Source organism: Scyliorhinus torazame, chromosome 21 (assembly GCF_047496885.1).
Source record: "Scyliorhinus torazame isolate Kashiwa2021f chromosome 21, sScyTor2.1, whole genome shotgun sequence".
NCBI lineage: Eukaryota > Metazoa > Chordata > Chondrichthyes > Carcharhiniformes > Scyliorhinidae > Scyliorhinus > Scyliorhinus torazame.
Window position 1 is genome coordinate 127,750,731 of NC_092727.1, and position 144,179 is coordinate 127,894,909.

Genomic DNA, 144,179 nt, shown 5'->3' on the forward strand with positions numbered 1-144,179 from the left:
CGCCGGAATGTGGCGACTAGGGGCTTTTCACAGTAACTTCATTACAGTGTTAATGTGAGCCGACTTGTGACAATAAAGTTATTATTAAGATTATTGTTATAATCTGCCTGAATACTATTGGCTGGGGACTATTGGGTATCCCGTAGCTCCTAGGGAGTATGAGCTCCCCCAATGAGGAGGGCGGGGAGATCATTAGCAATTTCACCTGCATAAATAGAGCTGGGCAGTGTGGTACCAGCTAGAGGACTGAAGCAGTGGTGAAGTACTATTACTGCTGCTGTATATATTTAATTGTAAATAAAGTGATTTATTTTGACTCTGCAACCTCATGCTGGATTCTTCGTGGCCCTCACAAAAGTAGCCCTTTGATTTTTGCCAACTTCATCACGAAGAGGCACTCGCATTTTCTTACCTGTCCGGTCAGTCCCTCTTCCCACACTTGAGAAATCCTGGCCCAATTCCACTTGATTTATTGAAGCCAATCACGGCCAAGAAGGCTTTAACCTTCACCCGTCACTATTATCACTGGGAACTGGGTAGACTGTTGTCCATAGCTTACAGATATCATTGTGGTGCCTTTTATTTTTATTGTTTCTCCTGTCTAAGTCAGCAGAAGTGCTCTTCATGTTCAATGGCTGGACTCCCTCTCTTGGTACTGAAGTGTATGCTCACCCATGACAGTGGCTGATGCCCCTGTATCCATTTTTAGAGGTGTTAAGAACCTGGAGCATTACAGTAATAGGTTTTTGGATTAAACAGAGAGTGAATACCAGAATCACTGGTGCTGAGCTCTTCCACATTGTTTACTTGTAATACCTTGGTTGATTTATCAGCAATCTTGTCTTAGCTCTGCCCTGTTTGATCAAAGGTCCTCTTTCGTGACAATAAAAACATTCAGCCTCCTTAAGCTGACGTGATCCAGGAGTGTGGTTACCTCCACACCGGTAATGCTCCACTTTCAGCATTATTGACTGATTGCTTATTCTGTACCTTTTTGTTTTGTTGGTGGCTGAAATTATTTCCCACTTCACGGCTGCTTCGCCGGTTTTGCTGCTGCAGGTTCCTGCCCTAACTGGTGAACTTTGTGTGTTCTGCTGCTCTTGTGCATCTTTTTCAGCGCTTTTCACAGCCAATGTCATCTCCATTGTTCGTTTAAAATTTATGTTGGCCTCTACAAGCAATCTGAATTAAGTAGTGTTGGTGTTCATGCCAAAGCCAATCCCATAACATGTTGTTTTGGTGGCTCCAAAATCACAAAACTCTGATAATTGCTTCTGTTTAGCAATATAAGTCATGATCAATTCACCTGGGGCTCTCACCCTCAAATTAAATTTGAATCTATGGAGTATGACTGATAGTTGAGGTGGCAATTGAACCTTTGCTAAATTCACAAGCTCACTAAATGATTTGGAGTCGGGCACACTTGGGTGGTAAGACTGTGAATAAGATCTGAGTTCCACAAACACACAGGAGAATTGCTTTGTTTTTCATATCCACTATTTTGTTTGCTTGGAAATAATACCCAAGGTGCTTGACAAATTGCGTCTAGTCCTCTGTGGAGGAGTCAAATGGGTCTATTCGCCCAAAGAGAGGCATTCTGGTGAATACATTTTTTTAGACTTTGATTAAAACAGGATATTCACAGGTGTTGGGCCAGAGGCAGTGTCAAGATAATTTATCCTTGTTGCCAAATGGAAAGATGCACTTTCAGAGACTTCTTTAACGAATACAAAAGCTATTTATTAATAAGGGTTGTGCAGTAGCGCGTGGCTCAAGTTATCTCCCAAAATGTCTCTTTGCCTAAGAGAACCCACCCACAGGGATGATTCCCGACTCTGAATCCCCATTGGTCACTCAGGCTATGTGACCCTTATTCTGCTGGGTTGCCCTTAAAGGAACAATCACTACAGCTGGTTCTAATTTTGTAACTTATACCTTCAAGTCCTAGACTTTTCAACTAGCTGAAACAATTTCTCCCAATCTGCCCTATCAGTTCCCCTTAATATCAATACTCACTGTCTGGGCTCAGACAGGACAAAGACAATAAGGCATTAGAAGATGATCAGAGGTCTTCCCCAAACTAAATTAGTATCTTCATGTAGAGAGCACTGGATGTTGGGGGAGGGGGCGCTGCAATTTGTTTCAAGAAAGAATACACTTTAGAAGGGCTGCTTCAGAACTTCTGCTTGATTAACATTTAGAACATGATATTCTTGTTCCCAAATAGTTATGCACGTATCTGGGAACCACTGAATTTACCTGCATTGCATGTACACACATGTCTACCACATTGACTGATTTTCTATGCTAGTGTTCCTCATATCAAATAGTCCAAGTTACACAGTGAACTTGTGGACCTTTGAAAATCTTGAATTTCATGCTTGCAGAATCAATTTCTTTTAATTTATTGACAACGCCACATGAAAAGCCAGTGTCACAAAAAAAGCATCACTGCCAAAAATGATGGAGAGAAGACTGTGTAGGCTAAGATGCAATAATACTAAACTTGTTTTTTTGTAAAGTCTGCAATTGTAGGGCAACGTAAGGTAAGACTGAGGAAGACTATTATTTCCACGTGTGATCGCACAGCTGAGGAATAGCTCTTGAGGGTTGGTCCGTTGCTGTCTATATCCACTGCTGTGTTGTCCCTGGTTTGTTTGATATCAACTTACTGTGACATCATAAAGTTCTGCTCCAGTGACATCACGAATGGAGGTATGAGCTACATTCACTTGATATATAACAGGCCTTCTCCTTTCATTGTAATATTGGACAACCTAGAGAGTTCTTCATGACTTTTTATGTGTACAAGTAGGAGTGACAGTGCTCGAATCAGGAGGCAGGTAGCTTATTCAGTGTGCTAGACTGTTCTTGGATTTTGAGGGTTTGGTGGGAAGATTACAGTTTAGTAATATTTACTGTAATGTACTTATTTACATCTCCTGCTAGGTATCACTCAGATTATGTCTGTGACAAACGGGGAAAAGTAGGGTTACCCATTGAATAGTGGTTAGAAAACTGAGTACTGGTCAAGGAGCAACACAAGAAAATCACAAAATTGTAAGTTAATGATATCTTTAACTGTCTTTCAAAGACAATTTCCCCTCACCTGTTTGAAATTCTTGCTTGGTTCATCTGTATCTGAAGAGATTAGGTTTTGCTGTGGTACTAACCTGACTCAACCAATTGGGCAGCACAGTAGCACAGTGGTTAGCATTGTTGCTTCACAGCGACAGGGTTCCGGGTTCGATTCCCGGCTTGGGTCACTGTCTGTACGGAGTCTGCACTTTCGCCCCGTGTCTGCATGGGTTTCTTCCGGGTGCTCCGGTTTCTTCCCACAAGTCGCGAAAGACATGCTGTTTGGATATTCTGGATTCTCCTTCAGTGTGCCTGAACAGGCGTCGGAATGTGGCGACTAGGGGATTTTCACAGTAACTTCATTGCAGTGTTAATGTAAGCCGACTTGTGACAATAAAGATTATTATTATAAGTAAGTATGACCTGTGCATAATTGTCCATTTACACTGCATTCAAAGGAGATACCTGACCTTCACTCATTGCCTCCTTGAATTGAAAATGAATGAAAATCGCTTATTGTCACAAGTGGGCTTCAAATGAAGTTATTGTGAAAAGCCCCTAGTTGCCACATTCCGGCGCCTGTTCGGGGAGGCTGGAGGATTGGAGCTGAGACTGAGCTCTACTATGTAGGGCTCAACCAGTGTATTATCACACAGTCCTGAGTGGATTATTAAAATAACACTGCAATGAAGTTACTGCATAAAGCCCCTAGTCGCCTGCTTGGGTACACAGAGGGAGAAATCAGAATGCCCAATTCACCTAACAGCATGTATTACTGGACTTGTGGGAGGAAAACAGGAGCACCCGGAGGAAAGCCAAGCAGACACGGGGGGAACGTGCAGACTCCGCGCAGAGTTCCCGCCAGCAGCGACCAGCAGTGACCCAAGCCTGAAATCGAACCTGGGACTCTGGCGCTGTGAAGCCATAGCGCTAATCACTATGCTACCATGCCACCACCTAAACAAGCCAACCATCAACATTCTAAACTAACAGTCAGCATGCCCAGTGAATCAGTTTACTAGCATTGAACAAGAAAAATCTTTTCATCTCACTGGAATTGGAGTTTGTGTCTGATTTAACCAAGCGGAGGATTGTGAAGGCAGACTAGACGTTACCAGAACCATTCAAGCTTGTTAAAGGGAAGGTAATCTTAAAATTAACTCTCAAAATGTGAGTGTTGTGGAAGACCAGCATGTATTGCTCATTCCTAGTTATCTCCAATCTATGCAATGGAGTCATTTGCTAAGCAATTTCACAGGGCAGTTAAGAGTCAACGCAATTGGCATGGGACTGAAACGTAGGAACAGGAGGAGGCCATTCAAACACCCAGCCAGTTCCACCATTTAAATAGATCATCTTAATTCTATCTACCCACCTTGGTTCTGTAACACTAATCTGGATACTTTTACCTTACTAAAATCTATTAATTTCTATTTTGAAAATTTCAGTTGATCCCACAGCATCAACATCCTTTTGAGAGAGAGAGATCCAGGGCGCGATTCTCCGAAATGGAGACTAAGTGTTCGCGCCGTCGTGAACGCAGTCGCGTTTCACGGCGGCGCGAAACGGGCACGGGGACAACACCGCTCCAGCCTTACATCCTGGCACGGACTGGGGGCGGCGGCAACCCACGCATGCGCAGTGGCGAAGCGCCAACCGATGCATGCGTGGTAGACTCGCGGAACGCTCTGGCCCTGACGCGACATGGCGCGGGGGTTCTGGGGCTGGGAGCGGAACAAAGTAGGCCCGGGAGGGGGGAGAGGCCGGCCCGCCGATCGGTAAGCCCCGATCGTGGGCCAGACCCCATCGGAGGCCTCCGCCCCCCCCGGTGAAGGAGTGCTTTTCCCCGCCCCACAGCCTGCCCCCCCGGCCCTTCGCGCAGAGTTCCCGCCGGCAGCGACCAGGGGTGAACGGCGCCGGCGGGACTCTGCCGTTTCCGCGCGGCCGCTCGGCCCATCCGGGCCGGAGAATCGGCGGCCCAGCTGCGGACAGTGGCCAGCGCCACGCCAAACGAGCCCGTGCAAGTGGCCCCGATTCTCCGCACCTCAGAGAATCGCCCGCCGGCGTCGGGGTGGTGTGGCGCGGTTTCGCCGATTCTCCGGCCCGGTGCGGGGCTGGGAGTATCGCGCCTCCTGATTTCCATAACCCTTTGTGTGAGAAGTGCTGTCTGTTATCTCGCTCTAACTTTAAGGTGTTGTCTCTGTATTCTAGAGTCCTCCACTGGAGTAAATAGTTTCTCTCTATTTACCCGATAAAATCCTTTAATCATTTTGAACACCTCAATTAGTTCACCCTTAATCTTCTATCCAACATGTATGCATACTCATAATTTATTTCTCTTAGCCCAGGTGGAGTCAGAGATAGACCGGAGGGGGTTTCCTTCCTTAAAGAACATTTGTGAACTTGTTGAAATTTTATGACAACCCAAAAGCTTCATGGACACCTTGACTAAACAGCAAAGGTGGGATTTGAAGCTACCAACCCTTCAACTGGCTCCATGTGCACTTAAGAAAGGAAAGTGCTAAAATGAGTTGATGACTTTAGAGAGTTCAGTAATGGGTGTGTTTATTTAGTGGCTTAATTTGAGCATTGGACTTATAGACTTGGTGGTGTTTTGGAAACTCAATGGGAGTGGGTTCTGAATCGTATTGGGAAGTGCTTCATCTAAAATATATCACCCAGTTTGCCTTTTTTAGGATTTGGGTACACTGCAGTCCTGTGATTTGTAATGAGGATCATGGAGTGATTGGTATGCGGGTGAAGTGCCAAAATATGCTCGATAACTTCCAAAGCAGTTTACAGTTTGTTATCGATGCTAATTCTGATGGTTCTTTTGTTACTGTGGAGTAACTGGGAAAGAGCCAACACCACCGCATAGATGCTTTCCTGTGACATTTCCTTGTTAGCTATTTTAATGGAGGCTATAACCATTTGCATGCAAAGTGTCAGCTGCTACTCAGCAATTTCACCTCCAGAGAAGGTCATTGATCCGCTCTGCAGAGACTCGAACAGAAAAATCTAGATATTGTCGGAGGTGCCGTCTATGGAGTGAGATGTAAAACTGCTGGGATTAGCTACAAGTTTTATTTATTCCCCGTCTGATTTTACTTTCCGTTGAAGTCAGTAGAGACTAAAATCAGATGTGTGTAAAATTGTTCCCGACTAGTGTGGTTAAAATTACCCCCTGGGACACAAGGATCATGTTTAGGTTTGGTACTTCGTTAGAATTCAGATCGAAGATTATATTTGGATAACGATGGTTCTCTCTTACCCTCTTAATCGTTCTAAGAATTTTGCATTATGTTCTTTAACCAAACTTGAATTAAGCGAGACCTCAAACTGAATAAAAACCGCCTGTGTGAATCTGGATTATGTTGGCATCTGGGTCAAACATTGATTCCGATTGTGGACCATGTTTTTCAAGTGTCGGTCGGCACAGCAGGTTGGGAATGTTGTAGCTGCGGTTTGCAAAAGGTTTCAGTTCACAAGCTAACATGATATACGAGTTGGTTTCCTAATAAAATGAACTGGATCCTGTAAAGCTGCCCTGAAATCCCTGCATCAATTTTTATTTTCATATTAAAAATATCTGCAACCCTTCAGTGAAGTTATTTTTGGATCTCAAGGTAGGGTTACAGCAGGCCCCTAAAGGCAGTAAAGAAAGTGTCAAAAGGCAATATTTCTCGGGCGGGGTTGGCGGGCGAGGGGTGCTGAGAGTGTGCTGGGACCTCAGTGGGAATACATCTTAAACATTCAGAATTAATATTCTCTCTTTACTCACCTCCAAATCCCCCACTGCTGCAAACTACGCTCTTGTGGTCCACTGCTTCGTCAGGCCAAAGCGATTCTTCTTGACAACTTTTTACTTAATGTTTCTCCAGCGAAAGTCCCAGCAGGCTCCTTTAGGGAAGGAGGGCGTGGGGGTGAGGGTGGGGAGAGGGCACTGAAGGAGAAATGGAACCAAACCAGATTCTATTCGTGGGCTAACTAGCTGGCTTGTCAAGCAGACCAGGGATTACCCCCTGTGGAGCAGCATGTACTTCAGTGGGCAGACTTTTCCTTTGGCTTCCAATATTTAAACAGGCAATCTGGGTTGACAGTGCCAGGGCAGCAGTGAGGGCATGATGGATACACTGTTGGAGGTGCTTTTTGGGATGAGGTGTTAATTAAGGTCGTCTCTGCCCTCCCAGGTGAGTGTGAACATCATTTAAAAAGATGACGATCTGGCCATGATTTCGTTGGTGTCTGTGGGATCTTGCTGTGTGAAAAATTGGTTGCCATCTTTCCTACATCATGTGGAGATGCCGGCGTTGGACTGGGGTGAGCACAGTAAGAAGTCTTACAACACCAGGTTAAAGTCCAACAGGTTTGTTTCAAATCACTAGCTTTTGGAGCACAGCTCCTTCACCTGAGGAAGGAGCAGTGCTCCTTTAACCTGGTGTTGTAAGACTTCTTACTGTTCCTACATTAAAGCACTGACAATGCTTCAAAGGTTACTTCACTGTGAATAACTGCAAGAGGTGCTGTAGAAATAGAAATCTTTCTTTCATGGAACGGCTCTTTGTAGTAAAGACATTGTGTAAATGCACGGTGCAGTTTTCCCTGATGGTGAAAGTGGTCAGCAGTTAGGGAATTCTTCCTGTTTCCCTTTCTATGGCAAGTGAAGAGCTCGATCTGTCACGGACTCTAATTGACTGTAACCCAGCGATCAAAGCTGAATGTGCTGGTGTTTGCTGGTGTATAGAGTCCACCATGCACTGATGTGGGATCTTGACCTTTTTAAGAGGCGGCAGTGGAGTTTCTGTTTAGGGCCCGGTGCTGACGCAATCAATAGCCAATCCCAGGCATCACCTTCACTCAGGATTCTGCTGGTTGCATTGTGCCATTTGCAGCATGTTCCAATTCTTTAGGATGGAATACTGAGCCCAAGATCGCTCGGTCGCTGTAAGAGCTGGAAACAGGTTGTTTTCTTTTACAAATCTAACATTCCACTTCATTCAACTGTCAATTTGCTCATGTGCCGATTGCGTTGAAATCTTGTGGAGCTTTCACACCCACTAACTGCTGAATTTAAAGGAGTTCCAGTGTCTCTTGGTTTGCATTTTTTTCTTTATATATTTTTTTAAACCCACCTATCTTTTATTTTATTTCTATCTTCCCCATCTTTCCCTTTTCACTTTCTGTCTCTTCTCTCGTTCTGTTGCAGACACTGGAGCGAGCTTGCAGGGGTGCAGAGCCAGCCCCTCTGTGACACTGTACATGTGAGCTCAGGGCGAGTGTGTGTTTGCAGCCTGGGGCTCCCGAAGAATGGTCCTTGACTACAGTATTCATTGGGATTGTGGCTCTTGACTGCAATCTGGTGAATGACTCAAGTGTAAACTCAAGCCTCTTCTCACTCACCTGAACCCACCAGGACAATTCTGAAGCAATGAGCGTCACCGGACTCTTTCTTTATATTTTAGCAGAATGAAAGACCCTCTGAGGGGATTGCCCCAGGGATCTGCAAAAGAGGGCCTGCAAAAAGGGGGCCCCGGAACAGTGACTGGCAACGAGTCGGAGAATGGCAGGGAGAAGGATTTTGAGACACCGCAAGAGGCCCCTACAACTGCCAATCGGCGGAACACAAGTACTGATGATCCCCATAAAGCACGAGCAAAGGTTATGAAGAAAAAGAGGTAAGAATCAAACCTGATCCGGCTTGTTTTTTGTTTCAGACGGCAATTGAACCAACATGACATATTCCAGTTAGTGAACGGGCGCGACAGTGGGAGGTCCCAGTTCACTGCTCTTGGTGAAGGCCATTGTGGGGGTGGGGGTCAGGTTGGGGGCTGGCGTGGGAGGACGGGGTTTAATTCCGATTGCTGCTCCTGTTGCTGATCATTGCATCTTTCCAGGGGCAACCTCTTCTGAAAATTAACAGAGGAACTGTGAAGCTATCTATGTTGAATAGTCTGTCGACGATTATTTATATGAAGGGTCAGAAACTGGGCTGTCATTTGCTTCCTTCAACAGATGGGGGGGGGGGGGGGGTCATTTCAGTCTTATTGATTAAAACAATATGCAATACAGACTAAAACATTCTATGAGAATAAACTTCTCATTTTCCAAATGAGAATTTCTCCTCCAGCGAGTTTTGAGTACCTCTGTTAAGTTTCCCCTTTACCTTCTGTGATCTAAAGAGGACTAGCACAACTTCTCCAACTTTGCTACATAGTGGAACTCTCTCGTCCCTGATATCATCCTGGTAAACTGTGGATCCTCTCCAGGGCATCAATATCCTTCCTAAAATGAATGAAATGAAATGAAATCGCTTATTGTCACAAGTAGGCTTCAAATTAAGTTATTGTGAAAAGTCCCTAGTCGCCACATTCCGGCGCCTGTTCGGGGAGGCTGGTACGGGAATTGAACCGTGCTGCTGGCCTGCCTTGGTCTGGTTTAAAAGCCAGTGATTTAGCCCAGTGTGGTGGGGTGTGCTGCCCAGAGTTGGTCTAGGAGGGCAGTGCATGGTGAGGATGGATATGTCACGGACCAATAGTGGGGTTGGGGGTGGGGTACCACAAGTCATGTGACATATTCTCAGAATTTGTCCAATCAGAATTACCAACCTTGGCTTCTATGAGTTTCCAGTCTGTATGCCACCCGCAGGAAGCACTTCCCATCAGCAGTAAATCTTCTAGAATTAGGCGTCCCCCATGGAACATTAGGAAAAGGTGTTCTGAGCTGAACCATATCGTCTGGATACAGAACTGGCTAGGCCATAGAAGGCAGAGAGTAGCAATGGAAGGATGCTTTTCTCATTGGAGGGCTGTGACCAGTGGTGTTCCACAGGGATCAGTGCTGGGACCTTTGCTCTTTGTAGTATATATAAATGATTTGGTGGAAAATGTAACTGATCTGATTAGTAAGTTTGCAGACGACACAAAGGTTGGTGGAATTGCGGATAGCGATGAGGACTGTCGGAGGATACAGCAGGATTTAGATTGTTTGGAGACTTGGGCAGAGAGTTGGCAGATGGAGTTTAATCTGGACAAATGTGAAGTAATGCATTTTGGAAGGTCTAATGCAGGCAGGGAATATACAGTGAATGGTAGAACCCTCAAGAGTATTGAAAGTCAAAGAGATCTAGGAGTACAGGTACACAGGTCATTGAAAGGGGCAACACAGGTGGAGAAGGTAGTCAAGAAGGCATACGGCATGCTTGCCTTCATTGGCCGGGGCATTGAGTATAAGAATTGGCAAGTCATGTTGCAGCTGTATAGAACCTTAGTTAGGCCACACTTGGAGTATAGTGTTCAATTCTGGTCGCCACACTACCAGAAGGATGTGGAGGCTTTAGAGAGGGTGCAGAAGAGATTTACCAGAATGTTGCCTGGTATGGAGGGCATTAGCTATGAGGAGCGGTTGAATAAACTCGGGTTGTTCTCACTGGAACGAAGGAGGTTGAGGGGAGACCTGATAGAGGTATACAAAATTATGAGGGGCATAGACAGAGTGGATAGTCAGAGGCTTTTCCCCAGGGTAGAGGGGTCAATTACTAGGGGCATAGGTTTAAGGTGAGAGGGGCAAGGTTTAGAGTAGATGTACGAGGCAAGTTTTTTACGCAGAGGGTAGTGGGTGCCTGGAACTCGCTACCGGAGGAGGTGGTGGAAGCAGGGACGATAGTGACATTTAAGGGGCATCTTGACAAATACATGAATAGGATGGGAATAGAGGGATACGGACCCAGGAAGTGTAGAAGATTGTAGTTTAGTCGGGCAGCATGGTCGGCACGGGCTTGGAGGGCCGAAGGGCCTGTTCCTGTGCTGTACATTTCTTTGTTCTTTGTTCTTTGTCCTTTACCAGGAGATATGTGAACACGGCTGATATGAGCATTTTAGAACTGGTGATCATGGTGCTTTGAGTCCTGGTTATCATTTGGTGTTTAGTAAATAAAAAGAGGAGCTTGTTTTGTGAGGGAGTAACTATTATTTATTAATATACAGTTAACTTTGTGCCAGTTGATGGTTTAGCGACAATGTTGATTATTCAGCAAACTAAGACATGTGGAAATAAAAAGAAAAATTAGCATCTTCCACACCCCTCATCCCACCTCCGGACACTCCAAATCTCCCAAAAATTATCTTACAGGGTCAATGAAAAATAAAATAGCTTCGAGTAAATTTCAGGAATGCTGCTCTCAACCTGAGACAGCAGGCAGGATTAAAATTGACCGACACAATCCGACATCTGGATTTAATCAGGGAGGATAAAAATTATCCAGCTAGATGCAGATGAGGACTGATGGAGGAGTGTCTGTGCCCTTGAGTGAGTCAGTGCTTTTAAGAGAGGAGTGGAGAGTGTTGGAACAAAAGTAGTAGACACTTTGGAGCGATTTAATCTTGAGAATTCAGTTAATAGTTAAAAACCAACCTCAAGACCAAAGAAAAAGAAGGAACTGTCCATTAAAGGACATTTGTGTTGTTTGTAGAGAAAGATGTTAGTTAATATCGATATATTGGATGTCATATTTCCTTTTTAAAAAAATATTTTTATGAGTGTATTTGCAAGTTTTTATAATAATAACAATAACAGCGACATAAACATGGTACAATAAATATTTTCACCCCATCACAATCTTCACACATCCCAACCATACAACAACAGCCCTCTCCCCCACCCCCTCTTTGGAATTCTGATTCTGCTGACATTTTAATTTTCCCCGAGAAAGTCGACGAACGGCTGCCACCTCCGGGTGAACCCGACCATTGACCCTCTTAAGGCGAAATTTATTCTCTCGAGACTGAGAAACCCAGCCATGTCACTAACCCAGGTCTCTACACTCGGGGGCTTCGAGTCCCTCCACGTTAATTAGATCCGTTTCCGCGCTACCAGGGAGGCAACGGCCAAGACATCGGCCTCTTTCACCCCCTGCACTCTCGGCTCTTCCGACACTCCAAGAATCGCCACCTCCGGACTTGGCACCACCCGTGTTTTGAGTACCGTGGACATTGCCTTAGCGAAACCCTGCCAAAACCCTCGAAGCTTCGGGCATGCCCAAAACATGTGGACATGATTTGCTGGGCTTCCCTCGCATCTCGCACACCTATGGATGTCACATTTCCTGACATAACCACAATCAATGTACTTCAAATATGCATCATTTGTTGTGAGGTGTCATGGGACTTGAAGTCATGAAAGCTGTTATTTATTTGAAAGTTCTTTATTTTAATACATTTTTTTGTTCTCTCTCTCAGTTTACATTATCATTTGAAATTCAGAATTTGATTACTGCTTTGTAATTGCTCCCATGCATCTTTTAAATGAACCTAATGATCCAACGCCAATACTGCAGGACACCGCCTCAATTAAAAAATAAATTATATTCGTCAAGTGGGGGTGATTGGGAGATGCTCATCTCAGGGTTTAAAAGTCTGTTGACTGCGGGAGGATAGAGAGGGTAGAAAGAGATAAGGAACTGAACATACATTAGTTGGAGTAAGAGATTGAACAATATGGTCTTGGCTTTAACTGGAAAAACGTACTGGGAGTAGATGGACATGCGAGCTTCAATTAAGGAAATAAAATGGGGAAGAACTGGTAAACTTGAGACAGGAAAAGGATGAGGGAAAAGAGAGCGAAAATAACACAATGAGAGGGGCAGCACGGTGGCGCAGTGGGTTAGCCCTGCTGCTTCACGGCGCCGAGGTCCCAGGTTCAATCCCGGCTCTGAGTCACTGGCCGTGTGGAGTTTGCCCATTCTCCCCATGTTTGCATGGGTATCGCCCCCCCACAACCCAAAGATGTGCAAGGTAGGTGTATTGGCCACAGTAAAATTGCCCCTTAATTGGAAAAAAATAATTGGGTACTCTAAATTTATTTAAAACAAAAAAAAAGAAAAGAAAACAAAGGGAAGGAAAGAGAAGAAAAGAGGTTTGAAGGGGTGAGAAAAAAAGTTACAAGACCAAGGGGATGAATGAGTAGAGATATACACCAGAATTCAACCTTATCTCTGTAGCAATTCATGTGGCATTTCAGTGATGCATCAGTGCTCAGTGTCATGGATTATTAGGTTACAATTTTGGGGTATTTGTAAATACATAATGTTTAAATGAAGATGAAATCATAAACTCCCCTGCTGTTTTAACAGTAGAACTGTAGTATGTCAAGACAGAATCCAATCTCCAAACTTCTAATATCTCTTGGAGGAAAGAAGATTTAAATTACTCCCTCCACCCCCATCCTCCCAAAATCATCCTGGCTGAAGTTGGTTAACTCCTCATTGGCTGAGTATTTAAACTGTTGTCATACTTTTGTTACAATTTCAGTTGTTGTTACAACTAGACGGGAAGATCCCAGAATGGAACCCTGGCTCAATAGACCATAACGTTTACGTATTTTTATAAAACATGGAGGAACAGAGTCACAGGACCGCTAGTTAGTTTTAACAACAAGAAAAAACATTTATTAAACATGAAAAGTTGGATTATTGTACAATACTCCTTTACTCCCCCTTTAGCTTAACAAATACACACCGATTTAAAGATTAACACGGATTACATGGCCTCATTGATACATAAAGTCCCTTTTAAACAATTGACTGTGGTCAAATACACTCCACTCTGAACCCAAGTTAGTGTCTGTGGATTTCTCCTCAGGATCCCCCAGATGATTGCCACATGTGGGTTTCCAAACTCCACTCCCAAAGCATGATTTAAAATCTTCTCTCATAATTATGTTTTCCCTTAGCGGTTTCCTTCCAAAATCCAGATCAGGCTTTCCAAATGACACTTTAAACAAAGCCTCTGCTCCACTTTTGACAGTGACTCCAGTCCAGGGTTTTACACCTCCGCTTTTAGGATTTCTTTGTCTTGGCTGCTGTGCAAACTGTTCACAATTGCTTTAACTCTCGAATCACAGACTGTATTAAAATGGCATTAAACATTCCATTTACCTCTGAAGCCTGCTTTCCCACTTCAAATCTGGTTAGTGAAATTCTCTCCTTAACCCTCCCACCCTGCTTATTCTCTCTTCCAACCTCTTTCATCGGGCAGGAGATACAAAAGTGTGAGAACACGTACTAACAGATTCAAAACAGCTTCTTCCCCGCTGTTACCAGACTCCTGAATGACCCTCTTATGGACTGAACTGATCTCTCCACGCACCTTCTCTACTGAGTGGCATTACACTCTGTCTGCCTCATCCGATGTCTATGTGTTACTTTGTGTATTTCTCTTATAGACCATAAAATTTACAATGCAGAAGGAGGCCAGTCGGCCCATCGAGTCTGCACTGGCCCTTTGAAAGCGCACCCTACTTAAGTCCACATCTCTACCCTATCCCGTAACCCAGTAACCTCACCAACCTTTTTTTTGGACATCGAGGGCAATTTATCATGGCCAGTCCACCTAACCTGCACATCTTTGGAGGAAACCAGAGCGCTCGGAAGAAACCCACGCAGACACGGGGAGAACGTGCAGACTCCGCACAGACTGCGACCCAAGCCGGGAATTGAACCCGGGTCCCTGGCACTGTAAAGCAACAGTGCTATTCCACCCGTAAGTCCTGTTTTTCATGTATGGATCAATCGGTATGGCTGGACGCAGAAGAATACTTTTCACTGTCCCACGGTACATGTGACAATAAATCTAAATCCAAATCCAAACTCAGAGGCCTTTGTTTACTTTTCCTCGAATTCTTCTGAATGATACCTTGGTCTCTGTTTTCTTAACTCCAGTCATCTTAAACATTCCTTCTGACAAAATGTCCTTGTTATCTGGACTGTAGCTTGCTCCTTAGGAAGCTTACATCTTTGCAACTCTCTTGACCTGTCCAGCTTCTCCTGGCAGTGTGAGAGAGGTTTACTCCCCAGTGTCCTGTCTCCAACTGATATCGTATTAGGTGAACTAAAACTTAAAAGCTTCTTTACCTTACAAGGCCCCAATTGCTGAGCAAGCCCACATACCTCTGCTGGTCTATTTATTCTTCACGCCATTGTCCTCTCTGAGCACAATAGAATCACAGTTGGAATTTAACCAACTCTCACAGATACAAACATCTTTTTCAAGCATGTATCTAACTATAGGTTTTATTCTTCCAGGCACAGAAACATTAAATTAAACCCACTTAAAATGATATCATATTTCTAATGGTTACCAATTTAAATATAAATCCCTTAAACTACCTTTATTTTCCCAATGCTGTTAATCTGATGATTCTGTTTCAGTGCCCCGGGATGATATCACAGTATTAGACTTAAGGGCGGGTGAGATATGATAGTTCTTTTAAAAAAAAGATAAGATTGAAAAGGACACTTGAGATAGTCTTTATTGAATCAAAGCTCCTTGTGCACGTGTCTGTCTCTTTGTATCTTTCCTGTTTCAGATGAATATGGATCAATCTTTCAAATTGCAAGCAGTCTAGTGGTGAGTACCCGGAACTTGAGTTGGTCTCTGCTGTGACTCCTCTACTTTCTTCCTTATTGGAAACATTCTGGCCTCACAACTTCCAATTTTGACCCAGCTTAATAACTGGTACTCTGCATTAAAAACACATACACAACTCAATAAATCTCCTGATGGTTCACTGGGTAAATAGCTTTTCCAAGACTGATGAGTGTTGACCTGGAAACGCCTTCATTTGAGATCCACCTTTTGCTGAACGGACTGATCCATCAGTTGAAGTGATAGAAGTTGGGCTGGCAGTGTAGAGACTGGCAGTGTAGAGACTGGCAGTGTAGAGACACTCGAGGTGGGAAGTTAGAGATAGGGAGCAGAAATTTACAGTAATTACTCCATGGGTGTTATGGTCCTGTTCAAATAAAAAATAAATGCCAGATTGTCTCTCACCTTTTACAATAACACTCTCCCCTCCTCCCTGGAAACAGCTGGTTCATTCTGGGCTGCAATTCCATACTTTAAGAAGCATGTCAACACCTTCAAGAGGTTGCAGAGCAGATTTACCAGAATGATGCCAGGGATTTGGGACTTTAGTGACATGGAAGTTTGGATTGTTCACCTTGGAACAAGGAAGATTAAGAGGCGATTTGTTGGGGGTGTTTAAATACCCTAAAGAATCTTGATAGAGTAAATAGGGCAGTGGCAGAAGCATTGGTAACCTGAGGAAACAGATTTAAGGTAATTGGTAAAAGAAACGGAGTGTGATGAGGGGAATTTGTTTTGACGCCGCCATTTGCTTCCGACTGGAATGTACTTGCTGGAATGTGGTGGAAGCAGATTCCCCAAAACCTTTCAAAATGGAATTCTATAAATGCTTAATTGGGAAAAATAAATGCAGGGCTATGGGGAAAGAAGAGGAAGAATGAGATTAATTGGATGGCTCTTTCAAAGAGACAGCACAGGTCCAATGGGTTTGAATGACCTCCTTCCGGACTGGATTATTCGAGGATTCTGGGAATACCAGCCATTCGCTATCAGCCGAGTGCCAGTGGAAGATTTTGACATGAGGACGGCCTTAGCAGAGCTGAGTTCGATGCCCACGTCAGCTGATCTCTAAGACATTTTCCAGCATGAGTCACTGACTCGTAATCAGAAATGAGAACTGTGTTTGATTCACCTCCCTGTTTCCTCTAACCCCCACACTGCCCGCTCCCTTATCTCCCAATTCAAGGGCAGTAAAGCTTATTGCTTTCCCTCACTAGCCTCCCAGGATGCGATTAGTCAACTGAAGGCAGGCCATGAATTGAACAATGGGCCTTGTATGTCCAACCTTGTTATAATCATGCTGAATGGGCTGGATTTTCATCCTAGAGCTGGGTATCAGGAGTTGGGATATTTCCTGGCTCAGCACACCCACCTTGGGAGAAAATGCCTGCAAAGACCATTTTCATTCTGGGGGGGGGAGGGGAGGGATGTATCTGGAGTCAGGCGTGCCCTCCCACACAAACAGTCTGGGGGCACCCACAGGGGATGCTGAATACTAAGGTGAACTGTTTAAATGACCTGCATTAGCACTTTGATTTAAAATTACATATTCTGGCCCGCACTCCCTAAAATCCCATACACCCCCACGCACTCGCCATGCCCCATCTGTGCCAACTTATGCCTTTCCATCCATCTCCAATGGCTCTGCATATCCCCTATACCAACCATTGGGGAGGCAGTGATGTAGTGGTATTGTCACGAGACTAGTAATCCAGAGACACAGAGTACTGCTCTGGGGTCCCAGGTTCAAATCTCGCCCCTGCAGATGGTGAAATACGAATTCAATATAAATCTGGAATTAAAAATGTAATGATGACAATGAAACCATTGTCAATTGTCATAAAACCCAGCTGGTTCACTAATGTCCTTTAGGAAAGGAAATCTGCCGTCCTTACCTGGTCTGGCCTGTATATGATTCCAGACCCACAGCAATGTGGTTGACTCTTAACTGCCTCCTCAAGGGCAATTAGAGATGGGCAATAAACGCTGGCACCATCTGCGACGCCCACATCCCATGAACAAATTTTTAAAAACCTACGTCACTTCCATGCCCATTCGCCCAGTATACACCCTGTATAGAATCAATTAACCCTATAGTAACAATGGTATGTGGGGAAAAACTTTTTTAAAAATCACTTATTCATTTGTAAATTTAAAAAAAAAAATGCTTTTATAATAATAATAATCTTTATTGTCACAAGTAGGCTTACATTAACACTGCAATGAAGTTCCTGTGAAAAGCCGCACGGCGCTATAAAAGTTTCAATCACTCAGAGTGTTAAAGTATCAATAGCAGAAACTGCATGCACTTGACACGTCTTTATCTGGTGTAAATAATTGCAATAGACAAAATAGATCTCAGTGCAAGAGCTGTCTTAGGCACAACTGTTTCAACAAACAAATGGATGTCTGGGATTCTCTGAGATCTATTTTGTCAATTACACAATGTTTACCTACACAAGATGAAGAGGTGTCACGCTCTTGTAGTTTCTGTTATTGGTACGTTAAATATCTGGTTGATTGTCACTTCTATAGGACTGTAGTAAAAGCAATCATTTTTTAAAATGTTACAAATGAATGACATAAATTTTTTTTCCATATATGCCTCAGAAAGACAAATAAAAAGGTTTAAAAAGCGTCCAGCAAACAAAATTGATGGATTGAACTATTTATACTTCAATGAAAGAGTATTACAAATAAGGCAGTTGAGCTAAGGGCACTGATAGACACATGGCAGCAGGATGTCATTGCTATAATGGAAGCCTGGCTAAAGGAATGGCAAAATTGGCAGCTCAATATCCCTGGATATAGAGTTTTCAGGCAGGATAGAGTCAGTGACAACAATGGAGGGGCGGGCGGGGTAGCATTATTGGTTAAAGAATCAATTATGATTGTGAGAAGGGATGATATACAAACAGATTTACAAATGAGGTTTTATGGGTAAATCTTAGGAATAAAAAAGGGGCAATCACATTACTAGGAGTATACTACAGATCCCCAAATAGTGAGGGAGATAGAAGAACATATATGTAGTCAAATTTCAAGAATAAGAGGACAATAATAGCAGGAGACTTAAACTACCTCAATATCAACTGGACTTTAAACAATGTAAGGGGTGAAAAATTCATGTACTGTGTCCAGAAATTGTTCTTAAACAATACGTGACAAGCCCAATGAGTGCAAATACAATTCTGGATTTAGCCTTGAGAAATGAAGTTAGGCGAGTAGGTGAAGTGACGTCGGCGACCATATCAGGTATAGTGACCACAATTATTTTAGATTTAGTATTATTATGGAAAAGGACGGAGATAAATCAGGAGTAAATGTTTTAAACAGGAGAAGATTAAATGGAAAAAGAAAGCGTATGATAGTCACAAAAAACTCAACACTGCAGATATCCTAGAGGAGTATAGAAAGTATAGGGATCAAGTAAAAAAGGAAATAAGGAAATCAAAGTGAGGACATGAAAAAATATTAGCAAGCAAGATTAAGGAAAACCCAAAGATGTTTTACCAGTATATAAAGAGCAAAAAGATAGTTAAGAAAAAAGTGAGACCTATCAGAGATGAAGAAGAGAACTTGTGTGAAGATGCAGAAGATGGGAAGAGTTTTAAACAAATTATTTGTCTCTATATTCACAAAGGAAAGGAATGATGTGGATATAGTAATCCAAGAAGAGCAGTGTGAAATATTGGATGAAATAATCATAACAAGAGAGTAAGTATTAGAGGAATTGGAACCATGAAAGTGGATAAGTCGCCAGGGCGGGATGGATTATTTCCTAGGATTCGGAAGGAGGTCAGGGAGGAAATCGCAGATACTCTGAGGATTATTTTCCAATCTTCACTAGGCACAGGGAAGATGTCTGAGGACTGGAGGAATGCAAATGTGGTTCCGTTGTTTAAAATGTGTACGAAGGAATGGCCAAACAATTATAGTACGAAGTCTTACAACACCAGGTTAAAGTCCAACAGGTTTGTTTCGATGTCACTAGCTTTCGGAGCGCTGCTCCTTCCTCAGGTGAATGAAGAGGTCTGTTCCAGAAACACATATATAGACAAATTCAAAGATGCCAAACAATGCTAGGAATGCGAGCATTAGCAGGTGATTAAATCTTTACAGAGCCAGAGATGGGGTAACCCCAGGTTAAAGAGGTGTGAATTGTCTCAAGCCAGGACAGTTGGTAGGATTTCGCAGGCCAGATGGTGGGGGATGAATGCAATGTGACATGAATCCCAGGTCCCGGTTGAGGCCGCACTCATGTGTGCGGAACTTGGCTATAAGTTTCTGCTCGGCGATTCTGCGTTGTCGCGGGTCCTGAAGGCCGCCTTGGAGAACGCTTACCCGGAGATCAGAGGCTGAATGCCCTTGGCTGCTGAAGTGTTCCCCGACTGGAAGGGAACATTCCTGCCTGGTGATTGTTGCGCGACAGGACCCGCGACAACGCAGAATCGCCGAGCAGAAACTTATAGCCAAGTTCCGCACACATGAGTGCGGCCTCAACCGGGACCTGGGATTCATGTCACATTGCATTCATCCCCCACCATCTGGCCTGCGAAATCCTACCAACTGTCCTGGCTTGAGACAATTCACACCTCTTTAACCTGGGGTTACCCCATCTCTGGATCTGTAAAGATTTAATCACCTGCTAATGCTCGCATTCCTAGCATTGTTTGGCATCTTTGAATTTGTCTATATATGTGTTTCTGGAACAGACCTCTTCATTCACCTGAGGAAGGAGCAGCGCTCCGAAAGCTAGTGACATCGAAACAAACCTGTTGGACTTTAACCTGGTGTTGTAAGACTTCGTACTGTGCTCACCCCAGTCCAACGCCGGCATCTCCACATCATGTTAAACAATTATAGGCTGGTTAGTCTTACTTTGATGGTGGGCAAATTGTTAGATTCAATTCAGAGAGACCAGACAAACTGTCACTTAGAAAGGCATGGACTAGTCAGGGATAGTCAGCATGGCTTTGTTAAGGGAAGGTCATGCCGTACAAATTTGATTGTATTCTTTGTGGAAGTGACAAGGAAGATCGATGAGTGTAGCACAGCAGATTTGTCGACATAGATTTTAGTAAGGCGTTGGAAAAGGTCCCATATGGCAGACTGGTGAAACAAGTAAAAGCCATGGGATACAGGATAATGTGGCAAATTGGATCCAAAGTTGGTTCAGGAAACAAGGGGTAATGGTAGATGGCTGCCTTTGCGAATGGAAAGTTGTTTAAAGTGTTGTTCCACAGGGCTTGGTGTTGGGACCCCTGCTATTTCTTTTATATATTAACAATTTGGACTTGAACGTGATTGTGAAATTTGCAGGTGACACAAAAATTGGCTGTGTAATGGACAGTGTGGAGGATAGCTGTAAGCTCCAAATGACACAGAAGGATTGATGGAGTGGGCAGGAAAGTGACAGATGAAGTTTAACTCGGATAAGTGTGAGGTAATGCAGAGGTCAAAGGGAATACATAATAAATGGGAATATACAGAGAGGGGTAGATGAAGTGAGAGATCTTGGCCTGCAAGTGCACAGATCCTGACAGGTAGCAGTACAGTAGATAAGATTGTAAAAAAGGCACATGGAACACTCTCCTTCATTGGCAGAGGTATAAAATACAAAAGTAGGGTAATAATGATGGAACTGTATAAGACACTGGTGAGGCCACAACTAGGGTATTGTGCACGGTTCTGGTCACCGCATTATAGGAAGGATGTAATTGTTCTGGATAGAGTGCAGAGAAGATTTACTAGAATGTTGTCAGGGCTGGAGAATTGTAGCTATGGGGAGCGATGGGAGAGGTTAACATAGAACATACAGTGCAGAAGGAGGCCATTCGGCCCATCGAGTCTGCAAAGACCCACTTAAGACCTCATTTCCATCCTATCCCCATATCCCAATAACCCCTCCTAACCTTTTTGGACACTAAGAGCAATTTAGCATGGCCAAACCGCCTAACCTGCATGTCTTTGGACTGTGGGAGGAAACCGGAGCACCCGGAGGAAACCCACGCAGACACGGGGAGAATGTGCAGATTCCGCACAGACAGTGACCCAGCGGGGAATCGAACCTGGGACCCAGTCACTGTGAAGCCACAATGCTATTCACGGTGATACCGTGATTGAAGCAGTGAAGGCTGAGGGGTGACTTGGTTGAGGGGTGAGGGGTAGAGATAGAGTCGACAGGAGGAACCCTTTTCCCTTGGCAAAGAGTTCAAAAAATAGGGGTCATAGATTCAAGCGAAGTGGCAGAAGGATTAGAGGGGTAACCTTTTGCACAGAAAATGGTGGGTGTCAGGAATTCACTGCCTGAGTGGCTGATGGAAGCAGAGGCCCTAAACTCTTTTGAAAAGGTACCTGGATCTGCACCTTAAGGCTGCAGGGCTGTGGGCTGAGTGCTGGATGATGGGATTAGAAAAGGCATCTGGGTCGGCATGGATAAGAGGGGTCAAATAGCCCCTATCTTTGTTATGGCTCTATGCCATTTTAACTACATTGGTCCTGTTTAGATTGTATATTGACTGAATGGGCACGGAGGTTCCATATATTGGCATGGAGGGCATGAGGGGTCATTGGGGGTGGATGGATGGGCACCATCTGGCATAAGGAGCGTGGGTAGTCCCATCTAAACTTGCCTTTCAAAATGTTCCCTCATCTAGACTGGGAAATGTTCAGAATGGAGTACAGTCACAAGTGGAGTACCACAAGGATCTGTTCTGGGGCCGTTGCTGTTTGTCATTTTTATCAATGACCTAGAGGAAGGCGCAGAAGGGTGGGTGAGTAAATTTGCAGACGATACTAAAGTCGGTGGTGTTGTCGATAGTGTGGAAGGATGTAGCAGGTTACAGACGGATATAGTTAAGCTGCAGAGCTGGGCTGAGAGGTGGCAAATGGAGTTTAATGTAGAGAAGTGTGAGGTGATTCACTTTGGAAGGAATAACAGGAATGCGGAATATTTGGCTAATGGTAAAGTTCTTGAAAGTGTGGATGAGCAGAGGGATCTAGGTGTCCATGTACATAGATCCCTGAAAGTTGCCACCCAGGTTGATAGGGTTGTGAAGAAGGCCTATGGAGTGTTGGCCTTTATTGGTAGAGGGATTGAGTTCCGGAGTCGGGAGGTCATGTTGCAGCTGTACAGAACTCTGGTACGGCCGCATTTGGAGTATTGCGTACAGTTCTGGTCACCGCATTATAGGAAGGACGTGGAGGCTTTGGAGCGGGTGCAGAGGAGATTTACCAGGATGTTGCCTGGCATGGAGGGAAAATCTTATGAGGAAAGGCTGATGGACTTGAGGTTGTTTTCGTTGGAGAGAAGAAGGTTAAGAGGAGACTTAATAGAGGCATACAAAATGATCAGGGGGTTGGATAGGGTGGACAGTGAGAGCCTTCTCCCACGGATGGATATGGCTGGCACGAGGGGACATAACTTTAAACTGAGGGGTCATAGATATAGGACAGAGGTCAGAGGTAGGTTCTTTACGCAAAGAGTAGTGAGGCCGTGGAATGCCCTACCTGCTACAGTAGTGAACTCGCCAACATTGAGGGCATTTAAAAGTTTATTGGATAAACATATGGATGATAATGGCATAGTGTAGGTTAGATGGCTTTTGTTTCGGTGCAACATCGTGGGCCGAAGGGCCTGTACTGCGCTGTATTGTTCTATGTTCTATGTTCTATGTAGACTATGGTTCATGACATCATTGAGGGCCGTCAACCAGGACTCCTTGAAAAGCCGGCTGTGCTCCATGAAAATTGCAGGAAACTATGAGATGCCAATCTCCGCAATGGAATGGCCAGGTTGGGAGTATGGGAAGCAAACTCTTGACCTGCAGAAGCTAGCACTCTTATCCCATGCTGATGTAAATTGGGGGCACTGGGTGCGAGACTGGGAATCCCAGAATAGGGCCCGGCCCACCATTTCTAAAGGTCCACACAGTTTCCCTGTCTACACAAATCCAGCCCAGTATCTCTGCGTCAGTTTCCCATTTAGTATAATATTTATCCGTTGTGAGTACCTGTTCATTTAATGATTCGGGCTGGGTTTTCTTTATGTCTGCTTGCTGGACGAATATCAAGGGTCAAAGTCCTGGAACCTTCTTCCTAACATCAGTGTGGGTCGACCTGCACCATCTGGACTGCAGTGGTTCAGGAAAGTCGCTCACCACACCCTCTCCAGGGCAATTAGGGGTGGACAATAAATTCTAGCCGAGCCAGTGATGTCCATATCCAGTGAAATCATTAAAATTGTATTTGATACAGCAGCACAGTGATTACATTAGTGAGCTAGTGGGCAGGATTTAATAATAATCTTTGTTAGTGTCAGAAGTAGGCTTACATTAACAATGCAATTAAATTACAGTGAAAAGTCCCTAGTTGCCACACTCCGGCGCCTGTCCGGGTACACTGAGGGATAATTCAGAATGTCCAATTCACCTAACAGCATGCCTTTCGGGACTCGTGCGAGGAAACCGGAGCACCCGGAGGAAAACCACGCAGACACAGAGAGACCGTGCAGACTCCACACAGACAGTGACCCAAGTGGGAATCGAACCCAGGACTCTGGTGCTGTGAAGGAACAGTGATAACCACTATGCTGCCGTGCCATATTTTCAGACTTCTCATCGCTCCCTGGCAAAAAGGCGTAGCTTATCCACCCTCCCTGGCAAAGTTATGATGGCCTACCCATCCCCACTCATTGTCTTAGATCCATTTAATCAATTGCACAATAGTTTTCTGTATAAGATAAAGAGGTGTCAAGTGCTTGTAGTTGCAGCTATTGATACTTTAAAACTCTGAATGATTGACACTTTTATGGCACGGTCGTAAAACCTGCCAAACAGCCATTTAACACTCAGAGGGTGTTTAAATGTCTCTGGGCAAGCCTTCCATTCCTCCCCCAATTCGGCAGTCCCCCCCAGACAGCAGTTAAATGATCAGTCTTCTGGTCCGAGGGAAAACAATTGCTGAAGCCAGATCTCAGGTTTGAAATTATTAATTGAACTAGCATCTACTGCTGTTATCTTTTCTAGTTCGTCGTGCAGCCATTCAGTTTGGGTTGAAAGAGGTGGGTGATGATGAAGAATGGACTCTGTTCTGGACTGACTACTCAGTCTCATTGGATAAAGCCATGGAACTGAAACGCTACCAGGTAATTAGTCAGACGTTGACCTGATAAGGAGAAGTTACTATTTCCCACCAGGGAAATCTCACCCAACATGGGGATAAGGGTTTTTTTTCAGCTTGGTGACCTTTAACCAATGGAGTTCAATTTTAAAAAAAATAATTTTTAAAAAATTCTCCTTTTTCACATTTTCTCCCACATTTACATCCATCAACAATAAACAATAATCAGCAAGATATGTCAGTGCCCATAATAACAATGATCCCATCTACCCACCAACCCCCAAACCTTAACCCGCATGTTTACATAAACAAATGGCAAAAAGGAATCAGGGATTACCTGTAGTCACCCTTAATCTTACACAGCTCCCCCCCCCCCCCCCCAGGTCTCCAGCTCCTCCTGTCCACTGCCTCTTGTAAAACTCCTCCTCCCAACCTCGGTTCCTTCCCCCCAACTTTCCACCCCGGCTAGACCACTCGGACCCTGTTCTGCCAGGCTCCGATGGCCGCAGCCCCCCCCCCCCCACCTCACTCCCGTTCACTGGCCGGCTTAAACCGGCCAGCGTGGAGGCCCCCACCCGGGTCCTTTTCCCACTTGCCCGGCCCTAGGAAAGCCCAAAGATCCCCTTTTAGCACACAAACCCCGCATATCCACCTACACCCCAAAGAGCCCTCATTTCGCGTGAAAGTCCCGTCCCTTCCCTTGTCCAAATATATACGACATTGGCTCCTTTAATCTCTACACCCGCGCGCAGTGATACAAAAAAGAAGAAAATACAGTCATGAGGTTACATCGGCACATGGCCATTCCTCAATTTGTCAGTTCTGCCACAGTCCTTCTGCTTTCGCAAACTCCTCCGCTGCTTCCGCCATTCCAAAATAAAAGTCCCTGAGCTTGTAAGTCACCCTCAGCTTCGCTGGATATACAATGCCGCACCGCACCTTGCTAATGTACAGTGCCCTCTTCACCCGGTTGAAGGCAGCCCGCCTCCTTGCCAGCTCCACCGTAAAGTCCTGGTATACACGTAAACCAGCTCCAGCCCACTGCACCACCCGCTTCTGCTTGGCCCAGCTCAGGACCTTCTCCTTCACCCTGTACCTACGGAAGCACATAGTCACTGCCCTAGGCGACTCACTCGCCTTTGGTACAGGCCTCCACGACCGATGAGCCCGATCCAGTTCATATCGAGAGGGATCCTCCCCCTCCCCCAATAATTTTGCCAGCATTGCGGCAAAGTACTCAGTCGGCTTTGGTCCTTCAACTCCTTTGGGCAGCCCCACAATCCTCAAATTCTGTCGCCTGGATCTGTTTTCCAAGTCTTCCATTTTTCCTCGCAGATCCTTGTTAGTATCCATCACCTTCCGCATCTCTTTCCCCATCGAGGCAAGTTGATCACCGTGCTGCAATAACGTCCCCTCCACTTCCTTCAGCGCCTCCCCTTGCTCTCGCACCTCCGCCACTGCGCTCGCCACCTCCGTCGTCACCGGGGCAATCGCCTCCTCCACCAGCACACTCAAAACCTCCCTCATCTCCTTCCTCACCGTCTCCATGCATTTCGCAATCTGCGCCAACTGCTTTTCGAATTCCGCAGCCATCACCTTAGTTATTTCTTCAGCTGTAAGCAGTGCGGCCTTCCCTGGTGCTCCAGCCTCCATTTTTCCTGGTGACCCTGCGGTGACCTTTCCACTCCCCGACGGACCTCCTGCTGTTTTTATTCCGGCCGTTTTCTTGCTCACCCTCGACATTTTTCTTTGTTCCTTTTTTCCTCCTGTGTCTTCACTGTGCCTCCTCCGTGCCTTCTCCCTTCTTCTGCCGCCTCCGCGGACCCTGGGACCGGGCTTAAAGCCCCGAAAATGCCGTTGCCGACCGGGAGCCCTCCATTGTGCGGCCGCCTCCCGCCCGCCGTCACCGGAAGTCACCAATGGAGTTCCATAAGGATCAGTGCTGGGACTGCAACTGTTTATAATATATATGAATGACTTGGAGGAAGGATGCAAATGTACTGTAGCCAGCTTTGCAGCCGACACAAAAATAATTGGAAAGGCATGTTAGGAGATTAACACAAACAGTTTCCAAGGAGATATTGATAGGTTAAGTAAAAAGTTGGCAAATGGAGTATAATGTCAGAAAATGTGAAGTGGTTCGTTTTGGAAGAGAGAACAAAGAACAGAAATGTAGAAAAACTGCAGAAAGTTCCAGCACAAAGGGACTTGGGGGTACTTGTGCACGAAATACAGAAAGCGAGCACACAGGTAAAGCAGGTAATTGGGAAGGCTAAAGGAATATTGACCCTTATTTCAAAGTGGTTGGTGTATAAGAGTCGGGAAGTCTTGCTCCAACTGTACAAGGACTGGTGAGATCACATCTGGAGTACTGTGAGCAGCTTGGGTTCCCTTATTTAAATACAGATAGATATGGGGGTGGATTCTCCATTGCCCGACATCGCGATCGGGAGTCCCGATTGGGCGGAGAATGGAGCGTCCCCTGAAAAACATGCTCCAATCCCCCGCTGCCCCCCCCCCCCCCCCCCCCCGCCCACACCGGCGGGAGGATACAAATCATCAATATAATATGAAGGGCTAGAAGCCCGATTCACCATCCTCTGTTGTACCTGACCCCCACAGTGGAAAATCCACTGGGCATGTTTTGGTGCAAGTTTGCCCAGGTATAGTCCTGACGTGCTGGACCCCAAGGTGGGTCAATGGGGTCAGTGCATAACTGAGCTGCCTCCCAAAATCAACTGAAAGTTTCCCCTCCCCCAAAATGCAAATCCTGCCCCCCCCCCCCCCCCCACCGCTGAGAAGTAAGGGCACCTCACCAAGGGAATAATGGTTCACGCTCCCCCCCACAGCTTGCACGCATGAGGGTGACCCAACCTCCTCCCCATGGACCTCAATGACCCACCCAGTAGCTAAGTGCTTTCTGCTGTGAATAATAGTAAGTAAAACCACTTAGCTCCTTTTGATGTGGTAAGGAGCTGTCAATTATAGCAAGAGTGTTCATAAACATTGTGCTTAGCATCAAAGCAGGGTACTTGAGATGCATTCAAGCATGAATGGAAAGAAATATAAACAATCCACCAAGCATTTGATTCTGGATTGATAAAACTGTCAATCACTGGCTAGTGCAATGTATTGCTGTGTGAAATTGTATGGGAATTTTGCATTTGAAAGGCTGCCGGGGGATTTGAAATCTTTTGTGGGGACGGGGCCTTGTGTATACTTAAGGCTGAGATAGATAGGTTCATGATCAGTAAGGGAATCAAGGCTAACGGGGAAAGTGGACGGGAGGAATGTCGGATCAGCCATGATCCGATTCAGCAGTGCAGCAGGCTCAAGAAGGAGCTGAACAGCCTATTCCTGTTCCTGATTCTTCCAGTCCATTTAAATTTCAGTAAATGAATGGTTCAGTTAATAAATGCAACAACGGCATGGCGTTGAATATTAGCGGTGGTTTTATTGGTAGCACTTTTTACCTCTTAAGACAAAATTTTGTGGGTTCAAATCCCGCTCCAGAGGCACGAGCACAGAACCAGCTGCACATTCCCACTGCCAGGACTGAGGAAGTGCTGTATTGTTGGACAGCTGTCAGGGCGGCATGGTGGTGCAGAGGTTAGCACTGCTGCCTCACAGCGCCGAGGTCCCAGGTTCGATCCTGGCTCTGGGTCACTGTCTGTGTGGAGTTTGCACATTCTCCCCGTGTTTGCGTGGGTTTCGCCCCCACATTCCAAAGATGTGCAGGGTAGGTGGATTGGCCACGCTAAATTGCATCTTAGTTGGAAAAAATGAATTGGGTACTCTAAATTTAAAAAAAAAGAAAAGTAAAATTGTTGGAGTGCTGTCTTTGGGTTGAGAAGTTAAATCAAGTCCTTATTCAGGCAGATGTTAAAGATCCTGCGCACTTTTTAGAGAAGAGCAGGGCTGTTCTTCCTGCTGAAAAGATAATCCTCAATCTAATAATCAAAACAAACAGATTATCGAGTCAGTTTGTGGGAGTTTGCTGTGCACAAATTGACTGCTGCACTTCCTCCGATGCAAAGTACTTAACTGGACTCAGTTCCTGATGAGTCGGCTCTTGGTGAAGTACTGGAAGGCAGTCAGCAGCTATAGGACCATTCACCAGAATTAGTCAATGCCTTCAAGAAAGTAGAGCAAAAACTAGAAACCAATAAATGACGAGTATTACACACAACCTGTGCACAGCCAATGAGGACTGCTGATCTTTTTTCTTGTGCAGAAAATTAATCATTTTCCCGGGATGAATGAGATCTGCAGGAAGGATTTGCTGGCTCGCAACCTAAACAGGATGTTAAAACTATACCCAAAGGATTACAACATTTTCCCCAAAACGTGGTGTCTACCATCTGAGTAAGTTCAACATGAGCCAAGGAGTGAAACTACTTCATGACACAGTAATAATAACCTAAATCTATAGACAGAACGTGGAAACAAACATTGAGCAATGCAAAGGTTTAGCAGCTGGATTACCTCTGGCTCAAGTTCAAATGGAATTATGATGTTGTCCTTAAAGATTCCAAGTATTAGGGGCAGCATGGTGGCACAGTGGTTGGCACTGCTGCCTCACAGCGCTGAGGTCCCAGGTTCGATCCCGGCTGTGGGTCACTGTCTGGGTGGAGTACATTCTCCCCGTGTTTGCGTGGGTTTTGCCGCCACAACCGAAAATGATGTGCAGGGTAGGTAAATTGGCCACGCTAAATTGACCCTTTATTGGAAAAAATTAATTGGGTACTCGAAATTTATAAAAACAAAGATTCCAAGTATTTGGAATGTCTGAGGCTAGTTCCATTTCGATAAGAGTCTCTAATCAAAACAAAATCACAATCTTACTCCGAGGGTCATCAGCTGGGTATTGTGGGAGCTGGAAAACAAATGATCATACTGATGCCGTAAGGATGCTCTCTATGGTCGTGGCTAGCGAGCATCGTTCAGATAGATGAGGAAAGTATCACTTACCTGACATCTAATCTGGCTAGTTGCCACGACTAGCATTCCTGGCCTTGAAACGCGCCCCCTTCATTTCTCGCAAAGGCCTGATGCCTTCCCGCTCTAAAAGCCCGAGCCTTACCTTTGTCCAGGATCCATTACTGTCCTTCCCAGACCTGTTTGCAGTGCTGGCAGGGCCTAATCAAGAGGCCTTGTGCTGATGCATTTGCTGGATTGGCTGTCAGCTCTTAAGGATGTGATTCTTCCCACTGAAAGACAGAAGTATCGGCCGCCCTCATCGTGTTATTGCTGCGGGGCAGCCTTTTTCCGAACTGATTTTTGTAATGAATTAGAGCGGCAAGCAATACTCCCCACCCCCACCCAATAAAATTCAGCCCTTTGCATTAATTGGACATTAACTGGAAATTCATTTGTGACCCCAAAATAGACAGACACTGATACTGTGGTTGTTGTGCGAGGAGGTGTACACTTGTAATGTGTAACTGAAACTAAATGTCTATAAAACTGTGTAAAGATTGGCTCCTGTTTACCATCTGTCTTTCAGCCTCAAGTGCATTGTTCCACCAAACTCGTCTTGACCTTCCACTCTCATTACATTCAAATTTAAACAGCCTGTCTCACTGATTCATCCTTCACCAATTCCTCAAACCTGTTAGACTCCTCACTTTCCCATTTCTTCTCCTGCAATCTGTAGGGATTTTAATTCCCTCCCTGAGCACAGTTGCTTCACAGCTGCAGGGTCCCAGGTTCGATTCCAGGCGAGGGTCATTGTCTGTGTGGGGGCAGCACGGTAGCATAGTGATTAGCACAGTTGCTTCACAGCTCCAGGGTTCCAGGTTCGATTCCCGGCTTGGGTCACTCTGTATGGAGTCTGCACGTTCTCCCCGTGTCTGCGTGGGTTTCCTCCGGGTGCTCCGGTTTCCTCCCACAGTCCAAAGATGTGCAGGTTAGGTGGATTGGCCATTCTAAATTGCCCTTAGTGTCCACAATGGTTAGGTTGCGTTACGGGGATAAAGGGAATAGGGTGCAGGCATGGGACCCTGTAGGGTGCTCTTTCCAAGGCCTGGTGCAGACTCGATGGGCCGAATGGCCTCCTTCTGCACTGTAAATTCTATGATTCAATGATTCTTCCTTTAAGGTGCTTCTTACACCTACCTCTATGACCAAGCTTTTGTCTACCTGCCCTAATGTTGCCTGATGGAGCTCGCTGTCCAATTTTGTTTGATAACGCTCTCCTACATGGATATTGTTGCTATTGTTTTAAAACCAAAGCGTAGAACAATTTGCCCATTCCATTTTGATTTGCCTGAGCTTCTCTCTTCCCATCAGTCTGGGTTGGACCATGTCCCACAGTTCAACAGGGCTATTTTGATTTTCAGCGGAGATGCAAAATGGAGGGGCTGGATAGTAAATCAGCCCATTGTACACACCACCTGAACACCATGGAAAATCTATTTGGAGGTTTGTACAATGCATGATAATCTGAAATCAAAAATTTCAAATCATCACCCAAAAGAAAAATTACTGCGATGACCTTTATCACTATTTCACCTCTGAGCTACCAAAATTTGAAGTGTAAGAGTAAATATTCAGAGCTTTGACTGAGATCCCTGTGCTGGTTAATAACTTAGGGGTGTGATAGGACTTGGAGTAAACAGTCTATTTCACAGCAGGGTCTATTTACTCAGCGAAGAACAAAACAAAAAAGTCTATTTACAGAATCTATTTTAAAGTGTCTCTAAAACTGCAGCATTCAGAACCAGTGAACTTTTCCCAATAAGAAAAGGGTGATTTCTCAAATGTAGCGAATGGACAATGTAGAGCTACAACCCTAGAGCTGTTGGGTGGAATTGCACGGATCACATCTTTTACATAGAAAATTTAGTTGTCTGGAGTATCCTGTGCTTTGTGCAGCTGAACCTTCCGGATGCAAGTCAGCCTTGGCAGTTATCTATGTACCCACTAAAACTCTATCAAAGACCCCAGATGATGAACATTATCATCTTTGCCTCTGAAAACGAACAACAACAGCAAATTTATAGCACAGGAGACCATTCAGCCCATTGTGTCGGGCACAAAGAAAGAACTACCCAGCCTAATCCTCTTTTTTGCGCATTGGCTGGTGCCTTGTCAGTTACTTCAAGTGCACATCCAAGTCATTTTAAAATGCGATCAGAGTTTTTGCCTCTACCACCGTTTTCAGGAAGTGAGTTCCAGACCCCACCACCCTCTGGGTAGGACCATTTCTCCTCAACTCCTCTCTAATCCTTCTTTCCATTACTTTAAATCTATGCTCTTGGTTATTAACATCTTACAAGGCGATGTCTTTAGGATCTGCTCCACAAAAGCCAGGCTGACACCCCCAGGTCAATGTACAAATACCCCTGCACTGTCAGAGGTTCCGGGCAGGATTCTACGCTGTGAGTCCGCCTCACTAACGTTGTCAGGGAGGATGGAGAATTTGGAACTCAGCCAAATCTCCATTCAGTGCAGCAGCGGTAATGCAGAATCCCGCCTGCGTGAAGAAACAGAGAATCCAAGTCTCTGGGCGGGTTTCTCTGTTTAACAATGCCGGAATCGTGAATCGCGATCGGGCGGAGAATCAGGCGTCAGCAGAAAATCAAGGTGGGTGCCCAACAGAGCGCCATGCGCTCGATGTCTGTTGCCTCAATGGCGGCGTGGATGCATTCCACACCCCGCACTGGCATGGGTATACAAAAGGTACAGTAGCATTCGTTAACTTATCATTAACAGGTCCGGCCCGGTAGTCTCTGGCCTCCCACGGATGTTCCGCCTCCGCCAGGCAGAAAAGAGGCTGGCGCGGTTCACTTGTGGTGTTTTAAAACGGGGACTGGGTGCTGTGGCTTCTGAGGGAGAGAGGAGATAAGTGTCCAAAACTGCAACAGTGGGCTGACAGTTATGCTGTTGGCAGTAGATTGCTTTTGCATCTTGTGGTTGTGAAAAGTGGTGTAGAAATGCAAGTTTTTCATCTTATATGTTATTCTCTATTTTGACTGAAAAATACTTCTTTCGACAGTTACCATGAGTTTATGGTCTATAGCAGAGCAAGGAAATCCAAGACCTTTATTTGCAAACCTGATTCTGAATGTCAGGGACGTGGCATCTTTTTGACCAAGAACACCAGTGAAGTTAAACCAGGGGAAGACATGGTTTGCCAGGTGTACATTCCAAAGGTATTTTATCCTGTGCCACTGTTGCCTGTTAGATCAACGTTACTATATGAACATTCATAAAGGAAAATTCTAACTTTATGATATTAGTTTGAATATCATATTCAAACTAGGGCTGGTTTAGCACAGGGCTAAATCGCTGGCTTAGAAAGCAGACCAAGGCAGGTCAGCAGCACGGTTCAATTCCTGTACCAGGCTCCCCGAACAGGCGCCGGAATGTGGCGACTAGGGGCTTTTCACAGTAACTTAATTTGAAGCCTACTTGTGACAATAAGCGATTTTCATTTAATTCATTTCAACAAAGAACTCCACTATAAACATGTGACAAGAGGGCTGAAAAATGTCATTGCTGGGACTATGCCATTAACATGGTACCATATCAGCTCCTGTGAGAGGCAAAGGCAACACAGACAAACCTGCAGCCAGCTCAGGGAACACTTTGGGAAATTGCTCCCCGATTCTCTACGAGAATCTGGAAAAACCCAGAGTCTGGGGTTGACATGATTCATCAAAACACAACCTGCAAGCAATTTACCCCAATATCTGGAAGCATGTTCTTTTTAATGGACTGCAGTGACTCACTCCATGCACACCACATATCTCAGAGTAATAGCTCTTCATGAATATAAATTCTTTCCTGGCATTTTTACTTATGGATTTTGCACACATGTCCTTGAATCTTACAAACACTTTCAAGTAATCTATCTTCACACACGAACAGACTCAAAAACAGCTTCTTCCTCGCTGTTACCAGACTCCTAAACAACCCTCTTATGGACTAACCTCATTAACGCTATACCCCCGATGCCGGTGCTGTGTAGTTACATTGTGCACCTTGTGTTGCCCTTTTATGTATTTTCTTTTATTTCCTTTTCTTCTCATGTACTTAATGATCTGTTGAGCAGCTCACAGAAAAATACTTTTCACTGTACCTCGGTGCACGTGGCAATAAACAAATCCAAATTTATGTGACAAATCCCATCTTGATTTCAAGTTAGATCCTGACTTAGTCTGGAGGTGTAAAATTAGCCCATTTACATCTCTCCCCATTTTTATGCTACTTGACCTTTCGGCCCAAGGAAATTCACACCATATATTCCTCCCTGTTAACATGAAAATTAAAGGGCATACTGTGGCTCAGTGGTTAGCACTGCTGCCTCACAGCGCCAAGGCCCCCGGGTCACTGTCCATGTGGAGTTACACATTCACCCCGTGTCTGCGTGGGTCTCACCCCCACAACTCAAAGATGTACAGGTTAGGTGGATTGGCTAGGCTAAATTGCCCCTTAATTGGATAAAAGAATTGGGTACTCTAAATTTAAAAAAAAAAAACATGAAAATTAAAGTTTCAAGGTGTCTAAGCATTATTTATGTACCTTAAAGAATCATTAATCAATTAAAATAGTAACAGAAGTAGGCCATTCAGCCCCTCAAGCCTGTCCCGCCATTTAATGAGATCATGGCTGATCTGTGGTCTAGCTCCATAAACCTGCCTTTGACCCATATCCCTTAATATATTTAACAAAAATCTATCTATATCAGATTTAAAATTAACAACTGATCTAGCTTCAACTTTGTGGGAGAGAGTTCCAAACCTCTACCACCCATTGAGTGGAGACGTTCTTCCGAACATCTCTCCTGAACGGCCTGGCCCTAATTTTTAGACTATGCCCCCGAGTTTTAGAATTTCCAATCAGTGATAATACTTTGGGCTGGATTCTTCCGCTCTGCCTGCCGCAAGATCACCAGAGGCGGGACGTGGACCATGTTAAAGTCCATTGACCTCCGTCGGGAATTTCGGGTCGCCGGGTGGGCGGGTGCGGCTGGAGAATCCCGCCCATTATTTTTATCTATCCTTACCCTGTTAATATCTTAAATACTTTGATCAGATCACCCTTAACCTAAATTCTAGCGAAATCAAGCCTAATTTGTGTAATCACTCCACAAAACCTACTCCAGTATGATTTTTGTAAACTCATGTTGCACTCCCTCACAAAATATCCTTCCTAAACACCTTAGGTGCCCAAAACGGCTCACAGTGACTCCAAGTGGGGTCTGACCAGGGTTTTGTGCTGCTGCAGCATAACCTCTGTGTCTTTATACTCCAACCCTCGAGATATAAAGGCGAGCATTCTATTAAATGTTTTGATTATTTTCTGTACTTGTTCCTGGGATTTTAAGGATCTCTACACCTGAACCCCCAAGTCTCTTTGAGCATCCACTCTACCTAACTTCTTTCCATTTTGAAAGTACTCTGCTCTATCCTATTGTTCCAAAATGGATAACTTCACACTTGCTTACATTGAATTCCATCTGCCACAATTTTGCCCATTCACCTAGTCTGACAGTATATCCTTGCAATGTTATGCTATCATCTAGGCTGTTTACAATGCCACCTAACTTTGTATCATCAACAATTAAGTTTTTAATACAACGATTACCAAAGTCTCTTTTTAAAATTTAGAGTACCCAATATTTTTTCCAATTAAAGGGCAATTTAGTGTGGCCAATCCACCTATTCTGCACATCTTTGGGTTATGGGGGTGAGACCCACGCAGACACGGGGTCTGTGTGCAAACTCCACACAGGCAGTGACCCGGGGCCAGGTTCGAACCCGGGTCCTCAGCGCCATAGGCTGCAGTGCTAACCACTGCACTGCTGTGCCTCCCCACTTACCGAAGTCTTGCAAGTGTATTCAAATAAACAGAGATAAAAAATACTACCTTTTAAAAGAAGAAAATCACTGGAAGACAACAGAGAAATTCTGGTTGCAATTTTGCTGTCATTTTGTACCAGGGCTAGGATAAGAAACTCGCATGTTTCGGGAGTCGAGTCATTATGGTGAGCCCAGTGGTGTTCAGTCACAGCAATCAAAAGACAAGTATAAACGGTTGAGGAAATTTGGGGATAGCATAATTATCATGATTATATATTTGAGCCTGAGTTTTCTTTTCTTGATTTTCATGTCAGATATTTGCCTTGTTCCTTGATTGCTTGTGTCTCAATTTCCATCCCTTTTGGCAGTTTCTAATTGAACTAAACATTAACAAAATGGGGAATTGGGGTCACCAAGTTGAAGCCAGAATTTGGCTTGGCTGTGATGCCCTGTGTGGCTGCATATCTATCCTGTTTACTGCCCAGGCCTCATGCATGAAAGGGTAGCATCACTTGGTTGACATAACCCAGTGGGACTTTCTACATACATGGTTTGCCAGGTGTACTTTCCAGAGGTATTGTAGTCTGTGCCACACTGTTTCATGTTATATATTAATGTTAATATATGGACATTTGTAAAGGAAAATTCTTGACATTATTTGAAGCTCCACTATAAACATTTGACAAGATGGGTGAAAAAGCCATTGCTAGGACTTTGCCACTATCATGGCACCACATCATCTTCTGTGAGAGGCAAAAATGATACAGACAAAACATGTAGGCAGCAACGACTGCCACAACCCCCACTGCCACCAGATACTGTGACCAATGTTCCTTCTAAGATGCAAAAGTGCGCATCTATGCAGCAATCTAAATGTCCAACAAATGGGGCAGACAGAGCAAACAAAAATTCACGGGACTATTGACCATAGGCCCACTACTTTTAAAGATACAGCAGCAATGGTTAACTTTTACAGTGCATACAATCACCTTCTACTTCCTGTGCAGCCATTCATCTTGGATGGGTTCAAGTTTGACCTCAGACTCTACGTTTTGATTACGTCCTGTGACCCCTTACGAATATATTTCTACGATGAGGGACTGATCCGTTTTGCCACCACAAAGTATTCTGAACCCACTGACAAGAATCTCGTAAGTAGCCCTGTCGGTTCATTAGAAAGACATTAAAGTGTTTTAAACTTGCTTTAAAGAAATATAATTGGTTATTTTTCCGAGGGATTATTTTAACCCAATTTGTCGGGTGTCAATCCCAAACGTTAGGTGAAATGTTGGTTTTGCACCTTCAAAAAGGCTGCCAATCCTTGAGGACTCTCCTGAAGTCTCCAGGAATTGAAGTTAGATAACCCGGACTCTGCTGTGAAAGAGTGTTAAAACGGAATTTTGTGCTTTAATCCTATTTTGAACATTTTTGTTTATTAGTCGTGGTAATATCAGAGATTGTAGAAAAATGCTGTTTGACCGGGCAGTGTATTGAGAAGCAGGAAGCCAGGTGATGAAAGCTCTGGGATTATTTCAAGCCAGAGATGCAATCAGGCAGCCCACCCAATGCTAGTGTTCCTTGAATTCAAGGAACAAGATTGGTAACTAATCAACTCCACCTTTCATTTATTATTGAATTTACAGTGCAGAAGGAGGCCATTCGGCCCATCGAGTCTGCACCGGCTCTTGGAAAGAGCACCCTACCCAAGGTCAACACCTCCACCCTATCCCCATAACCCAGTAACCCCACCCAACACTAAGGGCAATTTTGGACACTATGGGCAATTTATCACGGCCAATCCACCTAACCTGCACATCTTTGGACTGTGGGAGGAAACCGGAGCACCCGGAGGAAACCCACGCACACACGGGGAGGATGTGCAGACTCCGCACAGACAGTGACCCAAGCCGGGAATCGAACCTGGGACCCTGGAACTGTGAAGCAATTGTGCTATCCACAATGCTACTGTGCTGCCCATTTGCACTTTTTAAAGATGGGAATACATTAAATAACTGTTTTCGTGCTTGGGAGGATTTAAACAAAGTAGCAACCAGGGTTCCCAGCCAAGTGGTTTCAATGCAATGTTCCTGTGTGGGAATAGAATTAAGCTTGGCTCTGATGCATCTTATGGTAAACCAACCTGTCAGTACTCACAGAAGAGTGGATAGAATAAGGAACATCAAAGAATGACAAAAAGATTACTAAGGAGGGAAAAAGTAGAGCATGGTGAAAGTTAGCTAGAAATATAGAAATAGACTGTGAGAGTTTCTATACTGATTGAAACAAGGTGCGAAATTCTCCGGTATCGGCGCGATGTCCGCCGACCGGCGCCCAAAACAGCGCAAATCAGTCGGGCATCGCGCCACCCCAAAGGTGCGGAATCCTCCGCATCTTGGGGGGCCGAGCCCCAACGTTAAGGGGCTAGGCCCACGCCGGACTAATTTCCGCCCCGCCAGCTGCCGGAAAAGGCCTTTGGTGCCCCGCCAGCTGGCGCGGAAATGACATCTCTGGGCGGCGCATGCGCGGGAGCGTTAGCGGGCGCTCACGGCATCCCCACGCATGCGCTGTGGAGGGAGTCTCTTCCGCCTCCGCCATGGTGGAGATCGTGGCGAAGGCGGAAGGAAAAGAGTGCCCCCACGCCACAGGCCCGCCCGCGGTTCGGTGGGCCCCGATCGCGGGCCAGGCCACTGTGGGGGCACCCCCTGGGGCCAGATCGTCCCGCGCCCCCCCCAGGATCCCAGAGCCCGCCTGCGCCGCCTTGTCCCGCCGGTAAGGTACGTGGTTTAATCTACGCCGGCGGGACAGGCATTCTAGCAGCGGGACTTCGGCCCATCCGGGCCAGAGAATCGCGGGGGGGCCTGCCAACCGGCGCGGCGCGATTCCCGCCCCCGCCGAATCTCTGGTGCCGGAGAATTCGGCAAACGGCGGGGGGCGGGATTCACGCCAGCCCCCGGCGATTCTCCGACCCGGCGGGGGGTCGGAGAATCTTGCCCAAGGAAAGAGTTAACAAAGTGGGTGTTGGTCCTATAGAAAGTGAGTCTGGGGAGATAATAGTGGGAAATAAAGGATGGCACATGAATTTTGCACCGGTCTTAACTATAGAGGGTATCAGTAACATCCTAGAAATAGCTGTAAATCAGGAAATGGACGGGAGGGAGGAACTCAGGAAAATCACATCACCAGAGAATGATACTGAGTAAATTGTTGGAGTTGCGGCTGTCAGATCGTAGGTTCTGATGGATTTCATCTTAGGGTCTTAAAAGAAGCAGCTAGTGAGATAGTTGATGCATTGGCTTTAATTATCCAAAATTCCCTTGATTCGGGGAAGGTGCCATTGGATTGGAAAATAGAAAATCGAACTTCTTGTTCAAAAAGGGAAGGCGAGGGAAAGCAAGAAACTACAGGTTGTATCGGCTGGTGTTTAAAAGAGTCAGAGTAACATTGGAATATATGAGATCTTGAGGTGTCTCGACAGGATGGATGTGGAAAGAATGTTTCCTTTTCTGGGAGAACCTAGAACTAGGGGTCACTGTTTAAAAATAAGAGGTGACACAAGTAAGGCAGTGTTGAAAATAATGTTTTTTTCTCAGATGGTAGAGATTTGTTGGAACTCCCTTCCTCAAAAGGCAGTGGAAGCAGATGGCACGATCTACCAGCCTCATTGCACCCGACCCGGGCCTCTTGTGAGATTTACAATGCTCGTTGGTACCCTGGCCTGGGAACTGCCAGGGTGCTAGGCTGGCAGTGTCACGGTGCCTGTGTGCCAGGTTTCCCTCACTGGGGATCGGGGTCGACAGCATCCTGCCCTTATGAGGTGGGATGTTTAGGCAGGTGGTGGGGGGGAGGGGTTGGGGGGCTCGAGCAGCCCTAATTGGTAGGTTGGGGCATGAGGGTGGCATCTGCAGACCACGGGGGTTGCGGGGGCGGGGGGGGGGGGGGGGGAGGTTGAGAGATCGGGGCACATCTCTTCCTGCACTGGTGAACTAAGCTCGTTAATGCGGGAAATGAGTCTAAGTGTGTCCTCGGTGGGCCGTTCCTCACCGAGGCCTAAAGAGAAGTAGAATCCTGTTTAATTGCAGGGCCGTTCTTGGCGCTGCAAGTGTCGGGAAACACCCCACTAAACGCATCCAAAACAGTACTCTTTTTTTCCTATTAAATTGAGCCCAGAGTTTTTGATAAGCAAGAAGGTGAAAGATTACAGTCAAATCAGCCATGATCTTATTGAATGGTGGAGCATTCTTGATGGGCCGAGTGGCCTTCTCCTTATCCTAACTCGTGTGCTTGTGCGTTTGTACAGATGGGAAAGTGTCCACTTGATTGAGAAATTCAAGGGTGGCTGGGGACATTGGAAGTGTCATTCCTTTCCAGCACATTGGGTGTCATCTGTGACTCAGAGAGTAGCACTCTTGCTGGTGTTCAAGGCCCATTCCAGAACTGAGGTAAAGCAGGCTAATTATCGAATCGTGCAGTACAGAAGGAGGCCATTCAGCCCATCTAACATTCCCAGTGCAATACCGAGGGAATGCTGCAGTGTTGGCAGTTCTACATTTTGGTTGAAACATAAAACTAAGGCCCTGCCTACTCCTCAGGTGGATATAAAAGATCCCATGGCATCATTCAAAGTAAAGCAGGGGGAGTTTATCTAGTGTCCTGGTCAATACTTACCTTCAAGCAACATCACTAAAACAGATTGTCTGATCATTACCTCATTGCTGTTTATGGGAGCTTGCTGTGAACAAATTGGCTGCGCATTTTCCTGCCTTAAGACATTGGCAACACTCAAAAGTACTTAATTGTTTGTAAAGTGCTTTGGGAGGTCATAAAAGGAGGTACAAAACCCCAACTTTTCTACCTACTGTTTATTCCCAAGCTACTCGTGCCTGGGTACCTGTCAGTCTACTTATCCTCTTTGCTCATAGCATAACTGTTGTGAATGTTTTGGTAACCATTGCATGGCTACACTCCACGTCGCTGCTTGCTGTGGTGGTTGCAATTCAATATAATTATTGAAGGTGACATCGCTGAAAGAGAGACCAAACCTTTTGCCTTCTGTTGCTCACAGGAGGATATCTGTATGCACCTCACCAACTACTCGATCAACAAGCACAGCAAGAACTTCGTTCGAGATGAAACCAAAGGTAGTAAAAGGTGAGACGCACAGCAGCAGAGTACCTGTAGGTGGCTTCCTCGTGGTGCAAAATGGGCATGTCCTTTGTAAAAGGGAAGTAGATGTGGAAGGTGGTCAGTGCAGCAAGGAGAGATAGTACAGCCCTTATTCCATTATCACAATAGCGCATTACCTCCTCCTGTTCCCCCTCTTTTTTTAAGACGTTTATTTTTTTCCCCTTTTTAGGTCTCTCTTTGCCACTAGCCCATCTCCCAAGCAAAGATGGCTATCAGGCAACTCGCTTCCAGGCCTCTGTTCAGCTGTCTGTGAGGAGGTCTAGATCAACCTGAGGTGAGTTGCCCATTCAATTTCTAATTTTTAACGCCCCCTCCCCCAACCCCCCCCCTCCCCCCTTCTGCCCCCACGGTGGGAGATGCTTGGTCTTAACTGACCCCCTTATTGAGTTTTTGAAGTGGGAATAATTTTGGGTGTTTAAACCCTACGAATTATCCCCTCACTACCTCCGATCCGTGAACCTTCTGAGACCTCCACAGACTGAAAGGTTTCTCAAGATCTACAGGTTCTCCATGTTTGTTGCCTGTTTAGATCTCCAATGCCCCCAATTTTCCAACCCAGACTAGGGCCATGTTGCAAACCCTCCATGGAATTAAAGCTACTCCAGCAATAGCTCACATGAAAAAAAGGCTTCAGTTGGAGAAGGGGGTTAATCCTTCAAAGCATCTGTGCTGTGATCCATCCTGCGGTGTTGAAGGAAGTAAAAGGGATCAAGCATTCCAGAAAATGAAGCCAGAATAGCAGTCAATTCTAGTCCCATAGTAATGGCATCCAGTGCTAAAATGTATTGGATTGTCACTTTCAGATCTTCCAGGAAGATTCAATGAAGGGTCAACTCAGCCATACTCTGATTTAATACGACAAAGAAGAGTCACATTTAACTAGAACTCTGTTCCTCTCTCCACAGATGCTGCCAGACCGGCTGAGTTTTTCCAGCATTTTCAGTTTTTAGGTTAAAAATGTATTTTTTTTCATTTTCTTTGACCATTTCCATGTATTAGTTATGAAAATGTTGGTGAGGTTAAAGAAGGCCATTGTTTGACTGGCAATCAGGTGTCACCCCTTGGGTGATGGAGAGTCTGTTCACTTCCTGATTAAATGTAAGGTAAAGGTAAAGTCACCATAGTCCCAGATGACTATAGGCTGCTTTCCACTTAGAGGGGGAGAGCTGACTGGCGCTGATTTAACCTGAGGATCACCACACCTCAGGCGAGGGGCAAGGTTGAGAAAGCGGGGCCTTAATGAATAACCTCAGCCGGTATGGGAATTGAACCCGCGCTGCTGGCCTTGTTCTGCATCACAAACCAGCTGTCTAGCCCACTGAGCTAAAACGGCTAAACTGAGCTAATCCTGATGATTAGATGTGGGAAGGCGGTGCCTCATGAGGGTGACATATTGGGTGGCTTATTGATTAATAAGGGGATCAGGGCTTATAGGGAGAAGGCAAGATTATGGGGATGAAAAAATATCAGCCATGATTGAATGGTGGGGCAGACTCGATGGGCCGAGTGGCCTAATTCTGCTCCTATGTCTTATGGCTTATGGTCTTATGTGTGTGTGTGTGTGGGGGGGGGGGGTCAGTTGAAGGCAGTAGGTCATGGGATGAAACCTCTAGAGAGATGAGCAGCCAAAGTTGTTACCCTATGGTCTTGAGGTAAGTCTTCAAGAGGTTTGGACAGGTATTCCAGCTGCGAGAAGCAGGAGCGAAACCCAGCACAAGGGAAGCCCAGGATTTTCACATGGGGCCCAGACAGCACTCATGACCCACAAGGAAAGTTCATAAAGAAAATTAAAATTAAAATTTACCTTTCTGGATCCTTCTGCCTCTGGAACCACTTCCCAACAGCTTTGACTTGGTAGGAACATCACCAATGTTCACCACTCAGGCATTCCAGGCAAGGCATGGTGATGGGAAATCTGCAAGCTTAAAGAAGGATCCCATTGACTTCAGTTTAAAACCGCCCTCCCTCTGGGCTTGTACACAAAGTATGGTCAGAGCCCAGGGGGTTGCTGGTGTCCATGGAACCAACAAAGATTTGGAAGAGAGAAGGAAAATTGTAACTATCAATCACTGCAGTAATAAAGGAGAAATGTGATAGCCTCTTTAATAAATTCATTCCCCTAAATGTGAACCCATTATTGACAGTGCTCTCTCACGTGGGTATAAACTAATGATGCTGCAAGTTAGATAAGACCATCTGACAAATAAGTTATGTTTTCCAAAAGTTTATTGCTGATTAGTCTGTAAAATATATTTCTTCCAGAAAGCTATCTTTCTTTAACAAATACATGGAGAACAACGCCTATGATTTGGAGAGGTTGTGGAACAGCATTGAAGATGTGATCATCAAAACTATCTTGGCAGCATATCCAGTTCTGAAACACAATTATCTCACCTGTTTTCCCAACCATATTTCTGGCAGTGCTTGCTTTGAGATCCTTGGCTTTGATATTCTACTGGACCAAACTTTGAAACCCTGGCTGCTGGAGGTACAGAGATCTAAGCAAATGTTCGACCCATTGCATAGAACATAGAATCATAGAATCACACAGCAGAGAAGGAGGTCATGCGGCCCATTGTGCTGCACCAGCTCTTTGAAAGAGCAGTGCAATTATAGTAATATTAATCTTTATTAGTGTTAGAAGTAGGCTTACATTAACTCTGAATGAAGTTACTGTGAAAATCCCCTCGTCGCCACACTCCGGCGCCTGTTCGGGTACACTGAGAGAGAATTCAGAATGTCCAATTCACCTACAATGCAAGTCTTTCGTGACTTGTGGGAGGAAACCCACGCAGACACAGGGAGAATGTGCAGACTCCATGCAGACAGCGATCCAAGCGGGAATTGAATCTCGGACCCTGGCCCTGTGAAGCAACGGTACTAACCGCTGTAACCCTGCCTGTTCCACATTGCCCAGATGATTTTCTTTTGTTTTAGAAACTATTTTACTCAGGCATTTATAATTTTAACATTTTAAACAAAGAGATCCAACAAACAAAAACCCCACAATTCACCTACGTTGCACATCTTTTTGGGTTGTGGGGGTGAGATCCATGCAGACACAGGTTGAATGTGCTTCCACCGCCTTTCCTGGCTGGGCACGCTAGATCACAATAACTTGTTGCATTAAAACAAATTTCTCCTCATCTCCTTACTGGCTCTTTGCCGAATACTTTAAACCTGTGTTCCCTGTGCAGATATCTGCCTGTTCTCGGTGTAAGTAATAACTTATTTGAGCAGAGTGTTCCTTTAATATTGAATAATTTTTTACCAGAGTGTGTTCCTTACTTAAACTAGTGCTAAGACTCTGCTGATTCCAGTCGCTACACTTCTCCCCCATTTATTCTTGAACATATTTTACTGTGACTATTTTAGGTTAATCATTCTCCGAGTTTTACCACTGACTCCAAACTTGATCAAGAAGTGAAAGATAACCTCCTGAACGATACTTTTTGCATGATAAACCTTGGTGCTTGTGACCGGCGGAAAGTTCTAGAAGAGGAGAGGCGTAGAACAAATGAGCGACTTCTACACATCTATAAATCCCGTGAGGACAGGTACCTGCATTATGGAGAGACAGTGTGAAATATTTCAATAAATTAGTGGAAGAAAGAATATAGGAACTGGAGAACGCCATTTAGCTTCTTGAGCCTGTCATTCAGAGATTATGGCTGATCTGCAATCGAAAATCATACCTGCCTTGGTCCTATAAATAACTTTGGGAACAAAATTATTTTCAAAATTGACAATCTAATATCAATTGTCATTGAGGTAGAGAGTTCCAAACCACTCCTACATTTTGCATGTAGAAATATTTTCAAATTTCACTGCTGAAAAAGTGTGGCTCTATCAAAGAACAATAAAGCACAGGAACAAGCCCTTCGGCCCTCCAAGCCTGTACCGGTCATAATACCAACCTTGGACTCTTCAACCAGGAGCAATAATTTCCCTTTAACTACCCTGTCTGTTCCTCTATATCAAAATCTGCAAGACATGAAGACTAATCACCCTATAACTTTTTTAATTCCAGTGATTACAACCCTAGTTGGTGTAATCTTGTTTACACTTTAATCCCTGGGGTCCAGGTATCATACTTGTAAATCTACACTGCATTCCCTTCAAGGCCAATATATCCTCTCAAAGGATGGTGTCCAGAACTGGACACAATGCTTTGACCAGGGCTTTGAATGATGAGTGACCAATGATGGGAGTGTGAGGGTGGGGTGGTTTGAAATATGAGGTCACATTGGATTGGATTGGATTTGTTTATTGTCACGTGTACCGAGGTACAGTGAAAAGTATTTTTCTGCGAGCAGCTTACCAGATCGTTAAGTACATGAGAAGAAAAGGGAATAAAAGAAAATACATAATAGAGCAACCCAAGGTATACAATGTAACCACATAAGCACTGGCATCGGATGAAGCATACAGGGTGTAGTGTTAATGAAGTCAGTCCATAAGAGGGTCATTTAGGAGTCTGGTAACAGTGGGGAAGAAGCTGTTTTTGAGTCTGTTCGTGCGAGTTCTCAGACTTTGTATCTCCTGCCCGATGGAAGAAGTTGGAAGAGTGAGTAAGCCGGGCGGGAGGGGTCTTTGATTATGCTGCCCGCTTTCCCCAGGCAGCGGGAAGTGTAGATGGAGTCAATGGATGGGAGGCAGGTTTGTGTGATGGACTGGGCGGTGTTCACGACTCTCTGAAGTTTCTTGCGGTCCTGGGCCGAGCAGTTGCCATACCAGGCGGTGATGCAGCCCGATAGGATGCTTTCTATGGTGCATCTGTAAAAGTTGGTAAGAGTTAATGTGGACATGCCGAATTTCCTTAGTTTCCTGAGGAAGTATAGGCGCTGTTGTGCTTTCTTGGTGGTAGCGTCGACATGGGTGGATCAGGACAGATTTTTGGAGATGTGCACCCATAGGAATTTGAAACTGCTAACCATCTCCGCATGATGACACTTCCTGGAATAGGTCCAATCAGATTTTCTGACACTAACCCCGGTCTAGTACCATGTGTCCATTATTTTGGAAGAATTGAAAAGTTTGTACTTTTGGCTCTCTGTGAACACTGCTTCATGCCAGGAGCGAGAATGAAGAAACAAGGGCATAATTCTAAAATCAGAGTTAGGCTGAAGCAAATTCATGACCCATTTTTATCACACAACTCATGGGGGAAATTTGGAATGATCTCCCTCAAAAAGCTGCTGGAGCCTTCAGCACTGACATTTGTGTTGGGTAAGTGTATCAAGGGATATGTAGCAAAGATGGATGAATGGTGGTGAGATGTGGATCAGCCAGAATCAAATTGAATGATGAGAATCTCAAAGGACTCTATGTATTATAAGGTCCGCAAAAGAGTCCACACCAAGCTGAATATGTTGAGTCAAAGGAAACAGGTCTAATGCAACAGAACAAGAGTACAGAGCAGTTATTCTACTAAAGGAGCCAACTCACAGTTCACGGCCCTCCGGCTTTATGCGGGATGTAGAAGGGGCCGTCCCACCCCTCAGTGGGGGAGTGTGTATTCCTTGGGAATATCAATCTCCCAGTCTCAGAAGTGTTCCATGACTTGCTTAACCCTGGGGTATGACACTATATTCCTAATGTTGTAATATGTGTCTGATTGCAGAATGCTTTGATACATAGGTTACCAGTACAGAAGCAGGCCACTTGACTGAACAGGTTTATGCTGTGTTCATGCTCCACACGAGCTTCCTCCCACCTACTACATCTACCCCATTGACATATCACTCTATCTTTTCTCCCACGTGTGTTTATCCAGCTTCCCCCTAAATTAATCTCTATTATTGGCCTCAACAACTTCCTGTGGTAGCAAGTTTTAAATTCTCCCCACTCTTTAGAAAAATAGATTTCCCTGAAATCCTTATCGCAACAGAGGAAGGAGGAAAGGGCAGAGACTGGACAATAATAAGTAGCTGGTTTAAGAATAAAAAGTCAAAGACTGCCCCAAGACTAAAGTACAAAAATAATAATTGGTGCCTTTCTTTTCAAATCAGAGCTGATGAAATAAAAACCAACCAGGCTGCCTGGGTAGAACAGATGGAAAAGTACGAAGATGAAAATATAGGAAACTTCAGAAGAATTTATCCTTTTACTGGTTCAGAAAAATATGACAAATTCTTGAAATGCAAACATTCGCTTTTCCAGGAAACTATTGCTTCCAAGGCCCGGGAAGAATGTGCCAGGTAGATTTATTAAGGTTTATGACAGTCTACTTTATGGGCGCAATTTTCCGGCATCGTTGTGCTTTCGCTCGAGCAAAACAAGGCTGGTAACTAGCGGGAGAAGCTGGAAATGAGAACCGCGCCGGGCGGCAAACAGCTTGCGGTGCAACCGGCCCGCTCCCGTAGGCAGAATCAGGATCTCGCCGTAGCGTGGCGAGAAACCAATTATCATCACTTAAGCCTTATTTCCATACAATTAACGGGAGCTACCTCATAACCAACAGTCGCCCGTCATTCCTCGGCCTCCCCAACAAGTGGTCACGTTGGTGCCGATTAGTAGTCCCGTTGAAAGACGTTAACCGGTGGAAGGGCCTCTGTGGGGAGCAGAGGACGTAAGGAGCCATCTTTGCTCACAGGCAATGAGCCCGGGGGCGCTGGCCTAACTGCCCCAGGAGAGGGGGGGGGGGCAGCGACCCTCGACTGGGTGGGGGGTACACACAGAGGGGTGGGCTGCCATGGGAAGGGGGGAGGTGGGGGCAGACCGCTCGTGGCACCAGCATGCCAAACCCTGGATTGTGTGTACCTGTCCGGGGGCAACCCTGCCCAACGACCACCCAAAACCCCCACTGACTGCCGAGATCCCTCAGCGTGCGGCAAAAGGTGATTGCTGATAGAGAATTGGCAATCATGGATAAGTGAGCATTTCACACAACCTGAGTGGATTCCTGTGGGTGGGTCATGTAGCATATGGGAGACGTTGCCTAGCATCCCAATCACACCTTGATTCCTGGACACTGTGCTTGAACACTGGGAGGCAACACCTCACATGCAGCAGCCAACATCCGAACACTCAGGAGATGGGACACAGCTCCGGTGGCATGTCCACGGTGAGTGGGTGGGTGAATCCTCTGGGGAGAGGTAGATGCCGGGAGAGATATGCCAAGTGTTTGTGGTTGTGTTTGAAGTGCTGCTCGACCTAGTTAGCCGGGGGCTGGCGAGCGTGGTGCCGGCGAAACGGCTGGCCAGCTTTCATTTGTGGCGAAAAGCCTGTGGGGCCTCGTTAAGCGGACCAATTAACGTTGAATAGCATTGCCAGCCTCGCAGTTCCCGCTCGCTACCGCACTTAGCAATCTTTCCGGAGAATCGTGCCCTGTGTCTGGAACAAAATGGATATTTCACTATCTCTCCAGTGCCACTCCCCTCTCCCTTCAGGGCCCTTCCAGTGTCCCTCCGGGGACATTCCACTGCCTTTACAGTGCCACTCCCCCGTCCCTTCAGGGTCCTTCCAGTGTCCCTCCGGGGACATTCCACTGCCTTTACAGTGCCACTGCACTCTCCCTTCACTGTCCCTCCACTGTCTCTCCAGTGCCCCTCCCCTTGTACATTAGGCTGCAGGAGTCAAAGCATTTTGTTTGAAGAAGAATACTGGGTCCCTTGAATGGCTTTGTCGCTAAATGTGCCGCCTACTCTGGCACTGAACCATGTTGACGAGGTAGGTCCGCAAGTGAATTTGTCTTTGGCAGTGAGTTAGCTGAACTCGGCTGGGGCAGAGCTGGTGACACTCCCATTGACCAAAATCTTCTTGTATTTGGGGTAAAGGGAAAAGCTTAGCAAGGGTCCTTTCTTCCAATCCATGCTGCCTGTGAAAACTGGGAGTGTGGTACCGGCTGAGTACAACATTGGGATCTTTTCCGATGCTCTGTTTCTCTCACCAGCCATGAGCACGTCGGCTCTCGTTCAGCGAAGGGCTTGCACTTCATTATAAGGTGAATTAACAGTCTGGTTGCCTGTGTCCAATGCGCACGTGTGTGTGTCTGCGGGGGCGGGGGACTCCGTTCAGGATGAAAGGGTAGAAAATTGGACGGTTGAGTTGAGAAAATATTCTTACTGAGTAATTCTCACCCTGGATTCTAGGCAGATGCGGCAGGAGATCCGCCAGAAGCAGGAGCAGAAGGAATTACTGCTAAAGGGGCGGAAATACCCAGAGAGGAACCTGAGGGGAGAGTCCCAGAACCAGAAAAATCATTTGTCAGCTGTCTTGATGAAGCAGAAACCGTCAACACCTCTGCCCTTAGCTCCTGTAAGTACTTCACTTCGCTTGAAATGCTATTTCGTTTTAAGATCAAGACCAAATAACTAATAAACCACACTGTTTCCGCATGGTTCAGTGGATTAGTGCAGCACAGTGGCGCAGTGGGTTAGCACTGCGGCCTCACGGCGCCGAGGTTCCAGGTTCGATCCCGGCTCTGGGTCACTGTCCGTGTGGAGTTTGCACATTCTTTGCGTGTTTGCGTGAGTTTCACCACCACAACCCAAAGATGTGCAGGGCAGGTGAATTGGCCATGCTAAATTGCCCATTAATTGGAAAAAATAAATTGGGTACTCTAAATTTTTTTTAAAAATGGTTCAGTGGATTCGACCGTTATCTCTGTGCCAGGAGTTAGGGGATCAAGTCCCCCTCCAGAGACATGGGGCGGGATTCTCCGACCCCCCGCTGGGTCGGAGAATCGCCGGGGGCTGGCCTGGGGCGAAATTCTCCTACCCGCCCCGCCACATTTCTGCCCCGACCGGCCGGCGGGAGTCTCCGTAACACCGGCCGGTCAATGGGGTTTCCCATTGTGGGGCAGCCCCACGCCATCAGGAAACCCCCGGGCGCCGGCAAAACGGAGACTCCCGCCGGCGGAGAATGACGCCCGTGAATCCCGCCCCCGCCGGTTGCCGAATTCTCCGGCACTGGATATTCGGCGGGGGTGGGAATCGCGCCGCGCCGGTTGGCGGGCCCCCCCCCCCCCCCGGCGATTCTCCGGCCCGCGATGGGCCGGAGTCCCGCTGCTGGAATGCCTGTCCCGCCGGCGAGAATCAAACCACCTCTCTTACCGGCGGGACAAGGTGGCGCGGGCGGGCTCTGGGGTCCTGGGGGGGGGGGGCGCGGGGCGATCTGGCCCTGAGGGGTGCCCCCACGGTGGCCTGGCCCGCGATCGGGGCCCACCAATCCGCGGGCGGACCTGTGCCGTGGGGGCACTCTTTTCCTTCCGCCCTCGCCATGGTCTCCACTATGGCGGAGGGGGAAGAGACCCCCTCCACTGCGCATGTGTGTGGATGCCGTGAGAGGCCGCTGACGCTCCTGCGCATGCGCCGCCCGGCAAAATCAGTTTCGCGCCAGCTGGCGGGGCACCAAATGCCTTTCCCGCCAGCTAGCGGGGTGGAAATCAGTCCGGCGCGGGCCTAGCCATCAAGGTGAGGGCTCGGCCCCTCAAGATGCGGAGAATTCTGCACCTTTGGGGCGGCGCGATGCCGGACTGATTCGCATCGTTTTTGGCACCGGTCGGCGGACATCGCGCCGATTGCGGAAAATCCCGCCCATGGTGCGCATAAAAATCTCGACTGATACTTCCAGTGGCAGCACTGAGCGAGTGCTGCACTGTGAGAGAGGTGCTGTCTATTGGTTGAGATGTTAAACTGAGTCTGTCATTTCAGGTGGGAATTAATGGCCCCATGGCATAGTTAAAAAAGAGTAGAGGAGTTGTACTTATGTCCTGCCCATTCCTCAACCAGAATTCCTAGAAAAATATATCAATGATTCTTATTGCATTGCTGTTAGTAGGAGCTTGCTATATGCAAGTTGCCTGCTCTAGTTCCTAAATTACAACCATGGCAATGCTTCAGAATTACATCATTGGCTGGATAGTGCTTTGGTGTGTGTGGTTATATCAAAGCACTGTACAGCAAATGACACACTGAAAGTGGCTGTTGTGAAAACCCCTTGTGAAAGAGTTGAGTTCATAGTGTTTTAGGGATACTTTCTTAGTTCTGGAGCCAGCCAGGCTATACTAGATAAAAGCAAATTACTGCGGATGCTGGAATCTCAAATGAAAGAGAAAATGCTGGAAAATCTCAGCAGGTCTGGCAGCATCTGTAGGGAGAGAAAAGAGCTAATGTTTCGAGTCCAATGACTCTTTGTCAAAGCAGACATGTTTCGGAATCATCAGAAAATATACTTTTCAACGAGAAAAAAAAATTCCAAAGGGCAGGTCCACCATTCGTGGTAAACTAAAAATATTAAAAGATGGTAGCAGGTTTAAAGAAAAAGCATACAATCGTGCAAATGTGGCAAGTCAGAAGACTGGACAGAATATAAAGAACAGCAAAGAAAGACTATGGGTTGAATTTTATAGGCCTGTCACGGAAGGGGTGGGGCTGGAAATTGCGGTGAGCCAATCAAAAGTCCATTGACTTCGGTGGGAGTGGAAATTCCCACCAGCGCTAAATTCCATCCTAAAAGATTAATAAGGAAGGAATAATTGGAATACGAGAGAAAGCCAGCTCGATGGAGTAAGTTAAAAGGGACCTGCAGAGGTGGCACACACTTCCACTCTCGCTGGCAGGGAGAGTGCAGACGGTTAAAATGAACGTACTGCCCAATTTCCTCTTCCAGTTCCAATCGCTCTCGATCGACAACCCCAAGGCCGCCTTCAGCACGGTAGATAAATTAATCATGCCATTTATATGGGACAAGAAGAATCTGAGGATCCAAACAAAGATGCTACAAGGGAAAAGAAGTATGGGAGGCCTGGCCCTCCCAAACCTATAGTTCTACCACTGAACGGCCACAGCAAAGAGTGAGAGGATGGGTGAAGGAACCAGGAGTGGGATGGGTGAGGATGGAGGAAAGTTCCTGCATAGGGAGGTCCATCCAAGCCCTAGTTACAATCGCACTCCCATCCCCTCCTACCAAACACTCAAAGCCCATTGGTGGTAGCCATGCTCGGAACGTGATATCAAGTGAGACAACACTTTGGCCTACCCGCAATGTCCACTATGGCTCTCATCTGTAACAACCACAGGTTTAGGCCCGCAACAAGGATGCCACCTTCAAAAGGTGGAGACAGGATGAGGGGACACTGACGGTTAGCGATATGTTCACAGACTAGTGACCCTGGAGGAACTCGGGCAGCACGGTAGCATAATGGTTAGCATAGTTGCTTCATAGCGCCAGGGTCCCAGGTTCGATTCCGGCTTGGGTCACTGTCTGTGTGGAGTCTGCACGTTCTCCCCGTGTGTGCGTGGGTTTCCTCCGGGTGCTCTGGTTTCCTCCCACGGTCCAAACACATGCAGGTTAGGTGGATTGTCCTTAGTGTCCAAAAAGGTTAATCGGAGTTGCTGGGTTTAGGGGATATGGTGGAGGAGGCGTGGGCTTGATTGGGGTGCTCTTTCCAGGGGCCGGTGCAGACCCGATGGGCCGAATGGCCTCCTCCTGCACTGTAAATTCTATGAAATATAAAAATAGATAGTAAGAGTTTCAATAGGTGTTTTAAAAAGAAAGAGTTAACAATGTGACGGTTTATCCTGTAGAAAGTGAGCCTGGGGAATTATTCCAATGTTCTGAAAATAAGGAGATGGCGGAATGATTGAGCAGGTATTTTGCATCGGTCTCCACTATAGAGGATTCAAGTAACATATCAGAAATAGCTGGAAATCAAGTATTGGGAGGGAGGAACTCAGGAAAATTATAGTCACCAGAGAAGTGGTCCTGAGCAAATTGTAGGAGCTGTGGGCTGACGACTCCCCAGTTGTGATGGACTTCACCCTAGAAGTGGCTATGAGATGATGCTTTGGCTTTAATTTTCCAAAATTCGCCAGATTTAGGGAAGCTGCCATTAGATTGAAAAATAGAAACTGTAACTCCTTTATTCAAAAAGGGACGAGAAAGAAAGCAGGAAACTATAGGCAAATTAGCCTAACACCTAACACAGGGAAAGTCTAGACGGTCCGATTAAAGGTGTAACAGGACACTTGGAAAAATTCACGGCTAGCAGGCAGAGTCAACATGGTTTTGTGAAAGGGAAATAATGTTTAGCCACTTTATTAGAGTTCTTTGAAGGAGTCACCTGTGCTGTAGATAAAGGGGAACTGGTGAATTACTGTTCTTAGGTTTCAGGATAAGTGCCACATCAAAGGTTATTGCGGGAAATAAAAGTTCACTGTGTAGGGGTAACCTATTGGCATGGATAGGAGATTGGCGAGCTAACAGGAAACAGAGGGTAGACATAAATAGATCTCTTTCTGGTTGGCAGGATGTATTGAGCGGTGTGCCACATGGATCTAATATGTGGACAGCTTTCTGAGTGCAAAAACAAAGCACAGTAATCGTTGGGGAGTTCAACTGCCCTAACATCAATTGGGGTATTAATGGTGTGTCGGGTACAAAGGGTGCAAAATTCTTGAATTGCATTCAGGAGAACTTTTTAGCCAACAAGCCCAACGAGAAGGGGTGCTATTTTAGATTTAGTCAGGAAATGAAGTTGGGCAGGGTGGCACGGTGGCGTAGTGGTTAGAACCGCTGAGGACCCAGGTTCGATCCCGGCCCCGGGTCACTGTCCATGTGGAGTTTGGACATTCTCCCCCTGTCTGCATGTGTCTCACCCCCACAAACTCCCCAAAAAGATGTGAGGGTAGGTGAATTGGCCACGCTAAATTGCCCCTTAATTGCATAAAAAATGAATTTGGTACTCTTTATAAAAAGAAAGGAAATTAAGCTGGGCAAGTGGATGAAAAAGCAGTGGGAGACCATTTTGGAAATAGTGACCATAATATAGTTAGACATAACGTGGGATTCTTTGACCATGTCTGGCCGGAGACCGGAAATTCTCACCCAAGGTCAATGGACTTTAACATAGTCCACGTTCGGCCCCTAGCGATCTTGCGGTGGGCATGGCCAAAGAATTCAGCACATCGAATCATAGAATTGCAGAATCACACAGCCGAGAAGGAGGTCATTCGGCCCATTGTGCTGTACCAGCCCTTCGAAAGAGCAATGCAATTAGTTCCACTCTCCTGCCTTTCCATATTGCCCAGCTGATTTTCTCTCAAGCATTTATCCAAAGTGCTGGCTGTGCATGTTAGATCATATAACTTGTTGTATTAAAATAAATTTCTCCTCACTGGCTCTTTTGCCAAATCCCTTAAACCTGTGTTCTCTGTGCAGGTATCTGCTTGTTCTAGAATTGTTATGGAAAATATCAAATATATAAGTCAGCTGGCAAGAGTGGTCTGGATACAGCTATGGGAAAGAAAAACGGTGTTGACTCAGTGAGAGGCATTCAAAGGCGAGATTCTACAGCCAGAGCGTAGACGTGGCTCCACAAAGTAAAAAGGTGGAACTGCCAAACCTCGAGCCCCTGGTTATTCAGAAGCATAAAGGCCGATATAAATCAGAAAAGGAAAACGTATGACAGTTACAAAAGACTTAATACAGGAGAAAGCCTGGAGGAGTATAGAAAGTACAAGGGTGAAATAAAACGGGAACTAGGAAAGCAAAGAGAGAATACAAAAAATATTTTATCAACACATTCAGAGCAGGAGACTAACTAAGGAAAAGATAGGGCCTATCAGAGATGTACATGGTTAGTTATGCGTTGATTTAGAAGATGGGGAGAGGATATTTCCATTTATGGGAGCATGTACAACTGGGGGGTCGCGGTTTAAAAATTAGGGCTTGCTCATTTAAGACTGAAATGAGGAGAACATTTTTCTGTCAGTGGATAGTCAGTCTTTGGAATTCCTTTCCTCAAAAGAAGGTGGAAGCTGAGTATTTCAAGATAAAGATAGATAGCTTTTTGAAGAATAAAGGGATTAAGGGTTATGGTGTTCGGGCGGGAAAGTGGAGCTGAGTCCACAAAAGATCAGCCATGACCTCATTGAATGGCCGAGCAGGCTCGAGGGGCCAGATGGCCTACTCCTGCTCCTAGTTCTTGTGTTCTTATTTGAATATTTTTAAGGTACAGATAGATAGATTATGGAGATAGATTATGGATAATCAAGTAGGTGAAAGGTATTGGGCAGTAGGTGGGAAGGAGCAGAACAGGCTCGAGGGAACTACTCCTGCGCCTAATTCTTAAGTTCGTATATAAATGCAAGTTCTACCTTTCATCATCTAAGTGCTCCACGATTGACTTCCGGTTACGGCTATGCCTAGGTAGGTCGCACGTTCGGCAGCTCCCGCTGGGCACGGACTTTTGGGCTCTTCAGAGGAGCCCCAACGGCAATTGTTCGACTGCTCCCAGTGTGGGAAGGTGACAGCAAGGTTCCCCCAACACTATATGGATTGGACCAGGAGTGGAGCGGTTAAAAAAGTGATCCTGGTGCAGCGGAAAGTGCGAGGGAGGAAAAGCAAGATGGCGGCGGGTGGAGACCAAGCAGCGTGGGCGCAGTGGTCGCAGGAGCAGCAGGAGTTTCTTAAACGCTGCTTTGCGGAGCTGAGGACAGAAATGCTGGCGCCAATGAAGGCGGCGATTGATAAGCTTGTGGAGACCCAGAAGGCCCAAGGGGCGGCGATCCGGGAGGTGCGGCAAAAAGCCTTGGAGAACAAGGACGAGATCTTGGGCCTGGCGGTGAAGGCGGAGGCGCACGAGGCGCTGCACAAGAGGTGGCAGGAAAAATTTGAGGACCTGGAGACTAGGTCGAGGAGGAAGAATCTTCGGATTCTGGGTCTCCCTGAAGGAGTGGAGGGGCCCGATGCCGGGGCATATATGAACACAGTGCTCAATTCGCTAATGGGCGCGGGAGCTTTCCCGAGGCTCCTGGAGCTGGATGGGGCTCATCGGGTCCTGGCGAGGAGACCCAAAGCCAACGAGCCGCCAAGGGCTGTAGTGGTGAGGTTCCACCGCTTTACGGACAGAGAGTGTGTCCTGAGATGGGCCAGAAAAGAGCGGAGCAGCAGGTGGGAGAACACGGAGATCCAAATTTATCAGGACTGGAGTGCGGAGGTGGCTAAGAAGAGGGCTGGTTTTAACTGGGCTAAGGCGGTGCTCCAATGGAAGGGGGTGAAGTTCGGGATGCTGCAGCCAGCGCGATTGTGGGTCACGTTCCAAGATCGGCACCACTATTTTGAAACTCCTGATGAGGCATGGAACTTTATCCAGACTGAAAAGTTGGACTCAAACTGAGGGTCTGTCGTGGGGGGATGTTTACTGTGTTTACTGCGGTTGGGGAATGTTCTTTTTGTTTTGGTGCTGGGTGGGGATGGGTGAATGGATTTGATGTGGGGGCTGTGGGAGAGTGTGGGCGTCGGTGTTGGAGGGGCAGGGCCCCGCGGTGGTAGACGGAGCTTGGAGGCCCGGGGATGGGGAGTTGGGGTAAGGCCGCAAAAAGGAGCTGCGCCAGAAGGGGCGGGGCCGGCTCAGGAAAGCGCGGGCTTTTTCTCGCGGTAGGGAAGGATGGGGGCGGGGCCGGGGGGAAGGGCGGCGCTGGAGAGGAGCGCACACTGACTGCCATGGGGTGGGGGGATTTTCACACTGGGAGGTCGATGGAATGGCGGGAGAGGCCGGGGTCACCAGGGATCAGCTGACTTACGGGAGTGTCATGGGGGGAGCAAAATGGCTAGATGAGGATCTAGCCGGGGGGGGGGGGGGTGCACTGGGTTGCTGCTGCATTGGCCAAAGGGGAGCTGGAAGTAGGAGAGGTAGTCAGGGCAGGGGTCCGCCGCCTGGGGGACTGGAGGATGTGGGAGGCAAGGGTACGTGGCTGGCCTAGAAAAGGAGATGGCTAGTCAGTGGGGGAGGTGCGAGTAGCCCCCCGATCCGGCTGCTAACTTGGAATGTGAGGGGCCTGAACGGGCCGGTCAAGAGGGCCCGGATGTTCGCGCACTTAAAGGGACTAAAGGCAGGCGTGGTTATGCTCCAGGAGACACATCTGAAGGTGGCAGATCAGGTTAGGCTGAGAAAGGGATGGGTAGGGCAGGTCTTTCATTCAGGGCTGGATGCGAAGAACAGAGGGGTTGCAATACTGGTGGGGAAGCGGGTGTCATTCAAGGCACTGAATATTGTAGCGGACAATGGAGGTCGATATGTGATGGTGAGTGGTAGGTTGCAGGGGGTGTGGGTGGTACTGGTGAACGTATATGCCCCGAATTGGGATGATGCCGGATTTATGAAACGCATGCTGGGTCGGATTCCGGATCTGGAGGTAGGAAGCTTGATAATGGGTGGGGGGCTTCAACACGGTGCTGGACCCAGCACTGGACCCTTCTAGGTCCAGGAATTGTAAGAGGCCGGCTGCAGCCAAGGTGCTCAGGGGGTTTATGGACCAGATGGGGGGAGTGGATCCATAGAGGTTTGCCAGGCCGCTGGCCAGGAATTTTCCTTCTTTTCCCATGTCTATAGAGCCTACTCCCGGATTTTCATTTTGAGTAGGGCGCTAATCCCGAAAGTGGAGGGAACGGAATATTCGGCCATAGCCATCTCAGACCACGGCCCTTATTGGGTGGAGCTGGAGTTGGGGGAGGAGAGGGACCAGCGCCCGCTGTGGCGCCTCGATGTGGGACTGTTGGCGGATGAGCGGGTGTGCGGGCGGGTGCGGGGGTGTAATGAAAGATACTTGGAGGCCAACGACAACGGGGAGGTGCAGGTGGGGGTAGTCTGGGAGGTGTTGAAGGCGGTGGTCAGGGGAGAGCTAATCTCCATTAGGGCCCACAGGGAGAAGAGAGAGAGGAGGGAGAGGGAGAGGTTGGTGGGGGAGATTTTAAGGGTGGACAGGAGTTATGCAGAGGCCCCCGAGGAGGGGCTACTTAGGGAGCGACGGAACCTCCAGACGGAATTCGACCTGATGACCACGGGGAAAGCAGAGGCACAGTGGAGGAAAGTGCAGGGGGCGACGTATGAGTATGGGGAGAAGGCGAGTTGGATGCTGGCACACCAGCTTCGTAAGAGGGAGGCAGCGAGGGAGATTGGTGGAGTTAAGGATAGAGGGGGGAATACGGTGCGGAGTGCGGTGAGAATAAACAAGGTATTTAGGGACTTCTATGGGGATCTGTACAGGTCTGAGCCCCCCAGCGGGGGAGGAGGGGATGCGACGATTCCTAGATCAGCTGAGGTTCCCGAGGGTGGAGGAGGAGCAGGTGGCTGGTTTGGGGGCGCCAATTGGGCTGGAGGAGCTGGTTAAAGGATTGGGGAGCATGCAGGCGGGGAAGGCCCCGGGGCCGGATGGGTTCCCGGTTGAATTCTACAGGAAGTACGTGGACCTGCTGGGCCCGTTGCTAGTGAGGACTTTTAATAAGGCGAGGGAGGGGGGACCTTGCCCCCGACAATGTCCAGGGCGCAGATTTCTTTGATCTTGAAGCGGGACAAGGATCCATTGCAATGTGGGTCATATAGACCGATCTCGCTGGCGAAGGTGCTGGCTACGAGAATTGAGGACTGTGTCCCGGGGGTGATTCATGAGGACCAGACGGGATTTGTGAAGGGTAGGCAGCTAAATACAAATGTGCGGAGGCTCCTCAAGGTGATTATGATGCCCTCGGTGGAGGGGGAAGCGGAGGTAGTGGCAGCTATGGACGCGGAGAAGGCCTTTGATCGGGTGGAGTGGGAGAATCTTTGGGAAGTGTTGCGAAGGTTTGAGTTCGGGGAGGGGTTTATCAGGTGGGTCAGGCTGCGATATAGAGCCCCGGTAGCGAGTGTGGCTACGAACCGGCGGAGGTGGGGGTACTTTCGGCTGTACCGTGGGACGGGGCAGGGGTGCCCCTTATCCCCCTTGTTGTTTGCACTGGCAATTGAGCCGCTGGCCATGGCACTGAGGGAGTCCAGGAAATGGAGGGGATTGGTCCGGGGGGGAGAGGAACACCGGGTGTCGTTGTATGCCGATGACCTGTTGTTGTATGTTGCGGATCCAGTGGAGGGAATAGCGGACGTCATGCGGATCCTTAGGGAGTTTGGGGACTTTTCGGGGTATAACCTCAATGTAGGGAAGAGTGAGCTCTTTGTGGTGCATTCAGGGGACCAGGGAAGGGGGATAGACGAGCTACCGCTGAAGAGGGCGGAAAGGAGCTTTCGGTAGCCAGGGATCCAAGTAGCAAGGAGTTGGGGGGCCCTGCGCAAGCTCAATTTGACGCGGTTGGTGGAGCAGATGGAGCAGGATTTTAAAAGATGGGATATGCTGCCACTCTCACTCGCGGGTAGGGTGCAGTCGGTCAAAATGACGGTCCTCCCGAGGTTTCTTTTTGTGTTCCAGTGCCTTCCCATTTTGATCCCCAAGGCCTTTTTCAAACGGGTAAGCAGGAGCATCATGGGATTTGTGTGGGCGAATAAGACCCCGAGGGTGAAGAGAGTGTTTCTGGAGCGTAGCAGGGACAGGGGGGGGCTGGCGCTGCCAAATGTGTGTGGCTATTACTGGGCAGCCAATGTGGCAATGAAATACAAGTGGGTAATGGAGGGAGAGGGGGCGGCGTGGAAGAGGCTAGAGATGGCGTCCTGTGTGGGCACGAGCCTGAGGGCGCTGGTGACGTCGCCGCTGCCGCTCTCGCCGACAAGGTACACCACGCGTCCGTGGCGGCGACGCTGAAGATCTGGGGGCTGTGGAGGCGACACAGGGGCGAGGTGGGAGCCTCGGTTTGGTACCCGATTCGGGAGAATCATCGGTTCGTCCCGGGAAGGATGGATGGGGGGTTTCGGAGCTGGCATCGGGCAGGGATTAGAAGAATGGGGGACCTGTTCATCGATGGGACGTTTGAGAGCCTAGGGGCACTGGAGGAGAAGTTTGGGCTACCCCCAGGAAATGCTTTCAGGTACATGTGAGTGAGGGCATTTGTGAGGCAGCAGGCGAGGGAATTCCCGTTGCTTCCGGCACGTGGGATTCGGGACAGGGTGATTTCGGGTGTATGGGTTGGAGAAGGCAAAATTTCGGCGATTTACCAGGACCTGAAGGAAGAGGAGGAGGCCTCGGTGGAGGAGTTAAAGATCAAGTGGGAGGAGGAGCTCGGGGAGGAGATAGGTGAGGGTCTGTAGGCTGATGCCCTGAGTAGGGTTAATTCTTCCTCCTCTTGCGCCAGGCTCAGCCTAATACAGTTCAAAGTTACTCACAGAGCGCATATGACAGGGGCGAGGTTGAGTAGGTTCTTTGGGGTGGAGGACAGATGTGGGAGGTGCTCGGGGAGCCCGGCAAATCACGTCCATATGTTCTGGTCGTGTCCCGCGCTGGATGGGTTTTGGAGGGGTTTTGCGAGGACTATGTCCAAGGTGGTGAACGCCCAGGTCAAGCCGAGCTGGGGATTAGCATTATTTGGGGTATCGGACGAGCCGGGAGTGCAGGAGGCGAAAGAGGCCGGTATTTTGGCCTTTGCGTCCCTGGTAGCCCGGCGGAGGATTTTGCTACTATGGAAAGATGCGAAGCCCCCTAGTGTGGAAGCTTGGATCAATGACATGGCAGGGTTCATCAAGCTGGAGAGGATAAAGTTTGCCTTGCGAGGGTCTGTGCAAGGGTTCCTCAGGCAGTGGCAACCGTCCCTAGAGTATCTCGCGGAGCGTTAGGAGGAGGTCAGCAGCAGCCCGGTTGGGCGGGGGGGGGGGTCTTTTGGGGTGGCGTTTGGGTGAAGGTGTTTTTTTCCCCTATTTGTGTTTTTAAATGTTATATGGGGGGTTATTGTATATGGGGGAAATCCAGTGTATAATTTCTGCTTGTTGTGTTCTTGTTTTTTTCTTCTTGTTGGGGGGGGGGGGTTTGTTGAAAATTTGTTGAAAAATTTGAATAATATATTTTTTTAAAAAGGTGCTCCAAGGTTATTAAACTGAGCTGAATGTATTAAATAAAATGCTCGATTGTGCTGTACATTAGAAATTAACCTTCAGAATCTGGCTCCAAATCACACCCAGAATGAATTGTGGCTGTCCTATTGCATGCAGTGGCCCTCAGAGTTTTGTAGGTGTGCTGAACAGAATGTGTCCCACTGTTGCTGCAGAGGTGTGGGTGGGGTGCTCCTCGTACATTTGAGCAGATGATATGACAAAGGATGCGTAGTGGGAGCTGTCCTCTGCATCTAACCTGCAAACAATTTATACTGTTCCTGAGTGCCAAAGTTCTGATTTTAACTTGTTCCTGCCTTTAGTTCGAATGAGGAACTTACCTAGATCTTTCCCATCCTGAACTGGACATCTAGAATACTAAATCGGAGGTAGCAAAGGCACCTGCTTAAAGCCAGCAGGGTTTAAATAAAACATGATAATGTCAGTGGGGCCTATCTACTAATTCAGCCTTAAGTCTAATGGCTACCTCGGCAGGATCAAATCCGGCAGGATCTGAAGAAGGATAATTTTTTATTGATTATTATTGCCCATCTCTAATTGCCAGTGAGAAGGTGGTGGTGAGCTGTTGCTGTCCATCTGGGTGAAGTACACCCACAGTGCTGTTAGGCAGGGGATTTTGACCCAGTGACAGTGAAGGAATGGCGATGTACTTCCACATCAGGATGGTGTTTGACTTGGAGGTGGACTTACAGGTGGTGGTGTTCCTATGCATCTACTGGCCTTTGTCCTTCTAGGTGGTAAAAGTCACGGGCTGGATTCTCCGTCAGCGGGAACCTCCGCTTCGCCGGCAGCGCATTCACGCCCGCGGATTTACCAATGGCGTGGGGGTGCTCACAATGGGAAACCCCATTGGCCGGGTGGGGGATGAAGGATCCCGCTGCCAGTGGGGGCACACCGCACCAGAAAACGGGTGCGATGGGACTGAGAATCCCGCCCCACAGATTTGGAGGTTAATGTGGAAGGAACCTCGGTGAAAAGCTGCAGTGCATCTTGTGGATGGTATAATGGGTGAAATTTTCCAAACAGTGTTCAGAGTGCTGCATCAGGTGAGAAAAACAGTGCGAAACTGTTATCCCGCCAGATCAAATAACACTCTGTGCAATTTCAAAGTGTTGGCAAGGATCATACAGCTAAACCTGTCGGCAAAGCCAGCATCAGAGATCGAGACATTATCTTTAAAGGGAGCCCCGATCTCAAATTGAAGTTAAAGATTCCCCTCCCCCATCACCGCTGGCATTGGGGCATTCGAGGCCCCTCCCCCGACAAATCTAGTCACACCACCCCCAGCCATGCCAATGCAGACATCCTCCTCCACCATCGCATCCCCTCCGCCACATAATGGGAAGCCTCCATTGGAGTTCCCTGAGGTCTGCTGGAGACTGTGCTGGGGTACTGCCCGGCCATGTCCCTCCCCCTCCCCCCCGGGGGCTATACTCACCTCTGAACCCCCACATTGTCATCATGACTGTTTCCCATTTTTGGAAACCAGCAGTGATTCCCCCCTGGTGTGTCACCACACTTGCAGTAGTGTGCGGGAACATTAGGCAAATCCGGAAGCGATGGCATAAAGCCGTTTTTGAATATTAAAATCCAAGCAAATGCACGGTCATCAGGTTCACCCCTCATTGGGCGTGAACCTAATTACATCACAAAGTGAGATCTTCCTGGCGCAAATCCCACAATGGTTCTTTCGCGGGTGTTGGCGGCCATAATGGGTTTTGCGACCGCAGAGAACGAGGCTTTGGTTGCCATGTGGGCCCCAAAGGAAGGAGTGGATTCTTTGGGCCTTCCTGATTCCCAGCTTTTTCCCATCTCATCCTTCCTCCCAACACCTCACTTTTTCTTTTCTGGAATCTTCTGCCAAGCAACATCCCCCTGGATCCCTGCCAACTGTCATCTGATTTTAGGCATCTTCCTCCTGGAGGAGGAGAATATTTATTGCAGCAAAAAACACAGCAGCTAATTTTGTCCATATGTTTTGGGCTTGTCCGAAGTTTGGGGAATTCTGGCAGGGATTTGCCGACGGCATGTCGGAGGTTTTGAGGTGAAGGTGGTCCCGAGTCCAGGAGTGGCGATCTTTGGTGTGTCAGAAGACCCGGGAGTCCAGGGGAGAGAGAGGCCGATGTCTTGGCCTTTGCCTCCCTGGTAGCCCGGAGATGGATCTTATTAGAATGGAGGGACTAAGGGGCCCCCGAAACCTGGAAAGGATAAAGTTCGCCTTGAGAGGGTCTGTGGAGGGGTTGAGGGTGGGGGGAGAGCGGTAGGTGGCGATAGCCACTTTATGACTGAGATAAGGAGGAATCTCTTCTCTCAGATGGTTGTGAGTCTAGCCACAGAGAGCTGTGGGGGTAGAGTCCTATATTTAAGGCTGAGATAGTTAGATTCTTGATCAGTAAGGGAATCAAGGGTTACAGGGAAAGGGCAGCAAAGTGGACCCGAGGAATTTTGGATCCGCCATGGTCCTATTGAATGGTGCAACAAGCTCGAGGAACCAAACGGCCTACTCCAGTTCCTATTTCCTATGGCCTTATGGTCTTATGAGGCCTGTGACTGTTGAGCAGGCCTGATGTACATTTACCAGGCCCATTTGTGAAGAAAGGCCAATTAAGTGAAGCATCCGAGGGGCCAGTGATGCCCTTTTCTCCTAGGGCAGAAGCATGGAAACAATTGTGTTTGAATGGGCTGAGTTGAGTGGGCTGAATTGAGGAAAAGGAAGTGGAAGAATGATACAAAATAATTCCTGGTGATCACAGAATCATAGACTGATAAGCACTGAAGGAGATTACTTGTCCCATCATGCCTGTGCCAGTTTCCTGGAAGAATTATTCAATTAGAGCTGGAACAGTATTATCATTGCAATAATAGCCTTAAGCTATTGAGATAAATGTAGCTGTTTTCTCATTTCCTCCCCTGACATTCTGATAAATCCCCTCTGTACCCTCACCAAGACTTTGACATTCTTCCTTGATGCAAGAACCAATGATAATGAACATTTCTCACACTATAAAGTTTTACAGAGTTCATCAGGCAGTGGCTGCAGAATTTGTATTTATTAATTTTTGAAAAACGAAATCCACCTTTAAAGCTACGTTTTTTTCTTCTCAGACCAGCCTAGCTCCAGAAACAGCGACCAGTCCGACCCAGGGAACAAGCGAGACTGAGAAAGAGTATGTGGAGAAGAGTGACGAACTACCTGACGGCAGCACTGAGGTTGATGCAGGACTCAATGCCATGGAGCATGTTCATGGACTCTGTGTGTCAACCACAGCCTCAGAAAATCAAAACCCAACCCAAACACAGGCAAAGGAATTAGATCAGAACCAGGATTGGTTTGAAGACGCGGAGAAGTCTGAAACAGAGGCAATTGGTGAATCTCAGCCAGGCATTCCACCAGAGAGTCAGCAAGAGGTTGAACTAGAGTCCCAATCTCAGCCTGAATCTCAACCTGCGACCTATGCCCAGACAATGGTTCCGGAGGAGAGTCAGGGAAAGGTTCAGTCAGAGTGCAAGGACCAGATTCAGGCAGCTGTTCAGGAGCAGGTACAGCAGGAGGCCCAGGACCAAGCTCAGACAGAGGATCTAGGTCAGGCTCCAATCGGATCTTTGGCTCATCATGAGGCCGAGGACCAGAATCAAGCAGAGGCCTGTAATCAGGTTCAAACAGGGCCCCAGGACCAGGTTCAGTCACAGGCCCAGGACCAGGCACATCAGGAGGCCCAGCTCGGGGAGCAGGATCAGCTCCAGACCCGAGAACAGGAGATCCGGGAACATGTTCCGCCAGAGACTTGGGACCAGGTTCAGGCAGAGACCCGGGACCAGGCTCAGCAGGAGGCTCAGCACCACGCTCAGGACCAGGTTCAGTCAAAGGACTGGGACCAGGACCAGGCTGAGCAGAATGCTCGGGACCATGCGCGGCCAAAGAGCCGGGACCAAGGTCAGTCAGAATATTGGGATCAGGCACAGCAGGAGACACAGGCCCAGGCCCAAGCAAAGGCTTGGGACCAGTCCAAAACACATGCCCAGGGCCAGGCACATCCAAAGGCACAGAAAGAGACCAAGCCAGAGGCACAGCCATTAGATATACAGTCAGAGATCAAGTCAGATGCTGAAACCCAATCAGAAGCCCACATCCAATCAGTGACCCAGGCAGAAAACCAGTTCCAGGCAATGGACAAAATCTGTGGAGAGATCATAGATGAGGCCCAGGAATGGACGCAATTTGTACCCAATTCAACTCTGGAGAATGGAAACTGTGTAAGTATAGAGGATATTTCACCAAGATCTATTTTCCTTACTGGTGTGATACACCTGAGTGCCTTGCTAGGCCATTTCAGAGGGCAGTTAACCACAGCTCTATAGATCTGGAGTCACAGCTAGGCCAGACTGGTAAAGACTGCAGATTTCTTTCCCTAAAGAGCATTAGTGAACCAGATGGAGTTTTAATGCAAATCCAGAGGTTCATGATCCGAATATTGTTGAGTTCTGATAATCACAGTTCGGAAAGATGTTAATGGTCTTGAGAGGTTGCAGAGGTAGATTTATCAGGATGGTTTCAAAGATAAGGGATTTTAGTTACAAGGTTAGGTTTGAGAAACTGGGGTTGTTCTCCTTGTCTGAAGGAGTTGAGGGGAGACTTGATAGAGGTGGACAAAATTGTGACAGATTGGGATATGGTAAACAAGGAAAAACTGTTCCAATTAGCTGGTTGTGCAAGGACTAGGGGACAAGGATTTAAGGTTTGGGGCAAGAGGAGGATTTTCTTTTGACACAGTAAGTGTCAATGACCTGGAACACTCTGCCTATGAGGGTCGTGGAAACGAACACAATGAATAATTTGAGAAGGAAATTGGATAGGCACTTAAGGGAAATAAACTTGCAGGGCTAACAGGAGAGGGACAGGGGAATGGGGAGTAACTGGATTGCTCTACAAAGGGCTGACATGGACTCGTTGGGCTGAATGACCTCCTGTGTCATAAATTACAATGATTATTAATGAGACTAGCATTTTATTCCAGTTCTCTGTGCTGTATTTTCATTTTCTAGAGGATTTGACTTTTCAGCATTGAGACAAGCTTATAAGTCAAGTGACAAATGATAAAATAATGATTGGAAACACAAATGCTGGGAGCTCTCAGTTATTTCACAGTTGCAGCATCCACAGCATTTGCCTTTACAAACAGCGAATAGCATTTCTAAGCATTGGGCAAATTATAATCCACCAAATAATCAGTTTTCAGGTGCAGTGGGACTGGCTTTCACTTCCTGGCAAAGCCAAATTAATTTAATCTGATCATTTGACCTGAATCTGTCTCCTTTTTGGCGTTAGCAAATGATCCTTCAGAAATGCCTGTTGGTGTTATTAGGGGTGGATGGTGCGTAGGGCGGGCAAGGAATGAGTTAAGACTTGATACTTGTCAAGAAACACTGATCAGACTGTGGCTCTTCGCTGTTAAAAATAAAGGACTGAAGGGTGACCTGATAGATTCTGAAAGGGTTTTTAATCGGATTGATGTAGAGGAAATGTTTCCACTGATTGGCGAGACCAATGCCAGAGGACACAAATATAAGATGGACACGAATAAATCCAATCAGGAATTCAGGAGAAACTTCTCTGCTCAGAGAGTGCTGAGAAGGTGGAGCTCACTACCACAAGGAGCAGTTGAGGGGAATAGCATAGATATATTTAAGGGGAATTTGGGGAAACACATTAGGGAGAAAAGGTATGAGGTCGGATTTGCCACCTCCCGCTGCCGGTAGCGGAATTCCCGATGCGGCGGAGAATCCAGCATCAGCCAGAAAGCAGGTTCGGTGCCCTGCCCCGATTCTGGTCCGACGTTCCAGTTCCTGTAGGGGGCGGCATTGAGTTTCACACTCTGCACCAGCGGGCAGATGCAAATAGGTCAAATTGACCCGCTTGCGTCCTATTAATGGGATGAGCACCAGATTCTCCAAGCCTGCGTGATTCTCCCGTTCTCTGGACCAGGATTCACGTGGGTGAGAATTGGTGCAGGTATTTGCCAGCATGGCCCTGATGAGCTGGACTTCGCGGTGGGCCAAGCGGGAACTCTTTTAGGGAGTTGCCCCAAAAGTCCATCAGAGGACCCCCCTCTTCCTCTGCAATGCAAATCCTGCCCACACCATCCCCACCAGAGGACCCCTAACAGAGACTCCCCCATGACAGAGACCTCCACCATAGACCCCCATAACAGAGACCCTGACCAGAAACCCTTCCATAAGAGAGACCCCACAAGAAGCCCCCCATTACAGACACCCCCACCAGAGACCCCCCAAAAGAGAGACCCCTACCAGAAATACCCCTATTACCGAGACCCCATAACAGAGACCCACCCGAAACCCCCCCATTACAGAGACCCCCACCAGAGACTGCCCCATAAGAGAGACCCCTGCCTAGAAGACCCCCGTCAGAGTCTCTCTGTTGCAGATAACCCCACCAGAAACCTCCCCCCCCCCCAATACAGAGACCCCCAGAAACCCCCCCATAAGAGAGACCTCTGCCTGGAAGCCCCCCATTACTGAGACCCCTGCCTGGAAGCTAGAGAACAGACAGAGACAGTGGAAAAAAAATCACTGCTTGAAAACTCACCTGTGCAACACACCTGCTGGTTTGGGCAGAGAAAGCATCACCTGTAAATTTCTAGAAAGGGAAACTCATATCAGCTGGGTTTAAACACCCTCAGATCTTTGATTTGCAAGACTTTCATTCATATAAATGTCAAATTTATTTTATTAGGCGATGATAGCCAGCTGTGAAATTAACCGCAATGTTTATAAATATCAAGCTATGATTGACAATTCTTAGAACACATCAAAGACAGTTAAGTGCTCCACTTCCTCTTTTTCTCTGCATAAAGCACTTAATTGCCTTAGATATGGTCCAAGAGCTGTCAATGATAACTAGATGTTCTTTTCTGGTGGCGGCTATGTGGTGAGCAGTCGCAATCATGGTGGTTCCTGCCAGGATACTTTAATTTCGGCCCTTTTTGCCCGGTTCATTGGTGAGTTTTGGGGGGGTGATGGGATAGGGTCCCCTCATAAAAGTAATTCCCAGAATGTACAATACAAGGCAGAAGTTGGGCAAGGGATCGTCGCCAGACTCAGAAGTTCTTGAGCCTTGTGGGGGAGGGAGACATGGCGGAGGCTTTGGCTGCATCGTTGGTCTCTCCTTGATAGACTGAGACTTTGGCAAACCTCTAGACGGACAAATTTAAGAAGCAGCGGCAGGCAGCTGCGGAGGACCTAGAAAGGCAATGGACGGGGCTTTGGGTGGAGAATGCCTTGGAGAAGATGGATCGGTGGATAGAGGAGCAAGGTGTAATGATACAGAAGGTTGAGATTGGATTCTCAGACCATAGTGACCGGATTGTTTCCCTGGAGGCAAAGATGGTGTTGCTGGCTGAAGAGTATAAAACGTTGAAGGCCAAGGTGGATAATCTGGAGAACCGGCAGACGGCAACATTGAAGAATCGTTGGGCTACTAGAGGGTCTGGAGGGCTCAAACTAAGCGGACTAATTGTCTAAGATGTTTGGAAAGTCCTCTCCTGAATTGGACCGGATCCATCGGTTGTTGAGGTGGAAGCCCAGATCTAGGGAGCCACCACAGACGATCATCGTCAGGTTTCAGATGCACCAAGACAAGAAACGGGTCCTGAGGAGGGCGAAAGACCATCAGGACTGTAGATGGGAGATGGGAGAGTCGTGTCATCAGAATATACCAGGACATTCGGCAGAGCTGGGAGTTTTGTACCGTGGGGAGGACATGAGATTGTTATGGGGCTTGGGTTTTGAGTGTTTATTTCTGGGCAAAGTTGCAGTTTGTATATTGTACTGTTGGGAGTTTATGGGAGTTGGGTGTTTATTTTCCTTTACTCTTCTGTATTAAAGTTTTGGGGGAGGGAGGGGCAGACCCGTGGAGATTTGTGTGTCTGAGGGATAAGGAGTTTTCTTTTTTTCCTCACGTCCATTGGGACTACTCTTGGATTGAACCAGCATCAACCTTTGAATGGGACCTTTTATGAACATGGGGAGAAGGCCAGTCTGTTAGTGCACCAACTAAGACAGCAGGCTGCCTCCTGGGAGAAGGCGCAGATCAGGGCAGCAAGTTAGTTTCCGCCCCACAGAAGGTTACAGAGGCGTTTGAGGCCTTCTACGAAAGCTGTACAAAACAGAGCCCCCAGAGGAGAGATCATCATGGTGCAGGTTTTGGGTGGGTTGACCTTCCCGGAGGTGGAGCAGGAGAGAAGGCATGAGTTGGAGGCATCGATAGGGCCAGAGGTCGTGAACTATATTAGCTTAATGCACATGGGCAAAATACTGTCCCGGGTGGATTCCCTTTCGAATTCTACAGCTTGTGGGTCAGTTGGTCCCTGTTCTGCTGGATATCTTTAACGATTCCACATCCCAGGGATGTTGCCAACCATGTTGGTATGGGCACTGATTTTCTTGATGCTGAAGAAGGACAAGGATCCCAGGGAATGTGGGTCGGATCGACCTATTTTGTTGTTTTTGGCTAAGGTGTTGGCAACGTGTTTAGAGTCCTGCCTTCCTGGGGTGATTTCAGAGGAGCAGACTGTTTTTGTGAAGGGCTGGCAGTTATCAACCAACATTCGGGGATTGTTAGACGTCGTGTTGTCACCCTCCTTAGGGCAGGAGCCAGAGGTGATTATTTCAATCGATGCTGAGCAAGCGTTTGATATGGTTGAATGCGGATACCTCTTCCAAATCCTTGGAAGGTTTGGCTTTGGGCCAAAATTTATATCATGGATTAGGTTTTTGTGCAGGGCCCCACTGCAAGTGTGCTTACTAATGCCCGGAGTATGGGTTATTTTCAACGGAACAGGGGTATAAGGCAGGGGTGTCCATTGTCCCCATTTTTGTTTGCCTTAGCAATCAAGCCGCTGGCCATTGGGTTGAGGTCGTCCACAAAATGGAAGGGGATATTGCCTGCAGGGAAGGAGCATAGAGTTTCCTTATCTGTGGATGATTTGCTACTGCATTTCATCGACACACTGTACGTGGGCGAGATAATGGAGTTGCTCAGGAGTTTTGGCTCCTTCTCAGGGTCCAAACTGAATTTGGGCAAAAGTAAGTATTTTCTGTTGAACCCCCCTGGGGAGGGCACTGATCTGGGAAGGCTGCAGTTTCATCCGACCAGGACTAGCTTCCAGTACCTGGGAATCCGAGTGGCCAATGACTCGGTCTCCTCCATAAATTTAACTTTTCTGGTTTGGTGGATGGGGTGAAGGCAGATTTGAAAATGTGGGATGCCCTTTCTCTGACCTTAGCGGGGAGGGTACAGACGGTGAAGTTGAATATTCTCTCGAGGTTTTTGTTTTTGTTCCAGTGTCTCCCAGTCTGTCTTCCCAAGGCTTTTTTTTTTACAGGGTTAATAAATTGATATCTACTTTTGTTTGGGCTGGTAAAATTCCTTGGATTCATAGGATGTTTCTGCAAAGGGATAGGCAGTCGGGGGGGTTGGCGCTATCTAATCTGTTATGTAACTACTAGGTGGCAAATATTGATGAGGTGCAGGGGTGGTTTAACAATCCGGACTCTATATGGGGCAGATGGATGAGGGTTCATGCATAGGGTTGAGTCTGAGGGCCCTGATTACTGCACCACTCTCATTTTCCTCTGTTAGATTCTCTTTGAGCCCGGTGGTGATAGCCACTTTGAGGATTTGGAATCGGTTTAGGCAGCATTTTAAATTGGGCTCCATGTCACTGCTGGCTCTGATTTGTAGGAACCGTAGGTTTGTACCGTCTGGCTTAGATTCGTCGTTCAGGGCATAGGAGAGGGAGGGGTTGGGGAGGTTTAGGGAAATGTTTCTGGAGGATAGGTTTGCCGGTTTGGATGAGTTTTGCGAGAGGTTCCAGCTTCCGGTAGGGAATCTATTCAGGTACTTGCAGGTGCGCGACTTTCTACGTAAGGAGAACCCTTCATTACCTTCGTACCGTCACCCTTGCTCTTGGATTGGGTTCTGTCTTGGCCGAATTAGGAGAGGATAAGATTTTGGATATTTATGGGCAGTGGTGTCGACAGAGCAGGCTATGTTGGAAGAAGTAAAAGGGAAATGGGAGGATGAGCTGGGTTTGGTTTTTGACGGGTGTGTGTGTGGAATGAGGCTCTTCACAGGGGCAACTTCACCTCCTCATGTGCGAGGTTCAGACTGATCCAGATCAATGTGGTGCACAGCGCACCCGGATAGGGTGCATATAAATGGGTTCTTCTTGGGGTTGGAGGATAGGTGCGAGCAGTGCTCTAGAGAATCACATGTACATGTTTTAGTCTTGTGCCAAGCTTGCCAGCTTCTGGGGCTCCTTTCATGGATTTTGGGCATTCAGCTGGAGTGCCCGCTGGTGGCCATTTCTGGAGTGTTAGGCTCGCTGGTGCTGCAGATGGGGACGAGGGTATATGTCCTAACCTTTGCCTCGCTAACAGCCTGGGGGCGAGGTCTGCTTGGGTGGAGGTCTCAGGTGCCACCTCAGGCCTCGGCCTGGCTGGGGGACCTGATGGTTTTTTTGTATTTTGAGAAGATCAAGTATACCATGAGGGAGCCGGTGTAAAGGTTTGACGAGCTGGCCGCCATTTATCACCTTTTTCAGAGAACTGGTTACCGTCAGCTGTTAACAGGGGGGTTTTGTCTTTTTGTTAAGGTTTTGCCTTCTTTATGGACGGTGGACGGTTGAGGGGGGAGGGGGGTGGGGTTCAGGTGGGTGTAGTTTGTATTGGGGTTATTTTGTTACAATGAAAATCTTTTCTGAACAAAAATATTTTTAAAAATTGTTTGCTAGATTATTCTAAACATTGCGGTTGGGCAGCACGGTGGCACAGTGGGTTAGCACTGTTGCCTCACGGCACCGAGGTCCCGGGTTCAATCCCGGCCCTGGGTCACTGTCCGTGTGGAGTTTGCACATTCTCCCCGTGTCTGCGTGGGTCTCACCCCCACAAGCAAAGATGTGCGGGGTAGGTGGATTGGCCACGCTAAATTGCCCCTTAATTGGAAAAAAAAGAATTGGGTACTCAGAATTTTTTTTTTTTAAATGGCGGTTACTTTCACAGCTGGCTACTGGTGGAGGTCTCTCTTATGGCAGTCGCTGGTGAGTGTCGTTGTAATGGGGGTCTCTGCTGAGGGATCGTGGGGGCTTGTCGATCACCTTCATACAGTGTGGGGGGGAGGGTTGACGTAAAATCCCATGGTGGGTAGAATTGTGATGCGGGCAGGAGCTCAGTCGTGGACCTCAAAATGGCAGCCCAATAGCGGGATTCACGATGGAATCCCACCCAAGCCCCACCATGCATAAATTTGCATGGCAAGGAATCGTGAACCGCCTTTGGTTTGTGTTCCCACCATGAACGTAAATCAATTATCCATTTTGGTAGGAATAACAGCAAAAGGGATTATTATTTAAATGATAAAATATTAAAACATGCTGCTGTGCAGAGAGACCTGGGTGTGCTAGTGCACGAGTCGCAAAAAGTTGGTTTACAGGTGCAACAGGTGATTAAGAAGGCAAATGAAATTTTGTCCTTCATTGCTAGAGGGATGGAGTTTAAGACTAGGGAGGTTCTGCTGCAATTGTATAAGGTGTTAGGCCACACCTGGAGTATTGTGTTCAGTTTGGTCTCCTTACTTGAGAAAGGACGTACTGGCACTGGAGGGTGTGCAGAGGAGATTCACTAGGTTAATCCCAGAGCTGAAGGGGTTGGATTACGAGGAGAGGTTGAGTAGACTGGGACTGTACTCGTTGGAAGAAGGATGAGGGGGGATCTTATAGAAACATATAAGATTATGAAGGGAATAGATAGGATAGATGCGGGCAGGTTGTTTCCACTGGCGGGTGAAAGCAGAACTAGGGGGCATAGCCTCAAAATAAGGGGAAGTAGATTTAGGACTGAGTTTAGGAGGAACTTCTTCACCCAAAGGATTGTGAATCTATGGAATTCCTTGCCCAGTGAAGCAATAGAGGCTCCTTCATTAAATGTTTTTAAGCTAAAGATAGATAGTTTTTTGAAGAATAAAGGGATTAAGGGTTATGGTGTTCGGGCTGGAAAGTGGAGCTGAGTCCACAATAGATCAGCCATGATCTCATTGAATGGTGGAGCAGGCTCGAGGGGCCAGATGGCCTACTCCTGCTCCTAGTTCTTATGTTCTTATGTAACGGCGATTCATCTTTGGCAGGAGAACATTGGGTGCGATTCACCCACAAATGTGTCATTTTGAGCGAGTTTGGTGGGGCGTTTCGAGCCGGCTTTTTGGGTGAGATCTAGACCGATGTTCACCCTCATTTAGCCGTTTTGTTGGGCCTTGGGGATTTTCTGCCAGGTCAAGCTCACACTTAGAACATTTCCATCAATGGGGAGCTGAACTCGCTGGCGAGAATGGCTCCTCAGAGATTGGGCCGCCATTTTGAAAGGGTGGCCTGATCTCTAAGTGAGCTTGAGGGTCCCCCACAGAGCCCACCCACCAGCAATGCCACCTCCTGCAGACATGGGTATTAACCTTCCCCCCCCACCCCCCCCAAGTGAGGACTCCCCGCTATCTGGATGTTCAGGACCCCCCCATTATCGGGCCCTCCACCCCTTCATGCAAGTCCCCCCGACCCCCATTCACCTCTCCAACCTTTATGTGACCACGTCATACCCTCTGATTCACTCCCCTCCCCCACCTTCATACACCCCTTTCGAGGACATGACTCCCCACAGGCCCTGACCCTTGACAGTACCAAACTGGCACCCAAGCAACCTGGCTCCCTGGAAGTGCCAACTGTACACTCTGGCAGTGCCAGGTTGGCATTGTCATGGTTACAGGGTGTCGGGGGAGTGCCAGGTTGCCACCCTGTCCTGCCCCCAATCACCCGGGGGACTCCGAGATCCCCCTGTGCTGCCATCATGCCTGGTCCACGCTTGTGTAGTGTAAATCAGTACTAATTGGCATCCAGGTGTGGCCTTGCCAGTGCAGCTGTTGACTCCCTGGTGCTAGGGTCAAGGATTTCTCAGAGCGGTGACAGAACATTCTGGAGGGAGAGAGTGAACAGCCAGTGGGCGTGGTGCACATCGGTACCAACGACATAGGTAATAAAAGGGAAATAAGGACAAAAACAAAAGACAGAAAGGGGAATAAGAAAAGTGATATGCAGATAAACCAGATTCAAAAGGGCCAGGGTGAAAAATATTGGGAGCAGGACTAGTAATGTTAAAAAGACCAGCTTCAAAGCTTTGTGCCTTAACGGGTGGAGCATTCGCAATAACGTGGATGAACTAATCGCACAAATAGATGTGAACAGGTATGATATCTTCGGGATTACGAAGACATGGCTACAGGCTGACCAGGAATGTCCAGGGGTACTCAGTATTTAGGAAAGACAAACAAAAAGGAAAAGGCGGTGGGGTTGCATTGCTGGTTAAGGAGGAAATTAACACAATAGTCAGGGAGGATATTAGCTCCAACAATGCGGAATCCGTGTGGGTATAGCTGAGAAACAGCAAGGGGCAAAAAAACATTAATGGGTGTCATATATAGACCCCCAAACTGCAGTGATGTTGTTAGGAATGGCATTAAACAGGAAGTTAGAGACGCATGTGATAAAGGAACAACTGTAATTATGAGTGATTTTAATCTGCTTATAGATTGGGAAAATCAAATTAGCCACAACAGCATAGAGGAGGAATTCCTGGATTGTATACGGGATGGTTTTCTGGACCAATACGTTGAGGAGCCAACTAGAGAACAGGCCATCCTAGACTGGGTACTGTGTAATGAGGATGGAATCATTGGAAATCTAGTTGTGTGAGACCCCTTGGGGATGAGCGACCATAATATGATAGAATTTTTCATCAAAATGGAGAGTGAAGCAGTTGATTCTGAGACTAGGGTCCTGAATCTTAACAAAGGAAACTACGATAAAATGAGGCGTGAGTTGGCTTTGATCAATTGAGGAAAGTTACTTAAAGGGATGACAGTGGATAGGCAATGGCAAACATTCAAAGAGCGCATGGAGGAACTGCAGTTGTTTATTCCTGTCTGGCACAAAAGTAAAACGGGAAAGGTGGCGAATCCATGGCTTACAAGGAAAATTAGGGATAGTATTCAATCCAAGGAAGTAGCATATATATTGATCAAGAAAAAGAAAAGGTCTGAGGATTGGGAGCTGTTTAGAATTCAGCAAAGAAGGACTAAGGGATTGATTAAGACGGGGAAAATAGAGTATGAAAGTAAGCTTGCAGGGAACATAAAAACTGACTGTAAAAGTTTCTATATGTACGTGAAGAGAAACAAATTGGTGAAGACAAATGTAGGTCCATTACAGTCAGAAACAGGGGAATGTATAATAGGGGACAAAGAAATGGTTGAGCAACTAAATACATAGTTTGGTTCTGTCTTCACAAATGAGGACACAAATAAGATACTAGCGATGTTGGGGAATGCAGGGTTTAATGAGAAGGAGGAATTGAGGGTGATCAATATCAGTAGAGAAATGGTGTTGGGGACATTGATGGGATTTTGAAAGCTGATAAATCTCCAGGGCCTGATAATCTACATCCCAGGGTATTGAAGGAGGTGCCTCTAGAAATAATGGATGCATTGGTCGTCATCTTTCAGGATTGTATAGACTGCGGAACAGTTCCTGCAGATTTGAGGGTAGCTAATGTAACTCCACTATTTAAAAAGGGAGGTCGACAGAAAGCAAGGAATTATAGACCTGACGTCAATAGCGCGGAAAGTTCTAGAATCCAATATTAAAGATTTTATAGCAGAGCACATAGAAAACAGTGGCAGGATCGGACAGAGTCAGCATGGATTATGAAGGAGAAATCATGCTTGACAAATCTACTGGAATTCTTCGAGGATATAACTAGTAGAGTTGATGAGGGAGAGCCAGTGGATGTGGTATATTTGGACTTTCAGAAGGCTTTTGACAAATTCTCGCATAAAAGGTTAGTGTGTGCAATTAAAGCGCTTGGGATTTGGGATAGTGTATTGAGATGGATAGAAAATTGGTTGGCAGACAGGAAAAAAAGAGTAGGAATTAATGGGTCTTTTTCAAATTGGCAGGCAGTGACTAATGGGGTACCGCAGGGATCGGTGCTGGGACCCCAGCTATTCACAACATATTTTCGTGATTTAGATGAGGGAACAAAATGTCACATCTCCAAATTTGCAGATGACACCAAGTTGGGTGGGAGGGTGAGCTGTGAGGCGGATGCAGAGATCCTTCAGTGTGACTTGGACAAGTTGAGTGAGTGGGCAAATGAATGGCAGATGCAGTTTAATGTGGAGAAATGCGAGGTTATCCACTTTGGTAGCATAAAGCAGGAAGGCAGACTATTATCTGGATGGCCATAAATTAGGAGAGGGGAATGTGCAATTAAGCCTGGGTGTCCTCGTACACCAGTCACTGAAGGTAAGCATGCAGGTGCAGCAGGCGGTAAAGAAGGCAAATGGTATGCTGGCCTTCATTGCGAGAGGATTCGAGTACAGGAGCAGGGATGCCTTGCTGCAATTAATCAGGAGCCTTGGCGAGGCCACACCTGGAATATTGTGTGCAGTGTCTTCTTATTTGAGGAAGGATGTTCTAGCTATAGAGGGAATGCAGTAAAGGTTTACCAGAGTGATTCCTGGGATGGCAGGACTGACGTACGAGGACAGATTAAACCAGTTAGGACTGTACCTTGGTGGGACTGGTCTAAGTTAAAGGTGATATAGTTGGATGCCGGGCATACAACGCATCCGTCACCTCCCGGATGCACCTGTGGGCTGAAGATTGTAAAATTCCACACAGGTCCCACTCAAGCCCTGGAATGACCCGGTGGCATAGAAATCTAGTGCTGCAGTGACCTTCACAGCCACCGGGAGTAGGTGTTCTCCTCCTTCACAAGGTGCCATCTCCTCGAGGGGGTGGCACAGGTGCTGCACTGTCTCTCTGTTGAGACGGAGTCTTCTGCAGCATATGCTGTCCATCAGCTCATAAAAGGACAAATGACTTCTGCACACATTGCCACGTTGCTGGCCTCCCCTTCTGGCCCCTTCCTCAGCCTGTTGGGCTGCAGGGCCTCACGGTGTGCAGCGGCCCCTCACACATGTGGTACCGCCTCCAGCCTGCATTGGCCCTTCTGCCTTCTCCCTACCTCAGCTACGACAAGCACACTGAGGGAACCTCCGCGCGATCAACTCCAGCAAACCATTTTGTATCTGAAAGGAATTGGAGAAGGAGCGAGACCAACAATCAGTTAGGCCTTCCATCCCGGGACCTTCATATCTCCCAAGCCTCCCCATCCTTACCATGAGGGCAGCACGGTAGCATAGTGGTTAGCACAGTTGCTTCACAGCTGCAGGGTCCTAGATTCGATTCCCGGCTTGGGTCACTGTCTGTGCGGAGTCTGCACGTTCTACCCGTGTGTGCGTGGGTTTCCTCCGGGTGCTCCGGTTTCCTCCCACAGTCCAAAGATGTGCGGGTTAGATGGATTGGCCATGATAAATTGCCCTTAGTGTACAAAAAATGTTAAGTGGGGGTTACTGGGTTACGGAGATAGGGTAAATACGTGGGCTTCAGTAGGGTGCACTTTGTAAGGACCGGTGCAGACTCGATGGGCTGAATGGCCTCCTTTTGCACTGTAAATTCTATGATTGTCCCACCTTCTCTCAGGGTGTCATCCAGTTGTGCTGGCAAACCTCGCTCTGCACACTCCCGGCCAGATCAGGAACCCTTAGACCCCAGACCTCTGCCAGCAACATTAGGAGGTCATGCTTAGCTGTCCTCTGCTCATTCAGACCTACCCTTTGTTTGCGAGATAGTTTTCAGTGTTGAAACCTGTTCTTTAGTGTTTGATTGTTGGCAGCTGCCTCTGTGGTGTCGACGCTCCTACAATACAGGCACATTGTTCGGGCATTCAAAGGTTGCAGTTCATCCGGTCCACTAATCATCTCACAGACAGGCAGCCTGTTTCTTCGAGGAGGCACTTGAGAGTCCAGGAGCGTGAAGTGCTTTCACAAATAACAAGGCTAAACCCTCCTTTGAAATAGCCTTCAGCTGTGAAGCTAGAGGCTGCTCACAGTCAAAGGGGGTGAAACTGAGTTTTTGGATTGGGATGGATTTGTTTATTGTCACGTGTACCGAGGTACAGTGAAAAGTATTTTTCTGCGAGCAGCTCAAACAGATCATTAAGTACATGAAAAGAAAAGGAAATAAAAGAAAATACATAATAGGGCAACACGAGGTATACAATGTAACTACATAACACCGGCATCGGATGAAGCATACAGGGTGTAGTGTTAATGAGGTCAGTCCATAAGAGGGTCATTTAGGAGTCTGGTAACAGCGGGAAGAAGCTGTTTTTGAGTCTGTTCATGCATGTTCTCAGACTTTTGTATCTCTGCCCGATGGGAGAAGTAGGAAGCGTGAGCAGGCCGGGTGGGAGTTTCATAAGAGGAGCTGCAGCAGGGCTCTGTCCTGGGAGAGCTTGGCAGGACAGACAGGCTGCAGCTCTGTTTGCCCCAGTTATAGGTCTCCCCAATTTTTAAGGATGGCTTGACGCAAAGCCCCTCACCCCCCGGCCCAGCGACAACCCTGACCTGGACTCCTCCTGCCTCCTGCACAACCCCAACCCCATCGATAGCCCAACCCCCCCCCACCCCACCCCTTGTTCACACCCCACCCGAGCACTGGGGTAATAGTCCCGGTGCCTTTGAGCTGCATCCTGATAAATGGAAATGGCTACTCACCTCTTCGCTCCTCCTTGATAGTCATTACGCCAGGTACCCGTTTTTGTAGATGAGTGCTAAACGACGCCTGCATGACTTCTCACTGGAGAGTTGGGCAACTCGTGGGGGGGCCACTGCACTTGACATCAATCTCACTAAAGAGATTTAAATGAATGCAAATTAGATTTGATTACCTTGTCGCGATTTTGGGGTAAGATCCGGACCTCGCCATCGAGTGAATTGCGAAATGGTTCACCCCATCTCGATTTGAGTCCCTCCTACAATTTACCTAGTGGACCTGGATCGGTGCCAGGTGCAGCGCAGTGGGGAAATCGCACCTTTGGATTCTAAAGGTTCTATTTACGCTATATTAACCACCAGGAGAGGTTTCAGTCCGACCAGATTGTTTCCTAGCAAAGTACAATTTATTTTAAAATAATTTAGTGCAATGTACTATATACATTAGAACTTTAGGCTGAAATGGTTCGACAAAGTGAGGTGAATGGACGTTCATGTGGAATATAAACCCTGGTATAGATTAGTTGGGCTAAGTGACCTGCTTCTGTGCGGTAAACTCGATGTAACAATGTCGTATTTACCATGAAGAAGTCAGTATTTAATGCAGTCATTCCCTATCATTGTAACTGAATTTTGTGGGGTTGGGCAGGGATTCTTAACCCTGCGTCTTCCCCTCGGTTTCCCATTTCACACCATGAAGAAAAATTCATGCCATAAACTAAATTAATAAAAAATGTTGTTAATTTACAAAAGTAGAATGGGTGAAGTTGTAATAAACTGGTGAAGTTGGGGTTGTTCCCCTTCAAGTAGAGAACAGTAAGAAGAGATTTGATGGATGTGTTTTAAATCATGAAGGATTTAGATAGAGTAAATTAAATAAAGAGAAAGTGTTTCCAGTGCCTGAAGAGTGAATAACCAGAGGTCACAGATTGAAGCAGATTGGCAAAAGAATCAATGGTGACATGAGGGAAAACCTGTTTATGCATTAGGATTTGGGGATGCACTGCCTGATAGGCTGGTGGATACAGATTCAATGGTAGCTTTAAAAAGGGAATTAGATAAATAGAGGAAAAGAAAAAATTGCTTGGCTATCTGGAAGAGTCAGGTTGTGGGACTAACTGGATTTGTTTTGGAAAGGGCTGCACAGACGTGATGGGCTGTATGGTTTGCTTCTGTGCTGTGTATTATTCTATGATTCAATGATAAGAGAGGTTGTCCAGTGGTCACTGATTACGTGTCACTCTCCTAAATAGGCCAAGCAGTGTCAAAAGTATTCCCATACTTGATCAGTACTTGCACTGCCGTAACTGATCTCAGTAAGGTTTATTACAAGTGACTGTGGGTAGACAGGGGTTAAACCTGACCAGGATCCTGATCTCGATGTGGCTTCAACTCTTCGATGTGCATTATTGTATTTATATGATGCATATGAACATGCTTCAGCGGTGTGGACTAATATTAAAACTAATTGTATCTGTTTGTTTTAATTGTGTGGGGTACGGTGTTGCATTGTATCTCTACGTACTGTTGTGTAATGTATTTGTCATGTTACTAGTAATCCAAGATGTCACTGGGCACCAGGAAATTATTTTGTTATAAAACTACTCACATTGTTACATCCATCAGTGTGATTGCAGCAAGGAGGTTTCCATTGTTAAGTTGGCAGTAATGGATGATGTGTTTGATGCCATTGTTAAACTGCTCCCAACTCCATCATCTTTTTACCTTAGTCCTGACAATAACTTAAAATGTTTACTTTTCCATCAGAGTGCTGCTTTGGAGATCCCTGAAGAGCTGGACACCAAGAGCATGTCATCACTCGTCAATGAGGAGGAGCCCAAGGACGCATGCAGCATCACATCAGTAAAAAGCACGGAGAAAACTGGGAGTTCAAGCCAATTGCAACCAGAGCCACAGATCCACCAGAAGACCTGGTGCCCACCTAACTTCCAGTTCCAATTCCAAACCCAACCTGAGACCCAGACCCTTCTAAAAGGTGGTTACAAAGGCAGGAGAAGCACTTTTGGCAATCACTACTTTACGTCACAAATGATCAAAAGGATGTCCATGGCTCTGAAACACAATCGTAATCAGGTGTGCCCCCCAAGTGATGTAAATTACTGTGTGCAGACTGATACAACAGAGACATCAAACAAAATCCCCAATATGATGGAGGAGATTTCCAGCACAGTTGCAGACCAACACAATTCCAATTGCATCTGTTGGAAACGGAACGCAAGTAAGTGTAACAAATATTTGTATGTTTTTTTGAGCTGGAACCACTCATCAGAAAACGGTCAATAAAATATAGGTCAGTGGGTCTGTTGCACCTGAACTGACTTGTTAGGACTGAGTGTTACAAGAATTTCCCAGACTTTGATTCCTAGGAAGATTAGTAGATTCCAGTACAAGGACACAGATGAGATTTTAATTCCGGGATGGAAAAATAAGTGAGCGGGGCCCATTATGGATGTTAAGACGTTTCCTATGAGAGACCTCATGATTTTAAGAGTCAGGTCTCATTAATATTTTGTCAGCCAGCTGCCTACCTAAGGAAACAGAAGAATTAGTGAGTAATTAAGTACCTAAGAAATAACTGTCAGAGTAGGCCAGATGGTCCCTTGAGCCTGCTGGTCCATTCAATAAAATTGTTTCTGAATTTCTACATTAACTCAAATTTCCCACTCTAGCCCCATATCTCTGGATTTCCAGAAATCCATTGATCTCAGTGTTGCCGATCTATCTATTCTGCTCCCACAACTCTTGGGTGTAGAGCATTCCAAAGATTTACAACATTCTGAGTAAATACATTTCTCCTCATCTTAGTCCTAAACAACCAATCCTGAGACCAAAACCCCAACTTCTGGACTCCCCAGCCAGTGGGAAACAATCTCTCAGTATCTACCCTGATAAGCCCTCTAAGAGCTCCCCTCTCATTCTTCTACACACTTAAATATGTACATTCCGGTGGCGCAGTGGTTAGCATTGCTGCCTCAAGGCGCTGAGGACCCAGGTTCGATCCCGGGCCCGGGTCGCTGTCCGTGTGGAGTTTGCACAGTCTCCCCGTGTTTGCGTGGGTTTCGCCCCCACGGGGGTTAGGTGGATTGGTCACGCTAAATGACGCCTTAATAGGAAATAATGAATTGGATACTCTAAATTTAAAAAAAAGTTATTATTGTCATGAAAGAACTTTTGCTTCTTCTTCTTTGATCAGCCATGATTGAGGGTGTTATGCTCGGGAGGCTAAATTGCCTGCTCCTGGTCCTAGGTCATGTGTTCTAGGGAGGAGGTGCTCTGGCTGATTTTGCAATTCAGCTCTTGGTCTGTAGCATTGTAGGTAGCAGATGAGGAACATATCAGCCATGTTAGAATGGCGGAGCAGACTCGATGGGCCGAATGGCCTAATTCTGCTCCTATATCTTATGAACTTCTCTGTGCATTATCCATAGTCATGTAGAACTGCTCACGCTCCTTTGCTGCTCCAAAATTGAGCCCCCAAAACATTTCACCCAGTGTTTCACAGGTGTAGGAATGAGAGATGAAGCAGTAAATTAGTGCCGAAAGGGTTGCCAACTCTGGTCATATTCCTGGAGATGTCAGCACATGACGTCTTGCCTCCTATCACCACTTTGCCCCACATTGCCACCGTTGGCCACCCGATCTGCCCACCTGTCACACATTTGTGCACCAGTCAGAATGTGTGTAGACTCTTCATTACTAATTGGATGACTCTTCACTGTCAGCCAAATAATGTTTATCCCCACATCTGATATATTCTTTACCCAGAAAATGATGAGACTGTGGAACTGGATAGCACACAGGGAGGTTGAGGCAAATAGCCTATTTATTTAAGAGAAACTACATGAGCACATGAAGGAGAAAGGAACAAAGGGACATGATTACGGGGTGATCCAGAGGGATGGAAGCCGGCTATGTGAAGTACAAGCATCGGGAGGTTCCAGTGGTCCAATTGGCCTGTGTCTCTTTCTACACCCAATATCTTGCAATAACTTCAGTGGAAGTTCTTATAAAGTGAGGTGAGAGATTGTAGAACCTGCCTAGGAATTTCCTGGTGCAGGTGCCAGTGATGGATTTATAGTTTGAATTTCACAAATTCATGAGAATTATTTAATTTGGCTGTTTAATTGTATGAATCAACCGCATTCCACCACAAAAATAAAAGCAAACTACTGCAAACGCTGGAGATCTGAAATAAGAACAAAATGCTGGAAACTCTCCAGTAGGTCTGAGAGAATGTGTGGAGTGAACTTTTCGAGTCCAATATGACTCTTTTCCAGTTCTGAAAATGTTAATGCTTTCCTGAAGTATGGGTTTAGGCACGGTGTTGGAATTGGAGCAGAGAGAGCTTTGCTTTACTAAATTTTAATGTGAATATGTGGCAGCCTTCTGTCTCGTTAGACGATGACTTGTACCCTGATGGTGAACTCTGTCTTAAACCTTGCCCGGTGGGAGTCAGGAACCCTACTCTGGCCTGGCAGTCCTCTGCCACATTGTCTGAAGATGAGGAAGATTTTAACAAAGCATTGTAAACCAAGGACAATTTGATTCTCAACTCCTTTAAGCAACTGAAATTTTCTTGTGCCACAGATAGAATCTTCTCTGTGGGCCGATTACTTAACGGTGATTCGAAATCCTGCTTCACGAATCATCGCAAGCTGCAGAGGAAGCAGGTTACCGAAATGTTTCATAACACATTTGTCAACTCAGAAAATGTCACTGAGGATAAGAGCAGGCGGAATCTCTGTGTTGTGTCCCTGAAGGCCCCCACAATCCAGCGCCTTGGCTGTGCCCATTTCACTAAACCTTCATTGAGACAAAAGGATCTAAACAACCTTGGCAGGTAAATGCGCTGCTGATCTTGTGTGTGTTGTTTTTTGGTTTCCATAATCTCTTAATGACAGCACCTTACCTGCCCCATTATGGAGAGTCTCTGCTGGACAATGCACTATGTGGACGCTGGGCGAGGATAAGAATAGATAGAAGATTTGGTTATAGTCCAATAGGATTGATACCATCTAACCTTAGACATGAACACTAAACATTAGGTGATTTAGAATGATGCTGACAGAATTGTATCCTAGCCTGAGTTAGTACTAGAAAATCCGCATGTATGTGAGAATGTGTGTGCTTCTGAGTTTGTGTGTGTATGAATGTGTGTGCGTGTGAGTTTGTGTGTGTTTGTGAATATGTGGGTGTGAATGTGTGGGTGGGTGTCTGAATATGTGTGGCGGTGTGAATGTGTGTGTCTGCATAGTGTTTGTGTGAATGTGTGTGCGTGAACGTGTGTGTGTGCCTGAATATGTGTGTGTGAAATCATGTGAGTGTGTGAATGTGTGTGTCTGAATATGTGTCTGAGAATGTGTGTGTGAATGTATTTGTGTGTGTGAATGTGTGTGAATATGTCTGTGTGTGAATGTGTCTGAATATGTGTGTATGAATGTGTGTGAGAATATGTGTGAGTGTATGAATGTATGTGTGAACGAATGTGTGTATAAATATGTGTGTGTGTGAATATGTGTGCCTGAATGTGTGTGGATATGTGAGTGTGCCAATGTGTGTGAATATATGTGAATGTGTGTGCATGTGAATATGTGTGAATGTGTGTGTCTGAATGTGCGTGTGAATGTGTGTGCGTGTGAATGTGGGTGTGTGTGAATATGTGTGTGAATGTGTGTATCAATGCATGTATGTGTGAATGGGTGTGTATGTAAATGAATGTGTGTGTGAATGTATGTGCATGTGTGAATGCTTGTGTGAATGCATCTGTGTGAATATGTGTGTGTGTATATATCTGTGTGTGTATATGTGTGTGTAAATATGTATGTGTGTCAGTATGTGAGAGTGAATGTGTATGTATGTGAATATGTGTGAGTATGTGTGAGTGTGAGAATATGTGAGTGTGAATGTGTGGGAATGCATCTGTGTGAATATGTGTGTATATGTGTGTGAATATGTGTGTATATGTGTGTGAATATGTGAGAGTGAATGTGTGAATATGTCTATGTCAATATGTGTGTGTGTTTGTGTGCGAGTGAGAATGTGTGTGTGTGCATGTGTGTGAATGTGTGCATGTGAATTTGTGCATGTGAATGTGTGTGTCAATGTGCGTGAGTGTGAATGTGAGTGTGAATAGGTGTATGTGTGAGTGTGATCATGAATGTGTATGGGTGCGAATGCTTGAATGTGTGTGTGTGTGAATATTTGAGCGTGTGTGTGTGAATGCGTGTGTGTGTGTGTGAATTGGAATGTGTATGCGTGTGTGATTATGTATGTGTGTGTATCGTGGTGTTACCAGGAGCTGTGGGCTGGAAGGATGATACTTTTCCCATAAGATTCTCCAGCTTCCTGACAAAGTGTTCCGCTACCAAGATGGCCACAGGAAGCCAACCCATAAATCCCATGGCAGGCTGATGGAAAACCCCTATCATGAATTACTGCAACAAAGATCAGACTATATAAGCAGAGTACTAAATCCTGCAATGAGGGACAACTGTGTGCGCTCAGGACAACTCCACCCTGTGTATCACGATCCCTAGCCCCTTGTGACATCACTGTGTGTGTGAGCGTGCATGTGTGCAAAAGTGAGCGAGCGTGTTCGAGAGGGCAAAATGAGGAATTGTTTTCCTAGTGCTGCTTGAACTACTTGGCTAAAGGCAGGCGATTTTGGGTCAGGTTTAAAAACGGGCTCTGCAATAAGAGTTAAATGCCAGCAGCACCCCCCACCCCCACCCACCCACCCACTGGCCCCTTTGTTTTCAACATAACTGAGTAGATCCCTCTGTTCTCTGTAAAAATTGAAGCATTTTTTTCTTCAGGAGATAATCAGACCATTTTGACATCGAGCTGCAGGAGATGAACTTCAGCAGACTATCCATCATTTCCGCAATACTCGGATGTTTCTGTCCTGTTATGCCCAATCTCCAGACTGAGCCTCGACAGCCTTAGCCCCACTGTAACCTTGCTTTAATTTGAGGAGAATGAACTGTATAACATATTGTTTAGTAAGTGGAATTTATTAGTCATCTTCCAGCGCTTTTGGAAATGTATCTGTTTACAAAACTTATTAAATATATTTAAAGAATAGAAAAGACCACATTGTTACATCAATTTGTTTGTTTGCAAAATATTTAGCATGACTCTTTTTTGTTCATATTTTCAGCTGGGAGAATGGGAACAGACTCAAACCACTTTGTCTCCCAAATGTTCCAATTCACCTTCCCCCACACAAGATTTCTCCTCTCCTCACCTGAAGTCACTTTCTCATTATGAACATTGCAGATAACCCTTCAATGTCTCTCTTTATTTTGTGTGAGAATAGACTGTGAGTGCCTGTACATTATTCTACTTAAAAATTAAATTGACTGTGGAGCACTTTCAAACATCTCTGCGATGTGATTAAGGTGCTAGAGAAGCACCATTTATTTTGAAATGGCTCTAACACTGGGAGTGGAGGCGGTGTGTTCCAGTTGCTGTGGCAACATGGCCTTTTACAAGCACGTTGTCACCTGGAGCTTGGATTGTGATGCTCGCGGTTCCAACTTGTTTGCACACGTGAACACATCTTCCTTGGGACTCGAACCCACAGTTTCTGGCTCAGAGACGGGAATGCTACCCACGACAACACGGCTCCTCCCAGTACTAGGAGGTCAGCCTGGATTATGTGCTCAAGTCTCTGGAATAGGAATGGAGTCCATGATCTGTTGAGTTGGAGGCAAGAGTACTATAATTGACCCACTGTTGACCACTGGTGCTCATGTTATGTAATAGCAGCATTCAAGGGTTGACCTGCGACCACTAAGTGTTAATTTCCCCATTATAAGTCGGGTTCAGTCCTGTTCTCACATCACTGGCTACTGGGCAGCACGGTAGCACAGTGGTTAGCACAATTGCTTCACAGCTCCAGGGTCCCAGGTTCGATTCCCGACTTGGGTCACTGTCTGTGCGGAGTCTGCACATCCTCCCCGTGTGTGCGTGGGTTTCCTCCGGGTGCTCCGGTTTCCTCCCACAGTCCAAAGATGTGCAGGTTAGGTGGATTGGCCATGATAAATTGCCCTTAGTGTCCAAAATTGCCCTTAGTGTTGGTTGGGGTTATGGGGATAGGGTGGAGGTGTGGACCTTGGGTAGGATGCTCTTTCCAAGGGCTGGTGCAGACTCGATGGGCCGAATGGCCTCCTTCTGCACTGTAAATTCTATGTAATCTATGGTGTCCAGATCCCAAACAGGAACAGATGACTCACCCCTTGTCCCGCATCTGGTGTACTGGAATTTTAACATCTGACCCAATGCCGGCCCAGCTGTTGTTGGTTGTTGAAAACTGTCTCCTTGTTACCCAATTGGCCAAAGTTTTTTTAAAGGAAATGAAACAACATTTTATTTGAATGCCGCGGCGTCAGGAAGATTAATCTTTAATTGTTGGAGATTCCAGACAAAACCTGTACCCTATTTTAATGTCTTAGTCTAAGTGAGGTACAAGTGGGGGGCATGACCAAATTTGTCAGTGAGGCTCGAGGACCATTTTGCCTCGATCCCAAAGCTGGACCCAACCTAATTTCTAGGCCACCATGTAGCTTCAGCAAGTATCATCATTCTAGTAGAAACCTTCAACCTCTGATTGTCAGCCCATCTAAAAATTGGACGCGGAGTTCACCAACTCTAACTGTTAAAGTACATCCCTGAAAAAGCCCCCTTGAAGTAGTGAAAGCCATTAACTCAGCCTGACAGCATAAGACACCCATACTCCAGCTGTGTGCACTGCATGCTGGGAATTTACCTTCCTTTCCTCTTCTTATGCTCCCACAGGTGTGGGTTATCCCCCCACCCTCACTTACTAACACCATGTCCACAATTATCACAGAGGATCCATGGATAGGAGAGTCACCACTGTAGCTTGAAACAATGTGGATTATCTAGCAATGTTGTCCACCTTAGCCACTAGACACATGTAGCTTTCAACCTCTAGATGTGGCAAATTGGATTTCTGATTAGTAAATAAGAAATAACTAATACACTCAATCACTGGGCTGTGATCTCAATAATCACATCCACACTGCATGTGAACTGTAACACTTTTTGTGCATTTGTTCGTAAAGTAGTGAGTGAATTTACCTCCTTGATAACTGAATGGTGGCAGATGTTTGTTCAATAAATAAGTGTCAAGCATATTTACCTGCATTGTCTCAGAGTATGTAAGGTGTTTTCTGCTATAATTAGGACGTGTGATTAAAATGATGATGTGTAGCCACGCCTATGTTATTGAGCAATTCTATTGGGAAACTTTATTCTAGCACACTACAAGGCTACGTCAAGGGCACATGGGGACTTTTATGGGCATTTTTGCACTCACCTGATTGTTGTAACCCACTGGGCTAGTGCACCGTCAATTGACCCGGAGTTGAAACACAATTGAAATTAATAAATAATTCTGAGAAAACACCCAAAGTCTTCTGCTTTTAGCTGCCCAATAACTACAGTCACCAGGTTGGCAAATTTAAACTTGTGTTTATTAATAGCAATATTTATAATTAAATAGGCAGCAAACACAACAGTGTGTATCCAATTCCTAACCCCCCCCCACTTAACCTTGTTTCACCTTCTACACACACAAGACAGGCAAACTCATAGGGGAGAAGAGGGGGGGGGGGAGTAAAATCATAAGTAAAAGTAAAAGATAGGAGTCTTTGTTTCAGATAGTTGTTTCTAGCACACTTGCCTTCACTTTAGACTTTCAGTTCGAGATTTCTGCTTTCTAGTCGGTAATGGATTTCATTGTAGATTCATTCAAGACTCTACAGTTTCAGAAATACAGCAGCTATCAGGCTTTCCTGGAGAAAACACAAGGGAGAGAGAGAAGGTCCTTATTGTTGCTAACTTTTGGTTGGTTCTTAATTTGGCTCTATTTAATCACGTTTGCTCAAGAGTCGCCAGGTATCTTTAGACACCGCCACAAGGTTTAGAACCGAATACTGATCAATGACTCGATACACCAGTTAGTAAGTTCAAAATCAATGCTCATTTATTTACACACAGTCAAATCTACTCATGCATAAACTCTACAAACTAAACTACCACTATTACTAAGGCCTATACTTAGCTTCGGGTGCCCACTCAGTCAGAGGAACAATGGCCGTTGCTCGGTTCTGAGGCTGCTGGGTTGAGCTGTTTACAGGGTAGCAACTAGGAACGTCTATCTCGTAGCGTGCGTTGACTTGGGACTTACTTGGTCTGATGCAGCTGCTAGGCTGGTCTCTCTCTTCACTGAGAGCCAAAGCCAAAAAAAATTCTCCCTTGGGTGATACCTCTTATACTGCAAAGGGCTTCGCGCTCTTTTGGGCGGGCCTTGAACTTGGCCTCAACTAATTGGGTCTTTCCCAATCCTCGGTATCGATTTTCCTCCAATAGAGGGGTGGTTCCCTGATCGCTGGGCGTGTCCTGGTGACTGTCAGTCTGCTTTGTCTTAGCTTCTTCTGGCGCCGGGGAGTCTGTCCTAACATTGTGTATCTAAATGTGTCCCTTTTGTCCCCGGAGATGGCTCATTAGTATGTAAATCGTTTGGTAGTTTCTGTCCTGTCTGAGCGTTTAAGGTTCTAATCAACAGACAGAGCTTGCACCTGCTTGTTTCTTAGCATTGTCCAATTTTCCCTGCAGTCTTTGCAAGTGTCCATTTTGTAATCAGGACGTGGCCATCCCAGATGGCTACATTACCTCTCAACATCCAGGTTTCCACTCTGCTTTTCTTAGGTCTCTGGAAATCATCCCACTTGGGTAGGACCCAATTACCACCTGATACTGAGCAGAATATGGCCTTTTGGCCAATTCATTGGCCACCAGCCAACCAATCAAACTTAGTTGCACCCTTAAAGTCTGAGATTTGCTTTACAAAGCTAGCACAGTGTACTATGTTGTAACTTTCACATTTCTCATTCCCCTACTTGACTAAAGATATATGTCCATTGAGCATCCATGGGTCAAAATGATACAGCAAAAATAAAGAAAGGGGGAAAAAGGAAATCAACAGGAAGGACCCTTACATGATATAACTCATAATGATTTAGAGCAGCAAAGCACAGTTTAGTTACAGAATGCTTGGGCAAATGGTGGGGTATCAGATTAGGAAGACACCAAGTTTGATGTATTGTCTGTACTGTGCGAAGGTTTCAGACAGTAGAGTGGTACAATTAACCATCAGAAGGGGAAACGCTGTTAGGATTCCAGATTCCAATTGTTATCCAACAAACTCTACTGGAAATGAATGTATGTGTGTGTGTAAGCACGTATGTGCTTGCATGGATAAATTTGTGCACATGTGCATTTATTTGTATGTTTGAGTGTGAGCACATGTACATGAATAGCCATGTATGCATTTGTGTGTGTGTGCATGTGTGTGTTTATTGAGTAAGAAGACTGCCCCTTATCTAGGTTCAGTACTGGGAAGTGAGCAATGTTCATGGCATAGTACCAGAATGTAACATTTTGGGGAAAATATTCTTCCCATAACCGCAAGAATTGTGTTTTCTTTTGGAATATCCTCACAGGATGCAAATTTAATATTGATTTGCATTTTATAAATGTCACAAATGTGATTGTTATCAGTGTTGTTTAAACGCTGTTGCAATAATCTTGTCACCACTGAGGCAGTGAAGGATGATTCTGGGCAACATCAGTTAATAAAATTATCGACAGCCAAAGATTCAACAGAAACAAGTCAAGCAAGGTCAGTGGATAAAATGAGGGAGATGTCTGTATGAATGGCCTGACATACATGGTAACAGGCTCAGAGCATTGATTCCTATTGGTTTCTTTAGTTTAGGCGATGGTGACCTGGAAATACTGACACCCAGGTGATCAGGGTCTGCAGGCAATAATTATCTATATTAACTTGGATTAACAAACTGTTTATGAATCACTTCATCAATTAGAAACTCGACCAGCTGTTAAGTTGTTGGCAAATGGAAAAGCGGAATTGTGCGTAAATATCTTTCTTTGCGAGTTGTAATTGTTTTATTGCTGGGGAGATTTATTAAACAATCTTGTTTGTGCTCTGCTTTTACTTATGGTGATAGGATTTTTCTGAGCTTTCAACTACTTGTTTAGAGAGGTTTGTAAGCTGTTTTGTGTTTATTGGAGGTTCTGTTTAAGTGACCAACTGTTAATCTATGTACTAATCCACCTACTTGCTTGCTACATTATGCTGCATTGATGTACAAATTCTAGTTTGAATTTTGGTAAGTGTTGCAAAGCTATCTCAGAATGTAGCACAGTGGTTAGCACTGTTGCTTCACAGCGCCAGAGTCCCAGGTTCGATTCCCGGCTTGGGTCACTGTCTGCGGAGTCTGCACGTTCTCCCCGTGTCTGTGTGGGTTTCCTCCGGGTGCTCTGGTTTCCTCCCACAAGTCCCAAAAGACGTGCTGTTAGGTAATTTGGACATTCTGAATTCTCCCACCATAAACCCGAACAGGCGCTAGGATTTGGCGACTAGGGGCTTTCCACAACAACTTCATTGCAGTGTTAATGCAAGCCTACTTGTGACAATAGAGGTTATTAAAATCTTCAACCACTGTCGATCAAACCATCTTTCTCCAGCCAGTTTTTCTCCCCTGCCTTTCAGAATCCTTAAAACTGTGCCCCAGAAAGGAGTCAAAGTGAAACCTTGCTGAAGCAACATATGAGGTGTGGGCCTTTACAGCAAGTATTGACGGGCTATTTGATGGTTGAGAACATCAGCCAAGCTCAACCCAACTCTTAAAAGACTCCCAGCAGGGTTCAAATGTCAGATGAATCAAACATAGATGGCCTTTTGTTTAAACCAGATTTTCCTGAACAATTGTTGCCACCTAGCTTTGCCCAGCGGATGTCAACAAACTCATTGCAAAGTGTGTCATAACCAACATAGCACGTCCTAAAGTGTGGACACTGGTGCATTGCAGGTGGTATGACTGCCAATTTACACACTGCAAGATGCCATAAACAGCTCTGTGATAATATACAGGTAATCAGTTTTAGAAATTATGGTTGAGAAATAAATATTGACCAGACTTCTTCAAAATAGTTTGCCTCAGGTGGTGGACAGTGGCTCAGTTTAGCGTCACATCCTTAAGACGACACCTCAGGCTGTGGAGCATTCCCTCAATGCTGCACATCGTCCATGTGATGATCTTGGCTTGTTTTGATTGAGGACGGGGTTTGGAGAGGAATTTTCCAAACGTATTGGTGCAAAATGGCTGTTTCCCCCGTCTGGACTGGGGTTCTGGAACCAGGGGACATGATCTCACAATAGGGAACAAGCTATTTAGGACTCAAAAAGGGTGGTGAATCTTTGGCATTCTCTAGCCCAGAGAGCTGTGGATGCTCAATCTTTCAGCATGGGTCGAGACATGGATCGATAGTTTCCTAGAGACTAGTGACATCAAGGGATATGAGGATAACGTAGGGAAATGATGTTGAGGCAGACACGCGGCCATGATCGAGTTGAATGGTGGAGCAAGCTGGAGAGGCTGAATGGTTGACAAGCTCCTTTTCCCTATGTACTGGGAGTCAACCTAGATTTTGTACTCAAGCTGCTGGAGTCGGACTCTAACCCTTTGATCTTCTGAAACAGAGAAACGAGTTGAACTAATTAAACCGCAGTTGATTTAGGGAAAAACTTTAATTTATCCCTTAATAACCAATGTTATTTGACATAGTAGTAAGTGGAAAAAACAGGAAGTGATTTTAGAAAATGATTTTCAATTAACAAATTTCCATAACTTCCATATAAAACTAGACTGCTGTAAATGTGGCCAGTGGCAATCCAGCCTGACATCGTTACAAGTTAGAAGGTTTACTTAGGAAGAAATGGAGACATTTTATAGTCACGGTTGTAACAGAGAGGCAGTACAAACTTCCTCCCACGTTAAACTAACTGCAAGCTTAATTTCAGTCTGAGAAAATCAAACAATGATTGAAGTATAGTTCCAGACAGTAGGGTAGTTTGAAAGGAGACCGACCACTGAAGTAAATCTCTGCTTTACCTATGAAGTATTATCTTTATTGTACATCTTTATGTAGCCCCTAATGCAAACAGTTGGAGAGAACTTCTGAAAGGATCATATAACAGGACCCAGAAGCCTGCAAAAGTCAACAGATTCTTTGTAGTTAACCTAGAAAGCAAAGTACTGTACGCACCCCTTTCAGCATCAACAGGGCTGAGGTGGAGATGGTTAGCAGTTTCAAATTCCGAGGGGTACACATCTCCAAAAATCTGTCCTGGTCCACCCACGTTGACGCTACCACCAAGAAAGCACATCAGCGCCTATACTTCCTCAAGAAACTAAGGAAATTCGGCATGTCCACATTAATCCTTACCAACTTTTACGGATGCACCACAGAAAGCATCCTATCCGGCTGCATCACAGCCTGGTATGGCAACTGCTCGGCCCAAGGCCGCAAAAAACTTCAGAGAGTCGTGAACACAGCCCAGTCCATCACGCGAACCTGCCTCCCATCCATTGACTCCATCTACACCTCCCGCTGCCTGGGGAAAGCGGGCAGCATAATCAAAGACCCCTCCCGCCCGGCTTACTCACTCTTCCAACTACTTCCATTGGGAAGGAGATACAAAGTCTGAGAACTCGCACGAACAGACTCAAAAACAGCTTCTTCCCCGCTGTTACCAGACTCCTAAACGGCCCTCTTATGGACTGACCTCATTAACACTACACCCCTGTATGCTTCACCCGATGCCGGTGTTATGTAGTCACATTGTATACCTTGTGTTGCCCTATTATGTATTTTCTTTTATTTCCTTTCCTTTTCATGCACTTAATGATCTGTTGAGCTGCTCGTAGCAAAATACTTTTCACTGTACCTCGGTACACGTGACAATAAACAAATCCATATCCAAGGATCTGATTTAGTGAGCATTCAGAGCACTTGATAGTATATTGGGTAGTGACCAATTTCTACAGTCACCTCTTTGGTTATTGGTTTGCCTAGTTATCTATTTTTGCTCACTCTCTTGCTCCAGCTTTGTTTTCTCCAACCCCCCCCCTCCCCCCCCACACACCTCCCGCCCCCACCCCTCCCCACCTGCAGCTCTTCTCTAAAATGGGTGCACCTTGACGTTCTGGCCACTCTCTGGCATCTTGCCCAGCTAGTCACTTCCAACATGTGAACAATGACAGTAAGGGCCAGCCATGGGTCTGCAGGTCATAGTCATCGAGGTTTACAGCATGGAAACAGGCCCTTCAGCCCAGCTTGTCCATGCTGCCCAGTTTCCATCACTAAGCTAGTCCCAATTGCTCACATTTGGCCCATATCCCTCTATACCCATCCTGCCCATGTGACTAACTGCTTTTCAAAGACAAAATCATACCCGCCTCTACCACTGCCTCTGGCAGCCTGTTCCAGATGCTCACCACCCGCTGTATGAAGAAATTTCCCCTCTGGTCTCTTTTGTATCTCTCCCCTCTCACCTTAAACCTCTGCCCTCTAGTTCTAGACTCCCCTACCTTTGGGAAAATATGTCGACTATGTACCTATCTATGCCCCTCATTATTTTATAGTTCTCTAAAAGATCATCCCTAAGCCTCCTACGCTTCAGGGAAAAATGTCCCAGCCTATCCAGCCTCTCCTTATAACTCAGACCATCAACTCCCGATAGCATCCTCGTTAATCTCTTCTGCACTCTTTCTAGTTTAACAATATCCTTCCTATAATAGGGTGACCAGAACTGAACACAGTATTCCATCTGTGGTCTTACCAATGTCTTGTACAACTTCAACAAGACGTCCCAACTCCTGTATTCAATATTCTGACTAATAAAACCTAGCATGCTGAATGCCTTCTTCACCACCCTGTCCACCTGCGACTCCACCTTCAAGGAGCTATGAAAATGCACCCCTAGATCTCTTTGTTCTGTAACTCTCCCCAACTCCCTACCATTAACTGAGTAGATCCTGCCCTGATTTGATCTACCAAAATGCATCACCTCACATTTATCCAAATTAAACTCCATCTGCCATTCATCGGCCCACTGGCCCAATTGGTCAAGATCCTGTTGCAATCTTATATAACCTTCTTCACTATCCACTATGCCACCAATCTTGGTGTTACCTGCAAACTTACTAACCATGCCTCCTACATTCTCATCCAAATCAATTACATATATAACAAATAACAGTGGACCCAGCAGTGATCTCTGAGGCACACTGCTGGTCACAGGCCTCCAGTTTAAGAATTGTCACTGGCCTAATTATCCAGAGACTCAGGGTAATGCTCTAGGGACCAGAGTTCGAATCCCAACATGGCGAGCTGACTCTCAGGTGCAGTGTGACAATTGGATCGCGCCCTAAAGCTGCGATTCTCCCAAAAAATGACTAAGTGTAAATTTGGGCGGGATTCGTGGGGTATTTCGTGCCCGCTGTAATGGTGAGATCGTAACCTGTATTCACCGCATTTAATGCAAAAATGCGCCCTCACATGAACCTCGGGATACCTGGCTTCCTCGGGGTCTGATTCGCCCGACTCGCACCTCAGCTGATCATCGTTAACAAGGGGGAGCTTGTTAACTTACTCCCAATCGAGAACCGAGGATGGCAGTGTGGAAAGCTGCTCCTTGCTTTGGGGATGCCGGCCTGGTCGTCTTGGTGCAGTGGATGAGAGGCTGGCCACCCTGTTCCCCCAAGGGGCCACCAGCTTCCCCATCTTATCCCGCACCTGAACTAGCTCCCTCGCCGCCGCCTCCTTCTGGAGCTGGCCGGCCAACATACAGCCTGCCTTCTCCCCATGTTCATAGACCCCCTATTATGGGCCAGGAGTTAGAAAACTCCAAAATATATCATCGAGTTCACCTGATCACAACTATTTATAGATTTTGGTTACGATGAACACAAGGGCCTGCCTTTCAGGTGTTATTCAACAGAGGCCTTAAGCACTCTTAATCAAAAACAAGTTTATTCTACGAATTCAGTTAACATTGTTATAAACACACACAGTAAGCATTTTTATCAACTACAAACATAAGTACCCCACACAGCTACAGTACTCTATATGTAACCCTTAATGAATTCCCCTATGCTGTTTCAATTTAATAACAACATCCTATAAACCAGTAAACCCTTTTACCAAAACAGTAGGTTTGAATTCCTTCCAGGAAACAGTTATCACTTATAAATTATCAAGTGATCTGGAGACACCTTTTAACATGCAGAGAGGGACAAGACTTCTCTGTCTGAATCCAGCTTCCAAATGTGTAAACAAAAGTAAAACCCAGCGCCACAGCCAGCTCCCAGCTCAAAAACTAAACTAAAAACCCAGAGCCACAGCCCAGCTCCACCCACACAATGACATTACAAGCCATTTGATAAGACAATACATTTCTTAAAGGGACACTCCCATGACACCCCCCTTCACCCTTCTCATCTGTCGCTTTCCCTGTGGACAACTGGTTGCACCTCGCTTGAGGCTCCTTCTTCTAGGCCAGAAGGGCCGGAGCCAGGTCCCCCGCGTACCTCCCATCCACCTCCAGAATCTCTTCTATCAATTTTTGACACTCTTCTCTCTCCTCCTTGCCCACCTTAACCTTGAGCGAAATAACCTCCCTCCTCACTACTGCCTTCGGAGCTTCCCATACCACTGACTGTGAAACTTTCTCAGTGCAATTAAACCCTACATATTCCTCGATCACCTTCCTGATATCGCAAAAACTCCGGACACCTAACAACCCCACGTCCATTCTCCAGCCCGATCACTGAGCCATCCCCTTCTTCAAAACCACATCCGCCCAATGTGGAGCATGGCCCGAAATCACTATCGCTGAATACTCCGACCTCCTGTTCCCAGCCAATAGCGCCTTCCCCACCATGACGAAGTCTGTCCTCGAGTACACTTTATGTACCAGGGAGAAGAACGAATACTCCTGCTCCCTCGGTTGCAAGAACGCAGTTCACCACCGCTTTCTCCATCTGAAACCTCACCCTCTTGCCCACCAATACCGTTACCCTCTCCGAATGGAAAACCTGACTCACCCAACCTTCCTGAGCATCACCTGATCTTTCACCCTCAGATGGGACTCCTGCAGCACCACCACATGGGCATTTAAGCTCTTTAAATGTGTACAAACTCTCGATCTCTTCACCGGTTCCCCTAACTCCCTCACGTTCCACGTTACTATTCTGACCGAGGGTCTCTCACCACCCCCCCCCACCCTCCTATCCGCCATCATCATTATCCCAAGTTCTGTCCATTGGGCCAGACGCGCCCCATCCCTTGGTTGCCATCGAACTCTCCCCCTCCCAGAATTTCCCCCTCCACTTCCTCTTGAAAACACCTCTCCAAGTATCGATCCCATCCCCTCACCTTTCACATCTCCCAGGCCCGTCGAAACGTGTTCAACCAGGTTCCAACGACCTTGGCCCCACCCCCCACCATACTCCCGTTCACGAGCCAATCCTCGCTTGTTAGTGTGGAGGCCCTAGCCCAGGGCCCCCTCCTCCCAATCCTCTCCCCAATGACCTGAAAACTCAAGCATAAGCAGTGCACAAAAACTGCACCCCAGAAAACCGCCATAAGCCCAACATATTTGTACCCAACTGTAGCCCATAACAAAGATAACTACCCTTTCCTATCAACCAACCCGAAAACCCAACTGTTTCGCCCACAAATACAAAGCAACTAAACCACCCAAAATCAGAAATAAAGTATATACACAACATTCGACCCCCCCTCCCTCAGTCCAAAGCTAAACCCCAGTCCTATCTTTCATTTTAACCCCAGTCCTTCAGCCTTCACAAATGCCTCTGCCGCCTTCACTGTCTCAAAGTAGAAGTCTCCCGAATTGTAGGTCTCCCTCAGCTTCTCCGGGTAGACCACCCCGAACCTCACACCATTACTATAGAGTGCCGCCTTCACCCGATCAAAGACCATCCGCCTTCTCGCCGGCTCCACAGTTGAGTCCTGGTATATACAAATACCAGCTCCTTCCCACTGCACCTCACACCTTTGCTTTGCCCAACTCAGGACCTTCTCCTTGACAGGAATTTGTGGAAGCAAATTATGACCGCCCTTGGCAGCTGGTTTGTCTTTGGTTGGGCATGAGCGAGCGAGGAGCCCTGTCCAGTTCATGCTGGGAGGGATCTTCCTCCTCCCCCAACATCTCTGCCAACATCTTCGCGAAGTACTCTAAGTCAGCCTCGCTTCCTTCACCACCTCAGACAAGCCCATAATTCTCAAATTCTGCCACCTCGACCTGTTCTCCAGGTTCTCCACCTTGGCTCTGAGCCCTTTGTTGGCCTCCACCACCCTCCGCGGCTCCTCACCCATCAAGGTGAACTGGTCACTGTGCTGCGATAGAGCTTCCTCTGATGTGTTGGGTGCTCTGGATCCGTGGAACACATACAGGCCACCAACACTTAAAATAGTACAACATTATTGTGGTGGTATGTATTAGGGGTAGTACGGCACCTGTGAAGCCGAGAGGCTATTGGCTGACAGGTCCCGGCTGGCTCCACCCAGAAGGCGGAGTATAAGAGCTTGAGTTCTCCCAGCAGCCGGATTCTGTAACTGAGCTGCTGGGGAACAAGTCTTGCTTAATAAAGCCCCGATTGATTTCATCTCTTCTCGACTTGAGTGAGTAATTGTTGCGCTACAATTTATTAAGCAAGCTTAAAAGACTATGGAGCTCCGGATCGCCCCGGAGTGTCTGCGAATCAGCCCCCATGCAGCAAACTCGGCGGCCGTGTTTAAACACTGGCTAGCGTGCTTCGAAGATTACTTTCGAACGGCCCCCGGCCGGACCACGGAAGATCAGAAAATGCAGGTCCTGCATTCCAGGGTGAGCCCGGAGATCTACACGCTCATCGAAGACGCGGAGGATTTCCCGACGGCGCTCGCCATGCTGAAAGGAGTCTACATTCGGCCCATAAACCAGGTCTACACACGCCACCAGCTCGCGACAAGACGGCAAATCCCCAGAGAATTGCTCGACGAGTTCTGCAGCGCGCTCTTGATTTTGGGAAGAAACTGCAACTGCCCGTCGGTGAGCGCAAACGAGCACACGGAGCTACTAATTAGGGATGCTTTTGTGGCAGGTATGACTTCTTCTCAAATTCGCCAAAGATTGTTAGAGACTCGTTAGGACTCACAGAGGCACGGGCCCTTGTGGCCTCCCTCGACGTGGCCTCACAAAATGCCCGCGCCTATGGCTCCGACCGCGCGGCAGCCCCTTGTGCTCCGTGGACCCCCGTTGCGACCGACTCCCCGGCACCCCCCACACCCCTGCAAGCCTAGAGCACCAGACCATCCCGGTGGGGCCCGCTGCTATTTTTGCGGGCAGGCGAAACACCCCCGGCAGTGCTGCCCAGCCCGCTCAGCTATTTGTAAAAGCTGCGGCAAAAAGGGGCATTACGCAGCGGTGTGCCAGTCCCGGGGGGTCGCCGCAATCCCCGGGGAAGAACGGGAACAGCAGACTCAACCCCCCCCCCCAGCGCTCCATGTGTGGCCCGCGGGCGCCGCCATTTTGGGCCCCGGCCACCACGCGGGGAGGATGGGCGCCGCCATCTTGTGACCCCCCCAGGCCACGTGCGATCCATGGGGGTGGCCATTTTGTCCACCCCCGACCGTGTGCGACCCATGGACGCCGCCATCTTGGCTGATAGCCAAGGACCCCAGCATAGACGGCTCCACGGGGTCGGAAGAAAGCGCCACGATGCAACAACCAAGACTGGCTTCGGTGACCCTGGACCAATCGCGGCCCTGGACGCTCCAAACGGCAACAACAACGGTGCTGGTCAACGGGTACGAGACGCCATGCCTAATCGACTCTGCGAGCACGGAAAATTTTATCCACCTGGATACGGTAAGACGCTGTTTGCGCTCTATTCGTCCGAGTACCCAAAAGATTTTCCTGGCTGCGGGGTCCCATTCAGTAGAGATCAAAGGGTTCTGCATCGCTAACCTAATGGTGCAAGGGAGGGAGTTTAAGAATTATAGGCTTTATGTCCTTCCCCAACTCTGCGCTCCCACTCTCTTGGGGTTAGATTTCCAGTGTAACCTCCAGAGCCTTATGTTCCAATTCGGCGGCCCAAAACCCCCACTCACTATCTGCAGCCTCGCGACCCTCAAGGTTGAACCACCTTCCTTGTTTGCGAATCTCACCCCGGATTGCAAACCCGTCGCCACTAGGAGCAGACGATACAGCGCCCAGGATCGGATGTTTATCCGGTCTGAGGTCCAGCGGCTGCTGAAGGAAGGCATAATCCAGGCCAGCAATAGTCCCTGGAGAACCCAGGTGGTAGTTGTGAAGACCGGGGAGAAGCAGAGGATGGTCATAGACTATAGTCAGACCATCAATAGGTACACGCAGCTCGATGCGTACCCTCTCCCCCGCATATCCGACATGGTTAATCGGATTGCACAGTACAAGGTCTTTTCCACCGTGGACCTCAAGTCCGCATACCACCAGCTCCCCATCCGCCCGAGTGACCGCAAGTACACGGCCTTCGAGGCAGACGGGCGGCTCTACCACTACTTAAGGGTCCCATTCGGCGTCACAAACGGAGTCTCGGTCTTCCAACGGGAGATGGACCGAATGGTTGACCAGCACGGTTTACGGTCCACGTTCCCGTACCTCGACAATGTAACCATCTGCGGCCATGACCAGCAGGACCACGACGCCAACCTCCGCAAATTCCTCCAGACCGCTAACGCCCTGAACCTCACCTATAACGAGGAAAAATGCGTTTTTAGCACCAACCGTCTGGCCATCTTGGGATACGTAGTGCGCAATGGAGTGATAGGCCCCGAACGCATGCGCCCCCTTATGGAATTTCCCCTCCCCCACTGCTCCAAAGCCCTGAAACGCTGCCTGGGCTTCTTTTCGTATTACGCCCAGTGGGTTCCCCAGTACGCAGACAAGGCCCGCCCGTTAATCCAGTCCACTACCTTCCCCCTGTCGACAGAGGCCCGCCAGGCCTTCAGCCGCATCAAAGTGGATATCGCAAAGGCCACAATGCACGCAATCGACGAGTCCCTCCCCTTCCAGGTCGAGAGCGACGCATCCCATGTAGCTCTGGCGGCCACTCTCAACCAAGCGGGCAGACCCGTGGTCTTTTTCTCCCGGACCCTTCACGCCTCAGAAATCCGCCACTGCTCAGTGGAAAAGGAAGCCCAAGCCATAGTGGAAGCTGTGCGACATTGGAGGCATTACCTGGCCAGCAGGAGATTCACTCTCCTCACTGACCAACTGTAGGTAGTCTTTATGTTCGATAATGCACAGCGGGGCAAAATCAAGAATGACAAGATCTTGAGGTGGAGGATTGAGCTCTCCACCTATAACTATGAGATCTTGTATCGTCCCGGAAAGCTGAACGAGCCGTCCGATGCCCTATCACGCGGCACATGTGCCAACGCACAAGTAGACCGCCTCCAAGCCCTCCACGAGGACCTCTGCCACCCGGGGGTCACTCGATTCTACCATTTCGTGAAGTCCCGCGACCTCCCCTACTCTGTGGAGGAGGTCCGTACAGCCACCAGGAACTGCCAAATCTGCGCAGAGTGCAAACCGCACTTTTTCAGGCCAGATAGAGCGCACCTGATAAAGGCTTCCCGTCCCTTTGAACGCCTCAGTTTGGATTTCAAGGGCCCCCTCCCCTCCACCGACCGCAACGCATACTTCCTGAACGTGGTGGACGAGTACTCCCGTTTCCCCTTCGCCATCCCCTGCCCCGACATGACAGCGGCCACAGTCATTAAAGCCCTCGGCACCATCTTTACACTGTTCGGTTTCCCCGCGTACATCCATAGCGACAGGGGGTCCTCCTTCATGAGCGACGGGCTGCGTCAGTTCCTGCTCAGCAAGGGCATTGCCTCGAACAGGACGACCAGCTACAACCCCCGGGGGAACGGTCAGGTAGAGAGGGAGAACGATACGCTCTGGAAGGCCGTCCTACTGGCCCTACGGTCCAGAAACCTCCCAGTTTCCCGGTGGCAGGAAGTCCTCCCGGATGCCCTCCACTCCATCCAGTCGCTGCTGTGTACCACCACTAACCAAACGCCTCATGAGCGCCTCCTTGTCTTCCCTAGGAAGTCCTCCGGAACGTCGCTGCCGACCTGGCTGGCAGCCCCAGGACCCATCTTGCTCCGAAAACATGTGCGGGCGCACAAATCGGACCCGTTGGTCGAGAGGGTTCACCTTCTCCACGCAAACCCTCAGTATGCCTACATGGCTTACCCCAACGGCCGACAGGACATGGTCTCCCTACGGGACCTGGTGCCCGCCGGAAACACACACACACTCCCAAGACCAATCACCCCCTCCCTGCCACCGGCGCACCCCACGACCGCCTCCTTCCCGGGTGGATCGGTCCTCCTCCCGGGCCCGCCCAGGAGTAAAGAAACAGGGACGAACAGCGCAATGCTCCCAGAGACGACAGTGCCCGAGCCAGCACCTGCACCATCACCGGTGCTGAGGCGTTCGACAAGGACGACCAGGGCACCCGCTCGACTCGGGGAATCTGCGTGACACAAAAAGAAAAAAAAAAACTTGTAAATAATTCTGACAACTTGTACATAGTTAACTGTTGGGCTAAATGCATAGCCACTGTACAAAATTAGTTCCAGGACCAGCCTTGTAAACCCCTACCACCATGCGAACCACCACCCCGCCGGGTTCTTTTTTAACAAGGGGTGAATGTGGTGGTATGTATTAGGGGTAGTACGGTACCTGTGAAGCCGAGAGGCTTTTGGCTGACAGGTCACGGGTCCTGGTTGGATCTGCCGCCTGCTGGCTCTGCCCAGAAGGTGGAGTATAAGAGCTCGAGTTCGCCCAGCAGCCGCATTCTGTAACTGACCTGCTGGGGAACAAGTCTTGCTTAATAAAGCCTCGATTGATTTCATCTCTTCTCGACTTGAGTGAGTAATTGTTGCCCTACAACTATTGTATTCAGTTAGAAACTGTTGAACATACTTTCACCGTGGGTTAACACGATGTTAGATTAAACTAAAGACCTATGCCTGTCCTAACCAGTCTATGCACTCAGCACATGGTGAAGATCTGTGCTGTGAGCTGTAAGCTCTGTCCTTCTGAGAGGCTGCATCCCGAATGAGCGGGAACTCTGTTGCCCTCTGTCTATATAGTGAGTGTGCTCTAACTGGCGATTGGCTGCGGTGTTGTGTGTGTTGATTGGTCTTGCTGTGTGTCCATCAGTGGGTATGCCTGCACCATGCATAATATATGCCTGGTATATATTATGACATCCTCCACACCCTTCAACTTCTCTGCTTGATCCCATACCTCGGCTGATGTCTTCAACACTGCCGCCTTCACCGGGGCCATCGCCTCCTCCATCCACTCCTTCATCACAGCCATCATCTCCTTTCACATCACTTCCATGTGCTTGGCAAACTGCCTCTCAAATTCTACGGTCATCACCTCGGTCTGAGTGTCCACTGTGAGGGGCGCGGCCTCAGCCAGCGATCCAACCTCTGCCATCTTTCCTGCTGCCAGGCTGACCCGTTCACTCGACCCCTTCTTCCCAGCCCCTTTTCTCTGGGTCTTCAACATTCCCCACCTACCTTATACCTTCCTGCACTGGCTTGTTAGAAAAAACGTCCATGGAACCGGGTATTAAACTCCAAAAACCAGAGCCTCGAGCAGGAGCCATCCAACATGAGACTTTCACTTATATGCCGCTACCGGAAGTCCTGTACCGCTGTCTCCATTGCTTTTCCTTGTTCTGACACAGCTTATGCATCCAGAATTTTCTCTTTGGCCTCTTCAGGTGCTGTCTCTTGTTTCTATTTGATATTTTCAGAAATTACAGACTATTATTCCTGATTTTAATTTTTTACTTTCTACAACTTCTTTGGTCTTTGAGGGAATGTATTCCTTACTTTCTCACTCCTAACATCCTCGGTTGGGGTTTGCATCTCAGGGATTAGGACTGCAGTGAACAATTTGTTGCATCAATTTCTAATAATAATCCTCATTAGTGTCTCAAGTAGGCTTACATTAACACTGCAATGAAGTTACTGTGAAAAGCCCCGAGTCGCCACAGTCCGCCCGCCGCCTGTTCGGGTACACAGAGGGAGAATTCAGGATGTCCAATTCACCTAACAAGCACGTCTTTCGGGACTTGTGGGAGGAAACCGGAGCACCCGGAGGAAACCCACGCAGGCACGGGGAGAATGTGCAGAATCCGCACAGACAGTGACCCAAGCCGGGAATCAAAGCCAGGACCCTGGCACTGTGAAACAACAGTGCTAACCATTGTCAATTTTGAAAGCCTTTCAAACAAAGGAAGGTGGACTTTTCTTAACCTTTCCTAAAAGCTTAGGTTACTGGGATCACGTTTGTTTCTTGCTTCTGCACTTTTGATTTTAAATATCCAATTTCTGGTATCTAGCATCTAGTTCAACATTTCCAGTTGCTGACAGTCAGAAGATGGACTGTCTATTCCACAGCTGGATAGTATTCCAATAGGCAACGCCTCCACATTTTAATCTAATATAATTATGGTCTGTATTTGTCTCAGTCAGTTTCTTTTACTGCTTCATGCAATATTTATGGACCATTTGTCTCCACCAGTGCCCCTACCATCTCTCTTTCCAGGATCTTAACTGTAGAACCTTTAACTGCCTTATCCACATTTTATGCCCGATGTTGAAACTTTTACTGCATTTACCTTTGGAACCACTTTTGGCAGCAGTCTTGTGTGGAAAGCTTTAGGAGGAAGTTCTTCACCCAAAGGGTTGTGAATCTCTGGAATTCCTTGCTCAGTGAAGCAGTTGAGGCTCCTTCTTTAAACGTTTTTAAGAAAAAGATAGATACCTTTCTAAAGAATAAAGGGATTCGGGGATATGGTGTACGGGCCGGAGAGTGGAGCTGAGTCCACAAAGATCAGCCATGATCTCATTGAATGGCGGAGCAGGCTCGAGGGGCCAGATGGTCTACTCCTGTTCCTAGTTCTTATGCTCTTATGTTCTTATGCTTTGGCAAGTCTCCTCAACCAATTCTCAGATCTCAATGGAAGTGCTCTCACCAAGCTGCCTCTGAGAGCAATAAAACCCTGGAAACTAATTGATGACCATTGCAATTTTATTGTATAATTGTGCACCATTTAAATATTTGTAACCCCTCTGCTCATTTTACCAAATGCTGATTAAACAAGCCTTTCTTTATGAAATCATAATCTGCCACATCAGCCTGATTCTGCAGTCAGTTCAGGAGCCATGGAAGGTGAGGGAAATCTTCAATATATCGACCTACAAGGATTTACTGCACAGAAATAGGCCATCTGGACAAAAGGTTCATACTGGCAATTATACTCCACAGAAACATCTAACCATTTACTTCATCGAACCCAATCACCATGTCCTATTTCATTACTCTTCATGCACTTATCTAGATTCCCTTTAAATGCACCTGCACTATTTGCCTCAACCCAATCCTCAGTAAGTTCCACAGTCTCGCCATTCTCTATGGAAAGAAACTTCTCCTGAACTACTCATCAGATTTATGAGTGACAATTATTTTCTTTTATCCCCTTGTTTCAGCTTCCCCTACAAATGAAAGCATTTTTTAAATGTCTATTCCAGTGAAACCCTCCATTAGATCTACTACTTTGTCAAGCATTTGGTCACCTATCTTAATATGTGCCTTGATTACCAATTTTGTTTGATAACTTTTCTCTGCAGTGCCTTGGGAATGTTACAATTCTAAAAGCACTATCTAAATGAAACACAAATTGCTTTTGTTTGCAGCAGGTTTTTGTGCAGTTGATGAACTCAACTCTTATAGATTCATAGAATCCCTACAGTGCAGAAGGAGGCCATTCGGCCCATTGTTTCTACACTGGCCCTCTGAAAGAGCACCCTAACTAGGCCCAATCCCCCGCCCTATCCCTGTAACCCCTCTGTGTACTCGAACAGGCACCGGAATGTGGCGACTAGGGGCTTTTCACAGTAACTTCATTGCAGTGTTAATGTAAGCCTACTTGTGACAATAAAGGTTATAAAAAAATGATATAAAATAAAAATAAAAAAACCTCTGGAAACGTAGGAGCAATTTGGCATGACCAATCCACCTAACCTGCACATCTTTGGACTGTGGGAGGAAACCGGAGGACTCACGCAGACACGGGGAGAACGTACAAACTCCACACAGACAGTCATCCAAGGTTGGTATTGAACCCGGGTCCTTGACGCTGTGTGGCAACAGTGCTAATCTCTATGCCATCGTGCCGCCCCTGAAACGGAGTCATTTGTCAGGGTGTTGCATTTTGACACAGGAATAAATGTTAACTCTTGCAGACAAAGACTGATTGTGACATTGATGTTCATCTTAATGCATAATGTTCTAATAGCTTAGATCATAGACTCATACAGAAGGAGGCTATTCAGCCTATCGTGTCTGTCCTAGCGCTTTGAAGGGATTATCCAATTCATGTCACTACCAGAATTTCCCCTGCATATTAGATCCACTCAAGCACATGTTCCTTTTCCATGTGAAAATTCCCATGTTTATTTTGTGGTTTGTTGTTTTATGTTTACCAATTAAAATAAAAAGTATTTCCAGTAACATTGAAGGAGGCCGATTCTTTTGTCTGGTGCTCATGTTTAAATGACGCCTTAATGAAACTATAATTTTCATATTTTTAATAAGGGGAAAATTAACGTAATACTTTCAATAATCATAAAATTCTCCCACGGAAAAGCATAACAATGTACATTTACAAGGTTTATAATTAATTAGCCTTTCGCTATTGTTTAATTGGGGCATAATTCCAATTTACCACTTCCGCTGCTATTTAATTTGTTCACGTGATGAATCCAAATGAGCTGTTGTTTTCTGCCTACTTGAATGTAAGATTCAAATTGGGTTTGTGTCTGACTTTGCACACACATCTGTTAGCTTTCTGCATTCAAAGGTCAAGGAATATTACTGCAAATGAAATCAGGCAGTGCAATGTTAATAATAAACATAATCATGGAATTACTCTCTTTTACCTTCACTCTTTTTAAAATAGAGAAAAGGTGAATTTCTACAAACCACAATTTGTTTGGCACTAAGATAATATAGCTCAATTCCTAGTTACAAGTTAACCAGAAACAGCATCTATGCTGCCACAATTGTGCTTGATGCTTCAGAAAGCATTGGTACTCTTGAAGACAAGCCCCTCTATGGGACCATCAGCAAAGTGATGTTAGTTTCTGATCCAACTAGTGGGAAGATTTTGGAAGAAAAGAGAAGGCTGAAGCATGACAAAATAGGGTCTTTACAATTAGGAAAATCGAATCAATTCAAGAAGAAATTATTTGCTCAGAGTGATTAGAATGGGGAACATGTTACTTATTATGGCCTAGTTAAGGCATTTGGCATATAGGTCTTAATGGAAAGTTAGGTAAACATCAGGATGAGAAAGGAATAGAAGGATCTGGATTTAGGATTAGATGAAATATGCTGGAAGGAGACACATGAGGAGTGTAAATGCAAGCATGGAACACTTGGCCAGAATGGCCTGCTTTTGTGCTGTTAAGTCTGTTCAAGGGATCAGCGATTGCAAGTATTTACAATTTTACAAATATTCTGAAAATCCCTCTCAAAGATAGAGATGAAAATTGAGCTGAACATTACTGAAAACTAAGAGAAAATCAACTTGCTGCGAATGTTGGAACCTGCAACAAAAACAAAGTACTGAACAACCTCTGACAGCATCTGTGGAGAGAGAAGGGAGAGAACATTTCGAGTCTGTGTGACTCCTTGTCAAAGCTGGACAGAACTGGCAATAGGATGAGATTTGTACTGTTGTGGGAGGCATAGAACAACAAGGTTGGATAGATGTCCAGCAATAGGTGGAGATTGACAAAGATGTTGTGAACAAAAGGACAAAGGGAATGTAAACGATGGTGATAATGACTAAGAAGTGACACGTGTAAAGATCAGAAATGTGCTAATGGCAGAACAGCGATAAACAGTGTTGTGTGCTAATTGTGCTAAATGGGATAGATTCAGAACATACCTAGCAAGTCAAAATTGGGCATCCACGAGACGCTGTGGGCCATCAGCAGCAGCAGAATTGTATTCTGCCACAACCTGTAATCTCATGGCCTGGCATATCCCCCACTCTACCCTTGCTACCAAACCAGGGGATCAACCCTGGTTCAATGAAGAGTGCACAAGGGCATGCCAAGAGCAACATTAGGCATACTGAAAAATGTGGTGTCAACCTGCTGAAGCTACAACCCAGGACTACCTGCATGCAAACAACATAAGCAGCAAGTAATAGACAGATCTAAGCGATCCCACAACCAACGGATCAGATCTAAGCTCTGCGGTTCTGCCACAGCCAGTTGTGAATGGCAGCGGACAATTAAACAACTCACTGGAGAAGGTGGCTCCACAAATCTCCCCATCCTCAATGATAGAGGAGCCAAGCATATCAGTGCAAAAGATAAGGCTGAAGCATTCGCAATAATCTTCAGCTAGAAGTGCCGAGTGGAGGATCCATCTCGGTCTCCTCCGGAGGTCCCCAGCATCACAGATGTCAGTCTACAGCCAATTTGATTCACCCCACGTGATGTCAAGAAACAGCTGAAGGTACTGGATACTGCAAAGGCTATGGGCTCTGGCAATATTCTGGCACTAGCACTGAAGACTTGTGCTTCAGAACCTACCACGCAGTTGACCAAGCTGTTCCAGTACGGCTACAATACTGGAAAATTGCCCAGATTTGTGCTGTACACAAAATGCAGGTCATATCCATCCCGGCCATTTACCGCCCTATTAGTCTACTCTCAATCATCAGTTAAGTGATGGAAGGGGTCATCAACAGTGCTATCAAGCAGCACTTACTCGGCAATAACCTGCTCACTAATGCTCAGTTTGGGTTCCGCCGGGGTCACTCAACTCCTGACCTCATTACAGCCTTGGTTCAAACATGGACAAAAGAGCTGAATGCCAGAGGTGAGGTGAGTGATTTGGATTTGGATTTGATTTATTGTCACGTGTATCGATGTACAGTGAAAATAATTGTTCTGTGTACAGTCAAGACAGATTGTTCAAACATGAAAAAGCATAGGACATAAATAAATACACAATGTAAATACATAGACACATGCATCGGGTGAAGCATACAGAGTGTAGTACTACTCAGTAGAGAAGATGTGTGAATGGATCAGTTCAGTCTGTAAGAGTCTGGTAACCGCGGGGAAGAAGCTGTTTTTGAACCTGTTAGTGCGTGTTCTCAGACATTTGTATTTCCTGCCTGATGGAAGCATTTGGAAGAGAGAATAACTGGGTGGGAGGGGCCTTTGATTATGCTACCCGCTTTCCCAAGGCAGTGGGAGGTGCAGACAGAGTCAATGGATGGGGGGTGGGTTCGGGAGATTTACTGGGCTGTGTTCACGACTCTCTGTAGTTTCCTACGGCCTTGGGCCGAGCAGTTGCCATACCAATTGTGAATGCCCTTGACATCAAGGCAGTATTCGATCGAGAATGGCAGCAAGGTGCCCCAACTACACTGGAGTCAATGGGAATCAGGGGATTCCCATTGGAATGGGAATGCTCTCCACTGGTTGGAGTCATACCCGGCACAAAGGAAGGTGGTTGTGGTTAGTCAGTTATCTAGGTGCTGGGACATCACTGCAGGTGTTCCTCAGGGTACTGTCCTCAGCCCAAACATTTCAGCTGCTTCATCAATGAACTTCCTTCCAACATAAGGTCAGATGTGCGGATGTTCGCTGATGATTGCATAATGTTCAGCACCATTCGTGATTCCTCAGACACTGAAGCAGTCCACATGCAAATGCAACAAGTCCTGGACGATATCCGGTCTTGGGCTGACAAATGGCAAGTAACATTCACATAGGGCAGCACGGTGGCGCAGTGGTTAGCACTGTGGCCTCACGGCTCCGAGGTCCCAAGCTCGATCCTGACTCTGGGTCACTGTCCGTGTGGAGTTTGCACATTCTCCCCGTGTTTGCGTGGGTTTTGCCCCCACAACCCAAAGATGTGCAGGGTAGGGGAATTGGCCATGCTAAATTGCCCCTTAATTGGAAAAAATGAATTGGGTACACTAAATTTTTTTTTTAAAGTAACATTCACGTCGCAAAACTGGCACGCAATGACAATCTCCAATAAGAGATCATCAAACCATCGTCCCTTGACACTCAATGGCATTACCATCACTGAATCTCTCACTATCAACCTGGGGGTTACCATTGACCAGAAAGTGAACTGGACTAGCCATATAAATACTGTGGCTACAAGGTCAGAGGCGAGGAATCCTGAAGCGATTAATTCACCTCCTGACTCCGCAAAGTCTGTCTACCACCGGCAAGGCACAAGTCAGAAATACTCCCCACTTTCCTCGATGAGTGAGCTCCAACAAAACTCAAGCAGCTCGACACCATCCAGGGCAAAGCAACCCGCTTCATTGGCACCGCTTTCAGAAACATTCACTCCCTCCACCACTGACTCACAGAGTCAGCCGTGTGTACCATCTACAAGATGCACTGCAGGAACTCGCCAAGGTTCGTAAGGCAGCACCTTCCAAACCACCGACCACTAACATCTAGAAGGATTAGGGCAGCAGATAATTGGGACACCACCACTTGGAAGTTCCCCTCCAAGTCGCTCGCCATCCAGACTTGGAAATATATCATCGTTCCTTCACTATTGCTGTGTCAAAATCCTGGAACTCCTTCCCTAACAGCACCTTGGGTGTACCTACACCACATGGGCTGCAGCAGTTCAAAAAGGCAACTCACCACCAGATTCTGAAGGGCAATTAGGGATGGGCAATAAATGCTGGCATACCCGGAGGCGACTCTTGTTAATGTGGAGGGACACGAAACCCCCAAGTATGGAGACTTGGGTCAGTGACATGGCTGGGTTTCTAAGTTTGGAAAGGATAAAGTTTGCCTTAAGAGGGTCCTTGCAGGGGTTCTCCAGGCGGTGGCAACCGTTCCTTGACTTTCTCACGGAACGTTAATTGGAGGTCAGCAGCAGCAAACCAGAGGAGGGGGGGGGGGGGGGCGCGGAGGTGGGGGGCGGTATGGGTGGTGGATCGATTTCACTGGTAAAGGGCAGATACCCCAATAAAAACAAATTTAAAAAAACAAAACAAATGCTGGCATAGCCAGCGAAGCCCACATCCCATAAAAATGAATTTTTTAAAAAGGACAACTTGGAACAGGGAACAGATGGCCCTAGTGGGATGGGGTGGGAATAGGGGAGACAATGTTGGGGGGAAAATGGATTGATGGAAGAAATGAAAATCAATTGATAGAAATCAAAATGGGGCCTCTCGGCTCCGGCTCCAAGTTGGCCAAACGCACCAAGAAGGTGGGGATCGTGGGGAAATACGGCACCCGGTACGGAACCACCCTCCACAAAATGGTGAAGAAGATCGAGATTAGTCAGCACGCCAAATACACCTGCTCCTTCTGCGGCAAGACAAAGGTGAAGCGCAGAGCAGTCGGGATCTGGCATTGTGGATCTTGCATGAAGACAGTGGCTGGTGGAGCCTGGGCCTACAACACCACCTCGGCCGTCACCGTGAAGTCTGCAATTCGCCGTCTGCTGGAGCTGAAGGATCAGTGAGCACTGGTCATGGAATCAACACCTTCCAGAGGTTTATGTATCAGCAAACTTGTTAATAAAATGTTAAAGGCAAAAAAAAAAATGGGATGAAGGTGGAGGAGAGACTTCACAGTCTGACGTTGTTGAACCCATTGTTAAGTCCGGATGGTTGTAACATGCCTAAGCGGAAGATGAGGTGCTGTTCCGTCAGTTTACGCTGGGCTTCACTGGAACATTGCAGCAGGCCAAGGACGGACATGTGGACGTGGGAGCAGGAGGGTGACGTGGCATGGCAGCGACAGGAAGGTCTGGGCCCTGCTTGTGGACGGACTGATGATGTTCTGCAAAGGTTTCGCCAGTCTGCATTTAGTCCCTCCAATGTCGAGTAGACCGCATTAGGAGCAGCAAATTCAATAGACCAGATTGGAGGAGGTGCACATGAAGCACTGCCTCAGTGAAAAGAGTGGTTAGGCGCTTGGCCGGTGAGTAGAGAGGAGGTGATGGGACAGGTGTTACACCTTCTGTGATTACATGGGAAGTGCCATGTGAATAGGGTGAAGTGTTCGGATTGATGAAAGAGTGGACCAGGATATCCTGTAGGGAATGGTCCCTGTGGAATGATGACAGGGAGAGTGAGAAGATGTGCTTGGTGGGGGCATCATGTTAGAGTTGGTGGAACTAGTGGAGGATGATTCTTTAAAAGTGGAGGCTGCTGGGGTGAAAGGTGAGGACAAGGGGGGGGGGACCCTAACTTGGTTCTGGAAGGGAGGGGAAGGGTTGAGAGCAGAGGTGCGGGAGATGAGTCGGACATGGTTGAGAGCCCTGTTAACCACAATGGGTGGGATTAAGGAAGGAGGAAGACATGTCAACAGTACCATTTTGGAAAGTAGCATCTTTGGAACAGATGAAATGAAATGAAATGAAAACCGCTTATTGTCACAAGTAGGCTTCAAATGGAATTACTGTCAAAAGCCCGTAGTCGCCACATTCCAGCGTCTGTTCGGGGAGGCTGGTACGGGAATTGAACCCGCGCTGCTGGCCTGCATTGGTCTGCTTTAAAAGCCAGCTATTTAGCCCTGTGCTAAACCAGCCCCTGCGACGGAGGTGAAGGAACTGAGAGAATGGGATGGAATCCTTACAGGATGTGGGGTGTGAAGAGCTGTAGTCGAGGTTAGCTGTGGGAGTCGGTGGGTTTGTAATGGATACGAGTGGACAGTCGTTTCCCAGAAGTGGAGATAGAGAGGTCAAGAAAGGGGTGGGAAGTGTCAGAGATGGACCATGTGAAGATGACAGTGTGATGGAAATTGGAAGCAAAATTGATACATTATTCCAGGACCAGGCGAGACCATGACGCGGCCCCGAAACAGTCAGTGATTTTCCGATAAGGCGCCGGAGTAGAACTGGAACAAGGAATGTTCCATATGCCCCATAAATAGACACATCAAACTGGGACCCTTGGGGTACCTATAGCCATGCCATTGTTATCATATCATAGAATTTACAGTGCAGAAGGAGGCTATTCGGCCCATCGGGTCTGCACCGGGTCTTGGAAAGAGCACCCTACCCAAGGTCCACACCTCCACCCTATCCCCATAACTCAGTAACCCCACCCAACACTAAGGGCAATTTTGGACACTAAGGGCAATTTATCATGGCCAATCCACCTAACCTGCACACCTTTGGACTGTGGGAGGAAACCGGAGCACCCGGAAGAAACCCACGCACACACGGGGAGGATGTGCAGACTCCGCACAGACAGTGACCCAAGCCGGAATCGAACTTGGGACCCTGGAGCTGTGAAGCAATTGTGCTATCCACAATGCTACCGTGCTGCCCCTTTGGTTTGAAGGAAGTTAAAGGAGAAATTGTTCAGTGAGATTACACATACAGCCAGTCGGAGGAGAGTGGTAGTGGATGGGGATTGTTCAGGCCTCTGTTCGACGACGAAGTGGAGAGCCCTCAGACCATCCTGGTGGGGAATGGAGTTTTAGAGCAATTGGACATCCTGGTGGGGAATGGAGGTATAGAGTGATTGGACATCCTGGTGGGGAATGGAGGTATAGAGTGATTGGATATTGGTGAAGAGGAGGCGGTGAGGGTGGAGAGATGCAGGCAGACTTTAATCTTTGGCATTGTTTCATATCAATCACAGGGTATGTGACCATAGCTGTGGTTTCTCTTCATATTTGAGCATCGATAACAATAATTACTCATGAAATGTGATCAGCTTATGAAATATGTACAAACAGAGGCGCTATATATTTGTCATGCCTACCCTGTTTCTTTGCTCCAGTTTAATATTAATAAGTGTAAATGTAATAATTAACTATGCAATTTAATCCATATTGCAAGACAAGAAATGGTTTAATAATTGATACAAAATGATTAATAATATACCTGTTTTACAGGTGCATTAATAGGCTGCTATAATAAATTGATCTCAATCGGAAACAATGCTCCAAGGGAGCATGGACCAGAGGCTCAGCTACAACACTGCAGTAATCATTCTTTGACCTGTGCCCTTCTGCAGTTTTGAACCCCATTAGAAGTATGGGGTCAGTGAATTGCCCTTTAGTATCTTTTAGTTAAAATTCATAACTAAGATTTTGGTATTTGGGGTGGGAAATGCTGTGATGTCCAAATGGACAGTTATTTCTGTTTTTAGTAAGTTTATGCGTGACTAATGTGAACTAGTACTAATCGGGCTCACTTATGCTCAGGTTGTATATTGAACCTCTGTTGTGTACCATCCACTGCCCCCGCATTCCCATGTTCCCTGCATGTTTCTGCATCTTCAAAAAGGGTTTGCATTTATCGTGTTCTGCTGTAGTAAATGTACTAAAGCGCTTAATAGGAGATATATCAGGCCAAATTTGGTACTCAGCTACATAAGGAGTTGGCAGCACAGATGACGAAAGCTTGTTCAAAGAGTTTGCACATTCTCCCCGTGTTTGCGTGGGTTCCGCCCCCACAACCCAAATGTGTGCAGGGTAGATGGATTGGCCACGCTAAATTGCCCCTTAATTGGAAAAAATGAATTGGTACGCTAAATTTATTTTTTAAAAAGCATGAATGTTTAAAGGAATAGAATCTATTGAGCGAGAGATCACAGAAGCTCCACAGAATCCATGGAATCCCGACAGTGCAAAAGGAGGCCATTCAATCCGTCCAATCTGCCCTGACCCTCCGAAAGTTCACTCTACCTAGGTCCACTCCCCCCCCTATCCCCGTAGCCCCTCATTGATCATGGGCATTTCACCGAACCCGCACATATTTGGACTGTGGGAGGAAACCGGAGCACCCGGAGGAAACCCACGCAGACACAAGGGAGAATGTACAAACTCCACACAGCCGGAATCAAACCTGGGGCACTGGGTCTGTGTGGCAGTACTGCCAACTACTGTGCCACTGTGCAGCCTGTAGGTCGTATGGCTGGAATATGTGGAAGAAGTTACAGAAATAGTGAGGAGTGAGGCCCTGGAGGTATTTGAAAATAAGGATAAGAATTGTAAAAGTGAAGCTTTGTTGGACTGATACCAGTGTAAGTCAGGGAGCCACAGGAGTGTTAGGTAAATGGAGTTTGGTACATAGAATTTTACAGCTCAAAACAAGTCTAACCAGTTCGTGTCAGTATTTATATTCTATACAAGCCTCCACCCTAATTCATATAACCCTTCTACTCCTTCCTCCTTCAAATGTATCTCAAATGTATATATACATTTAACTACTCCATCTAATGTCCTACCATATATCATTGATTTGTTTTCAGATTTTTGGACTGGAAGATGGGGAGTTAGAATGATCTTACACATATAAATGAACACGTAATTTTCATGTTTAAAATTCTTACTAATCAATTCAGAAATACTTTCCATTAAAGATGCACGCACACTGTAACTATTGTATGAAACGCTGCTGTGGTTATGTGTAGTTTCAGCCTGAATCAGAAGTTAATGCCCATCTTAACTCTGGAACTAAGTCAAGTGAGACAACCTGGAGGAGACATCTTGCACTGCTTTGCTTCCCAGTTAAATCAGACCTTCACATCTGATTTACATCAAATTAAGGCAGAAAAGTTTCGGCATCATACTAATATTAAACTTGTGGAGCTGAAATGTGTCATAAAACACAGATTACAAAAAAACAGGGGAGAGCTGATAGATAATTTTTAAAATGCTGTTCACAAACTGGTTTTTAGCAATTAAAATGTAAAGCATTAGCAGCTATAAAATTATTTAAAGGTTTCTCTTTTTATTTTCAATAAAAAGTGACATCGGTCATTTCCTGTGTTGCTGAGAGGAGACCCAGGACCTGTTTTTATTGCTGTAGCCATATTAACCATTGGAATCTGCTGGAGTGTTGACACGGGGTTAATTTAGTATACATGTGCCAATATGCAACAGAAATAAAAGTTCACTTAAATCGATAGTTTTTAATGTTGTGCAAATGCATTTTTTCTGTGATACTTACACTGAATTCAGATTACTGCGACAATATTTTGTCCGAGGGTGGTAAAACTCAAAATACTGTAGCTTGCTGCAACCCATGTTTGTGAGGACAAAATCTAGATTTATACTATTTGGTATTTGTCGTACAGACACTGCACTGAGGTCACATGTCCACCATTAAATGTTACTGAAGGCCCGTGGACAACTCTGTTAAAGTGCTTTATTATTTTAAATGTGCAGATTGGACCCTCGATCCACACTCAATTATTTCATACTGGAGAGGTGGTTAAATTACAACTGACCATTCTTTAGAAGCAAGCATTATCATGCATGATTTTTTCCAATTTCACCATGACAAAATAAAACCATCCCTGGTTTCAATCATTTTGTCTCTCCTCTGTCCTCTGTTACTTCCATGCAATCATCATTTTTATTGGAGCTAGGAAAATTATTGTTGAAATTACAATTGTCACGTAAAGTTGCCATTTGTACTAAATGTACTTCTCTCATGGAGCAGACAGACTAATGGACTACCAAAGGCCTCAGCGCTAACTCAAACCCTATTCAACCTACGTACAGATAACCTGCCAACAACCACGCCCCACAAGCTCATCTATGTTGCTGACATCTGGGGCAAAATTCTCCCCCAACGGCGCGATGTCCGCCGACTGGCACCAAAAACGGCGCCAATCAGACGGGCATCGCGCCGCCCCAAAGGTGCGGAATGCTCTGCATCTTTGGGGGCCGAGCCCCAACATTGAGGGGCTAGGCCGGCGCCGGAGGGATTTCCGCCCCGCCAGCTGGCGCGGAAATGCGGCGCATGCGCGGGAGCGCTAGCGGCCGCCGACAGTTTCCTGCGCATGCGCAGTGGGGAGAGTCTCTTCCGCCTCCGCCATGGTGGAGGCCGTGGCGGAGGTGGAAGGGAAAGAGTGCCCCCACGGCACAGGCCCGCCCGCGGATCGGTGGGCCCCGATCGCGGGCCAGGCCACCGTGGGGGCCCCCCCCAGGGTCAGATCGCCCCGCGCCCCCCCAGGACCCCGGAGCCCGCCCACGCCGCCTGGTCCCGCCGGTAAATACCAGCTTTGATTTACGCCGGCGGGACAGGCAATTTCTGGGCGGGACTTCGGCCCATTCGGGCCGGAGAATCCAGCGGGGGGTCCCGCCAACCGGCGCGGCCCGATTCCCGCCCCCGCCCAATCTCCAGTACCGGGGGCGGGGGCGGGATTCACGGCGGCGAACGGCCATTCTCCGACCTGGCGGGGGTGGTCGGAGAATGCCGCCCCTGTTATGTCATCTGGGGTGTCATTCTCCGACCCCCCGCCAGGTTGGAGAATCGCCGGGGGCTGCCGTGAATCCTGCCCCCGCCGGTTGCCGAAGTCTCCGGCACCGGATATTCGGCGGCGGTGGGAATCGGGCCGCGCCGGTTGGCGGGCCCCCCCGCTCGATTCTCCGGCCCGGATGGGCCAAACTCCCGCCGATAAATTGCCTGTCCCGCCGGCGTGGATTAAACCACCTTTTGAACAGCGGGACAAGGCGGCGTGGGCGGGCTCCGGGGTCCTGGGGGGGGCGCAGGGCGATCTGGCCCCGGGGGGTGCCCCCACGGTGGCCTGGCCCGCGATCGGGGCCCAGGTTCGATTCCCCGCTGGGTCACTGTCTGTGCGGAGTCTGCACGTTCTCCCCGTGTCTGCGTGGGTTTCCTCCGGGTGCTCGGGTTTCCTCCCACAGTCCAAAGACGTGCAGGTTAGATGGATTGGCCATGGTAAATTGCCCTTAGTGTCCAAAAAGGTTAGGAGGGTTATTGGGTTATGGGGATAGGATTGAAGTGTGGGCTTAAGTGGGTCGGTGCAGACTCGATGGGCCGAATGGCCTCCTTCTGCACTGCATGTTCTATGTTCTATGATGGACTACTACTGTATATGGAGCGAAATTCTCCATCCCGCCCCGCCACATTTCTGCCCCGACCCGCCGGCAGGATGCTCCGTAACACCGGCCGGTCAATGGGGTTTCCCATTGTGGGGCAGCCCCACGCCGTCAGGAAACCCCCGGGCACCGGCAAAACGGAGACTCCCGCCGGCGGAGAATGATGCCCATGGTGTCTCATATTAAATCCCCCTTAAACCATATCCAGTGTATTCCACTTCCACAATGCCAAAAAAGAATTGCCTATCGATCTGGGTAGCCAGAGACTAAAGCATGATCCTAAACTAACATATATGTGAGTGATTCTAGATAGGACTCTGTGCTTCCAGGACAAAGCAAATAGCAGCAAAGCTCAAAACCAATAACAGCCAATTAACCAAACTTGCTGGGTCTACGTGAGGTGCTGCTGCCATAACATTATACACCCTGCATTTGCCCCATCATTTCCACAGCAGAGATCTGTGCACATGTGTAGTAACATATCTTGTTGACATTCAGTTGAATGCAACAATGTGCATCATAATTGGAACTTGACCCCTCCCTATGCAGCTTGATCCTTGACTTCCTCACCAACAGACCGTAATCTGTCAGGATAGGCAACAGCACCTCCTCCACAATAGTCCTCAACACTGGGGCCCCACAAGGCTGTGAGCTCAGTCCTCTACTGTACTCCCTACACATGACTGTGTGGCAAGATTCAACTCCAATTAAATCTATAAGTTTGCAGATGCAACAGTCAAGAAAGCCCAATAACGTCTCTACTCCCTACGGAAGCTAAAGAAATTCGGCAAGTCTTCATCGACTCTCACAAAGTTCTGCAGATGTACCATAGAGCGCATCCTATCCAGCTGCATTACAGCTTGGTATGGCAACTGCTTGGCGTAAGATTGCAGAGTGTGGTGAACTCAGCCCAACGCATCACACAAGCTTGCCACCCCCACATTGATTCTGTTATCACCTCCCGCTGCCTCAGGAAGGCAGACAGCATTATCAGAGACCTTTCCCATCCAGGCTTTGCCATCTTCCAGACCCTGCAATCAGGCAGAAGATACAGACGTCTGATGACCCGCAGATCCAGGCATAGGAACAGCTTCTTCCCTGTGCTGCTCTTGTTTGGCCTTGTTCCTCACTGTAACCAATCACTATTTGTTGATGTACTATTGTCGATTATTCTTTTGTCTACTATGTACGTACTGTGTACGTTCCCTTGGCTGCAGAAAAATACTTTTCACTTTACTTCGGTACATGTGACAATAAATATCAATCAATCAGTCAATCAACTCTCCACTCAACACCCCTAGCCTGGCTTCCTGTCCTTGCAAACATTCTGCCACACATCTACCAACTGACAAAAACCCACATGTTTGTTGCAACCATCCGTGCTCCACCTCACTTACCACTCCATGATGACCTGTTCAATCCACCTCCTGCCCGCTCTCCATCTCAGCACCCTATGTGGAAACATCTTCCTGAGCGATACCTACCAGCAGACATCCTTTGGATGAAGGAATGGGAAACACAGGAAGTCACCAACAAGTTCCTTGTGACAAAATTCCATCTGTCAAATAGGAGGCTTTTGACTACCATGGCGCAAGTTTTTTTTTTGGTTAAATCATTTCAGAACATGCTAGGGCCCCTTTGTAGCCATCCTCCCCCAGTAGGGCCTTTGTACAAATCCAATATACACTTGTGGAAAGACACAAAGAATGCACATTGCTCAGGAATGTCCCCTCTGTTTATAAAGGTCATATGGGGTTAATGTGGAACTGAGTATAGTACCAATCACACAATGATGTAAGTGAACACATGACCCACACTTAGGGGTCAGCCTAATTTTGGACTGCATGAGGAGTTGGCAAAGGTGACTCCCAGAATCCAAAGGTTCTGTCTTGTATATTGCTGTTCCTTTACTGATCCTGGCACTCCCTCCCTAACCGCACTGTGAGTGTACCTACACTACATGGGTTGCACTGGTTCAATCAGGCAGCTCACCATCACCTTCTCAAGGGCAATAAATGTTGACCGAGTCAATGATACCTACACCCCATGAATGGATATTTTAAAAACCCCATCAAAAAACTTGAAGTATGCTCCCATTTGACAAGGAGACACCCATCAGCCATCACAAATTAATGCCAGCAGATTCAGCAGGAACAAATATGTACTGAGGAGTGTACCCTCATCCACATTCACTGCCAATAAGAGTGACCACTACAGACATCAAGCGGTGGCACCTTGAAGAATTGGTTCAAATAGAAAAAACATCGCTTCTCGACCTTTTGGCTAAGATGAACGTGAGGTGTTGCTAACTTTTGGTTGGCTCTGAAATGTTGCTCGTTGTGTCTTTACTTAATTTGCTCTGTTTCTATAACCTTTGCTCTAGAGTTGCCAGGTATCTTTATGATACCGTTACGAAGTTCAGGTTCAAGTGCTGATCAGTAACTCAATACACCAGTTAGTAAGATTCAAATCAAAACACATTTATTATACACAGTCAATCACTACTCATGCATAAACTCTACTTACTAGACTATCTCTATCACTAAAAGGCCTATACTTAGCTTCGGAACTGGCCCACCAGGTCAGGGGTACAAACGGCCTTTTGTTCGATTCTGAGTCTGCAGGATTCAAAGCTGGTATAGACTGGTAACTAGGAGCGCCTATCTCGTAGCGTGCATTGACTGGAGACTTACTTGGTTGATGTAGCGGCTAGGCAGGTCACTGTCAAGGATTGTTTCGAGCTGCTGAGTGACCCTGCCAAGAAGAACAAATTGAACTTGGGGATACTATTTTATAGTCCCCAGGGGCTTCGTGCCATTCGGGGCGGACCCCGTATCTGGTTCCAAATGATTGGACTACGTTCCGATCACTTGGGTCGATTTCTCCAATACTGGAACTGTTCCCTGATCGCTGGGAGGTCCCTGAGTGTCTGTTGGCCTTCCTTTGTCTTGGCTCCTGCTGGCGCCGAGGAGTCTGGCTTGGCCTTATTCACCTTAAATGTTTCCAATTGTACCCGGGGATCGCTCATTAATATGCAGATGGTTGCTAATTTCAGTGCTGCCTGGGTTTCTGCAAGTTCTAATACACAGGAAACTTTGCACCTGCTTGTTTTTCCTGGCTTGACTGAATTTCCCTGCATTCTTTGCGGATCTCCATTTTAAGTCGGGAAGTGGCCAACCCAGGTGGCTACAGAGGCCAGGTGTAATGCCTATGTCTCTCTTGTAGAGACCATGAATTAATTGGATTCAATTTGAATTGGTTTTTGGAGCAAGCAAGGAGCTGGATTAGGGGTTTGCTCCTTTCCATTCAGAGCTTTGGCTTTGTGACTCTGATAAAGGAATAAAAAAATAAATTCAAACAGGAAAAACATTTCACTGACTCTGACTATTTCTTGGTCTAAACTGGGCGGCTGGTCATTCTGGTTTCCTTTCAGTCGGAGGTGGTTCAAAGTACAGCAGGACCACCTGAGCATGACCAAGTGCAGGGCACAGGCCCAATCCATTGCCTGGTGGCCAGGCATTTCCAGGGTGAATGACGAAACCATAGCAAACTGTCAAGTGTGTGCACTACACAGGCAGGACCAAATAGCGCCTCATCCCCACAGTATCCTCCAGGTCATGGGAAAAGGCATCAACCTATTTGTCTTCATCAGTCTTCACTAAAGAGGATACAATTACCACCTCAGAATAAACCAGGAAATGGAAGGGAGAGAGGAACTCAGGAATATTATAGTCACCAGCGATGTGGGGTTGGATTCTCCGTTTTTGGGACTATGTCCCCACGCTGTCTGGAAAATTTGGTCTTTTACGCCAGGCAAACTGGCGTTGAAAGGCCACAGGTTTCCCGTTTTGCTGGGGCTAGCAGACAGCTGTCGTAGAGCTCGCAGCTCTAGCTGCTGATACGGCCAACCGCACTTCCGGGTCAGAGGTCATGCATGCGCATGATGGCGGCCTCCAGCAGCCGCACCGTGTTCCATGGCGGACTCAGTCCGTGGACCTGGACTGGCAAAATAGTATCCTGCATTGGCCGCTCGCGCACCCCGGACCGCCCGCACACATTGCCCCCAGCCCTGAATGAAGACCCCCCCCCCCGCCCGCCGATCAGCCCTCCCCCAACTGTGGCGGCCCCAGACTGATTCCACAGCCACCACGTGAGGATCATGTTAGGCCCCGATTTCATACGGCAAAATGGATTCTCTGCCCCGTCACCGAATGTGATTTCGGCGTTGGGGTGCCAAGAATCCAGCCATGGTACTAAGTAACTTGTTGGAGTTGGGAGCTAATAATAGCCCGAGTCCTGATGGCCTTCGTAGAGTCTTAAAAGAAGTATATGGTTAGATAATTGATGCATTGGTTTTAGATCCTGGGAAGGTCCCATTAGATTGGAAGGCAGCAAATGTAATTGCATTATTGAAAAAAGGTCAGTGATATCTACATCCCATAAATGAATATTTTAAAAATCTGATCAAAGAACTTAAAGTATACACCCATTTGACAAGGAGATATTCGCATTTACTTGTGCTCGCTCGCTGGTGTCCCCTTGTAAAATGGGAATTTACTTCAAGTTCTTTGATGGCATTTGGAATAAGTTCAAGGTAATCAGGCAGAGTTAACATGGTTTTGTGAAAGGGAAATCATGATGAACCAACTTGATGGAGTTCTTTGAGGAAGTAACCTGTGTTGTGAATAAAGGGGAGCCAGTGGATGTACTATACTTAGATTTCCAGAAGGCATTTGATAAAGGGCCACATCAAAGGTTATTGCAAAGAAAAAAGTTCATGAGGGGTAACATATTGGTAATGATAGTAATTTGGCTGGCGAACAGAAAGCCGAGAGTAGGCTTAAATGGGTCTTTTTCAGGTTGGCAAAATGTAATGATCAGTGCTGGGGCCTCAACTGTTTACAATTTATATAAATCACTTGGATGAAGGTATGGATGGGATGGTTGTCAAATTTGTGGATGACACAAAGATAGGCAGGAAAATAAGTTGTCAAGTGCACATGAGGAGGCTGTAAAATGATATAGGTAGGTCAAGAGAGTGGGCAATGAAAAATGGAGTATAATGTGGGAAGTTGTGAAATTGTCTATTTTGGTAGGAAGAATAAAAAAGAAGCTTATTGCTTAAATGGTGGGAGATTGCAGAGCTCTGAGGGGTAGAGGGATCTGGGTGTCCTAGTGCGTGAATCATAAAAGGCTGGTATTCAGGTACAGCAAGCAATTCGGAAAACTGATAGAATGTTACAATTTATTGCAAAGAGAATTGAATACAAAAGTAGGAAGGTTATGCTTCAGTTGTACAGGGCACTCATGAGATCACATTTGACAGTATTAGTCACCTTATCTAAGGAAAGGCGTAATTGCACTGGGAGCAGTTCAGAGAAGGTTTACCAGACTTATGGGTCGGGTGTTTTATGAGGAAAGGTTGAACAGGTTTGGTTTGTATCTGTTGGTGTTTAGAAAAGTAAGGGGTGACTTGATTGAAACATATAAGATCCTGAGAAGCCTAAACAGGGTGGATGTGGAGAGGATGTTACCTCTTGTTGAATCTAGAACTAGGGGTCACTGCTTAAAAATAAGGGGTCACCCATTTAAAATGGAGATGAGGTGAATTTTTCTCTCTCAGAGAATCAGGAGTATTTGGAACTCTCTTCCTGAAATGATTGTGGAAGCAGAGGCTTTGAATATTTTTAAGGCATAGGTGGATAGATTCTTTGTAAGCAAAGGGGTGATAGATTTTGGGAGTAGGCAGGATACAGACTTGAGGTTATCATCAGATCAGCCATGATCTTATTAAATGGTAGAGCAGGCGAGAGAGGATGAATGGCTTCCTCCTGTTCCTTCTTTGTATGTTCATGTATTCGTAACAGCAAATCATTCCTTATCATGGTGGAATACGTTTCCAGTTGGGTTTAAGTGAAGCAACTATATATGGTTACCACAGAGGCTGTTATTCAGACACTGAAATAGATATTCACCAGTCGCTGCATCCCAGGTGAGATTGTGCCTGATGATTGCTCACAATTTTAAAATGGGTATTTTGTGCACTTCGCCGCCACATCCGTACCAGCTCCCCGAGTTGCCCACAGTCAAGTGGGGAGAACGAAAGAGGTGCCCACGATGTAAAAGCCACCCTAAAATAGAATGTGGATGATTCCACCGCAGTGTTAAACTACAGGTTCACCATGTTACAATGCGACTGGGCCCCATCCAAAATCCTGATGGGCATGAAACTCTCAAACGGAACTTCCGGTGATGGCCATGGAGTGAGTGGTAACACACTTGGCAGCTCCCGCTTGGGGCGTTTTTTTCCAGTCCTTCTCCCCGGTTGCCGAGCGGATGTTTTGGAGGAAAAGGGTGCAGAGGTGGTGGAGGAAAGTCATACTCCACTGGTGAGAGTATTTGGATTTGTGGGCCAGAAGTGGGTTTAGAAGAAAGGAGCTGCAAGAGAAACTCTTCGAATGACACAAGGAAAGATGGTGGAGAGCAAGGCATTGGCGTAGCAGCCCAATGGTCAACGGCAAAGTTGGTGGTCATTCTAAACAAAAAGTTGTCAGCAGAGGAGGGCAGCTCAGGAGGGCCTGCCGACGGTGGTTGACTTGCTGAGAGTGGGGATCGACCGTATGGAGCTGAGGCTGGAGACCCAGAGGCAGGCGATCCAAGAGGTGGAGGGGGTGGTGGAGGAGCACGAGGAGCAGCTTACCTCATTGGCGGCCAAGATTGGGATGTTGAGAGAGACCCAGTAACTGCACAAAGAGAAAGTGGAGGATTTGGAGAACCACTCCAGAAGGCAACATTTGTGAATAGTTGGGATGCCAGAGGGCATTGAGGGAGCGGACGCCGGCTCTTATGTAGCCAAAATGCTGGAGCAGCTAATGGGGGAGGGGGCCTTTGACCAGCCCCTGGAGGTCAATTGGGTGCAGAGGGTGCTGATGAGGAAGCTGCAGGCGAATGAGCCGCTGAGGGCAATGGTGGTGAGTCTACATCAATTCTTGGACAAAGAAAAGATCTTGCGGTGGGACAGGCAAACGAGGTGATGTACCTGGGAGGGTAACAAGCTCCGGGTGTACCAGGACCTGGGTATGGAACTGGCCAAGTGGACAGCTGGATTCAATTGTGTTAAGGCTGCCCGCTTTCAGAAGGGGGTGAAGTTCAGGGTGCTGTACCAGGCCCGCCTCTTGGTGACCCACAACGGCCGCCAGTATTAGGTTGGAACACTGGAGGAGACGATGACGTTTTTGAGGGACAATGAACTGGTAGGAGAAGAAGGCCATTGAACTTTGGAGGAGGCGTGCGGCTCGTTTCCTCTGCCTTATTTTGCCTTATTATTTTGTTTCTTTTTGGGTGACGGTTAGGGGAGAACCACTCTTCTCTCAGGGATGGTTTTTCTCTTTCTCTCTTGGGGTTCTGTGGTGGGATGCTGCAGGACTGTGGAGGGTGAGCGCACCTTTTTCCTTATTCTTATTGTTTGCACTATGGTAATGTGCAAGTGGGGTGGGAATCAGTGGGGGTAGGCTGTTTGGCACCATGGAAGGGGGCTGCCAGGCTAGTTGGGAGAGCTAGTTCATGGGAGTGCAGGAAGGGGGGGATGATGAGCAGGTGGGTAGTGATATAGAGGGGGGTGGGAGTGTTGTATTGTTTAAGAGAGGGGTGGGTGTGGTGGACTGCTGACAAGGGTGGGGCTGTTGAAGTGCAATAAGGAGGGAGTTGGTGGCTGTGGATATCTGAGAGGGGGTCTAGAAGGCTGCGTGACGCGGGTCTGGTCCTGGCCGAAGAAGGACTATGGTTGATCGGCAGGGGAGAGGGTGGGGTGTCCCCCCTGGGGTGCCCCCCCTTCCAACCAGGCTGGCCACATGGAATGTGAAAGGGCTGAGGGTGGTGGGGGGGGGGGGGGGGGGGGGGGGGGGGCGGACTGGCTTTGCCAAATATCATGAACTATTACTGGGCAGCGAAAATAGCCATGGTTAGGAAGTGGGCAGTGAGGGAGGGGTCGGTGTTGGAGCGGATGGAGGCAGCCTCTTGTAAGGGCACAACCTCAGGGGCACTGTTGACGGCGCCTCTGTCATTCTCGCCAGCCAGGTACTCCAAGAGCCCGGTGGTAGTGGCGGCCCTGTGGGTGTGGGGACAGTGGTGGCAGCATCTGAGGTTGGAGGGTGCCTCAGTGTGGGCACCGATTTGTGGGAACCACAGATTTTCTCCAGGGGGGTTGGACGTGGGGTTCTAGGGGTGGTGGTGGGCAGGGATTGAATGGTGTGGGGACCTGTTTGTGGAGGGCAGCTTTTCGAATCTAGAGGAATTGGAAGAGGAGTATGAACTGTCCGGCGGGAATAGGTTCTGGTACTTACAGTGGGACTATATCAGGAAGCAGGTGCCATCCTTCCCCGACCTGCCAGGGGCTGTAGGACAAGGTGGTGCCGTAAAAGGGGCTAGCAATGGTAGGGTGACGGAGAACTCTAAGGAGTTAATGGATTGGGAGGGAGCCCTGATAGGAGAGGTTAAATGGAAGAGGGAGGAGGAACTGAGGAGGGAAATGGAGGCTGGAATGTGGGAGGAGGCTCTGAGGAGAGTGAATGCATCCTCCTTGTGTGCTATAGGCTTAGACTTATTCAATTCAAAGTAGTCCATAGGTATCATATGACGGTGGCAAGAATGATAGGTTTTTTGAGGGGGTGAAGGACAGGTGTGGGCGGTAAGCGGGGAGGCCCGTGAACCATGTCCACATGTTTTGGGCATTTCTGAAGCTAAAGGGATTCTGGCAGGGGTTTGAGGACATAAGATCCGAGGTGTTGGGGGTGATGGAGGCCCCGAGTCCAGAAGTGGCAATTTTCAGAGTGTCAGAAGACCCAGGAGTTCAGGGGGGAAGAGCGACCGACGTTTTGGCCTTTGCCTCCCTGATAGCCCGGAGACGGATTTTGTTGGAGTGGAGGGACTCGGGGGGTGTCGAAGTCGGGGGGGGGGTGTTGGTGAGCGACCTCGCGGAATTCCTTAGGCTGCAAAAAAATTAAGTTCACCTTGAGTGGGTCACTGGAGGTGTCTGCCCGGAGGTGGAAGCCATTTATCGACTTCTTTAAGGATAGTTAAGATGTTAGCAGGGGGAGGGGGGGTTGCGTGCCTTAATAAAAATATTTTTTTAAAAGGAAACTCTCACACAACCTCCAATCCTGCTGAAAAGACTAACACCAGGGTGGGTGACCAAGGAGTACCAGGACATTTAAGCAAGAGGGTATTCCTAAAGGCAGAACGAGGCTTCCACTTACAGCAAAAAGTATCACACCAGACACTTGCCACAACCATGCAAGAAAGAAAGTCTGGATTAAAGACCGAGAGGGAGAGAGAGAGATAGAGAGAAGGTACCATCATCAGAAATTACGATAACCAATCCCAGTCCTATCTGGTTGGCACCTCAGTGGGTACAGTCAGGACAAAATGGAGGAATCCCCCTCTCATCTTTAGATTGCCCAGTGCACAGTGAAGAGACATTGAGGAAGATATCCAAATGCCAGAGTAATCTCCAAATCAACAGAGTTTACCTGAATGAAACAGTCTACTGCTACTCCAATAGTAATGTGACTGAGATATGCAAGGTTTTCAGATCACCTGAACCAAGAACGGCATGGTGGCACAGTGGTTAGCACTGCAGCCACATTGCACCAGGGACCCAGATTCAATTCTGGCCTTGGGTGGCTGTGCGGAGCTTGCACATTCTCCCCATGCCTGCGGGGTTTACTCCAGGTGCTCCAGTTTTCCCCCACTGCCCAAAGAAGTGCAGGTTAGGTGGATTGACCATGCTATATTACCCCTTAGTGTCCAAAGGTGTGCAGGTTATGTGGGGTTACGGGGATAGGGTGGAGGGAGTGGGCTTAGGTAGGGTGCTCTTTCGCAGGGTTGGTGAAGACCCGATGGACCGAAAGGCCTCCTTCTGCATTGTAGGGATTTTTTAAATTTCAATCAAGGAAAGTGGCATTGCAGTCTGTGCCAGCATTTATTGCCCATTTCTAATTGCCTTTGAGGGGGTAGTTAAGTGTCAACCATCAGAATTCTCGGCTATGTTTTTCACTCTCCCGCAGTCATGACAATACTGATTCATGTGGATGGATCCTTCCATGGGTGTCTGCTATACCTGCACACAAGTGACTGTTCTTCATACCTGACCCTAAGATATCAGTCCTGGCAGACTAACCAATGGCAAAAGCTATCACAACCAAGATGATGAGCTGTTGACTATCTCTTTTTGTTCCACATGGGCAGTTCAATCACTCTTGGTTTGTTAACTTTATTTATAAGTGACATTTGAACTGTCAATAATGATAATGGTAAAGCTATTTTCTTTGAAGTTAATGTGGGTAATTCTGTGCTAAAATTAAAGTTTGTATATTGGTCAGAGTCATCTCTCCTGGGGTGAGGCGTCCTTTCCTCACAATGTTACAAATAGGAAAAATGTTTGTGTTCTCGTCCGGTATCCTAACAAAAGTTGGATCTGGTCCGGCACACTAACCCAAGGCAAAAAGGGTCTTGAACTTAGACCCAAGGCACATAATTGCTCGGTAAATTGTGAAAATCTCTGACCTGGTGCAGTACGGTAAGGAAAATGTATAATTTCTTTTGAATGTCTGATGAATTTGTAAGTTTCAAGAATGTATGAAATGGATTTTTAAGAGTTTACAATAATCGTAAAGGGATTAATTGCAATTTTCTTGAATAACAAGAAATACTGGTCCAGGAGATCTGGTGAACTTTGACCTGTAAACAATACCAACAGGAAGGCAGTTAACACGGGTAAGTTGTGTGGCCAGCCACAAAGGAATAATTTAGAAGGCTCATTTAGATCTGAAACATTAACACGGGTTCTCTCCACAGATGCTGCCAGACTTGCTGAGTTTATCCAGCATTTTCTGCTTTTAATCCAGATTTCCAGCATCCACAGTATGTTACATGTATGCAATGGAGGGGGCGTCAGACACAAAGGAGAGCTGCACCAGAAGGGAAGAACAGAGAAGGCACATTTCCAAGGAACTATAGGTAAGGCAAAAGTAAAGTCACCATAGTCTCAGATGAACAGAAGTTGCTGTTTCCCTTTGAGGGGGCGAGCTGACTGGTGGTGATTTAACCTGAGAACCACCATGTCTCAGGTGAGCGGTAAGGTTGGGAAGGTAGGGCCTTCATGAATAACTGGTACAGCAATGGAACCCATGCTGCTAACCTTGCTCTGCATCATGAACCAGCTGTCTAGCCAAGTGAGCTAAACAAGGGACTATAGGTAGAAAGCATTTGAAAGGTGCAGAAAGCTGAAGACCGGGTTAAAAACAGCAATTGTGAATTGGACAATTTCACTGCTCTGCTTCTGTTGTACCAGAGAAAACCAAACTTTTCAACGAGGTTTATGAAAGGGCTCAGCTAAAGGAGTCTCTGGGGAATTTGTGCAATCAAGTCTGTCTTAAACCGAGCAAATAATGTTCTGCAGGAGTGTACAGTTTGGGTGACAACGGTTTCTGGGGAGATCAGAATGAGTGGAATAAGTTGCAGGTGCTGAAGAGCAAATCCATTGAGTGAGAGAAATGAGGGATCTGAAGCACTGGAAAGACCATGAGGTTGCATATGGTGCCATATTTTTTGCAGGGAATGATGTAAATATACAAGACTGAGATTGTCATTGCTGTATCTTCAATTCCAAGTGCAGTTTATCGTTGGTACAGGCCGCAATGTGCCTGTTAACAAATGTTTAATTTACGTTGATGCTGAATCATTAAAGTAAAAGTAACAATAAGTGAAGTCTTGTTGGCGATTTCTTCATTTGGGGAAGCATGGTTTGTCCGTGGGTAACAGACACAGAAGTAGATTCGCTGGAACTTTCCAGCATTGAAGCAAACAAGATTTCACGTTTGTTTGTTTTGCTATATTTGCTATGTGAAATTAACATGCGTCTCTTTGAGGCTCAAAGCTTTGTGAGAGAGACGATCTGACTCTCAGAGACGTAAAACAGCTACGAAAAGATGACTTGCAGATGTAGCAGTGCAATGCGAATGATTGTGAGACGGATGGGAATTTTTGGAGATGTACTTGAAATCCGAAAGGCTTCAATTAGGGTTTTTTTTGGGGGGAGGTAAATTTAGTTATTTTGATTTATCCCACAACAAAGTGTAATGGGAAACAGGCGACAGGCGTACGTAACAATTATATGGGGAAATAATGTGAGATAATATGTGTTAATATTTGTCATATTTGTTCATTGTAATATTTGTTAATTGCATCCATAATTATTGTATCCGTAATATTTAATTAGCTCATTTAAAAATTGGGCAACATTTAACTTCTAGATTATTCTGAAACCATGTACCATGGAAACATGAATAGGTCATTTAACCCTTGGTGTCTTTTGCTATTAAATCAGCCATCAGTTCATGACTGATTTGTACCTCAACTCTAGTTGCCGATCTCTGCTTCGTATTACTTGATGTCTTTCCCTAACGGAAGTCTATGAATCTCAGTCTTGAAAATTTCAATGGACTCAGCATTTACAGACATTTGGCGGAGTGTTTGGGTTGGTGGGCGGGGGGTAGAACTTCAGGTTATCACTTTTAAGGTCAAAATAGATCATCATTCAACGGTTTAAATTCTAGGCACACAGCCAAATGTATGCAACATTTCGTCACAATATAATTATTTTAATTCTGGTGTCATTCAGGTGAATTTGTAGAAAAATTAAAACAACAATTGCCTGCCACCTGAATCTTTCCTCTTCCCATGAGTTACAACAGAACTATTTAGTCACAATCCAATTTTAACTTTAATACGATCTGACATTTGTTGGTTGTTGGTTGATATTGATGTAAAACCCGTGTGGGTGGAGATGGGAATGGACAGCATAAATACAGATATTCCTGTCAAAGGGAGAGATTTAATGGACCGAATGTGGTCAGCAACATGCACTGAACAAGGTAGGAAAGTGTTAAATGACAAGAAGTGATCTTTCTCCCACCGCTGTTCCTGTCCCGTGTAAAATGATAACTCTGATACTCCGCTGTATTTATGGAACAAACATCAATTTGCTACTTTCAAGTTTGAACCCTTTCCCAGCTACGGTTCGAATGAGGAGTTTCCGCTTTGTCACATGATGTTTCCATTCCTGTTTAAAATTTGAAAACAATCTCACTCATGACATCCAGTGAAAATCGAGTGAGAAAGGCAAGACAGTTTGAATCTTCCTTTAAGCGTCTAATTCCCACTTACAAATGTTCAGTCGTAACAGAAATCATTTTCTAAAAATTCCCCAAAATGCTGTGAATGAATGTGTTTTAAGAACACATTAAGAAGAATGTGTTTAGTTTAACTCTCCGGGTGTATGTAACGACTGGTTTGAAAGAAATAATTATTCTATATATCATCAGGACTCCACTGTGCGTGTCTAGCCTGGGCAGGAATACTCTGTCTGATGGTTTTATTTGAAAGCTGGAGTTGTACTTGAGACTAATCGGGATCCTCGCAGACAATGGATTTTGCTTTTTTTTCCCTTTCGCTGCAGAACCACCGTCTCAGTCATTGGCAATACTGTGTCTCTGGGGAGAGACCGACATCACTGCCATCAGTACAGTGAGATTATACTGCTGAGTATTCCACTAATAAACCTGACTGGCAGATTCCATCTCAGTTAGTGGTTTAACCATTGGCTCTGTCCTTTTACAATCATTGCTCATTCTTAATAAACAAGTAGCTTATTTACTCGTGATGATTTGTGCTATTTTGCAGGTTGCCATTCCCCACTCTGTTTCATTATTGAGGTAGAGATTTCACACGAACAGCGGCTGCTGATAAACAATGCGATTACACTTCTGTGAAGGAGCAGCTAGCTCCAAGCAACATTTGGTGCTGATTTATATGGAGTTAGATCGCAGATTAGCTATGATCTTGCTGATTGGCGGCGGAACAAGCTGGATGGGCTAAATGGCTCCGGCCTTTTCCCGTGTATTCTCCGTCCTTCCTATGTTCCTATTTTGTAAATCTGGTTTGATATGATGAGCATTCCGATAGGTTTCCAACGTGGGAGTTTTGTTTAGACGGTAGAGTCTGTGTCACAAAGTCGATTGTGAAACGGGTTTCTAAATAGTTTGACGAAATATTTGGATTTCTGAATATGGGGATTTAAAATTGGAGTTTTGTATAAATTGGATGCGGTTATAGGAATTCTGCGCAGAGAATGGTGAAACATTCCCGTGAATGGATAATCGCTGCTTTACAGGAAGGTGATCAGACATTGCAGTCATCTGGAGCTCCCACTATCAGCCTCTGCATTTCTGAATTTCTAAAGATAGACAGCTGTACTATCCTCCAAAATACTTTCTAAATGCTGTTGCAGAGCAGACTGAATGGCTGAAAATACTATCATTTAAAGAATTTGAAACATCTAAAGTTTACCCAACATTTCTGCTTTATGTAACGTTTAAAGTTTTGTTGCAATTTCCTTTGTTCCATTAACTGTCTTCAAATCACCCAGCCGCACAACGAGCTGTTAACTCGTCAAACAAGGTGGAAACTTGAAAGACATTTTAAACTGAGATCATAGTTTCTGGATTACGTTTCATGATTTTCTGAAATGTCAAAGCATTGGTGACAGAAAGTGTGACCTTGTTCATTTCACAATACATTCATATTTGATGGTGTTAATTCCGTTCGACGGGAGAAAATGTCACAAGGCCGGCAGGATCTCAATCGCATTTAATGCCAGCAGTTTACGAAGAATCCTGAGCATCGCTGTCTCGATTTGAAAACAAAACGCTACATATAGATGATCGTATATAATACACCTGGACTTTCCAAATCCACCTCCATCCGATTCCCTTCTCCTTTGGTTAGTTTTACACGCCTGAATTAACGGAACAACATCTCGCAGGACAGGGAGAGCGAGTCACCTGACAGCCACTTCCACTCCTCATTTTCCACATCATATCTGCTTGTAATTTGTTTGATCTGTTCTTCGTTGTCGATGGTTTATCAAAATTAACATACAAGCATTTGAAACCATTCGGTTCCTTGGCTGTGAATGTGGGGGGAAATGATAAGATCTGATCAGTGTGTGTGTGTTAGTGCAGTAAAAACATCAGCCTGTTTACATTAACTGATAATTCTTTGAGGACCTGAATGATTGTACTCAATATATTCAAAAGAAGAAATATTAATATATGAATTTGCAGCGTCCCTATCCGTCTCCAACTGTATGCGTTAGTTTAAAAGTGAACGATTAGCAGTTACATTTTAGCCCAATCAAGTGTTTTGAAGAAAAAAAACTCGATACACTTGAAATAGAAAATCATCATAAAATAGCTTTGTTTTCTGTATGATGAAGACTAGAAAAACTGAGAGCAAGATTGAGAAAGCAAAGCTAAGGAGGTCCTGGAGAAGCAGGAACACGGGGGGAATTAAAGGGAACGAAACTACTCAAATCTAGAAAGAGAAATAGAACAATTGGAAACAGTAGAGAGACCAGAAATAGGAGACGGGAGACGTTGAGCCGAAAGAAAGACAGAGATATGAGACTGTCAGAAGGAAATGAATCAAGCTGAGAAATTTGTGTTGGGAATGTATCTTGATTGTCTTCATGGTTAGGACGGAATCCCGGGTTGAAATCTTTGGTTAGGATGTGAAGTTGGAGGAGTTTAGCCCAAGTGAAAAGGAAGTTAAGAGACTTGGCGATTTGCTGTATTGGGTCACCCCAAAATAAAACTTCAACCGTTGCTTTGTCCTCCCATAGCTACATGGCATAAGCAAACGGATTTTATGTATCTTACATTGGGCGGAGAGTTAGAAAATGGTGTGATGCAAACCGGTTCAAACGGTTGTAAACACGACTCTCGAATTTCCTTTGCACTCCATTGTGCCCATGTTCTGGAGGACTTTGATGTACCATTTGTTTGAAAACTTTGGTATCTGGTGTTCTTATAGGCGTAAAACCTGTCCTCGTTATCTGATTATAGAGTCACCTGGAGCACGCCCGTCCTCATATCTATCTGAACGATGGGCATTCTAATTCTAAAGGCAATTTAGTTTCTCAGGATGAATTGTTAAACAATTAGATTATTCACGGTCCACTCTGAAGCCACGAAGCGTCGGCACATTCCGTAGCCCCGCTTAAGGGCATATTCAGATCGATTCCCTCTGATCATATGGAATGGGTCCATTGTTTAAATCCTCAAAATAGGATTCGCTTGCCTTTCTCGGTATTCTGCTGACTATGAACGCAGCATGTACATGTGTACTGTACATGGAGCAAGGCCGAGACAGAAACAGGACGAAGAACCAGGGAAGGAAACAGTTCAACATTCAAACACTTGACTTTACGATTGTCCAATTGTTCTTGTTTCAGCAATCATTTTTCTCTGGAAGGCTGAACTTATTTTTTAACCCAAAGCCTCCAATTTTAACCCAAAATTCCTAGAATTCATTGAAAGAACCCAAATATTAATTATAACAAAATGTTAAACGGGTTCCATCACTTGCGCTTCCTCCTATGCAGTGAACATAAGAACATAAGTTATGTTCTTATGTCTCAATAATCATTATTTTTCTTTTCCATTCTGCCTATTATGTTCTCTTGTTACGAGAATTGCTATGTGAGAATTATAAGCCCCGTTCACTTTGAAATTTTTATTCAAGTAAAATATTTTGATTAGTTATGGATTTTTTAAAATACTAAGGATGGTTTGGATAGTTCTATGTTTTTTGTTTCGCTTTCCTGGGACTAATAAATGACGCTGTTGTTTTTTATAATAGATTTTTTTCTGGCTAGAGTAACATTCATTGTTCATCCTTTATTTTTTGATTCATTCTGGGGACGTGAGTTTCGCAAACCCTAACTGCCCTTGAGAAGGTGGCGGTGAGCTGCCATCTTGATCCACTGCAATCCATGTGGGGTAGGTGCACCCACAGTGTTGTTAGCGAGGGACTGCCAGGATATTGCTCCAGCAACAATGAAGGGACGACAATATATTTCCAAGTCAGGAGGTGTGTGGTTTGGAAGGGAACTTGCAACTGATGGTGTTTCTATGTGTCTGCCGACTTTGTCTTCTTGGAAATAGCAGTCATAGGTTTGGAAGGTGCTTTCTAAGGAGCCTTCCTGAGTTTCTACAATGCATCTTGTAGATGGTCAAGTGGATGCTGCTGTGCATGGTGGTAGATGGAATGAATGTTTGTGGAAAGGGTACCAATTAAGCACTTGTCCTGGGTAGTGTTGTGCTTCTTGACTGTTTTTGGAGCTGCATCCATCCAGGCAAATGGAGAATATTCCATCAGACTCCTGACTTGTGCCGTGAAGATGGTGCATGCTTTGGGGAGTCAGTGGATGAGCTATGAATTACTAGCCTCTGGTCTGCTCTTGTAGCCACAGTGTTTATATGACTAGTCCAGTTGAGTTTCTGGCCAATGGTAGCTGCTCAGGATATTGATAGTGGGGGATTCTGTGATGGTAATACCATTACTTGTCAACAATGGTTAGATTCTCGATTGCTGAAGATGATAGTTGGCTGGTGCTTGGGTGGTGCAAATGTTACTTGCCACTTCCCAGCCTAAGCCTGGATATTGTCCAAGTCTTGCTGCATTTGAACACAGACTGCTTCAGGATCTGATGAGTCGAGAATGGTGCTGAGCATTGTGCAATCATCAGTAAACATCCCTTATGATGTAAGGAAGGCATCGATGAAGCAGCTGAAGGTGGTTAGGCCTAGGACACTACCCTGAGGAACTCCTACAGAGATGTCATGAATCCGAGATGATTTACCTCCAATAACCATATTCCATTGTGTCAGCTATGACTTCAACTAGTGGAGAGCTTTCCCCATGATTCTCATTTACTTCAGGTTTGCATAGGGCTCCTTGATGCCACAATCAGTCAAGGGCTGCCTTGATGTCAAGGGCAGAAACTCTCACTGCACCTCTGGAGTGCAGCTCTGTAGTCCATATTTGAACAAGTCTATAATGAAGTCAGGACACGAATATTCCTGGCAGAACCTAAACCAAATGTCATTGAGCAGGTTGTTGTTGTGCTGAGTAATTGCTGCTTGATAGCATTGTTAATGATCCTTTCCATCATTTTAGTAGTGATCAAGAGTAGATTGATGGGTGGCAATTGGATTTGTCCTGCTTTTTGTGCACAGGACATAACTCGGCAATTTTCCACATTGCCGGGTAGATGCCAGTGTTGTATCTACTGGAACAGCTGGGTTAGAGACGTATTACGTTCTGGAGCACAAGTCTTTAGTGTTTTTTGCTGGAATATTGTGATGGCCCATAGCCTTTGCAGTATCTAGTGCCTTCATCCACTTTTTGATATCATATGGGTGCATCAAATTAGCTGAAGACTGACTTTTGTGATGCTGGGGACCTCTGAAAGAGACCGAGATGGATGATCCACTCAGCACTTCTGGATGAATATTTTTTGTAAATGCTTCAGCCTCATCTTTTGCACTATTGCTCTGGGCTCCCACATCATTGAGGATGAGGTTATTTGTGGAGCCGCCTCCTTCAATGAGTTGTTTAATTGTCCACCACCATTCATGAATGGATGTGGCAGGAATTTCGAGCTTAGATCTGGCCCATTGGTTGTGGGATCATTTAGCATCTATTTGAATTGGATGAGCTATGTTATGATGATATTTGAAATGTACAAACATCTGGACATAGTAGGAGTAGGCCATTCGGCCCATCGAGCCTGCTTCGCAATTCAGTAGGTTCATGGCTGATCAGACTGTAGTCTCAACTCCACTTTCCTTCCTAAATCCAAACCCTACAACTCCTTTGTCAATCAAGAATCTATCTAATTCAGCCTTGAACATATGCAATGCTCCTGCCTCCATTGCTCTCTGGGGAAGATAATTCCACAGAGTCATGACCCTCTGAGAGACAGACATTCTCTGAATGTCTGTATTAAATGAGAGACCCTTTATTTTTAAACTGGGTCCCCTAGTTATAGTCTCTTCCACAAGGAAGAGCATACTTTCAGAATCCATTCTGTCAAGTCCCTTCAGACTATTATATTTTTCAATAAGAGCACTTCTCAATCTCCTGAATCCAGTAGATACGGGCCCAGCTTGTCCAACCTTTCCTCAAAGGATGACCCCCACATTTCAGCGATCAGTCAAGTGAACCTTCTCTGAGATACTGGTGCAATCCTGCCATTCCTTTCATAAGGAGGCCACAGCTGTACACAATACCCTAGATGTGGTCCCTCCAATTCTCTGTACAACTGAGGCAAACATCCTTCCTTCAATATTCCATTCCTGTTGCAATAAGCAACAACATTCAATTTGCCTTCCTAATCACTTGCTGTACCTTACGTTCTAACTTTGTGTGATTCATGTACTAGGACAGTCAAGCCTCTCTGTACCTCATAGCTCTGCAATCTCTCCCTACTTAAATATTATGGTTTTTAATTCTTCCTGTCAAAGTGGACAAGTTCAATTTCCCCACATTATACTCTACCTGCCAAATTTTGCTCACCAACGTAACCTATCTATGTCCCTTTGCCGACTCCTTATATCCTCTTTACAACTTACTTTCCTGCCTATCTTTGTGTTGTCAGCAAATTTAGCAGCCATACATTTGATCCTATGATCCAAGTTATTTATATAAATTGTAAATAGATGAGGCCCCAATCCTGAACCCTGTTGCACCTGTTAGGACATTGTTGTAAAATATTTTGTTTGTCCTGTGTTCCCGTTTCATCCCCGTCCTGCTGCCTGCTTTGATCTACAGTCTTCTGTTTGCTGCTACAACATTGCTACACCATTTGGGATTTCTGTTTAAACTACAGATTTCAGGCAGAGTTTGAACCCCCTGCCCTGATGGACCAGGCCAAGACATCCCCTTTAGGTTCCGTGGAAGAACCTGTGATGTTGATTTGATAGACTTGGTAAGCAGCCAATTGGTGAACGTACCATTCCCAGCCTTTTCCTGTTGATGCCTGTGATTGATGAAGTCAGTCAGAAAGTTCCAGAAGGAGGGCGGATCTTCTGAAGTGTTCCATTTTGTCTTCAGGTCTGTGAAGAGACCCAAGAATGAGGCAGTTTTAAAATTCTCTCTCTCTGGGCCAGGTGATTTAGAAAGCATTCTAGAGCCTGGAGGTTCTGGTTGAAGACATTATTAGGAGATTGCTGGATACAAAGACCACCACATCGGGAGCCCCGTCTCATAACTTTTAATCTCTGTTATTTTTTAAACCGTTCCCCCAATTTCCATTGTGTGTCTGTCTTGTGTGTGTCTGGGTGGTGGGTGGGACGGAGTTTTGGGATTAGGTAGATTGGCAGACCATTGTTCTGTTATTTCTTCATTTATTCATCTTTTCCTCTTGTTATTAATAAACAGTTTGTTAATGTTTTACTTATAAATCCGGTGTCTGCATCTGATTGGAGCAGTCTAGGACCAAAATGTTAACAAGTTTATAAGAATTATTTGTTAATTCACTTATGTTGCAACCACAGGTCCAGGGGGGCTGGAATTGACCGTGTGCTCGCCCGGGTGTCGTAACACACTCCATATATTACATCTTGCCAACCTAAAGTTGGCCCATTTATAGCTGTTCTCTGTTTCCTGTTAGCTAAACAATTCACTATCCATGCTATTATGTTACCCTTGTACCTCTAAGCTCTTATTTTGTACAGCAACCTTTTTTGTGCAGCAACCTCTCTTGGAAGACTATAAGAAACTACAGAGAGTCGAGAGCACAGCCCAGTCCATCATGCGAGCCCACCTCCCATCCATTGACTTTGTCTACACCTCCCGCTACCTTGGGGAAGTGGGCAGCATAATCAAATAACCCCGCCCAGGTTATTCTCTCTTCCAACCTCTTCCATCGGTCAGAAGATACAAAAGTCTGAGAACACACAGTAACAGATTCAAAAACAACCTCTTCCCACTGTTACCAGCATTCTGAATGGCCCTCTTATTGACTGAACTGATCTCTCTATGCATCTTCTCTATTGTTGTAGCACTATACTCTGTATGCTTAACCCGATGTCTATTTCTATGTATTTTCCTATGTTTTTCATATATGGAACTATCTGTTTGGACTCTATGCAGAACAATACTTTCCACGGTATCTTGGTTCACGTGACAATAAATCTAAATGTAAAAATAAATCTAAATCAAATCTAACAAAATGTGGCACTTTGTCAAATGCCTTCTAGAAATCTAAGTACACCGCATCTACATGTTCCCCTTATATTTTCAAAGATGAAATAATGATTTATTTCCTTTCTCCAATGATCTCTTCTGCTCTTCTCCCTTGAAATGGCGACTCCATCACTGAACCTCAGCAATAAAAGCCCATGTTGCTGTTGTGATAGCCATGTGCTATCAGAGATTGTAATAGTCACGGGGGATCTTCAGCTTACCACTGCATTGGTAGGGGTCTGAAGATGGTCGGGTTAATCTTCTGGGCTCAGGTTCTGACATTACAGTAAAGGTAATAAGGAACCCCTCAGAGAAAGTCCAGGTCCACATTACAATTGGAGAAATGTGGCCCTGCCTCAAGAACACCTATTATAATTATCCAATGCAAGATGACGACTTGTTATCTAATTTTACAGAAAGTCGACTTCCTCTAGGTAGGAAGTTCATTGAAATCCCGAACCCATTCTTGTAAAGTGTAGAAGATCAGGCAGAATTTGTAACAGACAGTTACTAGATGATTACCTACGTAATAAAATAAATGATGTTAGACACAAGGAATATGAAAGATTTGATTCCTATTTGAACTATTATTTTGTCGTCTTATTTAGTTCTGCAGCTGTTTCAAGTCGGAATTTTGCTATAACTTTGTCCCTGTATTACTAACTAATGGTTAGGTATAGAAGAAACATGTTTTGTTAGTAGGTTCATTCTAGGCGAACTGGCGCATTTCTTTAATCCAGAAGTAAAAATGTTGATTAAATTATTCATGGAAAATCTTGATATTTCATTACAATATAATATTTTCAGACGGCCTCCTTAAGTGGCACCATCCGCCCCTCTGTTCAAAGCACCTTGTGCTGTATTAAACTGCAGCTACCTGCAGTGTAAGTTCAGCAGAGGCAGGAACCCATTTGTGCTGCACTGCCCTACTGCAATTGCAATTATTCTACCAAGGAAAGAGATTTTTTGCATGCGTTGATAGATCCATTGTTGATCTCTTTTCCACGCGTGTTAGAGACAGCCCCAGACTCGCCAGACAGCGGAATTCAATGCTACCGCGTTCTAGTCACCTCATACCTCTATTTTGGAGATAAATTGGGCCCTGATGCCGAATTTAGTATCACTGAAAAATTGCTTTCATTTCCAGTCCAGTTGCACTTTTGTTGACCTCCTTCTTTTGGGATTTTTTGGGTGCCGTCTGAAACCATTCAGTTAGACAAGAGGTTTTCTAAAAATGTAATGTATTGATTTCGTTTTAAGGATATGGCAGTGCAAGAGCTTTGTTATATATGTCTACATTGTCTTACAAATGAACGTTCCGGACTCGTTAAAGAGTTGCTGACTGACAGGGACAACTCAGGTCTAGATGTGCAAGCTAGATTTGATTTTCAAAATCTTCACACATATTCCACAGTGCAAACACGTTGCAAGTTTTTTTTTAAATTTCAAGATGAGATTTGAAAGCAAATATCATCCATTATCTTTGGGGGATCGGGAAATACTAAAGGGAAGTCTCAACATTTCCAAATTGAGTTACATTCCAATATTAAACACCAGTTTCATGATCATTGAGTTTAACTGATGGGCATAATGATATAACACATCTGAAACTTTTTAACATGTCCGGTATAAACGAATGTTTTACAGATTTATTATCTAGCTAGTATTCTTTATCCTGTTGCAAATTGCTGTGTGGCCTGGGTCAAACTATCTAAAAGTTATTATTTTCCATTAACTTATACAGATTGGATAGGCCATGTCTCCAGTGCCTTTTACCTGAGGGACACCAGCACGATTCACCAGACAGAATCGCGAAGGGGTTAAATAATGTAACTTTAAAGACAAGTCAGTCGACTTTAAAATAAAAGGTTGCCGTTGACATTTCAGTAAGAACGTTAGAACCAGGTCTCTGTCTATTTCAGATTTCGGGCGTTACCTCTTTGATTGAATAAAAAAAGAAAAACATCTGATAACTTTATACAATGTTATCAAGTTTCTCAAAAATGCCTCAACTTGATTCACATCATTTATTATTATCTTGTACAGTGCGTTCGTATTGTTTATGCAAACATTAAAAAGATTTTTTATATTTTCAACACTTATAGCTTTAGAATGGTTCAGCTAATTACATGGGATTGCTGAGCAGAAACAGGCCATTCGGCCCAAATACTCCATACTGGTGTCTATGCCCCACGCAAACCTGCCCTACTTCATTTTCCCCTTGTATTTCATTCCACTTCCATGCACTAATCTGGGTGGGGGCCAGTTTTGCTCAGTTGGCTGGACAGCTGGTTCGTGATGCAGAGCGAGGCAGCAGGTTGAATCACCACCAATCAGCTCTCCTCCTCAAAGGGGAAAAGCAGCCTGTGGTCATCTGGGACTTTGGCGACTTTACTTTTACTAATATAGATGCCCCTTTAATGCATCGATCCTATTTGGTTCAATCTGGTAGCGAATTCATTATGCCCACTTTCTGGGTGAACAAGTTTCTTCTGAATTCCTTAATCGCTGTTCAATAATAAACACTAAACAAATAATCAGATAGTCAATGCAGTTACCAAGCAATATATCTATGACTTTGCTGTCCTGAAGCAAAATAGTTTCTCCACTCGTCGAGGCGGTGGTAACTAGGGATGGAGGCCAAGGTTCAGAATCTTGCTCAGCCTCAAGGACATCTCCCAAGTATGTGTAATCCTATAAAATCCCGACAACTCGCGAGTTGGCAGCCGTAACGGCAACACAAACTGTCCATTTCATTTTCAACTTTTACTTTACAAAATAGCTTTTAAAAGTAATGTTTTATAGGGTTTCTGGAGGGGAGATAATTCCCCATTTGCCTTTCCCCTGTACTCTCTCAAAGGTGTACTGCGAAAAACGTTTGCATTTTATTGGCATATATACTGTACATGGGAAATAAGCCCCATTATGCATTTAAGGCCAGCCATTTCGCTTGGCAGAGGCGCAAAAATACAGCGGAATCTAAGAGTCATGTTCAACGGGCATATGGCTGTGTAACTCGAATCTTTACGAGCTCGAGTGTAGAAGGTCGAGGCCAAAAGTTCCGGAAGCAATGTCCGTGTTCCCGTCTGGAGCGGCGCTATTTTGTCCCATTATGGGAATCCACTGCCTTCTCGACAAATTCAACCACTCAGTCTGCTTGACGTATTTGCATGCGCGCGCCATCACGCCATGCACAAGGCATGCTAACAATCTGCGAACTGGATCGCCAAAAGTGCAGGGGCCCCAACCGAATCCTTGTAATTGGGCCCGCTGTTCGCTCAGACCATTACTGGCAATAATCACAAACTAAAAACACAAGTTAATCTAAACGCAGATTTCTGTTGTGACACTTTAACACACCGTAATGTTTTTGTGGTCAGTTCTCTCCTGAGCTCCATTATTTCCTCCTGAAAATAATCAGCATTTATTTGTAGTGCGTTTAACGGAGAGAAAATTCATCTGGCGTTTCACAGAGCGGTTCTAATAGAACAATAGACAGGAGGCCACATACAGAGATCAGGACAGCTGACCAAAAGCACAACTGATTTTAAGGAGAGTCTTAATTGGGGAGAGATAGGTTCAGAGGTGGGGAAGTTTGGAGTGAGTTGCAGTGCTTAACGCCCAGGCAGGTGAAGGAACAACTGCTGATGTTGGAGCGATTAAATTCTAGATTTGGTGGAAAGCTGAGATCCCTCATGGATGTAACGCTGGAGGAGGTCATAGAGTTAGTAAGGGATGAAGCATGCAGAAGTTTGGAAGAGATTTTAAGTATATTGTCACTGTGCTCACTTTAAACCTGGCTCTGTCGACCATTGTTACCCTGACCTCGGATCTGAAATTTCTGATAGTCCTCGCTTCCCTCAGTATGTTACCTTGCCATCCAAAAGCATCCGACAGCCAAACTTGCTCGCAGCCAATTATAATCTTCATTCTTACAGGTCTCATTATGATCACTTTTAAATCATGCCCTTATTTTAATCCAATTTCTGGAATTCCGGACTTGCTGCGAATCTCCCTTTATGCTTCAAAATGATAGATTTGCAAAGCCAGTTTTCTATGAGTCAATATATGTTGCTGCGCATGCGATCTGCCTTTCTTTCTCAACCTGAATTAAATGGCGCCAATATAAAAACAGCTTATGTTCCTTGCCCGTCAATCAGATCTCGCAATGAAAACAACATATTTAAAAAAATCTTTTTATTCAAGGATTTTTACAAATAGAGACAAAAATATCAGAAGACCAAAACATCAACCTGAACAAACCTCAGGATTTCGCACCACAGGATCCCTAACCTCTGACTTGGTCTTGACAATATTTATATGGCTAGTCCAGTTCAGTTACTGATCAATGGCAATCCGCAGGATGTTAATAGTGAGGGATTCAGTGATGGTACTACTATTGAATGTGAAGGGCCGATGGTTTGATTATCTTTTATTGGAGATAGTCATTGCCTGGCACTTGTGTAGCGCAAATGCTACTTGCCACTTGTCAACCCAAGCCTGAATATTGTCCAGGTCTTGCTGCATTTCCATGTGGTCTTCTTCTGTGTCTAAGGAGTCACAAATGGTGCTGAACATTGTACAATCATCAGCGAACATCCCACATCTGACCTTATGTTGGACCTTATGTTGAAGCAGCTGAAGATGGCTGGGTCTAGGACACTGCCCTGCAGAACCCTTGCAGTGATGTCCCAGGATTGAGATGACTGACCCCCAACAGCACAACCATCTTCCTTTGTGCCAGGTATAACTCCAACCAGCAGAAAGTTTACCTCCTGATTTCCATTGACCCCAGTTTTGCTAGCCATTCTCAATCAAATGATGCCTTAATGTCAAGGGCAGTCACTCTCGACTAATCTCTGGAATTCAGGTATTTTGTCCATGTTTGAACCAAGGCTGTAATATCAGGAGCTGAGTGAACCTGGTGGAACCCAAACTGAGTGTTAATGAGCAGGTTATTGTGAAGTAAATGCCATTTGATAGCACTGTTGATAACCCCTTCCATCACTTTGCTGATGATTGCGAGTAGACTGTTAGGGCAGTAATTGGCTGGATTAGATTTGTCTTGTTTCTTGTGTACAGGACATACATGGACCATTTCCCAGATTGCCTCGTTAATGCCAGTGTTGTAGCTGTACTGGAACAGCTTGGCTAGGGGTGTTGCAAGTTCTGGAGCACCAGTCTTCAGTACTATTGCCAGAATATTGTCAGGGCCTATAGCCTACACAACATCCAGTGCCTTCAGCCGTTTCTTAATATTACGTGGAGTGAATCAAATTAGCTGAAGACTGGCTTTTGTGATGCTGGAGCCTCTGGAGGAGACCGAGATGGATCATCAACTCAGCATTTCTGGCGGAAGATCATTGCAATTGCTTCAGCCCTTATCTTTTGCACAGGTATGCTGGGCTCCCACATCATTGAGGATGAGGATATTTGTGGAGCACCTGCTCCGGTGAGTTGTTTAATTTTTCACCACCATTCACGGCTGGATGTGGCAGGACCTCAGAGCTTAGATTTTCTTTGTTGTTTGTGGGATAGCATATCACTGTCTATCACTTGCTGCTTATATTGTTTGGCACACAAGTAGTCCTGTGCTGTAGCTTCACCACGTTGGCACCTATTGTTTCGATAGGCCTGGTGCTGCTCCTGACATGCCCTCTGGCAGTCTTCATTGAATCAGGGTGGATCCCCTGGCTTGCTGGTAATGGTAGAGGGGTGGTATGCCGGACCATGAGTTTACAGTTTCTTTCTTTATTCTTTTATGGGTTGTGGGCATCGCAGGCAAGGCCAGCATTTGTTGCCCGTCCCTAATTGCCCTCGAACTGAGTGACATTTTAAGAATTAACCACATTTCTGTGGATCTGGAGGCCTACCAGGTAATGATGGCAGATTTCCTTCCCGAAAGGGCATTAGTGAACCAGGTGAGTTTTTATGACATTCGACAATAGTTTCATTGTCATGATTCGAATTTTAATTCCAACTTTTTT

General features: G+C 46.4%; 2 protein-coding genes across 6 annotated transcripts; both read left to right on the top strand.

Moving 5' to 3' along the window:
• The first annotated feature begins 8,420 nt into the window (after nucleotides 1-8,420).
• Nucleotides 8,421-85,974, top strand: LOC140398633 (uncharacterized). Of its 5 annotated transcripts, XR_011937521.1 has the most exons (15): nucleotides 15,444-15,479; nucleotides 24,527-24,645; nucleotides 28,855-28,985; nucleotides 32,620-32,776; nucleotides 36,436-36,579; nucleotides 40,491-40,576; nucleotides 42,875-43,100; nucleotides 43,988-44,169; nucleotides 46,624-46,812; nucleotides 48,706-48,871; nucleotides 63,468-64,616; nucleotides 79,867-80,338; nucleotides 82,708-82,960; nucleotides 84,936-85,121; nucleotides 85,280-85,344. XR_011937521.1 is itself a non-coding variant. In XM_072487525.1 (14 exons), the coding sequence occupies exons 2-14, from the start codon at nucleotides 24,625-24,627 to the stop codon at nucleotides 85,368-85,370; spliced, it is 3,267 nt and encodes a 1,088-aa protein (XP_072343626.1). In that variant the 5' UTR covers nucleotides 8,421-8,753; nucleotides 24,527-24,624; the 3' UTR covers nucleotides 85,371-85,974. The 5 variants fall into 5 exon arrangements, 4 of the variants coding, with proteins under 4 accessions (XP_072343626.1, XP_072343625.1, XP_072343628.1 ...); XM_072487525.1 differs by lacking the exons at nucleotides 15,444-15,479; nucleotides 84,936-85,121 and adding an exon at nucleotides 8,421-8,753 and having other exon boundaries at nucleotides 85,280-85,974; XM_072487524.1 differs by lacking the exon at nucleotides 84,936-85,121 and having other exon boundaries at nucleotides 85,280-85,974.
• A 24,415-nt stretch (nucleotides 85,975-110,389) lies between these two features.
• On the top strand, nucleotides 110,390-110,771 carry LOC140398078 (large ribosomal subunit protein eL43-like). Its single transcript, XM_072486286.1, has one exon. It carries the CDS (start codon nucleotides 110,390-110,392, stop codon nucleotides 110,693-110,695), a length of 306 nt encoding a protein of 101 aa, XP_072342387.1. The 3' UTR covers nucleotides 110,696-110,771.
• The last annotated feature ends 33,408 nt before the right edge of the window (nucleotides 110,772-144,179 follow it).

What these genes read in the sequence shown, in the direction of transcription:
- LOC140398633 (XM_072487525.1), top strand. Translation starts at nt 24,625, where the DNA reads ATGGAACTGAAACGCTACCAG. An exon ending in TGGAACTGAAACGCTACCAG is followed by an intron (nt 24,646 to 28,854) that starts GTAATTAGTCAG and finishes TTTCTTGTGCAG; the next exon opens with AAAATTAATCATTTTCCCGG. An exon ending in CTGTTGGAAACGGAACGCAA is followed by an intron (nt 80,339 to 82,707) that starts GTAAGTGTAACA and finishes CTTGTGCCACAG; the next exon opens with ATAGAATCTTCTCTGTGGGC.
- LOC140398078 (XM_072486286.1), top strand. Translation starts at nt 110,390, where the DNA reads ATGGGGCCTCTCGGCTCCGGCTCCAAGTTGGCCAAACGCACCAAGAAG.